The sequence below is a fragment of the Hoplias malabaricus genome, chromosome 12 (assembly GCF_029633855.1).
Source record: "Hoplias malabaricus isolate fHopMal1 chromosome 12, fHopMal1.hap1, whole genome shotgun sequence".
Taxonomy (NCBI): Eukaryota; Metazoa; Chordata; class Actinopteri; order Characiformes; family Erythrinidae; genus Hoplias; species Hoplias malabaricus.
The window spans coordinates 31078396-31222574 of record NC_089811.1 but is presented as its reverse complement, the minus strand read 5'-3'; the positions used below and the strand labels follow the sequence as shown (position 1 = coordinate 31222574).

Sequence of the window (144179 nt, the reverse complement as noted above, 5' to 3'; positions counted from 1 at the left end):
ATAGGTTGAACATAATACCAAAAACATGACACAGTAAAGAACAGAGATGTTGTAATGCACCATGAGCCTCTGATTTGATGTTTGTGTAGACTCTGAATGAACCTCATGGAAAGGAATAATGCAGCTAAAAGCACATGGCTTGAGTCTTCCAACTTGTTTGTTCTGTGCTGTTGTGCAAGTGTGTGTAATTACTCCTGATTAAAGCTACTTTCTGCTGCAGCTGTTCCAGAGTCAGAGGCTAATGCAGGTCCATCTTCTCCACTCATTCCCTCGTCTCATCTTCCGTTTGATTTTTCCTTTTTTTATTTGTTTTTTTTCTGTCCTACTCACTCTGTTCTCCTCCTCTCAACTTTCACCCCCATTCTTTCCCTTTATCGACTCCCCTGTGATCTCATTACAGGCCGTTAAAGGGTTTTTTTTCTCAAGCAGAGACAAACATGTCCCTCAGCTTCTTTGCTATATATTCCCAATCCACCAGTGCCCCACACCCCCCAACAACCTTGTATTTCCTCTGGCTCTGCTGAACTCCTGCTGAGGAATAATTTAGGAGCGCTCTAGGGTTTACACACACCAACATTAAGAAAGCCAGAAAGATGAATGAACCCAGTTCAGCCCCAAATGTGCTATTTGTCTCATTATGAAATCCATCTGGTGCAGAACACTTTCAGTTAGAGTGCATTTATGCATCACAGCCCAGACTTTAGGAGGGAATCATTCTCTTACTGGAGCTCACAGCCACAGTCTAGCGCACAGCACTTTCACAATAGGAGCAACAGCCGTCTACCAACAAGTCCAACAAACATGTCTGCTGTTTTTACCTCAGTGTGAAGTGGTGAGAATGATGCGTATGTGGATTGAGTCTGTATCTGGAGTGCAGACTGCAGAAGAGTTCCTGGCTGTGGCTGGAAGCCTGCTGTGGGTGTCTAGACTGAGCTGGAGGCTGAGCAAAATCTCACACTGACCTTGGGAAACAAATCCACACATAGTCCAGCATACAATCAACCAGACATTCTGCTGATGACTAAAACATGGAGACCTGGCATCAAGTGAAACTAGAACCGCCATGCAACTGTATGATATGATATATGATATGAGAGAGAGAGAGAGAGAGAGAGAGAGAGAGAGAGAGAGAGAGATTGATATATTAATGTCATAAAAATAGACATTTTTCTAACCTTGGTAGATTCCAAATTTGTCTTTGATTATCCTTGTGAAAAAAAGTATATTAAATTGCACTGAAATTCTTGTGTGTTCATGTTATTTTGGAACAAGTTTGTTGAACTAAATCAAAGCTAAAATATGTTTAAAATTATATGAAATAACATGTAAAGTATACTGGGAATACTATCCATTATCTGTAAGCTCTTATCCAGTTCAGGGTCACGGTGGGTCCAGAGCCTACCTGGAATCATTGGGCGTAAGGCGGGGATACACCCTGGAGGGGGCGCCAGGGCAACACACACATTCATACCTACGGTCACTTTTGAGTCGCCAATCCACCTACAAACGTGTGTTTTTTTGGACTGTAGGAGGAAACCGGAGCACCCGAAAGGAAACCCACGCAGACACAGGGAGAACACACCAACTCCTCACAGACAGTCATCCAGAGCAAGAATTGAACCCACAACCTCCAGGTCCCTGGAGCTGTGTGACTGCAACACTACCTGCTGCGCCACCATGCCGCCCACTGAGAATACTAGTCAGGTGTTATTTTTTTTATCCCACACTTCTAAATCTAAAAACACATTTAAAATCTGCTTTAATTATTAATAAATTATAAAATTAATAAGGAAATCACTAATACAAACAAATGGACAGACTATCAAGGTCAGTAATAAAAATGAAGTAACAACATAGGAGGATACATATTATTACAAATTATAATATTTGTAAATTTAATTTGAAGCATAAGACTCATATTGCAATAAAAATCTAGATATATTAAAATCATATTAGAAGAATGGCAAAAATAACCTATGACTTGTATAATAAGTATATATTTAGAGTAACCTAATTTAATATAAATACATATAAGTAGTGATTGTGTAAAAACTAGTGGTTCCAAAATAACAACATAAATACATCAGCACAGTATTAAGAAATCTTTCGAAGGGTGAACTACATATCTGTCCTTGATTTATTTTAGTGAAAGACTATTCTTGTTTATCTCAGCTACAGGGAATGCAGAGGCAAGATGGTAATTTGGGGAAAGAAGAATAAGGCGAAGATGCTCTCTAGCCCTAATTTTCACTCCTGATTAAATGATGAAGCAGGATCTCGGTCACTGAACATCTAAGGTCTATTTCATTTCGGCATTTCATGCGGATCATTGTGTTCCTGAACTTTATTCCCCAGGCCATGTTTTGGAGTGGGTTGATCTATTTTTGTTTTCTTTTAATTGAAAGTTTAAAGTTAATTTAGTAGACACCAAATTCAAATGTTAGACTCCCACTCTTTTCTAACTGCTGCTTTGCTATGAATACATTGCTACTAGATTGTTCAACACACAAAGAGAAAAGCACAATGGAGGATACAGCATCCAGAGTCTCAAAATAAATTTAAAAATTAATTTTGGTTTGTTGAACTAGAGGACACTTTTTTCCCATTTCACCTCAATCAGGGATCTAGGCATCAGAAACTGCTTAGCTCCCCCATCGATAGGGGTTGTTCTCTCTTCTATGCAGCAGTTGCACAGGGTAAGACATGCCAGGATGTGGGGATGGGTGTGGGGATACTCTCAAATCCCCGGCTGGCGGCTGTACAGTTTGAATTTGTCCCAGTAAACAAGACAGTCACCTTAATGCGGCTTTGGCTTGCAGAGAGAAATACTTTGTCTGTTGTGTGTGCTGTGTGTGCACCGAACAGCAGCTCAGAGTATTCTGCCTTATTGGAGGAAGTGAGTTTAGCTCGGGAGAGATTCCAAGCTCTGACTCAAGCTCTGTTTTGCTGGGGGACTTCAAATCTCAGGTTGGCACCATCGTGGTGAAGAGACAGCTGAGCCATAAAGCAAAGCTCTCAGTTTACCAGTCAATCTACGTACCCACTCTCACCTATGGTCATGAGCACTGGGTAAATGACAGAAAGAACAAGGGTGTGGATATGAGCGGCCGAAACGAGTTTTCTCCGATGGGTTGCTGGGCACATTTTCCATGATCGCATGAGGAGCTCAGTGATTAGGAAGGAGCTCAAAGTAAAGTAACTGCTCTTTCACATTCAAAGAAGGTGGTCCAGCCATGTGCTAAGAATGCCTCTGGAAATGGATTAAGTGGAATAGATGATGATGATAAAGATTGCCAAATAAATTATTTTTTTTATAAAAAAAATATAATTTTTTATTACTTAAAAAATTAAGTAATAAGGCTTATTACTGTTAACTAATAAATGGGAATTGTATAGGCCAAATTAAAGACACATAATAGGCCAAATGATAGACACAACTCCAATAGAAACTGTGATATTTAAATGGTTTAACTGTTTATGTCAACACTTGTAGTGCTCATTTCGACATTACAATGAATAAAATTTAGTTATAGATCCCTGACCAGTATATGCACATCATAACAGAGCTCTGTTCCTCTGTGTCAGTCAGTAGAAGAGCTACGTATATTGTGCACATCACAAATAGTAAAACAAATAATACAGACCATAGACATTTATTCGACAGGGAAACTTGAATCTTGTAGCTCACTAAAAATTACTGTTGGCACACTGTAAATGCACAGATCATTATTTTATAACAGACTGTGCCCTGTGTCTCTGCATCGCCGTGGCATGGAATCCAATCTCACTGATCACTCACACTATCAGACAAGGAGAACTACTTTATTATACTTAAAGCCAAACCAGTGAAATAATTTAGGCAGAAAGTCATGATAAAACATTATCTTCCAAGCATCTGTTCCACTCTCAGAGCGCAGTGACAGCAGGATCAGATTATTTACCTGTAAACAGGGAGCAAGGACTGAGACAATGGAATATGTGGCTTGTGTCTGTCGTCTCTGACACAATAAAACATAACTTGTATGTGATATGTGTATGAATAATTCACTCAGATTCAGACAGAAGAGCAGAGAACTGCATTAGAGACAGTTTTCCATTAGATGCTATGACAAAAATGCTAATGTGGCTAACTGACTTTATACTGTCTTTGTCATTTACACCCCTGACATTGAGAGGAGGTAGATTTCTGTGCTTCTGGATGTGGTAAATCTCTCTCCAGCACGGGGAGAGGAGCTGTGTATGAGAAATTCTATCAGATTTTCCCATTTGTTTAGCTACATTAGTGCTGCGTCCCCAATATATATACCCATGCCAAAAATATTACTGCAAATATAGACATGGTATTAGCCAACAATAAATAATAAAAGCTGTAATAACAGGATATTGGTTGAACACTGGAAGGACATGGTGACATTTTTGTGAACACAGTCAATAATAAGTTAATGCGTTCATCAGATAAATCATTAAAATTAAAGAAGTTCTCTGTTAGCCAGGTTCCTGGGAGCATCTCTACATTTCTCTGAGGGTTAGTCAGTCGACTTCTGCCATATCAAATATCTATATATTATTAAGCAATTTTATAAACCAGACGTCCATTTGTTGCACTGAATGATTTACTTTCCATCTTTCAGTTAGGATTTAGAGTGCACTGACAGAGGTAAACAGAAAAAAGTACATACTGTGGCTAGTGAGGGACACTTAAAAATGGAGAAATAATTAGCCTTTTCAGCAACTTTGGACCCTTTGAGCCCTCCCGTAAATGTCAGAAGTAATTGCTCACCCTAAAAGCATCAGTGATGTTCCGACTTCATCAGCAGAAGCATCTCTTCAAACCAAACTCAGTCTCATTTCACTCACTTCTTCCTCAGAGTCTGAGAATAATGAGAGAAATTATGGACCAATGAGTGTATTTCTGTATTTCTCAGCAGTTTGTTGTAAAATATGAAAATGTTTAATAATTGTATGAACTATGCCACTGTCGGGCTGATATGATCCACTCTTCAGTTCATCACTAAAAGGGTCTGAGACCTTTGGCTCATCGTTAACCCTGAGGTCAAGAATGCAACAGAAATAAGGAATACAGATCTGAGACCACTGCTAATAACATGTTTTAAGAACACACTTCTATATGGAGTTTAACATAGTTAACATACTGCTAATAAATAAATAAATAAATAATGCATTATAGCATAATGTGCTATAATTATTTCTTAGATAACATTATAAGTTTTATTTGTTTGTTATGTTTAGCACATCCTGTGCACTGTCAGAAGAACGTTATGTATAGGTTTATGGAGGTTATGGCATGGAACTTGACACAATTTTACTCCATAAATGTAAATGTATGGAGGCTGCGTCCATGATGGTTCATCCCAAATTACAGATTTTTTGCCAGCGTGTGTTTAATTATTTTAAATAGGTAATCAATAAAGCATATGAGCTTTGAGGCCTACTGGCTTGTGTATTGACATGGGGCTGTGTTTATGGCTCTTGGCCCCTGGTTCAGACATGTGTGAGAAAAGTGTTGAGGTGTAAGATGAGTGTGGTGACTTGTGTGATGCAAGAATACATTTCTCTCCTCTGCTCTCTGGTAAGGGCTCTCGGCAGCTGACTGCCTGTCGCATGATGTGTCATTTATAGCCAGATGCAAGGTGTGCAGTTATTCACACACACACACACACACACACTAATGTGACTCGACCCTCTTCCTGACATGTCAGATCCCCAGAGATGCTTGTGCAACAGATGAAAAATATTGTTCCCAGTAAATGCACAGGTGCAGTGTTCCATGCTAACAGACTCTTACCAAAGGGCAAAACCAGGAGGGGAATGGGGGAGACAGAAAAAATTGAGACAGACAGATATGCTATATGAAGGGACAAAGCGTACACATCACTTGTCTCTTTTTTGGGGATGGGATAAAATATTCTTTTCAAACTGCTGTAAAGGTTTCTTCTCTTGCCATTTTCAGAGTTTTATAAATTAAGTATAATCTCCATAATTCTCAAACCTTCTGTGGCTTTGAAAAAAATATAATCTCATTCATACGAATTGGATGATGTTTTGGGCAAATCTTGCATAAATTAACAACAATGAGTCTAACAGCAAATGTCTGATTTCACTGCCAAACTGTGCCTTTTTAGACTATGTGCTCAAAAATTCCTGTAGAAAGATTCTTTTAAACTGAAAGTACACTGTCAGAAAAGCTGTCACTGTGGTGGTACCATCAAGGTTACATATTTCATACCTTATTCTATTATAACTGTGGATTTTAAAGTTGTGTTGATTTCATACACCCCATTTAATCTCCAGGACTTACATTATGCTCTTTATTTTTAATTAAAACTTACAGATATTCACTTCTCCTACTGGAGAAAAGAATGTAATGCACCTTTAGTGAACACAACTGGACTCTAAAACCACTGCTGTACCTTTAAAGGTACATTTACACTGTTTGTACCTTTAGTGACCAATATTGTAGTGATATCTACCGTACCTATCTTTGACATCTACAACTTGAAGCCATTAAACCGCTAAATGAGCCGTCTTTAATCTTTTAGACATACAGTGTATTTTGAAGTATTTAACTTATTTTTCAACATTTGATATCCTTCCTGAATCCAGCATAGTACAACTGTAGAAATCAATATAGGCACTGTTTCAGTTAAAATTCACTTCTGTGTTCATTTGTGTGTGTGTGTCTGTGTGTCTGTGCATGTTTGTGTCCTACCACTGAATCAACAGCATCATTATCTTTCATATCAACAGGATTTGTGGTGTGTCCAGTGTGTTTGACCTGGCTGACCTATGTCAGAGCGTGTGCACATTGGAGTCAATGCAATAGAAAATCAGATGGATTCATGTGTACATATTGATTTGCATCACGGTCATTCAGTTTGCTAATGGAGAGACCCACTGACAACAAAACAAAAGCATAGTTTATAAGAGCTGCTCTGATGTTTAAATGAAAAATTTTCTCAAAGACTGCATTATCATCCAGAACAAATATCCCTGTAGTATTTTCAGTACTGTTCTGAAAATGTACAGTATTAGACTATTAAACATTTTACTCTAATTTATAAAATGTTGCAATCACTATTAATATGATTAACATAGAGTTTTGTGGAATACTTGAAGTCAAAGGTAAAAAAGACTATGAATCTGAGGTCAGGGCTCAGTCAGACATAGGCTCAGTCAGACATAGGCTTAGGCTTGAAAATCATGAAAAGAGATAAGGATATTGTGCTTTATTCCTGCTCCATATGTAGATAATATTGACTTTTTTTTTCATTTGTCATTCATTCATTTGTCATTCATTGTCATTCATTCATTCATTCATCAATGCAGGAACACACCCTGGAGGGGGTGCCAGTCCTTCACAGGCCGACACACACTCACTCACACCTACAGACACTTTCGAGTCACCGATCCACCTACCAAAGTGCGTTTTTGGCCCGTGGGAGGAAACCCACATAGACACTGGGAGAACACACCAAACTTCTCACAGACAGTCACCCCGAGTGGGACTTGAACCCACAACCTGTGAGTTGGGTGCTGTGACACTACCTGCTGCGCCACTGTGCCGCCCAACTTATTTTTTGCTGTTTCCAAATATTTAGGTTGGAACTGACTCCAAATCTGTGACAGACAGAAAGTGCTACAAAACTAACAACTCGAGTTACAAATCAATTTCTGTGGTAATTCAAGCAGTTAATAATAGCTTACAGCAAAGTTCAACAGCCATGTACAAGCAGCAGTCATTCTTCCTCCTGACAAGTATTGTTCCACCTTAAAAGATTTGGAGCTTCTGAATGTAAACAAACCAGAGAGAACTACAAGTCCCCACCCTCATAAACTTTGCCTTTAATGTTTTCATGGACAGCTCCACTCAGACCTTGCTGAACAGCCCAAAATAGAAGGAAGTTTTAGATACACTGAGACAGTAGAGACTCAACATAGAACACAACAGCATTTCCACTGACCCTTTGTACAAACAACAACAAACATACCTATTATCCTGATCAAATCACACAACACGTATAATAACAACATAAACTACAATAAACAGAATAAACACTCGTTAAACCAGGCAGTGTGGACATCATGGGGACCATTTAACACATCCTGCACCCCACACTAAGACCCCAGGACATGTTACTACAGGGAATACTACAGTGTTTTCCTTTATATTCACATTAATACTGTTTGTGTAAAAACTTCAGTAGACATGAAAAACAGATATTTAAATGTGTTTCTGGTGTTCTAAACAACATAAATTGTGTCAAGTGTGTAAGACCTTTTTTTTGGTAAATATTGGTACATCTCCAGATGTAAACTTCTATTTGACTATTTGTCTCCCCACCCTCCTATTCTCTGTTGTTCTAGGTTTTTTGTAGTTCTCTCCACAGGATTCGCAAGCATTCACAGGCCTTTATCTTTCTGTCTATAAGCACTGTGCCTTTGTAAAGTTTGTCTGCTGGCACATGTAATGTTGTTAGTGTTCTGATGTCCTAGTTCTGAGGTTTAGCATTTCTGTGTTTTAGTTCTGTTTTTCAGTGTTTTGAGTTCATGATTTATGCTTTTTTTTTACCTCTGTGTAGAACCATGTGCACATGTGCATCCTTGCCCTTCAGTAATAAAACATATATTCTTCATATATATTCTTGATCCATCCATCCATTATCTGTAACCGCTTATCCAATTTAGGGTCGCGGTGGGTCCAGAGCCTACCTGGAATCATTGGGCGCAAGGTGGGAATACACCCTGGAGGGGACGCCAGTCCTTCACAGGGCAACACAGACACACACACACACACATTCACTTTCGAGTCGCCAATCCACCTGCAACGTGTGTTTTTGGACTGTGGGAGGAAACCGGAGCACCCGGAGGAAACCCACGCGGACACTGGGAGAACACACCAACTCCTCACAGACAGTCACCCGGAGTTGGAATCGAACCCACAACCTCCAGGCCCCTGGAGCTGTGTGACTGCGACACTACCTGCTGCACCACCGTGCCGCCCTATATTCTTGATATTCTTGATGATTCTTGATTTTGTATTTTTATTGGAGTTGTGTCTCGTGGCTTTGATTGTAGCTGAGGTGTTTGTGGTAAAAAACTGAACATATAGGTTTTGTTTCCTATCAACTTTTTTCTTGTGAATTCAAACCCTAGCTTGCACATTATGAAATGGAAGTCTGCAGAGCTGTCCTGTGATAATATTGGTCATAAAAATATTTGCAATAGAAATTAAAAATGAATCGAACTGAATTAAGCCAATTTAGGGTGGCTATTACTGAGCTGGCTGGAGGCAAAACCTTCAGACCTCAGAGAAAGCATTTAATCTGGCAGTGAAATCTAGGACAGGATGGAAATGTCTGAAATATGTGCTAACTGGAAGTAAGCAGAATGACCTCAGGCTCCTGTGTGATATGTGAGATCTGAGCTAAGTCTTCAGTCAACAGCCAATTAAGCCCAAAGAAAAGAGTGACACCTCATGCATTTAGGCACTGGCCATTCCTTCACAGTCAATAAAATGATGCCAGAAATACACTGTGTCCTCCGGGGAGCAATTTGGAATCCTCAGCAGAAACCTTGGCACCCTTTGTTTCCCATGACAGACTCCAGGCTATTAAAATGAGGCATGTGGAACGTCCACTGCACTGGAGGATAGGTGGGAACACACACCACAGGGAGACTCTTCAGAACACTAAACGACAGCAATGAGAGCAAACAGGTGTCACCACAATCAAGAATAATACACCCATATACTGTAGTATTGGAACCTTCCTGTTTTTTTTACGGCATTGATCATAATATATTTGCTACTGTAATATACTGCAGTTTAATTTTCCAATATTGTGGCAACCCAGCCTTTCTCACTTCTTAATTGTTATGTCCTTCTTTCCTTTTTACTTAATAAAAAGGTACAAAAATGTGCTTTGGGTTTGTAAAATAAGACAAACCCATATATATTTTTCCTGATCGAATAACAAGCCGTATCAACTTTAAAAATAGATGATTGCTAAGCCTGTAGCCTAATGCTGAATTAAAATGAAAGGCAAACAGAAATAAAAGCATCCTGTGTGTCCACAGAAGTGAGTTTGATTACATTCATTGCTGCCTGTGTGTCAGTGTAGTCTATCGCATTAACAAAAGCAGCAGCAGGGTACGCCTCTGTTCTGTTAGTGACAGCAGGGTCAGGCATGGTGGAGCTCACTGAGACTGTGGAGAATACGTTTTGACTCTCTGTGTGTGTGTGTGTGTGTGTGTGTGTGTGTGTGTGAGAGAGAGTGTGAGAGAGAGAGAGAGAGAGAGAGAGAGAGAGAGAGAGAGAGAAATTATCTGAAATGAGTAAGGGAAACAAAATGTAGTGTGTATGAGAGAGAAATAAAAAAAAGAAATGAAAGCAATGCAGAAACTCCGAGATATATGAAAAAACAGTGATACAGAGAGAGCAAATAAATAAATGAGAGCAAAAGGCTACAGATATTTAAATATAGAGCGATATAGAGACAAATAAAAAGAGGCAGAGAAGGATAGAAAGAGAAATGTGAAACAAAAGAATTGACGAGAGAGACAAAGAGAGTTGACAGAAAAAGAAAGGGATTGGAATTGAGAAAGAAAGAGACAAAGAGAGAGCTTACAATGACAACTCTCCCCCCCCCCCCTCCCTATCTATAGCTCTCCACCTTTCCTGTCCTCTGTGACACAGCGCTATCTTACCTGCCAACACCTTTAACCACCTCCGCACTGACACATCCTCACAGCCTCTGTCTCTCTCACTTCAGCTTCCTCTCTCCTCCACAACTCACATATACCTTCACTTTCCACAGGATCATCAGTGCAATCTCGGGCCTCTTTCAGTGCTCACAGACACACAGAAACCATTATAAAGGTCCAAATGAGCAGATAAGATCAAAGCCTTCAGCCCTCTGCCAGGTGCAGCTGCGGACACACACACACACACACACACACACATACCCACACACCATGAACAGGCTCAGTGATGAGGAAATTCATGGCTGGCTATGATAAAAACGGAAGATTGGATCTGCAGCATTCTTGTTTTGTAGTTCCAGAACTATAGCTGTGGGTGTTTTTATATTGTCCTCCTTAATGTCATTGCTTATGCCCCATCAGAGTTCTCCAGATAAGAAATATCCACTGTGCTAACCACAGTGTCTTAAATATGATGACAAAAACATATTTGTTCTTTTGTCTGCACTACATTTTCTTGTTACTGGAAAACAGTGTTAATAATTCACACGTTGAACTGGATCACATGCAGAGGGCAACACTGAATGAATGAATTTTAAATAAAAATATATATATATTAATTTCAGACTGGAATCAGATATCATGTTCAATGCACTTATGTACCACACAGTAGGAACTTAATAAATAATATACAAAATATATTAAAAGATAATGTAATGCATTCATTACTTGATCCCGATTCTTCTGTAACTGATTCATCTTGATCAGGGTCACAGTGGGTGCAGGGCTAAGTTGGCCAGATGTCTGGCTTTATGCTGGACTGGCCAGTTTTTCATCTTCCAGTCCTCCATACAATGGAATGTCGGAATGGTCTTTTAATAGTCCTCCCCTGTGGAGCGAACTAGTTCAGGGCGTCATTTTGGATTTGTTTTATATTTATCATTAGCTCACACACAGTAAAAGATACACCTTGTATTTTATATTTATATTACATCATGGGTCATCATAGATTGCCTACTGGCTACTGCAGAAGCTCTGCCCTCACGAGCATAGAGAATCGAAAAGAATCTTCTCAAAGTCAGAGTCAGGGCACAGTTGCCAGTGTGTGTGAACCTTGCCCAAAAGGTATACAGATATGGACCCCAAACTCGTGGCCAATCGCAAACACTTGGAGGAAGCAAGGAAAGGACTTAAACGTAACAATTAGGCATCAATTAATAGTATAGCTTTTATTCAAACTTGTGAACTGTTATATTTGTTGTTTCTCATTTTGTATGTTGTATCATGCATCTTTTTTTCCCCCTGGTATAATGTCCTTCTTTTAGGGTTAATAAAAGTGGCTGACCTATCTGCAGCCTGCGCAGAAGCATCAATAGAGCTGCTGTTTGAACAAAGCCCCATTGTTTTTTCAGCTGTCTTTCAATTCAAGTGAAAATTTCACGATGAATTGACCAATAGAAAATGCAGAACAAGCAAACATACAAAACAAAACAAACAAAAACAGACAGCTACTGAAACTAGATGCGACACTCCAGCAGCCTTACCACGTTTATTCTTGTCTGCTGCTGTACATGCAGGATGTGGAAAGAACATACCCCACAGATGACAAGACTGGAGTTAGATTTAATTTAGCTTGTGTTATTTGGGTGGTGACCCTGCTTTAGTGATTCAGAGTTGTTCGCATGTGATCCATACATCACTGAGTGTGTGACAGCTGTGTGGTGAAAGGAAATCGCCATTTGGGACTGACTGCGTTATGTTCACTTTCTCTTTTCCTCAGTGACAGTTTTTGCCAGGGTGAAATGTTATCTACAGCTCTTTCACTGAGAATAACAATGACTGTGTGGCAAAGGCACCTGTAAAATCCAGGTGATGTGCCGATATTTTCAGAATCAAAATGTCATACTGAGCCCTGGGCCAATCATATCAACTCACAATTTACTTCACTGTCAAATGTATTTTCCACACAAAGCTCACAGAATTACTGTATTTTGTTCTGACTCTAAATGCGTGTCTTTCTCCCTCTCACTCTCATACACACACAGTTCAGAAAGATTCAATCAGTCACAACCTGTAGAAGACTGTGTGTGTGTGTGTGAGAGAGAGAGTTTATACACAAAGTGTTAGTTCATTGTGCTGTGACAGTGGAAGGCAGTGCACCATTAAGCAAAAGATTCCCAAAGGTACAGAAAGCAGAACCGCAGGAACTGTACACTCAGGCCTGTGTTTCAGTTCTTCCACATTGCAAATCTCATTCAAAATGCTTTAAAACAACTGCTCCTGCTCTTACCTGTAGAATCATGGAAATAATTATAAATAAAAGAAAGATGCATTCAAACAGTAAACGTGATTTCTGATCCAAGATCTGAGTCTGCCCCCCTGCATTCCCTCGAATCTATTCCAATCCACCGGTAGCACATCTAGTGTTAATGAAGTATTGATTAGTCAAACCATTAGCCATTAATAGGGGTCTGGGAATGTCTACACTACACTGATAAATATGAAACCTTTTGTATTTGTTATTTGTGTTTATCGTAACATTACTGTTTTACTGAACAAGTCATCACGTCCTGCCCAAACGATCGGGATTTTAAATGTAAGTTTATCAGGTCACTAACATTTGCACAATGATGTAAATCTTATTGATGATTAGACAATCAGAATATAGATATAGAGGATAGCTATAGTGAATGGCTTGAGTAGTCTTTACACCAAAGGAGTTTATAGATTCAGTTGTTTTATGTTTTTTGGAGCCTTTGACTTTTACTCATACATTGTTATTGAAAATCCACTTTTCCAGGACATTTTCTTCAATGGGCCATTGTTATATTTTACCTGAATGTTTACATTTCTGCCTGTGCGTGGTATAAAATGCACCATTTTCAGAGACTAGCATTAAAAAATATTTATTATATACCAACTTATAACAACTTAAATTTGGCTTTAATATTGAAATTCATTTCATATGAAATATGTCCACTTAAATTAGTTTCATGGACATATACTATAGCCTTTATGTAAGCAGTTCTCAATCAGTGAATCCCAACATAAAGTCAAGTGAATTTCAGCACTTACCTTCTTTAAAATGTATGTGCCCATTGGAGGTCACTTCTTCCTCAGCGATGATGGTTCTGACATGTCATCAAAAGAAAAGTAGTGACCTGGCTTTAAGGCACTGATGGGATAATAGCTTCGCAGGTAAAAGGATGCTGGCCTAAATTGACATCAGTGAAGAGGGCTAGGAATGAAATCGTATAGCAGCTGGCACTGACCCTTTTTGCCCTCTTATCTCTAGTGAAAAATACATTTAAGTCAAGCGTCTGAGCTCCAGCAACATGGTCGGAGAAGCTTTTACCTGTGGGTAAACATAGGTTTGGGTAGATATGCTGAATGTTTTTAAAGAAACATTACACAAGGTCTAAAGTCAGAACGAGTAGACTCTGGTATGAAGAGGGGCATGGTAACCTGAAAGACCCCTGTCAGGGGGAAAAAAATAAAAAGATAAAATAAAATTACAAAAAAATAAAAAATAGAAAAAGAGCGGCTGCCTCAGGCAAACCGACTGGCGAGAGATAACTTTTAGAATGGTTTTCATGAAAAATGCATGTCTGATGCACTTAAGTAAAGTTGCTCACTCTGAGTTTATCTGAGCTTTAGAGAAGAAAGATCTTAAGCCCTAAGGAATTGCCCCAAAACTAACAGTTAATAAATGTCCTCACCGAATGGGTGAAAATACTGCTTTAATTCTGAATGCTACAAAACACAAGAGAACTGGGCTGAGAAAATGTATTTATCTCTTATGACAACACACAAGCTGACTCTGGAGACAGTGTATGCAATTTGGCTTCTCCCCAAGTATGAGATAATAAAACGAGAGTAATCTGTTTCTTTGTACCTCAGCTTGACTTAGTAGGAAGGATTGGCCTATAAACGCCACAAGGTGATAAAGTGTCAGCAGCTAGCAGCATGAACCTTGTTGACCTAAACTTTGAGTGCTATTACCATCGTATTTTTGGCCCTACATTGGGACACAGCTCTGAAATGGGTTAATCAGATCCCTGGAGAACTGTTAAACTCTTGCCTCCAGAGTGTTATCAGCACCTGTGTAGTATTTTTATGAGCACCATTTTCCAGTGCAAGGGTGTTGCTTAGGAAATTAATAATATGCAAAATCCTTAGGAAACCGAATCATATAAATACAGTTTGCCATAATGGTTCCATTTGCAAAATCGAATGTTTCTTTTCTATTTGTTAAGGAAGTGGCCACTGGTATTAATATTTGCCAGCATTTGCTGTAAATAAACACATTAAGCCTGATATATGAAGCATGTATATAAGCTTATATCAAAAGTGGATTTTTTTTATTGCACCAGCCTGTGAGGAATCTATTGTAGAATGATGCTATTTAGTTTTTAGGCAAGAAATAACTAAAGATCCCACACCCAGTGCCAACAGACATAAAATACTGGTTATTGACCATCACCATTTTGCTCATTTTAGCACCACGGCCAATGCCAAGTTGCCATGACGATGCAGAGTCACGCACTGAGCACACATGAAGCATCCACCTTTCTGTGCATGTTACTTAGCACAGATACTCTTGAGAATATTCTTAATCTCCAAAAGCCATCAGCTGTGTCAGTCCCTACAGGCCCAGGTGTGACACATTCAGCAGGGCTATTATGTCTGAAGCAGGTCTGCTAGCCAGCAAAGGTGCTGTGCCACACAGACACAGTGAAATATAGATGAGCTTAAGCATAAACAGGGCACAGACAATGGCCTGGTACACTGAGACAAGCAATGACTAAATAATGCATACTTCTATTAAACACCTTAGTGTGTGATGCAGCCTCTTCTCAGATATAGCATCCATAATTCAGACACTGACTGCTGAGAAAGCATGTGCCATCATGAGAGATTTTTGTTGTTTTTATCCTTAACTTTGCAGTAAAGCTGTACAGGTTTAATAATAGCTTTTATTTGCAAAAACCAGATAGCACTCTTCCAGTCAAAACTGACATGAAAAAAAGTTTCCAATAAAAGTGTGTAAACAGTATATGAATATCTACAATCATGAAAGCCCCAATGGACCACTAAAACTTGTGCAAAACTAAAAAAAAGGCTTTAAAAAAAATCTACAGATATTTCTGATGATCCTTCCACTGTGAAACAATGGGCTCAGTGCTATGGGCTTGAAAGGATGCGTTCCTGTCAAAAATCCTATACTTAGTTTTCCATCCATCCATCCATTATCTGTAACCGCTTATCCAATTCAGGGTCACGTTGGGTCCAGAGCCTACCTGGAATCACTGGGAGGGGGCGCCAGTCCTTCTCAGGCTAACACACACTCACACATTCACACCTATGGTCACCTTTAAGCCGCCAATCAACGTGTGTTTTTGGACCGTGGGAAGAAACCAGAGCACCCGGGAGAAACCCACATGGACACAGGGAGAACACACCAACTCCTCACAGACAGTCACCCGGAGCGGGAATCAAACCCACAACCTCCAGGTCCATGAAGCTGTGTGACTCCGAAACTACCTGCTGCGCCATCGTGCCGCCCCCTATACTTAGTTTTATATTATTGCAGTATTACTATAATGGAGGAGTTTTAAAGGTGTTTTTGTTTTTAATGAAATTCTCTATGACTAAGAAAATAATATTCCTACAAAAGTGTTAGTAGGCAGTAGTTGCTGAGCTTTAAGAATGGCAATTGGATGACACGGTAAATGTGCAACTCTGCTCAGTCAGCCAGCCAAACTCTCTCCATATTCTGCCAACCAGACAAAAATAGATTTCCTGATCAATAGTGCTGTGCCACTTCCATTTCTGCTCAATTAATCAGGACAACATCAGCGCAGCCAGTGAACTGGAAACACTGATGAATTAAGATGAATGAACTTTAACTCTTGTACAGACAACAGTGAAACTGGAAACAAATGGAGAGGGAACTTTCAAGAATCGCTGTGCAATTAGGCAACCACTAAACATTAGCTTCAGTCAAATATAATTCGCAAATCACTGTTCCTATTGATCGACCATCATCAAACATGCATGAGAGTTTTCATGTTTTTTTCCCCCATCTCTGTGGATTCCTCTATACACATCTGATATAAGAGGTCCCACAGTTTGGCAGACAAACCAGAACAGACACACACACTGAGGATTATGGACCTGGTATTAATACTGACAAAAAAATGAACAGCAGCCAATATTTCTGGATGAAAACTATATACTTATTTACTATTCAGAGGACCCAAAAGACATGAAAGTGAGAAGTGTGACGATGATCTGCTCTATCATGATGCAATGTGGAGCTGTCGCTCAGGATCCTGCTCAGTGACCACCACCACCACTCATGCATGAGATGGGACCAAGCCTGAGGGCTCTTTTCAGCCATAATCAACACCCATGGGAAGAGCTACTGCTGTCCTGGATACACACGCCTCATCCTGCACAGCACAGGCCCCTCTGCTATACACCAACACAACCAAACTGCACTTTTTATAGCAGCTCTCATGTGGCAGTCATCACTCTGAAATGAAATTGCAGTGATAGAAGAAGATTCCTATTAGGCCTGATGTGTGTGCAGTTACAGCTACAAGAAGAGCTCAGTTGAGGGTGGAGGACACAAAGGGATGTCATACTTCGGTCAAAAACCTCCCCATTTTATCGCCACGTTCTTTCCTTTTTGTATTAAAAGTGCATTAGGCAATTTCATTCCATTCTCCCCTAGTTCAAATTAAGAGTATAATAGAACATGATTAAAAATAGTTATTTTAGCAATTACATCAGCACAAGTGCACTTTGTACCTGACAGATCCTGTTATGAAAACAGTTCCCTGGGCAGTAGAGACTAGAAACAACATAACAGGGTGTTGTTGTGGTTTGCTTGCTTAGCTGTTAGAGGTCCTTCCACATGGCGGACTATGCACTAGCCAGGGTTCGGGATGCGCAACCTCTGGCAGCTAAATAGTTGAACATTATTAATACAAACAGGCACTCCAGTGTGCACCCATATCCATTATATCCAGTACTGCTATGTTAAACTTTTTTACTGATATTTTAACCTTATCTAAAGACAAAGACATGCATGAACGGAAAGGAACTGAAAGATGAGAAGCTATCTCTACAGTAATGACTACAGATGAGCCCTAAGATGTCTAGAAAGTTTTTATCTTTTCTAAATAAAATATTGTAAATGTACAACTCACAATTCAAATTCAAACCTGCTTTTTCTTTTCCTTTTTGTTTTTTATTTTGAAACATATCCTCTGTTTATAAGTAGTGGTGTTTATTCATATAAAATGAAATAACTTATTTTCATATGTGCGACATGCATAATTTATGCACAAAAAGTTTTCATGTTACGAAAACACTGAAAACCCTTTTATGAAAACTGAGATCGTGTGCTGAGAAACTGTAGATTCAAACTTTTTCTGACATGCACCTTTTAACTCTCCCCACTTCTTTCCATCACCAATGTAGATGCACAAGCACAATCAGCTGATCATCATAAACAAAACCAGACAGTAATGTATCCGACTGTAGGGTACACAGACCTTTATGGACAATAATTTTTGATCACCGCTGACAGCTCTCTCCCTCTTTCTCTTTTTGCCAAGGTTCAACTTCATCCGGAGCCGTGGAGCATGCATTAGCTCTTCAAATAAGAATAGAGACTGCATTAAGCATGGATATGAACAGGTACTTTGAGGTACTGAGTGCATTTTTCTCTGTTAAACAAAGTGTCCACACACACTGTTTGAGCTGGATGAGCCATTTCTAAGTACTCTGTCAACAGTGTAGCCATGAATAGCCCACCAAAGGTGCTTAATGTGATGCGTTTCTCAATTTAAACTGTACTGGAAATAGCACTTAGCTATTTGTGTAAACAAATTGTAATTCAGGGTTTATGTGCTGGGAATTCAAATGTCAGACTGGCTGCAGTGCTAAGTCTCATGCAGCACTATTAAACTATTGATGTATAAACAGTCCCTCTTCATAGGAGCCGGAAACAAAACCTCTAAATCCAAACTTTTAATATTATGGGGGAAAGAAAACTTCAATTTTTTCATACTGATTCCAAGAAGTATTGCTCACATGCTGTATGGGTCAGCTTGTGTTTTTCATATGTTCAAGGCTTTTGATCTGACAATGACAGGAATATAGAACAAATCTAGAGAATGCAGTCCCAAACCTTCATTTCCTATGGGAAAACATTTCACACGTCAAGTATAATACTACTGCACTCTAAAAACCTGTATACAAGCACATTACTCCAGATGAGAATGAAAACTGTAGAAGGGCTCTAAAACCAGGTTAAATAATAAAGAGCTGTTGGGCGGCACGGTGGTGCAGCAGGTAGTGTCGGAGTCACACAGCTCCAGGGGCCTGGAGGTTGTGGGTTCAATTCCTGCTCCGGGTGACTGTCTGTGAGGAGTTGGTGTGTTCTCCCGGTGTCCTCGTGGGTTTCCTCCGGGTGCTCCGGTTTCCTCCCACAGTCCAAAAACACACGTTGGTAGGTGGATTGGCGACTCAAAAAAAAAAAAGTGTCCATAGGTGTGAGTGTGTGAGTGACTGTGTGTGTGTGTTGCCCTGTGAAGGACTGGCGCCCCCTCCAGGGTGTATCCCCGCATTGCACCCAATGATTCCAGGTAGGCTCTGGACCCACCGCAACCATGAACTGAAGTGCTTACAGATAATGAACGAATGAATGAATAAATACTAAAACACACTTACTAGATTTTTGAAATCTTGAGACTGAGAAACTAAAATGTATAGACAATATGGATATCTTAACAAAACCTGCAAAAGTTGGTGGATCACCAAAGCTGTCCCCATCAAATAAACTTAGGGATGATTTTCCATACAGTGGAAGCCTAATCCTGGACTACACAGCATTTTGAATTGTGGTCTTCCATTGAAAGCATGATAGAGTCCAGGACTTGGCTTAATCCCTCTCTGGGAAACCATCCCTTAATATCGAGCTTAAATCTTACAGATATTTTAGATCGAGCTCCTCTCTTGCTTAACATATGTAATTCTATTTTTCCTTCCATTGGGAATATACAGCATGACACTGGCAGAATGGGTAAGTGGTAAGAAGCTGTTACTGAGAATAAGAATGGCCACACCAAACCTGTTTTGATTATCGCGGCTGGGTTGTCAGAAGAAGAAAATGCAACTGATTTTTAAGACTGAACTTTTGAAAATGTAAAAGCAAGTCTCTTGAAACTAATAGAAGCTGTAATAACTGATATTGTTGGTGCTGAGTATCTGACAACTGACATTTCACAGTATATATAAAAAATCTTTGTTTTTTTTTAAATGACATGTTTTGGCAAACTCATCCATCAAGAGCATGTCTAGAAAAAACAAATAAGTTTTTTTTCAATCTGCTCACTCAAAGAATGTGTGAACTACTCCTACCATGTGTGCCCTACCCTTATGGAGTTACTCCTTTTCTACTTAAAACAGACATGATGTCATTGTGCTGCAGATAGAGCTCTATAAATGTGTCTGGACCATAATTATTCACTGTGAAGTTAACAAGATCTCAGCTCTCTCTCACACTCTTATAAATAGGTCTGCCTCACAACTGGCATGTCTCTTTAATCACTGCCATTCTGCCTAGTCTCGTAAACACGTTCAGGTTAGATTTACAGGCATTCACATTCAGCATCGGAAGTATTGTCAAATGATTCATATGCCCCAGTTTTGGAATTCACTGTGGCGACCAAATACAGCCAATTGGTAAACTTTTAAGAAATTGAGCTAGCTAAATGAGATCTCAAACTACTGATTTATTCATAATGATTCAATCATGTGGATCTGAGCAACAGAATGAGGAATCATATGTTGATGACAATGTGCAGTTTCATTAGTGAACTGGTTGTTTTTACTAACCAAGACATTGGGTTCATTTTAGAAATGTTTCTAAATGTATTAACCTTGTTCTGTTAAAAAAGGATTGAAACAGTGATTTTACTTTATGTCTCCTCTCTTTCTTTATGTTGATGTGAAATATTACAATTCCCAGACAGCTCCGTAGTGTGAGAGCTTCAGGTAAACAGATTCCCACAGGCACCACCGCATGCGATCATGCAAAGCCTTTTCTTGGCATGCCATGGATAAGCTGCATTATATTAAGGCAATTTCCACTATGGTACAGTGGTGAGTAAATGGTGCTGGCACAGGATCAGTTCTCTCGAATATAAAATTCTATATGGCATTAAAATGTCCCTGTCTCTCCCTCTATGGAGCTGACAGGTAGCCACACAGAAGAAAGGGAGAGAGATATAAGGAAACTACGCTAGATTCATTAATGATTGTGTAAATGGAAAACAGATGACATTTTGTAAATGGATGTAGTAGCTTGCCTTGCTTTTATTTCACATTTAACTATCTATTTCCAACCCTAATAAGCATTCATTCGAATCTTAATCATACCCCTACACCTGGTTTAAACCTAACCTTAATGAGAATCTACAGAGCTTAAACCGATAGTTTGTTAATAATTAAAATATATGGCCAAACAAATAATATGAGACCTGTGATTAACTGTAAACAGATATGAACCATCTGGATGAATTATTCATTTAAAATGTACTGATTAAAATGAGCAATATGATATATAATAGTATTGTCAAAACAGAACACCGGCCTGCCGTAATTCATTATTATGCTTAACTGAGCTAGATTTTACAGTGCATATATAATTACATTTTATACACACCTGAAAATATATTCATAGTAATTTATAATAGAATCAATTCAAAATAACTATATTAAAATAGTCTTACTGAGAATGAGAGGTCTCAGTGAAGCCAGTTTTCATTATTAGTTAGGTTTGGTGAATTCACTTTTAAACCGTTCACAAAGGAAAACATTTATGAGCAATATTCAGTTTATTACACCAAACATGATACAGTACAAATACGAAACAAAACAACGCGTCCGTGAGGTGTGTCCAAACGCAGCACCGTCATGTGATAGAGTTTAACACTGACTATAAAGACATCCCATCATATCCACCCTCCGTCCACCACACTGGACCTTCATTCTGTTCAGTCTCAATACATTTACAAAGAGAAACATGTTCAACACATTCTGCAGTTCTTTACACTACATTGGGGCATGAGACTCGCTTCATAAAACGCCTAAAGGAATTAGGTGTTTTTAAAGTTGAGCGGGTTGTGTATTTCTTCTTTCCACTCCCCTCATTGTTTCATGAACGAATACCTTCAGCTCGACAGCTTCTACAAACCCATATCTCATCTGACTGTCCAGGTAAAGTAAAACGTATGAGGAATTACATTCATTTTACATCTGAAAACCCAAGTATTAAAACTATAATATCACAAAGTTGTGCGTGTTTTCAGTTTTCTGTAACGGACTATATTAGCACTAAAATTATTAGCGGGTTGACGGTCTCCATAGCAACAGCTGAGCGTGTTTATCACGAAACAGCTGATGGGGAGAATCCAGTTGGAAAACAATTAAAAAAGTTTCCCTCGCATAAAATCTCAGATATTTTATGCTACATGTGAAAATGTGCTCGTTTTACATAATAAGGTAAATTACTCCTTAAGTCTGAGTTGGTTAACGAAGCCGTTCAACGAGACTTAAGTCCGCGCGCGCTCCCGAAGGAGACGTTTGACAACATGTTCAGTCTCAGTTTCCGACCACTTTGTCTCTACAGACAGTGAATCCCTTACTTCCTCCGTCTTCGACCGGGAGAACGGGGTCGTAGGGGGCGAGCCGCGAGGCAGAACGAACTGTTGCCCTGCCCCTGCGCATCTGCCCCATGGATGGAGGGCTTCTGGTGTTAATAGGCGCCAACTATCACCGCCTCAACTTCTTTGGAAGGTCTGCGGTCCGTCACCAGAAAGTTGATCATGCCCTCGGACTTGATGAGCAGGTTACAGCCGAGGAAGAAGATGCCGAAGACCACCGTGAGCGACAGAACGCACATGACGGCGATCTGCACCACGCGCATGATGAACAGAGTCCGCTCGTCCGGCGCCGTGGCCGAGAAGCCTTCGTCCGTCACCACCGAGGAGAAGTTACAGCAGGCGAACACGTCCGCGCTGCGGTTCGGAAACGCGCCGCCGTCCGTCTGATTCAGCGCCGAGGCGTTCATAGTCACAAACTAAACACAACCACCCAGAGCGGCTCCAAGTCCCTAACTCAGTCCTCGAGTCACAGGTGGATTAACAGAGTGTAGAAGTGAAGTAAAGAGTTCAGATTCAGCAGAAGAGAGCTTCAGAGCGCGTACCTGCCCATGGTGGAGCAGGAAAGCTGGCGATGATAAACGCAGTTTGCACTCGGGTATTATACGACTTGAGTTTTCCCCCCAACCCGTTTTCCCCAAGACTCCGCCCGCTGCGCTGGGATTGGAGATCCGCCCGTCAAAGTCGCTCGGATTGGTCAGTAGTTTGGCCACTTATTTATTTAGAGGTCATTTCAACACAAATACATTACATCAAGAAGCTTCCAGGAGTGAAGAAAAATCTCTTTGTGCAAATACATCACATTCATTCATCACGTGTCTTCAACTCTGCCTTCACTTACCCCTCCAACACTCGCCTGCCACTTGAAAGCTACACCCTGCAAATGGACGGGATTGGTTCCTTTAGTTTATGATGTAAGAACACTGCAGGTTTTGGAACACTGCTTGTTTGAAAGCAGAAACTCCCAACCACGGCTTTCACACGTAATATATCACATTGTCAATAAGCTAAACTGTCCTGGTTAAAAAATGTAAGAGCACTAATGCGGTTTTTATTCTTAAAGTCTCATTTTATATAAATATATTTCTTATTGACGATTAATTTAAACTGCATTTATTTGTTAGAAAAATAGATACATCTATCCATATATATTTTAAGTAATCCAGAAAATGTTCACATTATTTTTTGCTACGTTTTATTTTGGTTATATCCAGAGTATCCCTACAATCCTAAAAAAAATAATTTGACTATATCATCTACTAAGCTTTTGTTATAATGAATATTCACAAACAGAAGTCTGCGGGGGTTTGTGTGAACTTCCAGCCAATCAGACCCCAGAGCAGGTAACGGTTTTCTTTGAAAACGGGTGGAGAAATGCCTCGAGATGCCAGTGTGTAAACGCTCTCACAGCGGAAGAGGAACCCCGTGGAGTGCGATAAATATCACCCAACAGTGCCACCTACAGGGAAATCACAACCTCTCAGTAGGTGGCTCCCAGCTCCACATTTACAAGTCTTTCATGTTAATTCAATGCTTTATTTGATGTATTCTTTCTACTGTACATTTGAATATATATTTTTTTCTATTTTAAAGAAGACCAACAATCTGTGGCTTCATACAGTGAAAAAAACTGGAACAATCTACTGTATGACACAGCAACAATTGTAAGGCTCTAGTTGTGAGGCTCTGACATGTCTGCCATTACTGGTATTGAATGCTGTTTGCAGTGTAGACTAACAATACGTTGTTCACTGACCTGGCTCACAAATTTAAAGAGCTGCAGGACCTGATAATTGACTCACCATACTCCTAAAGTACTAGCTGACTAGCCAACTCCAAACAGGATGTCTATACAGCAACTCTACACAGTGTTGGACCACCTATGACTCTAGGAGAGCTTTCACCACAGCGAGCACCTGCAGGAATGAGCTGACTGGACCAAGAAGATTGCTACTGCATCCTTGTTCAACCACATGACGCTGCAGGAAATCCCTCAAAGAGGGCAGAGAACTAGGCTGAGGGCCTCACTGAATAAAAGAAGAGTGGAAGAGGCTGAAGTGATTGGAGGTAATATCATGGGCTAAGCACAGAGGCTGGTCATACAGACCTATCACTAGCAATGGCAGGGTAGGGCAGAGTGTGAGGGCCTGTTGTCCCACAGCTGGGTGGTGGCAACAGTCAATTTGGCAGTTGGTGGTTCTGTGCAGCCTACAGAACCAGGTACTGAGTTCTTTGTATGATTCCCCCAGCGTTGGAAGACCATTCATCAGCTCAAACTGTGGTATTCCTGACCTGGGTATTGCCTTGACATTGAGCTGTTTTTTCTTTGCTGTGATTTGTGCACTGCTGAAAATGGGGGATGATGAAGCTCTCACAGATCACCACAGAAAATGGGCTCAGTTGCTGCAATAGAGCAAGTGGCAGCAGAAAAATCCTCAGGCCATTCCCAGTAACTGGATGGTTGCTTAAAGAATTGAGGTGTATTTCTTCACACTTAAATTGAGCTGTTTATGTTTTCTTAAATATGTCCTAAATACATTTAAGCAAATCTTACCAAAACAATAGAGCACCTGAAATTAATAAATATATCACTCACATGCTCCCACAGAATGGGTCTGTGCAGTCTTCATCTTGTTTAATTCTCAATCTCTCTCTTGCTGTATTAATTTGTTAGGCGTAGTTTTACTGCCTAACTGGAGCTCTGACGGACTCCTTTTTGTGGGTGGCGCAATGCAGTAATTTATAATTTTCAATCCTTGAAATCACAAATGACCCGAAAGCCATTAATCATGGACCAGCAGGTGGCAGTTGTAAAAGCATTTTAATTTAGTCGCCAGCAGATGGCACTGTTTGGCCGTATTACTCTACCACGGTCACCGAACCATAGAGTGGTGCGGTGTGTTTTTTTAACCATAGAGAGAGAGACACACCCACACACACACACACACACGCTCAAATATGGAGCTGACTGGTATAGGGTGCTGTTCATGATGCCACATATCAAAATGACCTTTATTTGGAAGCCCTACATCCTGCCTAAGAAAGTAATCGTCCTGGCCCTTTCCACCACATCATTCTAAACAAAATAATTTACTCTCCTCCACCCATATTCTCAAAAAAAAAAAAAAATCCAAAGCTCACAATAGACATGCTAGTAACGATGAACTGGAATGTAAAAAAGGCAACTTATGAATACATTGCTGAATATGAAGCTAACATCAGAGTATTACCAGATTATATTCCTATTATTATATACAGTGAGTTTTTATTTTAATTTATATATATTGTGTTGTCACATTTGAGCTGTGTATTGAGACTCAGCCATTCTGCCTTTTGTGTTGTTTATTATTACGCTTTTACCTAGACATAGGAAACAAGAACAAGTGTCCAAGCAGTATTTTGGCTGAACCCTTATCCATCATCACCCTGGCAGTGGATAGGGAAAGAGGGGATATTTCCTACCCTCCTCCAAAATGTAAATAGTGCTGTTTCTGCTATACTGATCCCAAAGTAGCAACAAAATGGGTTCTCTCTATTACATCTCACAATGATTTTGAAGGTGTAATTTAAAAGTAAAAAGATTATAAATTTAAGAAAATAATATATTTTATCAATGAGTGGATGGGAACTTTAGCCATGACGATGTTTAAGTTTACTTGTCAGAATTGCTGCAATAGACATCTTTTAAAAGATCAAATAACTGGTTGGTATAAGTACATGAGACCATTTAAAAATGTGTTACTTTTTTTTGGCTTTTGAAGAGTAAGGAACTATTTCCTAGTTTATTTTTTTTATATTGTTTGAGATTAAATGTAGCTTTAACATAAAAAACCTTAAGATTTTTTTAATGGTCTCATGTATTCATAGGTTGCACGGTGTGGCGCCACTTCAGCACTTATGTAAACAAATGGGGAAAAGGATAGGTTTATCTCATACACAGTTCTCCCTTCGCTGAAGAGAGTTTTACAACACACAGGAACACATCAACCCACCTCCTATGTTAGGGATAGTGATCAAACTGTGTAGTGTATTGACGAGAAAATCACAGATAAAATATATTAGCCACATTAGCTTTTTGTCATAGGGTAGAGATACACATGCTGAACTATGGGTTCATGAACACCTCATGGCTGCCTCGTGTATCCTGTGTCCACTGTGCTGGTCTTCAGAAAATAAACGTTATGTGAACGCAAGGTGCAGTACACACGTAAGAGGTAGGAGGCAGTGCAGGCAATCAACAGCATCAAAATGGCGGAAAGTTATGAAGACGACTGCATCTTGACTCTTTCACACATGAACTCCAGCGTATCAATTCCAGAGATATTCCGGAACAGCTGTTCACACATGCAGCTCACAGTGGGGGCTTTTCTACGTCGGGCATGCTCTCGCAGCAGGAGATGAAACACATGTTTGAGGCATGGTGCAGCGCCTGTGGAGCGCATGCAGGAGAAACTGGAACATTTCCTGCACTGGTCTCACATGCACTCCCTCTGACTTCACCCGTAGTCTTTACTAGGATGCAAGGAGGATGAAGTCTGGGTAAAGTCCGGGACGAATGTTGCGGGTGGTCGCGTTCACACATGCAGCTCCTCTGGGTAAATTACGGAACATTTCTGGATTACGTTTATAATACTTTTTTAAAATTTGGGCATTTATTTTACTTGATATATTTATTTGCGTATTATTTGCTATTTTTATTCATTCCTATATATTTTTATGTGTATAATATTATCAGCTTTTTCAGGCTTCAATAAAGTCCAGAACAGATTGGATTGATTGTAATAGAAGTGTCCAACAGCACAAATGTGGGAGCGAAGGCTGGTGTCAGATCTGCTCAGAGGCAGCTGCTTGCCTTAATGAAAAGGAGCAATGTCTGTATCCATTTGTTAAGTGTGATGCCACAGCATTTCATGGGTCCAAACGTGCCTTCGATCCCATGTCACACAGTCATAGACATGTGTTTACTGTTTGAATAAGCTGAATGCCTTAATCAAAATGTGTCTTTGGCAGCCATTTTTGCTCCATCTCTGGGAGCAGAGGAGTGGTGCTGTCTCCTGCAGCTCTGCCTCTGGGAGCAGAGAATCCACATAGGGAGAGCAGTGTCTCCCGCAGCTCTACATCCCTGGAGCAGAGGAGCTACATAGATAGAGAGACGTGTCTCCAACAGCTCCATTTCTTGGAGCAGAATAACCGCAAGTAGAGAGCTGTTTCTCCCGCACACGGTCGGTCCTGGTGTTCCATGTGCTATAGGTATATTAAGGCCTCCATTAATATATCATTGAATACTGTTGATGGAACAAAACATGTACTGTTGAAGGCATCTGGCATTGATCAACTATTAAGAATGTTTAGACTCCCCCTTATTATCATACAAGAGCAAAGAAAAACTGAACAATATTAAATGGAAAATAAAGGAATTCAAAAAAGATGTAGTTAAAATAATAATAAATAAAGAAATAAATATGTTCAAGTTCAAGAAGTTTATTGTGATTTCAGCAGTATACAGTGTTTACAGTACACAGTGAAATGAAATAGCGTTCTTCCATAAAACAATACACAACATTAAAGTGCAACTAGTGCAAAGCTAGTGCAAACATAAAATAGTGCATACACATTAAAGTGCAAAAGACAATATGAATGAAAATAATAAATACAATCTGAAAATGTCTGTATACCTGCATGTGTATTTAATTTACTTTAAATATTTAACAATACAAAACAACAGGAATGGTGGTAGTTTTGCAGTCACACAGCTCCAGGGACCTGAAGGTTGTGGGTTCGAGTCCCGCTCCAAGTGACTGTCTGTGAGGAGTTGGTGTGTTCTCCCCGTGTCCGCGTGGGTTTCCTCTGGGTGCTCCGGTTTCCTCCCACAGTCCAAAAACACACGTTGGTAGGTGGATTGGCGAATCAAAAGTGTCAGTAGGTGTGAGTGTGTGTGTTGCCCTGTGAAGGACTGGCGCCCCCTCCAGGGTGTATTCCCACTTTGCGCCCAATGATTCCAGGTAGGCTCTGGACCCCCCTTGACCCTGAACTGAATAAGGGTTACAGATAATGAATGAGTTTATTACTTAATTTATTTATTTAGGCAGGTTTAGTCCTATATATACATTAGCTGGCTAGCTAACTGAGAAATCTTGCTTGCACGCCAATTTTCAGCCGTCTACACTCTGGTTCTGTTCTCTGGGGAAAAAAATAGCCTGATTGTTCACAATTGGCGCACACCGACCTTTACAGCTCACTGTTTTAAACCATTATTAACATGTACAATAAAATTATACACGATTGTAATAAAAAACCCAACATTTTTATAAAATTCATAAGATGTTTTCTCACCATTTGCAAGCTCTCCAGTCTGGTCCGTTCTTGAAACCAGTCTTATGTGTTTGCGAAGCCCCAGTGTCTGAAAACGTGTGAAAAGAAGACTGGCTCGGTCCGGTATGTTTAGGTTTTTCTCTCTGCTCGCATCTGGAGTATCTTTAGACAACGGAGAGCACACCAAATGTTGATAAACATGAACTAAAATGAGGATAATGCTCATGGCCTCTTCACAGGTGGGTAATTTTTCGAATCACTTAAGGTGAAAAGGTCAAATTTGTGAGATGGCTACCTAGCGCTAACTGAGTGCTACAAAACTAATAAATTAAAATGTTAAAATTAGTTTCTGTAATAATTTAAACAATGAATTAAAACTTGTAGATGAGTTAAACTTCATCCACGCAGAAACAACATTCGGATTTTCACCCTCAAATACGTATAAACAACCAGAGAGAAACTCGCTTAGTCAGTAGTAAACGTTCCCTTCAAGATTCTGCATTTAAACATCACTTACATCACAAGACTACACCCATAAAAAGCTCCTAAAACTACTGTTGAGCTTCGTGCTCACTCACAGCGCACAGTTAGCATCCCTTTATTTCCTACGGAAGAGTAACATAGCGCCCCATCAATTTCCAGTTTTACTTTGGACCAATGAGCGCTGGGGGATGGACACCGCCTCACTCACTCGCTTGGGTCGGAGGGGGAGGGTGAGGATGCGCATGGGAACAGGAGATGCTCACACTAAAATAGTAAAGAAAGTAAAGATGGTGGAGAATAAATATCTGGCCCCAACTGTCATCTTTATTTGGATGATTGGATGATCATTGTGCTGTATGTAGACCATAAGTTGTCCAGTGTAAAACTGAAGTGGCATAAACTCCTTGAAAATGAGCCAAAACCTCTCTGTGCTATGGTATCAGTTCCTATATGAGTCTCCAAACTGAATTCACTGTCTTTGTTTCAAAGCAGATATGCCCAGTCATGTCTTTGATTACTTATTTCACTCATAGCCCACTACACTGATATGGTGACAAGGGGAAATATAATTAAGTGGCGAGGGGGAAAAAAACCAAACATTTAACATGTATATAAGTGTAAAATGTCAATGTTTATATAAAGATGAAACCTGACAATGTGCTCAATTTTAGATGTAACTCACTCACAAATACTCACTCATGTTAGGAACTGCAGCAAATGGGGGTGCTATTCCGTGCTTTACATCAAAATCACTTGTCATGTTAAAGCTTGCTGGCCAGATTTCCAGAGGTGATTTAAGACTTTTTAACTATATCATACTGCCAGTGGCCCAAAATTGGGTTCTACATCATTTATTTTCTTAAGCTCAATAAACAACAGATCTTCATAAGGTTAGTTTACATGATCGTTGCAGGAGTTCACTAAAATTTAGATATACACTTGTTTTCATTTAGAAGACAATTCAATAAGTAGATGAGCAGATGTCCACTGACTTTTGTTTACTACAGTGAAACAAAATTCTATGGATGGTACCTTAGTGATGGTAAGTATATGAAAAATAGGAATATTTGCCACTTACTTTATTTTTCACCATTATTAAACATTTGCTTTGAAAGATGATGCATTATAGCTCTTTATTAATTGAGGCAGTCATTTTCTCATTTATTTATTTTATATATAGTTACATATATATCGTGCATTTCTAGACACCCAAGGACACTTTACCATCCGTGCTTCACTAAACAACATGCTGTTTGACACACACCCTAACACTGGTGAGAAGTGGCAACCAAACGCATACTTTCAACCATTCATCCTCCATCCACCTGGAGGACTGCATCAGGCACTAGGAGTTTCACCTAGGATCGAGCACCAATCCAGTTAGACAAAGACCTAACAGACATTCATTCACATACACACTCATTCACTCACACCAGGACAGTGTAGAGTAGCCAATTCACCTGGCCTGTACGGTTTCAGATTGTGGGAGTGGAAACCCATGCATACAAGGGCAGAACATGGAAACTTCTTCCTGATGGGACTTGAAACTAAGATCCCAACGCTTTCAGTGTGTGGATGACAGCCATATTGGAGGACACAGTATTAGATATTTAACTACGCAAAACAACAGGAATGGCGGCACGGTGGCGCAGCAGGTAGTTTCGCAGTCACACAGCTCCAGGGACCTGGACGTTTTGGGTTCGAGTCCCGCTCCGGGTGACTGTCTGTGAGGAGTTTGGTGTGTTCTCTCCGTGTCTGCGTGGATTTCCTCCCATGATCTAAAAACACATGTTGGTAGGTGGATTGGCGACTCAAAAAAAAAAATAGTGACTGTGTATGTGTGTGTGTTGCCCTGTGAAGGACTGGCGCCCCCTCAAGGGTGTATCCCTGTATTACACCCAATGATTCCAGGTATGATTCCACAACCCTGAACTGGATAAGCGGTTACAGATAATGAATGAATTAATGAAAACAACAGGATGCAGCATGTGTCCTCTTTCTCAGGTTCCACCTGCCAAATAGGCACCCAGCTGGCTACCAATACATGTTGGCCCCAGGTATGGATGCCCTAGGATCAGAGACAGGACCAGAAAAGATTAGAAATAAGGCTAATATGATCTGAACATCTGAACCCTCTATATCTCCCTAAACCTAGAATCCACTACCTGCCCATGTGTATAGATTTACCTGGCTGCCAACGTTTATTGGATATTCACCCACACATTCAGAGCCCATGCTCATGATGAACCCGGCTAGCCCAGCTCATGTGTGCCCCATTAAGTAACGCAGGCTGGAGAAATGTGTTGAGTGTAAAATTAGGGATAATGTGGCTTGATAGAAGCGTCCCTGAGTCTGGTGTAGACCTGCACGTTGACGTCATGACGGACGCGCGCGTTGTCCAATCAGAGAGCGGGGCCGGTGTGGCAGTGTTTCTCCTCCGTCTGCATCCATTAGGGTTAACCGCCTCTCTCCGTGGCTTTACAAATCGAGCGCATGGACACATCCTGCTTTTCAGCAGTGCGTATCCCTCCAGCGGTATACCCGAGTCCCCCGACGCAAGTCTGAGACCCGTCACAACACAAGGACAGGAGGAATAAGAAGAATGCTGAAAAAAACATGCAAGGACACAGAGGCAGCAGCAGCAGCCTCTATCCGAGTCCAGCAGTGATGAGGCTAGCCACGTAGAAGAAGCTGGGACTCTGCATTAGAGCCTTTTCTGATGCACACACACACCCAGCGCACATAAATACTTACTTCACAGACACACAGCGGCGGCAAATACACAGTGGCAGCTACGTGACCTGAGCTATGCGCTGCTGTCCTCTCCTCCTTTGGGATTATCGCCATGCTGTTTATCCGGACATCCACAAGACACTGAGAGCTGTATTGTAATTAGGGATAGGTGACCAGACCAGATGCAACACGTTGCTGGCTGCCTTGCAGGACCACCAGGACCCCAAGGTGTCATTCAGCCTCAGACTTGATTCAGTAAGTGTGTCATGTTCATTTTTCCTAATGTGACATATTGCTTGCTGCTTACATTTGAGTTGTCTGTGGTCTAACACCTCAAGCAGGCTGTCAGCTCAGTGACGTGTAAATCTAGGCTAGCAGTGGCGGTCAGTGCTGGTGTTAAAAATGAATGCTGGTTTTCATACATCTGTCTGGTTGAGATGATGTCATGCTTTAAAAACCTACATCCTGGACAACATATGAATGCTATTTCAGTACCATTTCACTGTGCAAGGACTGGGACTGACTGACTGATAACAGATGCTCTTCTCTGTACAGTATAGCCATCGTTTTTGCCCTTTTCTCGTTAACATAGATAAGAAATATGATTGTAGATGTATGGAGCAATGTGTCAGTGTATGGTCATAGACATGCACTGCGCAAAAGTTTTGAGCAGCTAAGATCAGAATTTCAAAATCTGAGCTTAAATATTTCATTCAGAATAAATAAAAAAATATGAATAATTCTTCTTGTAGCATCCAAGCATTATTCACAGTCCACCCAGCACCTGCTCCTCTAATTTATTTCATTAAATAAAATCAGATTCACTGGTGGTAGAATTAAATAAGTGTATGTCATGATTGTGGAGTAATCAGACACCAAACTTTGTTCTTCAAACTAGCTCTCATAATGATCAACTTCTTCTAAAGTATTTTATGAATCTATTCTAATGAAATAGATGGTGTTTTTACAAACAAAAATCTGTAGATTTAAACAGTTTGCTTAGGGACATGACATTTTTTCACAGTATTTCAGTTTATGACAACATTCTGCATGATATAGTCAGGCCATGCAGACCTTATTGAAATCAGAAGGTCAGTCATTAGCATGTCCACTTAAAAGTAGTTAAGTGTGCCCTTTAGTGTAAACACTTGAGCCTTTTTTCCCCTGGAGAAATCCCCAAGTGAATTAAATGTGACAAAAGTAGATACCCAGTAAACAAGGAACGTCCCTGGACGTTCAAAATAGGTCTAAAAGGACGTCCAAAATGCGTTTTATACAATTAATTTATTTCGGCACCAATTATTAACGTCAATGGATGTCCAAAATACGTCTAATAGTCGTCTTTTCAATATCTGTGTTTGGACGTCTTTCATTTTCAACCTTAAGAGAACGTTGATTAGACGGCAGTCATTACGTTATTTCAACGTTGAATCAACGGCTAAATGTTTACTGGGTAAGACAGTTCTAACATTTTAAACAGCTCATTCACTGTTAGTTTGAGAAAGCAAGCATGTTAGTAAATAGAAAAATTATGTAAAGTATCTGTAGGGCAAAACCGCAAAAAAAAAAAGATCAAGCAGGTGTTCACACTTATGATTGATTTTGTGGATCAAGTATAGTGTATATTTTTAATGCTCTTTACCCTTAAATGTACATGCTTTGCTTTGGAAACTGAATGCAGGATGCTGATCAACACCTCGAGTATCTTCTAGCTTCCTAGAATGACCTTTACCTCATTTCAGCTGACTAGAATGCATTGAATTCAATTAACATTTTTTTAAAACTGTGCAAGCCTTACAGTACCCTGCATAGGTAATGTGCTCTAGAAGTCCACAGCATTATACAGTTTTAATGCTTTTCCTGCTTTGCGAATACAGTCCTCAGCTAATTATGCATTTTTTCATGAGGTAGACAGGTGTGATATAGCAGAAAATATTAAACTCCTGCTCCCTGTTATTAAGTTGGGATGAAGGTTTAAATATTTTGAGGATTTTTCTATTCACATAGCCTTCTATCTCCCTAATATGAGAAGACAGGATGTGCAATTCTTAATTACTAAACGAAATGATATGTCATAGCGTGTTACTAAAAGGGCGTCTCATTGTGTTGTTGCATTGCTTGCAAATTAAAAAGGTCTTGTTGACTCGCTGCCAGTGAATCACGTATTTGCCGGGCCCCAGTGTGCGCCGAAGTGCCCTCTTAATTAAGACGCAGTCGATGCAGTTTTTAAGTTTTGAGTTACAGAAAACTAATGATAATGGCATAGGGGTCTCAGAAGCAAGGTAACAGGACACCAGCAGTGTGTAAATCAAACGATTTAAGATTAGAAGGGATTAGAAGGCCTGTAGGCTAGTTTGTACATTAATTAAACTTTGAGGTTCAGGATTATTACAGTGTAGTTGATTACTAACCCTAAAATTAAAGGGAATAACCCATCAAGTGATTAAATTAGTTAAATAAAAAAAAATACAGTCTTTGTTTTTCTGCATTCAGGTTTGTAAATGTAATTGCTTTTTTCGTGTGTTGGCTTAGCTGTGCCTTCCCTGGCTGCATTACAGTGTCAGGCAGAACAAAACAAAAGGAGAACTGTTGTGAATATAATGTCGGAGATTCAGAAAGTATGTTAATTGCCACTCTTGGGTGCTCATCTTGCTCTACCAAAGCCCACTGTGTACATGCATGGGTTCCAAACCTGTGTTTACAATTCCTGATATTATTAATTAGGCTCCCTTCTTTGTTAATATGGAGAGCTCATTAGTGAAATGTTTTCAGCTTTGAACTGAATTTGTCTAGACATTGTTCTCTTCAGTCCAGTGCTGATGCGGTGGATAACAGGTATTAAACTTCTAATCCTTCACGACTGTACGGTTTAGGGATTTGTCTGTTCTGAAACACCACTCTACCCATGAACAAAATAAATAGCTAATGACGTGAATAAAGCTTGTAGTTTGTTATTGAACAATGGAGCAGTGTTCTCTTAGAATTTAAAGCAGTTGTTTGACATACCTACTTCAGATAAATTGTGTGATGGGAAGATCAGTATAAACCTCCTTGAGCATTATGATGCAACTGCAGAGTAGTTAGGAACCCACAAAGCAAGCACACAAGTGACAGACATTTTAAAAAATGATATGCGTAAGTACAGTTACCACGGCTGGACAAAATGATTAAATTCATGTTTTTAATGTAGTATTTTTTTCTATGTATATGTTGTATGTAACTAGTATTTGTTAACATATTTATTGCACTCCAGAATGTTTGGATGGCATTGGGTTACTAAACAGACCTCCTGAATTCATTACATGATCACCTGATCAAAATTTTTTAATTTAAAATGACAGATTTAAGTATAGCTTTCAAAGTGATAGAACGTGGTCTGAGTTTTTTTCATCCATTGGCTCTAGACAAATATACTGACGTCATGAGATTTATACATGAAAAATACTGGATACCAGCATGGGCCCACTGTTATCTGTGCTCTAAAAATGGTCAGCCGAACATTTATAATCAGAAAACTAACAAACTAAAAGTCATCAGCAGACTTGCTAAGAACACATCATGTTACACACCTAGTCTTCCACGTTTCAGTGTCAGTCCTTGAAGCAAAAATGCTAAATCATTCCTGCACTCAAGTGCTCCAGTACTGTGAGGGTTAATGATTATTCGTAAGCTTGTAGAGAATGTGAGGTACTCATCATCTCATCTTTTGAGCAGGCATTCACGTTCTTAGAAAATGCCAAGGATGACGGTACTCGTTAGAGGCCGTTGAAAGGCTCGGTAGGATGAAATATTTAAGTGTGATTTGTGATTGTAATGCAGGTCAGTGCTGTTGTGTTGTTGTGTTCAACAGACAGTGAAAGCCCATCCGTGCAGATGGCTGCTCTAATAACACTGCTTTTCCGACACGGACTCAGGAGTACAGCCTCAGCCTATGGCATGACTGGTGGCACAACACCCTACACAGCACTGGGCAGCCAAGCAGATGGCCAGAGAAACAAGCAGGATCAGATTTGAAGCCTCAGTCAGAAAGAGAGAGACTGTGTGTGTGTGTGTGTGTGTGTGTGTGTGAGAGAGAGAGAGAGAGAGAGATTGTCTATTTGAGGGGCACTAAGTTCAGTGCCTTGCTTATTTTTATTATATGTGACATGAAAAGTTTTCAGACTGTCACAGGAGGCCTGCTACAATTAAAATGTAATTCTTCAAACAACCATGCCTATCTCTTTTAATTAGAGAGAGAGAGAGAGAGGGAGAATTAGAGGGAGTGTATGGAGAGAATGAGCGAGAAAGAAGGAAATGAGATTATTAGATTTCCCTCTTGAAGGATTTAGAGGGTGGGGCTTAAAAATGACCAGTGCTACAGCCTTGATCAGACGGACTGACCTCACTATTGTAGTTTATCAGTCTCTTTTCCCTCATTCAGATTGAAAATATTTGGTGGCGGTCACTTTACTTTATGGTTTCCTGTTACATGCTGTTGATCTATGGTTCAAGGTTTTCAAGCCTCAACCATGTATATATAGCTTCATCTTGGTGAAAATCACAATTGCTTCTAAGAATAGAGCCATGTCCTTGAATCTCATGTGAAAGTACCGCTATTTTTCAGAGAGCACTACAGAAACCTTGAGTCTTGGCTCATATCAGTAACAGCTTGATATTATTCCTTTAATCTGCTACACTGCCAAGATAGTAAAAAACTCTTTTAATAGACATGCTCAAACTTGATGTATACAAAACTATAGCTACTTCACACACAGGAACATGAAAACTGTAATAGCACAGTGCGAATGCATGCTGATAAACACAAATGGGTCGTTTCCCAGAGTGTTTAAGCCTAGTTCTGGACTACACAGCATTTTTTAAATAGTGATTTTTCTTTGAAAAGAGGATACAGTCCAGGACTAGGCTTAATTGGTACTCATAGTTCTAATGTTGCATTAGACCCTGTGAATGCTGTTGTACACATGAGTTTGTTGTGCATTGTGTGGCCTTTGGAGATGGAAAATGCCTCATTGGATAATGGAGGAATGCTGAGGAATGCTACTGCTTCTGTTGTTTGTAATAAAAGCTATAAACCTATGGATGTTGCTATGATATTATTGTCATTCTTAAGGAAATATTACATTAATAAATGTTGAGTGATGAAACATAATCCCTAGGTAACAGATTTTCATGTAGATTTTCTATGTACCTATAAATCTCTTGTAAAAATCGAAAAACAATAAAACTGTATTTCCTTCTATAGTCTAACTACAATCTTATTACTAATAAGTTATTGGATTTGTAATTTTCTGGTCCCTGCAAGTATCCATTCAAATACAAATGTGCAGTAAATACAATTCTGTTACCCTTTCTGTATACATTAATGTGTTGATTTTATTATTTTTATTCAGTGGGATGAGGGCCTCGTCTGTGAGCTGCTGTACTGCCCCCGTGCTACGTGGCCTCTCCTCTCTCCTGAAGTCCGCACTCACTCTGGGCTCCTGACCCTTCTCAGGGCTCATGCGGCGGTTCGTCTACTGTAAGGTGGTGCTGACCACCTCACTGGTCTGGGTGCTGGTGGATGTCTTTCTGCTGCTCTACTTCAGTGAATGTAACAAATGCGATGACAGGAAGGACCACTCCCTACTGCCTGCTCTCAGAGGTCAGTCAAACCTCACTGTCCTTTTCTCTCTGTAGGATTATTTCATGTAAAGCAATAGACAGTGTGAGAAACTATTTAAAGTTGGGCAAATTGAAAGAAAATCCGTATGAAATATTTAAGAAAATAGTAAAATAGCAGGGGAGAAATGTCCTGCTTTGGCTCAACTGGAAGGCAGCTTCAGAGAGGGGTGAGTGTATGAATTAGAACTGTGTTGATAGCAACATTTTGTCTCAAAAGAAATTGTGGTGTGGGTGTAGAAAACATAGCTGCTCTTTCTGCCTGTACTTTCATCTCCTTTACAACTAGCACGTGAACTCCTTAAGAGCAGATACAGCACTACAGTGGATATCTCAATATATATTTGATCTCACAGTTTCTATGTGTTTCCTCCAATGACATACATGCTAATAGCTCCCTCTAATTTTCTGGGAAGGCTTTGGGATATTGCTGTGGGGATTTGATTATATAAAATAGAATAGAATACAACTTGTTGTGCACAATATGGAAATTCATCTTCGATCACTCATGGACACACACACAAAAATCATTTATACCCATACACCTCTAGAATTCATAATCTCCACAGCATTTGGTACAAATTGTTTCCTAAAAATATTCCTAGTTGCTCTTGGCATCCTACCGTCTGCCTGATGGCAGCTGTTCAAATTGTATTTAACCACATTCAGCCACTAGAGCAATAATGAGGGCAGATAATAATGGAAAAATATTAGTTCTGGATCACCAGTGTCATGCCAACTCATCCTAAAAGAGACTCTATCACTTCAGCAAATCAAGTTCCACTGCTCCACTGCCCAAGGCTGACGGGATTTATACTGCTGTAGCCCTGGCTTTACATTGAGCATTGTAACATTAGGTAACTGGTGCAGCTACACTGTAAAGTCTCTGAATCAGAAAGGATTCATGACTACTTTTGGACATGTACTGTATGCATCAATTAGTCATACACAAAGTGTCTATTTGCAAGATTTACTCACTCAAAATTTGCTTGGGCAGAGCAGAGGCATGTAAACTACCCACAAATGATCTTAGTCAATGTTAAAAATACATTTACAACAGTGCTTATATCTCTTCCTCTGTTTACTTTCAAGTTTTTAACAAGTTGTTTTTCTCTCATGACTTCTGTGAAAATGTGTCTTGATGTCTTTTCTAACACACTTTGCTGTGATGAATGATTGCTCGCCTGCTGCCAGTTCCTTGTGGTATAATCTCCAACCCATCTTGACTTTACTTAGTTGCTCTCCCTAGGAAATCGGTTTACAATCCGCATGATAAGCTGCTTTTCAGTCTCAAATAGGCACAGTCACAGCTGCCAAATGGGCAGAGCCTCTTTGTTTGTCTAGTTACAGGAATATTAAATATCTGGTGTATTTTATTTGATTGTTACCTGATGATAGTTTGGTGTCTATGAAATGAAGTTGTCAGGAATACTTGTATTAGTCTGTTGCAGGATTTGAAAGTATCTGGAAAGCTATTAGGGAATTAAGTAGGCAAATTAGGTCTAAGCAGACATTGTGCCAAGAAAAGCAGGGCTTAGAGCTTTGACAGTCTGTTACCCATACACAGTTTTCCTTTGTTATAACAATGTGCCAGGTGGAAGATTCTATATTGTTTAGGTCATGATTTTGGTTACAGTCATTGGCTGATACAGATGGAGGAAAAAATAGTGGTGGCCAACATATTAAATGAGCTCAGATTTTCCATATCCTTGCCTGATTAGATGTTCAGAATACTACTGGGAGATTTCTGAGTGCAGGTTAGAAAGTGTTTTCACAGGTATAGAAGAAAATAGGTATTTTGATTTTTGATTTTAGGAGAATAATACATATTGCATCAAACATATACCAAAGAAATGGACTATCTATTTGTCTGTTTTTATTGACCAAATTTAAATGTAAATTATATGATATTAATATTTTCATATGATTTGGTGTATCATTGTCATGCATGTTTGATCATTGCAAAATGTTGACTATAAGAGTATAAAACTCAAATGTTGGAACTCCATTTAAAACTTTAGCATTGGATTGGCGCTGTGACCCAGAGCTAATCATCTAAATTTACTACCTGGCCTCGCTTATTCTCTGTGGCTGAATGCAGTCAAATCCAGGAAATTAATGCAGTCAAAATGCTGGAAAGTGGGGAGAAAACACTAGATTTCTGAAGAAACATCTGATGAGCAATTTTGGAGAACTAACTGGCTGCAGCCTTTTCTTATTCCTCACCACTTTAATTGCATGTCATAATAACTGTACTTAAAGGAATAATAATAAAAAAACATTCTTGCTACCAAAAATGTAGCAAACTATGTTTATTAAAGTTATTTTTTTTTGCTATTTTACTTTTTCAATTTGCTTTTGAGTCTGATTGAACTCAATTATGCTTCATGGAGTGGGTTCTATCTAATCAGTATTGTATTTCAAACACATCCAGGTTATTGTGTGTCTAAATAACGGTTTCAAAAATTGAAGAATCATTGAAGAAAATTACTTATGGCTTCTTAAACTTTAGGTCTTAAATAATTTGCTTTTAAAAATTTTAATGAATACATTTTAAAGTGATTTTAAAAAATTCTAATAGCAAATAGAGGTCTAGAACTGACTTTTCAGAATCATCTTCACAGTGCTGTTCAGTGAAGTTTTGGATTTCATGATGACTTTTGAGACACCATGTGAATCTTTGTGATACATATCATATCATATAATATACCCAAGACCATATCGACCTGCTTTGTGCCAGAACCAAGGATTATCTATGAGTAATTTTTGCAGATGTACCACCCTAAATTCAACACAAGCTTTCAGCTGAGAGAAAAAATATCCTTATTGTAGTACAGCTAATGATCTTGTTTTTATGTTTTCATTAGTGATCATCACAGTCATAGCTAGCATTGATATGTTATTATTAAATTAGATGTATATATACAGTGCCCTCCATAATTATTGGCACCCCGGTTAAGAAGTGTTCTTTGGCTTCTAATAAATTCTTTTTTTTTTTTTTTTATAATATAGGACCACAATGCAAAAAACAAGAGAAAAATCTAAGCTTTAATTCAAGTGCCTTTATTTAGTGGGAAACAAATCACACATTAAGAAATAAATCTTTTGAATGAAATCATATCTACCACAATTATTGGAACAATTATTGGCTCCTTTTGCCAAAAAGACAGCACTTAATCTTCTCCTATAACTCCTCACAAGATGGGAGAATACAGAAAGAGGGATCTTTGACCATTCCTCTTTGCACAATCTTTCTAAATCGTCCAGAGTCCTGGGTCCTCTCCTGTGCACTCTCCTCTTCAGCTCACCCCACAGGTTTACTATTGAGCTGAGGTCTGGGTACTGAGATGGCCATGAGAGGAGCTTGATTTTGTGCCTTGTGAACCATTTTTGAGTAGATTTGGCCACATGTTTAGGGTCATTATCTTGCTGAAAGACCCAATGACGACCCATATTCAGCTTTCGGGCAGAGGCCACCAGATTCTGATTCAAAATGTCCTGATATTTCAAAGAGTTCATGATCCCATGTATCTTTACAAGGTTCCCAGGTCCTTTGGAGGAGAAACAGGCCCACAACATCACTGACCGCCCCCCCCCATACTTAACAGTGGGCATGAGGTGTTTTTCTGCGTACTCATCCTTGGTATTACTTGTTTGTCACAGTTTCAGGTGTTTGTCACAGTTTCAGGTGTTTGTCACAGTTCCAGATGTTTGTCACAGTTCCAGATGTTTTGAACTTTTTTATGATTGCTCTGACTGTAGATACGGGCCTCTGCAGGTGAGTGGCTATTTTCTCATAGCCATTGTCTGATTTATGAAGGTGGACACACATCTGCCTTACTTGAATAGTGTGTTCTCTTGTCTTTTCCCATGTTTGAGAGTGAAATAGGCCTCTACGTAACGCCTTATTCATAGGCCAGGGAAACAGGAAGTGATGAATTACTAATTAAAGGTTCCTAGATACTTTGATACACTTTATATACTACAGTAGAAATGACACAAATGATTTAAATACATTTATTTCCAAAAAATAATGAAGGGTGCCAATAATTGTGGAACAGGTAATTTTATGGGAAATAATTATTTCTTAGTCAGGAGTTTTTCTGAAGGTTGCTTTTTTCTAAATTTTTTCAGAGTGAGATTATGCTTCTGCAATAAAAAATGAATTTATTTTGAGGCTTTTAACACATTTTAACTAGGCTTGCCAATAATTATGGAGGTACGTTATATGATAGTAAATATTTTGTCACCCTGTTTGTTTCATTTAAATATCATTTTAGATCAAAATTTAACACTGCAGCAAACTCTATTTATAAATATATCTCAGAATGTCAGTAAACTGCTACATTTAAAAATTATTAAAGTTGTATTTTTTTTCCAATTAATGTATATTTGGCATGATCCTTTATTCCATCTACCCACGTGTTTCCTCTGCCACTGTGTGCACATAATCACAAAATAGTTTCACCTCTGTAGTTAACAGTTGTTAGTGTTTTTCCTTAGCTGCTGTTCAAAGGTGATTGTGGCCATACAAATGAAAAAGTAGATAAAGAGAACACATATTTTTAAAAATGAGGCAAAAATATTATCCTTGGTCATTTATTTGTTGTGGAATATGATCCATTAGTACAGATCTGTGACTGGCAATAAGATAGGAATCTTTGCATTCAGAAAGCTGTTTGATCATCTTTATTTAGGAATATTAGCCCGTTTCTTCAGGCAGAACATCTTTATCTCTGGCATGGTGATGGTTGTCATAACATTAAATGTTTATTGTAGGTCTTCCCACAACATTTCTATTTTAACAAGAGCAAAGAGGAACTAGGCAAGCCTAGTTTTGCCAGACTGCAATTAGCCATATATTCATTGTTACAGAGGTGTTTATTGCATTTCAAAAACAGGAAAGCCCAAAATACATACCCTTGTCATTGGAAGGTCGGGAGAAGCTTTGGTGCTTCATATCAATGTCTTTGTTTACATGTGGTTTTTATTCTGTGACTGTGTTGTACAGAAGATATGGAGGGCAGGACTAATAAACGCAGAAACGAAAACGGAGCACAAAGTTTTGTTCATAATATATAACACCGGCAACAGTGTTTTACTTGTTAATTTTATTTAAAAAATAAATACCAGGTTATATACCACCAAAGAACAAATAAAAAACCAAGAAGGTTTTGTTGATTTTAAGAACACACAAACGCCACAAAATGTCTCCCCACCACTTACCTTATATATTACACCAATTTTTCAGACAAATACACACTCACTTGAAAGAAACAAATTCAGCAGTCCTCCTCTCTGTGAGATATAATAAATATGTAAATGTTGCTGAGTTCCAAGCCGTCCGGCTGAGCTTGTGAACTAACCATCGCTGAGCCGTGGCTCTGGCTAACGCGCATGGTTTAATATTATGAGACATCTATATGATCATGCTATGTCAAAGTTTGCAGTTTAAAACAAAGCTTATGACTTTGTCTTCTAGACACTGAAAAGACAGTTTAATGTACTGTTTAATGTTCATACATAGGTGTGTTAATGGGTACAGTAGCCAAGGAATTTTGTATCAGTGTTAACTATATTAGCATGCTAGAAAGGATCAGAATTATTTCCAATAACATGATATAAACTGGGTGTTCTTGTCATTCTCAAATGTGTGCTATTTTTGGATGTGGCTGCTACATGAGACAAGGAAGTTTTGTGTGTGTGTGTGTGTGTGTGTGTGTGTGTGTAGGCATATCAAATCCCTCTGAGTCCTGCGTAGAATAATTTGACACTGTAGCCTGAAATGAGAAATAAAGGGCACAGGGTAGCGAGGCTCATCATTCAGAAGTTTTTGCTGTTGATGTTTTATTTTATTTATTCATTTATTTTTAATTTATTTTATAGCTAGCTTTGTGTTTACACTTAAAATAGCACGATATTTTTCAATAGTCTATAGTATGTTTAGAGTATCTCCCCCCCCCCCATATTTCATATACTGGAGATCCTACTAAATAACTCAATATTATGTTACAGATATAGTGTATCCCACTTATTGATCACAAAAGCATGCAATATTTTCCCTTGATACTTGTGCCATATGCAATGAAGATCAGGGTGTGTGTGTAAGGCCACATGAGCCAATGTTTGTTCTGCGGTTTGTGGAGTAATTTGAACCAACTTTGCCCTGTTCACCAGTAGGTTCATCTCAGTCCCTTAACAGAGAAAGCCATCAAATCAGTCAAGGCCTTATAACACACTGCTCATCTGTGCAGGTTTCTCGTTGAATCCTCTTAACAGACCTGGTGCAGATGGGCTTGTGAGCCCCTGCAGACCTCCAGCCTTACTGCAGGAGGCTATTAGAGAGATGGAGTGTTAAGCCCTTAGGATGGTGCTCTCTCTCTCTAGCGTTAGGGGTGCTTCTAATTTCATACTTTCATTAATGGAAATCGAAAGAATCATGTGGCTTTGACACCAATCAAAATAACGTTACATTTTGAGGATCAGAACATAGCATTTTTGCATTAGCTCTTAACACTGCAATGGTCTGATATGTCTGTACTACTTGTGCCATCACTGAATTCAGTAGAGGGCTCAAAATACTATAGAAACATTGTATATATCATTATGGAGTTGTTTGTCATTTCATCAAGTCTGTATTTCCCCCTGGATTAGCATCTCTGTTCAAATCTGGCCTGTATGTTGTCTGCTACCATGTGCACAGCATAAGATAATATATAAGAGTATAGGATACTGTGTCTTCTGAGTTAAGACATACTCTGATTTCTGGTTTTTAGTGATCATATTAAGAAATTGTAATAACTATGTTTTAATTTTGTCGACCCAGTCTGCTTGTGATCACCCTAATTTAGCATCATACACTTGAAATCTGAAAGACAGAAAATCAATAAGAGGAAAACTGGACAGAGATATTGCTGCAGTGACAGCGTCTACTCTTCTAGGAAGACCTTACACTGGAATATTGATGGTGAATGATTAGTCCTAGACCACAAAAACACACATATTCAATATTGATTCGTTATTCAATGGAACAATTACACTGCTCAACAGCCAGATGGAGGCTATGTACCCGTCTTGTAATCACTTTGGGCACTGACCTTAAGTTCATGTGTGGTTGTGTCACGGCTGGGCAGGGAAGACGAGGAGGCGGACGCACACGCAAGGAATGATTTATTTACAAACCAAAAGCAAAACCAACAGAGAAAACAAATACGGACATGGAGGCAAAAACACTAACCACATTAAACTGAATGGGACTAGACAGGAACACACTAAGACTTGGACAGACAGGAAATAGACATGAACCAGTGTAGACATGTGTAAACATAGACATGGAAACACACATCCACGCACAAACCAGACAAGGGAGCACTGCAAACAAAGGGGTATAAATACACAGGACAAATGAGGAACACCTGGAAACACTAATGAGAGGGCAGAGACTGAGGTGGTACTAAGGCGGGGCTAGGGTGGAGGCAAGAACTAAACAGCCATGTACTAACTAACAACATGGTGGGGAAACAGACATACAACAGTACAAGACAGGGCAAGGGCATGACAGGTTGCTTCAGTTCACGTATGACAGGTTTTTTGTTTGGTTTTTGTGGAGATTATTCAAGCTGTACGTGTGCACATTAATGTGACAAATTGTTGTACCTTAAATTAGCTGAATCTTCCAATTAAGTGGTTGTCTGGATACTCTTAAACATAGTGTATCACTGCTAGAATACTGCAAACATTTTTGTACCACTTTGAGATTTTTAATTCTATATTAGCACCAATGAAAACATGTACGGTTATTTTCTTTTGTTTAACACTTTACATGTTTTTGTGGTAAATATCTTGCAAATCTGTGCCTCACTGTTGTCCACTGTGTTTTGAATAAATTCAGATTTTTTGACATACTTTGACGTTGGTCAGAAAGCTGGTTGATGAGCATAATCTGTATTATTTTGGACAGGTCTGGACATGTTATTAAATGTGGGCACTCTCACATTTATGGCATCAGTAATTGTTTCTTATTGTCCCTAATAGTGGTCCAGGCCTAACTCACCCTGACAGCTACTGTGATAACAGGTGTTAAACACACTGTTGCCCACAAGCAAACCCTAACTGCACTTAAATATTTGGTTAGGATTGTAGGGCAGTGTTCCTGAACAAGCAGTGCATAGCCAAATGTTATATTCCAAGGACAGCTTGACACATTCTATATCATGGATCAGTGAGTCAGAAAAACAGCTCCCATTCCATGGCAAAGCCATCTTAGATGCAGCCTGCTTCTTATACTTCACATTTAAAAGTTCAGTGGTTGTTGCACAATACCCACTTCTATTTCTCCAGATGGTGATTGTGATGTGATTGTGAGAATGTGCTATTTCCTAGTACTAATGAAGAGAAATTGAATTTTAAGCAATGCTGATTAATCCTGTATTTTGACCCTCTGTAAATTGTTTGAAGGCTCAGCTAAATTTTGGAATCTCCTGTTCTCCAGCGGTGATGTCCCGTGCTCATGAAGGTCCAGGAGAGATGGGGAAGGCTGTGATCATCCCTAAAGAGGAGCAGGAAAAGATGAAGGAACTCTTTAAAATCAACCAGTTCAATCTGATGGCCAGCGACATGATTGCACTCAACCGGAGTCTGCCTGATGTCAGATTGGATGGGTAAGGATTTGAGGGGGATGGCTCAGTATGGTCAGCTGGGTTGTAAGTGTGTATACCTGTTTATGATGTTATTTGTCATGCAAGAACAATATTTAAAAAAAATACTTTTTAGAAGAAGGGAACAGTACTCTTCAAAGTAAGTTTGGTCCATTTCTAATGGTAATAATAATAACAACATTAATAATACTACATTGCATGTATAGTGTTTTTCCATCAACATAAAGCATTTAAAAATAGAATGAAAAACATAAAATTTAAGATACAAACACAACAATACAAAAAGTAGGCAGCCAGCCAATGAGCATCACAAAGCAACAGGGTGAAATGGGCTCCACTGTAAATATAGGAGTGAAAAAATGGTTTCCCTCTGTCAACATTTGCAGCTGTTGGTAGCAGTAATAGCAAGCCGCTAGCTGCCAAGCAGAAGCTAGCAGAAGTGTTAGCAGGTTACCAGAGGTGGAAAGTAATGAATTACATTTACTCACGTTATTGTAATTGAGTAGTTTTTTATGTACTTGTACTTTTTTAAGTCATTTTTAAAATCTGTAATTTTACTTTTACCTAAGTACATTTTGCTTGAAGCACTATACTTTACTACATTTAAAATAACATCCGTTACTGTTTAAAAGTGTAAATGAAAATGCAAGAAAAAAAATTGCACACCGGAAACTTCCAGAGTGAATGATGGGCTGGAGAGCAATCTACCACTAAAATCACAAGAAATATGGAGACGGACAAGTCTGTTGCCGATACAGACCCAACTGAATGTGAAACCCAGTCAAGTTATGAGTTGCTCTGAAATAAAATTAACCCCTGGCCCATATTTAAGGGACCAATTCAGCTTTAAGTACAAGAATCTTTATAATGCTACACTGTGTTTGCCAAGAGGGAACTAGCAGCTTATAAAAAGCCAACATCAAACCTGTGCATAAAGAGCATGTACAGGCACGTTAAATAAAAGTTGTACCATTGTATCTGTAGTTAAAAATAAATTTTCCTATTTTAGTAAAGGCTCAAATTAGCAAATATACATTAATGTGTGTTGGTTGGTATTACTGAGCTGTTACCATAATTGGCCTTTGTGTTACGACACAATCTGCAGCAATTAATTACTTTTATCTCCCATACTTTCATATTTTAAGTGTGTATTAACAAACTTCACTGAACTTTTTTTGTTGCACATTTTTCTATTTGAGGTACTATTGCTCTGTATATTAAAAGCACCTGGGTGCTATGACAACTTAATTTCCCAATTTAATGAGATAATGACATAATGACATGGGCCACAACTGTCACACTCCTTGTGTCAAGCCACTCATGACCCAGAGACAACACCAGAAGAGTCTTACCTGGGCCAAGGAGAAAAAGCACTGGACTGTTGCTCAGTGTCCAAAGTCTTGTTTTCAGATTAAAGCAAATTTTGCATTTCATTTGGAAATCGAGGTTCCAGATTCTGGAGGAAGAGTGGAGAGAGACACAATGCAAGCTGCTTGAGTCTAATGTGAAGTTTCCACAGTCAGTGATGGTGGGGCCATGTCATCTGCTGGTGTTGGTCCACTGTGTTATATCAAGTCCAAAGTCAGGGCAGCCATCTACCAGGAAATTTTAGAGCACTTCATGCTCAGCTGACAAGCTTTTACAATATAAATATATATTTCTGTTGTTTTGAAGTGGGTATGTATGAAGTACATTTGATAATTAGATGTACTATCCATAGTAGACAATGATCAGCAGTCTTACATTTCACTGGTACAGACTGGAAGAAGACTTTAAACTTCATACACACCCACTTCAAAACAACAGAAATATCAATTTATGATGTTGAATAGACATAAGTTGAACTATTTTAATAATCATGTTTATATCTTCAGGCCTCTCCATGAGCAGTTTATTTAATTTGTACAATTATTCCATTAATTACAACCCAACTGGTTTGAAATATATATCCTCTTGCCCTTTTTGTGCTACACAGGAGAGAACCACCCCCACCCCATTTGAGTACATTTTTATACCAGTAGTTTTACTTGTACTTGAGTAAAAGTAACAGTACTTTTACTAAAGTAGAATATTTTATTATCCTTTCCACCTCTGCAGGTTACTAGCTGCCAAGATGTGGCACTAAGAATGGGCTCCCTCATTTGAAATGAGCAAAACCCAGAAGCTCCCCAGCTAACAGAGCCGTGGGGGTTATAACAAGCTGCCATGATCAACATTAGCTGCAGTGACAGCAGATTAAGTAAACATACAGCACTTGGATACTTCCAATAAAAAGTGAGATATGAACAGCTGAACAAAAAGCAAACATAAGAAAAACTTAGGGAGAAGCAGCAGCCAAACAGAAGGACACCAGTTTGTTCTCACCAAAAACAAATGTCAGACAGACCAGTGGGCCATTCATTAATACATTTTCACACAATGCTAGCAGCACTGATAATTTGAACTTATGTAAAAATCAAACATTGATTGCTTGATTGTTCACTAGCAATCAACACTGTGAAAACATATTAAATTAAATGCTAAGATTTAGTTTATTCAATATGTTATGTATTTTGGGAACCATAAAGTTATCGGTGCATTCTCAGTCATTTTGGGATCACACAGGCTCTATCCATGTTCATTTTCTCCACACTGCGCTTTGACAGCAAACAAGTTCCTGCTACTGGCTGACATCAGAAGGCAGTGGAGGATATGGGCAGGGGTGACATGGGCCCAGGATGAGGGTGGCAAAGAGGTCTATGTATATTTTTGCCATTTGACTTCTTTTCTGAAATGAGAAAATGGGAAATGACCCATTATCTGATTTTTGGTTTAAAATAAGATAAAGGGGTTGGTTACTCAATGTTTATTTTGAAATGGAAAATGGAGTGACCCATTACCTGATTTCTGATTTGACAACAGAAAAGAAAATCTCAAAGAAATAAAAAACAGGAATATTTTCATTGTTTGTTTTCTGGGGCTGTTGTCAGGGTGACTCTAGTTATGTTTTCTGCTGCTCACCATTCATAAGCTCAGCAGGAGAGCTCTGGAACCATATATCACAGCAGTATCTGGCACTGTGTCAAATGGTTACGGGGAAATAAAATGTATTTCCTATATGTGTGAGAAGGTTTAATTCTGAAATAACCTCTTTCTTCCAGTTTGTCATGTGCTGTGAAATATCCAAATTTATATTCAGAGTATCGTTTCAAAGCCATCCTGCTGACCAGTATCTCGCAGTGAGAAGTGATGAGGTAAAATAAATGTATATAGAGATGAATTGACACACACAAAAATATGACTCTCCAGCTCCAAACCACTTGGGAATCAGGATCAACCCTTGACCAGTGATTTTGAGAGTCAGAACATTTGGAGTCAACTCAGTCTTGGTTTGTGAACACATTCTGCAGCTTATTTTGAACATAAACAGACAGAACTTGGTATGATTATTACATCTACAGTATCTTATATCACTGTGATCTGACCTCACTCTAAACAGTGGAGAAATATTTTTAAAGGTTTAACTCTCACTCTGCCTTTGTATGTGTGGCTCTGTCCTACTTAAAACAGACAGCGGCTCTGTGAGCAATGAGAGCACCCGAAAACACTCAGAGTGGATGCGTCTCAAGTCACCCTGACCACAGCATCTTTCTAAAAAGCTTAATAAAATTACAGTATGCAGAATGTGGCCTCTTCCCCTTTAGTTTGCAGACGGGTTGAGTGGTTGGTGGGGATGATTTTAGAAATATGGAGTCCCTGTATATTTAGAATAAAAAAATGTACATATATAAAAATATCTTGGTGCTCTTTTTCTACGGTATATTTATATATGTAGATATAAAGAAGCTGCTGTTCTCATCTTAAAGCTGGCACACTGTGAGAGTTTTCTCTTCTGCCACTGACAGCTAGATGGGAAAAGTCTTTGTTTGCTGAATCCCAAGACCCATTTTTGGAGCATAATGAAATCCTGCAGAGCTGTTACATTACTGCATTCATCTTGGGCTGCTGATTTACTCTGCTACTCGCCTCACTAAGAGAGCCATCGCTCTTATTCATGCCGATGCTCTCTCTTGCAGGCATTTGTTAACATCTGTTTCTCTCCAAATGTACTTTTATCCTCCAGTTTACCAATGATAGGGGTACTTCTCTTCAGTTTATTTATTTATTTTGTGCATAATATTTTATGCTCAGATCCTGGTGAAAAGCATGCAACTTACAAAAGAACACGAAAATTTACACAGTTAAGCATTGGGCCTGTTACTGTGCTGAATTGTCTGGGATAATACAATTGTCCTTGCTCTCTCTAAGTGTACAGGATGATCCTTTAACTCCCTACATCAGTCAGAATTATGCTAAATACTTTTTTACAATATTATTATTATTATTATTATTGCAATATTGTTTTCATTGTCCTCCAAGCATGTTGAAATGTCCAATGACCCTATTAGAAGCCGTTTAAAAAGATGGCTTGGCTGGCTACATATGTACTTGAACAAGACTGTGCTGGCATTCTCACACTTGGTAGAATGTTGTGATAGAAGAAAAAACTGAAATAATCAACAAATAAATCACAGAGAAAACTTTGAGTCCCAAAATGAACAAAAAGCACATGTGACTAAAGGAAAAAAAGGTTTGACTTTAGTGTGAGAATTATTGCTGTGATAATAAATTAGGATGACCGCACTATATACCACCCAGATCAATAATACACCAAACAGAGATTCATTTGAAATACATGAAGCCGCTACATGCTGGCTTTTAACAAACCACAGACTCACACAGTGGGCAGTCGTCTGCAGTTTAACGCTGTCTTATGCCCTCTTACCCTCATTCTGTCATGCTCTTGGTGTCACAGAAAATGAGAGGAGGATCCCTGCTGTACTTTTTACTCATGTCCCCCCTCTTTTGCCCTGTACTCATCCATCCTTCGTCTCTCTTCCCTCCATTATCGAGCCGCCTCCATCTCTAATGCAGGCTCATGCCTTATTTAAGATCTGAAGAGGACATAACACCACTCCTCACCCTCCCAGTCCCTGTGTCTGTTTGTGCTGCAGACCGATACGTCCCATTGAGCCAAGGATACTTTGTCCTTGCTGTCAGCGCTTTGGGGACCTTTTTTTGGGGGTGGGGGTGGGGGAGCAAGTTTGCCCTTATTAGTCTCAAGTTAGTACTGTGTTTTTAATAAGTGCCCTATGTAGAAGGGCAATGTATGCATTTTGTACCAGCTTTTGCCGCATGCCCTTATTAATACACATGATTCAGCTAATCACAGCCCTAAAGGGGATCATGTCAGCAGAAGCAGCTTTATTCTGTATTGCCCAGAAAAAGAAACCACAGTATGGATCTTTGAAGGGACTGCTTCACTAGGATCCAAGGCTAATAAAGAGTTTAACATCTTCAAAACTAAACTAGTCTAACTTCACTACTTTAAAGAACAAACATCACTATTAACATTGCACCAATGTAAGTACAGTTAGAAGTTGCAAGTCGAAAAAAAAAAGTAGAAATGGAGACATACTGAGACATGTTAACCTATTGCTACATAATGCATATTAAATGTACATTTAATTATTAAAAATGTATTAAGTATTAACGTGACTGCATGGTTATATATGAATAGTGTGGCAGTAAGACAAGAAATACACAAAGGTTCTTATGAAGTACCAATGTATATTATGAATGTGACATATACACTGAGTTCAGTTCACAGCAGCACACAGCCTCAGATCTCACTACACTGTGATATGACCCTATTTTGATATGATATGATTCTTCTGTCACTTTTTTTTTTAGTTTTGAACATAGTTTGATAACAGATGAATTAGCTGTATGAAATGCCTGTGATGTACTGGTGCTCTGTACAGGGTGTGTTTCTGCTTGTGCCTAGTGACACTGTGGCTTTGGACCAACCACGGCCCTGATTAGGAGGAAAAAATAGCAGAAAATGAATAAATTAATGAATACGACAGTATCAGCTTTACATGTACAATGCCGAGGAATATAACATCTTCACATTTGCTTACTTTGTAATTAAATACATTTTTCTCGTTGCGGTTTTGGAGATGTGAGGATATTGTTGACTGTGTTGAACATTTTGAAAACCATCAGAGACTTGTTTCAGTAATATATATTTTGCCCTTGTGTTTATTTTTGGGCGTAATAATGCAGCTAGTGAATACCTCACCTATACCTGTGTAAAACAGTAACTTTAGCTCTAATCTTGCTTCTAGCTGTAAGACGAAGGTGCACCCCGATGATCTTCCCAACACCAGCATTGTGATTGTTTTCCACAATGAGGCGTGGAGCACATTACTGCGCACTGTCCACAGCGTCATCAGCCGCTCGCCCAGACACCTGCTGGTGGAGATTGTACTAGTGGACGATGCCAGCGAGAGAGGTAGGGCTGTCTGAAAGCTGGCCAGCTTAATTGTTTATTACTGCAAGGGGAATTTTATGAAGCATAAATTCCGAGAGGTCATGCCAGCACTCTCACACTGCTGTGGTTTTGAGGTCAAAACAAAGAGTGAATGTGAAAGCTTGATTTACCACACATTGTGTGTTCTTTGGCAGATTTCCTGAAAAAGAAACTGGAGGATTACGTGAAGACCCTGGAGGTTCCGGTGCGTATCATGCGTATGGAGCAGCGCTCCGGGCTAATCCGGGCCAGGCTCAGAGGTGCCGCAGCTACAAGAGGACAGATCATCACTTTCCTGGACGCTCACTGTGAGTGCACGGTGGGTTGGCTGGAACCTCTGCTCTCTAGGATCAAAGAAGACAGGTGAGCTTACATGTTTCAGCAAAAAATGAGCTTAGGGATTATGCAGTACACTGCACAGCAGTAGGCAGCTTAAAAAAATAATATAGGGCTTGTCCATTTTTCTTGACTAAAGGAACAAACCATGTAAATATAAACAGGTACCTTCTTATAGTCTTTCAGCAGAATATAGTTCTGTTATATTTCCAAACTAAAAGTACCAAAGATGTAACCTAGATGGCACCTTGTAGGCTGCACATACAATTTTATACTCTCAAAGGCACAATTATTGTCTTAAGGTCCAGCTGTGTATCTTAAATTAGAAAGGCACTTCACAGTCAGGGTCAACAAGGGGATGTATGTCTATGTATGCACATGTTTTTATCATTTAAAAAAACTGCAATCACAATAAGGTGTTTGGAATGCAGCTTGCTAAATGTTCCTAAAATGCACTTTAAACTCTAAAAACAACACGAGAACCACTCTATTTTAGTTTTTTTCTGAAAGTAGAATGTCTTATTTAAATATGTGCAGCTTAATGACTTGGGGAAACATATTCAGAATATAAGAGACTGCCCTGCTGAATTGGAGCCATTGGGCTGTGTAAAACAATGAATATAAATAGAAAATCAAATATAACTAGCTTTTATCTTTCTGCTCTGTTTAATCAAACACAGAATAAATGCATTATTAATAGAATTGCAGATGACAAGAGCCACTGCTCTTGACAGGGGTGGGTGTGTGATTTTTGTTTGTCAGTGTATGTGTAGTAAATCAAAGTGTATAATTTACAGCTTCATTCCTCATAGTGAATGAGTATGCTGTTCTACTTTGGCACTCTTTATCAGCTAATTCTAGATTTTCAGTTGTCAGGATGACCTCTTCTCCTGATGTTTCCTTTTCAGACAGTTTCCTTTTCTGAATGCTTTACCTTTTCAGTACCCCTGAGTTTTCTCAAGTCTAATCTGCTTCCTCATTAGAACATGCGGTACACTCTTTCCGTTTTAAGTGCTTTGCAGCTGTCTGACCTCCATCTTTATTACATTTACATCACACTGAGGAGAGGCTTATGGTGCTTTAAAATTGCATTTAGTCTCAATATCCTGTTACACATCCCTGGCCTTTACAGGGAGCTGCTGTGGTTCACTCACATCTGCGCTCGCATTTAGTAGAAAACTCTGTAGACACTCATTTTACATAGGAAACCACAAATGAGAAAACAGCTGGTGGATACTTATTTGTCTACTGGGTGCTTCTGCTTTGCATAAAGTGAGAGTTTTACTGCTGACTTAGTTGAATCAGTGAATATAAGACTGAGTCAGTTGTTCAGGCTTTGTTCATATGATACAGTATTGTGGCTACAACTGGATTTACAAAATTGTTTCTAATTGTGTTAGTCACAGCCAGGGTTCATTCATTCATTCATTCATTATCTGTAAACGCTTATCCAATTCAGGGTCGCGGTGGGTCCAGAGTCTACCTGGAATCATTGGGCGCAAGGCAGGAATACACCCTGGAGAGGGCACAGCCAGGGTTGTTAACCAAATTTACAATTGTCTAGGATACAGATGTTGTACAACAGCAATGTTTTGAATGTATCCTAGGCTCTAGTGAGTTATTTAACCTTGTAATAAATAAAAAAGGGTAAACCTATGAAAATACATCAAGAACCTTTTTTTTTTATTCAAATAAATGAATTATTCTCTGTACGATATGAATACACCCAGTCTGTATGCAGTGCACTATTGAGTCAAATGTAATTTGGACAGTTTTTGTTTTATCAGATGCTTTAAGCAGCTGGACAGAGGATAGAATAAGGTCAGCTGTAGCATTTGTACAAAATATTTTAAACTGAGTTTGCTTAATATCGTCCCAGGAGATTCGTTTCTCTGGCCCCAATGACCCCACACTTGTTTTTAAAGGAACACTCTCTCTGATGCTTTTATAGGAAAGCCGTGGTTTGCCCCATCATTGATGTGATCAGCGATGAGACGTTCGAGTACATGGCAGGTTCGGACATGACTTATGGAGGCTTCAACTGGAAACTGAATTTTAGGTGGTACCCTGTTCCTCAGAGAGAAATGGACAGACGCAAAGGAGACCGCACCTTACCTGTCAGGTGAGGTCTAATGACTACATGTTATAGTGTATATAAGTGGGATTGAGTCTTTCTTTATGCTATGATTCTATACAGTACCACATTTCTGCTGCACTTTTAAAACTAATTGGAAATAATTGTATTCATTAACAAGGACTGTTATTCTAATCTGGTCTCTGTTTGTCTAATACACATAGACAGGAGGGCACTTTCTTTCATCTGATGGTCCTTTTTGCCAATACAGGAGTTCTAACTGCACATTAAAAAGTTTTCTTAAACTATATAAAACATGACAGATGAGGTCCACCAGACATGTCACACAAATCTAAAGAAAATGTATGTGTGAAATTTGCACCATTCTTTATTGTAGGCTTTACACAGATGACAGAAGGATGGTTTAAATGGCAGTTGATTTATTTGTAGAAAATGTTTCAATTGAAACGACTTAATATTGTACCAGAAGACAGAGAAGAGTTTTTATGATATGTTCAGATGAGAGACTCTTACTGATGCTATTTTGGTACGCTGTGATTCCATTTAGGGATGGGTGGTATCCACATTTTTCATACTGTCATACGGTCTTAAAGTTTTATCACAGTATACGGTATTACTGTGTGGAGGGTGTGGGTGGGAGAGTGTGTGTGAAAAAAGAAACATTTCTTAGAGAGCAAATTTCAGTGACAGTTTTGGAGGAAGAGAGAAGTTAAAAAATAAAATAAGCAAACTAAGATTCTACACTGTTTAGAAGCAGAACTGGCCAGCTAATAGGCATTTGTTTTAGCACACCACAGCACATAATTTTCCAGCGAACTGAGGCTCAAACCACACGTATTTAGAGGATAAATCCTCATACATATAAGCACAAAGTCAAGTGGAAAGTCTTCTGAGTATTTTGTCTGTTTTCACAACTGTGATGGGCTACTAGGCTTGTTTTTCTCCACCCTTTTTCAGCTCCCGCAGCTCAAGCCCTGTTCAGAATAACTGATTTCAGGGCTTGTTCCTTTAAACGATAATGATCAACAAACTGCTGACCTGAGCCCTGAGCATGCAGCACTATGAAGCATGGCACAGAAACGCTCTTATTGCCATTTTAGATTGGTTCTTTTATTTCTCAATTGTCATTTAGACTGTCTGATTTACACGGTTTAATCCTGTTTTGCACTCACACATGTAAGCAGATCACCCACTGCGACTGGAAATACTCTTATGAGAAGGTGGTACAATTCTGATAGTATGGGGAGTATAATGGGACAGAAAAGCCACAACATTTGTGGTTCAGAAGGGTCTGTCCAGATTTGCTGAACTTTGCAGTTGGCCGGATATTTCGTTTTAGGTTGTGCTAGCTGTAGTGCTTAGACCAAATCAGTAATTGCAGCCTGTAAGCAATTCTGCATTGTATTACTTCTCTGTGCATTTAGGGTTTGGGGAGTATACAAGAAATGTTCTATTTAAAAACATTGCTCATCAATGCTCATGCATTGAAATGGAAATCAAGTGTGAAATTACTTGTGTAAAATAACTAAGCCTTATTAATGATTGTTTAATATATATATGTTATGCCTGATTTTGAGATCTGAGATGCACTCAGTGAAGGATAAAAGTATAAAGAATAAATACAAGTAAGCAAGAAAAGTGAGAGGGAAGTCTCGGTTACAGCATTTCCTCTGCTAAGCAAACTTTTCAAAGCTTCACAAGCTTCACAGTTAATTACAGTAATGGCAGTATTATAAAAGTCCATCTCTGTTTAAGATGTTCTCATCCTCCTAAACTGATTAGATGTATTTTTGGGGAATACACCACCATCAGCAAGATTTAGTGTTGCCATTAGTGACAGCAGCTTCTAATTTTGCCTTTAGATGTTTTGCACTTTAGCTCTTATACAGAATGGCATATGAGGGCGCCTCTCTCTCTCTCTCTCTCTCTCTCTCTCTCTCTCTCTCTCTCTCTCTCTCTCTCTCTCTCTCTCTCTCTCTCTTTCTCTCTCTCTCTCTCTCTCTCTCTCACTCTCAGCAGACATCTGTAATCACAGCAAAGCATCACTGTCTCTGAAGAAGCATGGCTGAGCTTGAAGTGGAGGTAGTGGCAGTGCTGAACCTGAGAAACTGAGGGAGAAATTCTCTTCTGAGAAATTATTTTTACCAGACTGATGGGTTTTAAAAGGCATGATCAGTCAGCTGTCTACAGTGGAATTAGCATTTACTATCAGTCAGAGGGGCAGCAGCTAGATCCATATTCAAATGCAGAACACTGTGCTGGCTTATTAAATACACTCATACCTCCTGGTATACATGACTGCACATCAACTTTTCAGACAGCAAATTCATAAATACTGCATATTTTAACATATTAATCCATTTTAAATGATTTACAAAGTTGTTTATGTCATGTCCAGTAAGTTTCTAGGCACACCTGTTGCTACTTTGCTTTAAGGTGGATAAATTGTGCCAACAGGTTAAATTGTTCAGGTTTAATCTCCACAGAAAAGAATGAAATGTCATTGGATACATTTGGCCTCTCCTTACACTCATACTAAGATGATCAATTCTTTGATGATTGCCAGTCATGGTCTAGTGGCGTATACATCCCCCAGGGATTTGGCTGTGGACCTGTGAAACTGAATTTATGAGTGATGAAGCACTATCTGTACTTTTGACTGTGTATCCATCATGTGTTTTAATTGTGTATTATATACAGAAAAAATATTCAAACATCACTGCCTGAAGTAATGTTCATGTGGCTGAATGCCAGCAAATCCTTACAGAATTTCATTCATTCATTGTCTGAAACCGCTTATCCAGTTCAGGGTGGCGGTGGGTCCGGAGCCTACCCAGAATTATTGGGCACAAGGCAGGAACACACACTGGAAGGAGCGCCATTCCTTCACAGAGCAACACACACACACTCACACCTATGGACACTTTTGCATCGCCAATCTAACTATCAACGTGTGTATTTGGACTGTGGGAGGAAACCCACACGGACACAGGGAGAACACATCAAACTACTCACAGACAGTCACCTGGAGCTGTGTGACTGCGCCACCATGCTGCTCCTTACACAAATGTGTAATCTAAAGCATTCCTAGAAGAGGGTCAGACAGCCCCAACATTTCTGTTATGTGCTTTATAATGGGTTCAGTTGTTTTATTTTATATGATTTTTCTACTTTGCTAAGCTGATATCCATTCAATCATTCGTTATCTGTAACTGCTTATCCAGTTCAGAGTCGTAGTTATCCTGGGGGTTTGACATGTATATTTAATAATAATGTGTGTGTGTGTGTGTGTGTGTGTGCACTTCCCATAGAACTCCCACCATGGCTGGTGGCTTGTTTTCTATTGATCGAACCTATTTTGAAGAGATTGGCACCTACGATCCTGGAATGGACATATGGGGAGGAGAGAACTTGGAAATATCTTTCAGGGTAAGTTCATAATGTGATGTGATGGCAGCCTACAATGTAATTACTTCTACTAGTGACCATGATTGGCAGCTCATGATGGTGAAATTGACTGAAGCAGACAAACCCAATTAAACTGCAGTGGCTCTGATGAAGCCCTGCGTTTTACTTGTCAGCTACAATTCACAACTGTTTGATTGATTGTGAATTTGAATCATTTTGAAAGTGAGGCTTATAATTACAAGGAACAGTGATTATAATCTGTAATGCACTGAGAGCATGTTGTGTGTAGATCTGGCAGTGTGGAGGGTCTCTGGAGATCGTCACATGTTCCCACGTAGGCCATGTGTTCCGGAAGGCCACGCCATACAGCTTCCCTGGAGGAACTGGTCAGGTGATTAACAAGAACAACAGACGATTGGCTGAGGTCTGGATGGACGAATTCAAAGACTTCTTTTACATCATATCACCAGGTATCACTTTGGTTTGTGTATATTTCGTTTGAAACAGGACATCGTTAATCTTCATTGTTTGCAGATTGGATTGTTGTTTTGACGCAAATTTAAATGGTAGTTACATAACACCACCAGCAGTTATTTTATAACAGGATTATCATCAGTTTTTCAGAGCTAAACCAAAAGAGTCACTTTGTAGGAAGGAAAAAACGGTGAAGCTTGTTATGGAAGTTGATGTAAAACATGTTCTATTGTTCTTTTATCATGAAACATTTACACAACGTCCAATTAACAATTCCCAAATATGTATAATAAAAAAAAATGTCTTGTCCAGTTCAGGGTCACAGTGGGTCCAGAACCTACCCAGAATCACTGTGCACAAGGCAGGGACACACCCTGGAGTGGGTGCCAGTCCTTCACAGGGTGGCACACACACACACACCTACAGACACTTTTTTTTGAGTCACCAATCCACCTACCAACATGTGTTTTTGGACCGTGGGAGGAAACCGGAGCACCTGGAGGAAACCCACGCAGACACAGGGAGAACACACCAACTCCTCACAGTCACCCGGAGTGGGACTGGAACCCACAACCTCCAGGTCCCTGGTGCTATGCGATTGCGACACTACCTGCTGCGTCAACATGCCACCTTGCACAAAAACCAGAAAATAACCAAACAAAACAAAAAAGGAAATATCAGTTCCCAAAACTGCAGAATAAATCATAAAAACATGAATCATTTCAAAATTTTAATTTTTTTACTAATACTTAATTTAATTTTAATTCCTGGAACATTATTTGAACATCATCTTGTCTCTACAGCATGAACCTATAAGTGTCTCTTGCTGTCTGCTTGCTTGTATTAGAGCACTGCTTTGTGTTGTCTAAAAATAGCACGGTTGGATGATTTGCATCCATGGCTGTGCTGTTGTGGATGAGAGTAATTATGTTAGTGCTTAACCTCCTGGACCAGTGCTGAGCTCACTACATGTGACCCCACTCAGAAAACACTCTCTAAACAGTGATAGTACACTAATGCTTTGATTACTGCAGTCCTTCTCTGATTAAGATTGTTATTGCTGATTGTTACTTGAATTTAAAAGAGGAAATTATCATTAATTTGACTTGTATATCCTTAAAATTATTATGATCATTTTATACGTTATTTATTATTTCATTGTCTGTAAGCACTTATCCAGTCCAGGGTCGCTGAGGGTCCAGAGCCTGTCCGCAATCAGTGAGCGCAAGGCAAGAATACACCCTGGGGTGGCGGTGCCCATTCATCACAGGGAATCGCAAGCTCACAAACACTGACAACACTCACACTTATGGACACCTTCAAGTAGCCAATCCACCTCCCAACATGTGTCTATGGCTTATCTGAGGAAAACAGAGCACTCACAGACATGGGGAGAATACACCAAACCCTTTGCTTTGGCCATGCAAATGTGTTCATAGGTGTGAATATGTGGTTATGTGGTGCCCTGTGATCCTGATTTGCGCACTGTGACCCTGGGTGAGCTCCATACCTACTGCGATGCTGAACTGGACAAGCTGTTACAGAAACTGAATGAAGTCAGTCTAAATATTTATTTTATTTTAAGGTTCTGGTCAATTTGAATTTTGTTTACAAAAACAACAGGTCCTAAATCTCAAACACCAAATTTAAGAGACTTGAGTAGAGAAAGTCTTCAGTCATTGAAGTGTGGGTGTGTAGCATAAGCCCGCCTGCACCATCACAAGAAATTCTGCTGAGATGGACCAAAGTGCCTAGTTTCTAATCTCTATTCTCTAAAGAGACACTGTTTACCATTTGAGTGTAACATTTGATGAAAGACTAACGTTAGATATTTTACCTGTCAGATATGTTCTTTGCTTTTTTGGGAGGGGGGTTATAAGGGATGTTATGTTCAAGGAGTAGGTATTTAACAGTTTTTTTTCTTAGAAAAAAGCATTCCACCAATTTCGTTGCTTTTTTTCTATTTACTCTTGCATCTAGGTCCTTGAATTACATTTCACTTTAATTAATTCAGTGTGAAGCACTTTTTCACTAGGCAGATTTTACACACATTCAATTTGACCGGGGGTTTACTCTGCACAGTGCCAAATGCCAAGTGGAAAGAGTAATTGCATATCTCTTGTCAGCTCTTTGGTATATTCTCAAGCTATGCCTTGTGTTTTCACAGCAGATAAAAATGTCAAAGTGTCATAAAGACACTACAGTTAGTATTTCTTCACTGGTATGTTTGTGTGCTGTTGTCAGTGGTGTTTATCATTGCCTTTGATGGTAATTTCGAGTGCTCAGCCAGCTAGGAACTCCTGCAGTGTCACTCACTGCAGTTTCTCTGTTGCTCAGCATGTTTCGCCAGCACATCAGGCCAAACATTTTCACTTAAATATCGCACCCATCAATCTTGCTCATTTCTGCTGATGGTGGGCCTTTCACACTCTTCTGCACAAAGTCTAGATTTATCTGTGTTCAGCAGGGATCTCCGGGACCTTGTGTCTCACTCTGCTGCTGAATCTGCCATCTTTTATTCATGCCTGGCTTTGTACTAAGTGTCATTCAACATGCAGTGAATCACTCAGTGCTGCTCTGCTGCTCTCCAATTCGTGAGCAGCTTACTTCCTGGTCCCATGGGAGACGTGGGTAACGTAGTCCTCCTGTTGCCAGGTCCTGCTGCTATGTTAGAGCTCTTCTGAATATGTTTATCCCTGATTAGTACTGATTATTGCTCCTGCTGCTGATAAAAAGTGGAGATTTTGGGGTACGTAATGATCTGTGGAGCTGTTGGTGGTGAGCTAAGCAGGAAAGAACACTGGGGCACCAGAGATGGAGGGATTCCTGGTAAGCCATCCCAGTGGGGGTGTGCTCTGTGCAAATGATAAATGAGCTTGTAATGGAGGGTATAGGGAGCAGCAGGGTAACCTCCCTGTGTGGTCTGGGCTTCTCTGTAGCTGCATTTGTCTCAGAGGGAAGAAGAAGAGAGGATTGGTGTGGGCCATGAATATATTTGAAATTTTAAAATAAATTATCCTTCAGATAAGAAACCTCCTGTTTTCAGTTTAATCCTAAAAATAATGTATAGAAAAATGCTATGGATGTATGGATGGATAAAACAGATTTCCCTTTACACATTATAAGCCTATTCATTCTATTGAATTAATTCTGTTGAATGTCTTTGAAGTGAAGTAAAGTGAGGCACTTACATGAGCCTGACCATTATGTAGTCTGGCTTACAATATTGGCTGATTTTAAAGTCCAGCAAATCTATAAAAATCACAGATATAATCATAGTGTTAGGAGTGTGCCACTGATAATGCATGATTTTTAAAGGAATGTTATGTAGTATTTCTACCTTAAAATTACAGCTTCTAAATGATTGTAATATTCCACAGAGCTGTAATAGGAAGAATACAGCCTCTGTAGCGGCTACGCCAAGTCCTCTTCTGGTTTACTGCACTAAGCAACTTGTGAATCACTGGGCGGAGGACTCTTGTGAGAAATGGGTAACGCTTAACTGCACATAGCTAACAGGTGGATGGCTGCCTAACTACAAGTACGGACATAGAGAGAGAGAGAGAGAGAGAGAGAGAGAGAGAGAGAGAGAGAGAGAGAGAGAGAGAGAGAGAGAGAGAGAGCTAGTTAGTGATAGTTTTGTTGATGAAAGTGTTATAGTCAGTTTTTGAGAGTTACTGAGCAGTGAGCAAGAATTTGCAGCTGCTAATTTTACCCAGATTAGCTCACCTTTCTGTGTTAGACAAAACCTTTCTGCGCCCGTTGCTATGTGGATTAAATGACTGAAGTTACGTTTTGTGTTGGTGAAACCCAAACTTTCTTGAGAAGAGTGTTATAATCCGGTTTTGAGTGTTACTGATGAATGAGGGCGGGTGCTTCACTAGCGCCTGCTTACTGTCATGCTCCTGCCCTGTCTCAGGCTGTCCTACTCTATTTTTTGTCTGTTTCTCTGCCATGTGCTCTTTTAGCACATGGCTCTGTTTGTTTTGGTCCCTTGTCTCTGCCTTAGCTCTGCCCTCTCATTAGTGTTTCCATCTGTGCCACCTTTGCCACCCTGCCCTCTCGTTATCACTTCCAGGTGTGCTCCTTGTGTATTTATAGTCCCTTGTTTTCAGTGTGCCCTTGTCTAGCCTTGTGTGTAGATGTTGGTTTCCGTTCATGTCTTACTCATGTCTAAACGTTCGCGGCTGTTTTCTGTCTGTGCTTGTCCTAGTTTGTTCCTGTTTAGTTTAATCTAGTTTGTTTTGTGTCCTAGTTTGCTCCTGTTTGTTTTGTTATGGTTTTGTATGGTTTATGGTTTTGTTCACTTCCTCGTCTTCCCCGCCCAGCTGTGACACTTACTTTAGCCGGATTAGCTCAATTTTTAGCATTGGACATTGATACTGTAACAAGTGCTTTACTGTGGGTTGCTGTGGTTATAACAGTTAGTGTACCACCAAATTACACTTTATGGTTGTAATAACACGATCCAGTGTGTATTATGAGTGATATATGGGTTTTATCATGTAATCAACATTATTTTATTTGATTACACACTTTCCCCCGGCATAAAATCAGCCAGAGTCCCAGAGCCGTTTGCTAATTGTAAACATCATTCGATGAGTGAGTGAGTAAAAGACTATTCTTACATTGTATTCCTTTAAAGGCCTCTGGCATTCCCAGGATTCTGGCATAAAGGCTCCCAGTCAGAAAAATATAAACTAATTGTTGATAGAGCCCAAATATTAACAGTAACCTTGAAATTAAACACACAGAGCAGCCCCAGAAAAAATCAGGCTTGCTATTTAAGGTTCCTTACGCTGAAAGCTATGTACTAAGAATCACTTCTTAATAAAGGATATTGAAACAGTACAGACAATATCATATGTTCTTTCTCTTTTTTAAAGCCTTCATAGAGATGTGTGAATATATATTTCTCTTTTTTTGTACATAAGTTCAGGTCTTTAATTACTTTAGCAATTAAAATAGTGTCAACTGTTATTTCATAAGATATCCATTTTAAACAGTCCATAAATCTGTACTCCATATCTCTCACAAAAAGGATACACATCTATCGCTTGTTCCACACCTGATGCAAGTGTGGCACTACCTTGTAAATATGAAAGCTTCACTTTTTCCTCATCTTAATGAGGTTTTTATTGTTTTGGAAACTTTGTCGTTCTCTTACATTTGTTAAACTTACATTTCCTTATACAAACGAATTGTCTTGTATCAAAGCTCTTCTAAAATATTGCTTTTAACAATTTTGGATGAACATGAGACATTTGGAAGACATTTGTGTGGCAGCTGATTGTGTTTGGCTTGTTGCTTGTGGGTATGTTAATGTCTCTGAGAGGAGCATTATGCCTCTGGCAGTTGTAGGACTGGCCTCGTTGTTAGAACACAGGTATAACTAGTTGATTTAAGTACTAGAAATGTGTGATTGTTAAAATGACAGTAGACAGAGAAGTTAAAGTGGAACAAAGTGGGCTTTCTGCAATAGTTTTTGTTCAATATGTTTTTCTCTTTTTTTCTTTGATTTTGAAAATAGAATATTTTGTACTTAATGGCTGTTTTTCAGGGGTAATTACTGTGACCGAAAAGCCTTTTGGCTAGAGAAGTTTGAAAGGAAGTTGCTATAATGTGTAGGGTATTATTTTCATGCAATACTGAGATCATCTAGACCCACAGAATATGTCAGTGAGAACCGTCGGGGAAAAGGCAGCCAGGACCGAGAAAAGACAGCTGAAGAGAGCTGAAACTTGACAGAGATTGATAAGTGCAAAGAGGACTGAATAAAAAAGAGGGAGGACTAAATGGAGGAATACAGAGAGAAAATTGAGTCAGGGAGGAAGCCTCAGCTGAGTTTCATTTCCAGAATGTGGAACATGCTGAAGTCTGCGTTTCAAAAGAAGGTAGTTTGTTTTTTGTTTTTTTGATTGTTATTTATTCAGTCAGGCATGATTATTACATTTGTCTGCATAAGGTTTTTATGCAGTGCTTTCAGTGGGAATGAATGATTATATATTTTTTACATTGTAATTGCTATTTGAAATTGTACATTTTACAATTTACATTTCAAATGGCAAAAGCCGCAATAATAATTCTAGCCTACCTTATCTAGAACAACATCTTAACAACTTTTAAATGGTGGCATTAGGACCAGTCAGAGGCAACCATGTGCTGTTTACATCACAACAACCAAAACTTACTGAATCAGTTCATTCAATAAAAATGGCAGCTGTTCTTGGTTGTAAAAGTAGAGTGGACTTTAATTAATAGAACTTAATTGCAATTAGGAGCAGCACGGTGGCGCAGCAGGTAGTGAGTGTCGCAGACACACAGCTCCATGGACCTGGAGGTTGTGGGTTCAACTCCCGCTCCGGGTGACTCTCTGTGAGGAGTGTGGTGTGTTCTCCCCGTGTCTGTGTGGTGTGTTCTCCCTGTGTCTGCGTGTGTTTCCTCCGGGTGACTGTCTGTGTGGTGTGTTCTCCCTGTGTCTGTCTGTGAGGAGTGTGGTGTGTTCTCCCCGTGTCTGCGTGTGTTTCCTCCGGGTGACTGTCTGTGTGGTGTGTTCTCCCTGTGTCTGTCTGTGAGGAGTGTGGTGTGTTCTCCCCGTGTCTGCGTGGGTTTCTTCCAGGTGACTCTCTGTGTGGTGTGTTCTCCCTGTGTCTGCGTGTGTTTCCTCCGGGTGACTGTCTGTGTGGTGTGTTCTCCCTGTGTCTGCGTGGGTTTCCTCAGAGTGCTCCGATTTTCTCCCACAGTCCAAAAACACACATTGGTAGGTGGATTGGCGACTCAAAAGTGTCCTGTCCGTAGATGTGTGTGTGTGTGTGTGTGTGTCACCCTGTGAAGGACTGGTGCCCCCTCCAGTGTGTATTCCTGTTTTGTTGGCCAGTGATTCCGGGTAGGCTCTGGACCCACTAGTGATTCCGGGTAGGCTCTGGACCCACTATGACCCTGAATTGAATAAGCAGTTGCATACAATGAATGAATGAATAATTGCAATTAAAATTGTATATTGGTCAGAGAAATCACAATGAGATATTTTTCGCCCATCATTGAATGTATTATTGTGTAGGTCTAGTCTGGTCATCATCTTCCTGCAACACATTCCATTAACACCTGATCATCCATCCTTTTATGCTGCATTTAGAAGTTAACAATGGCTGGAAGGAGAGCATTATAAAACATTTGTAAACCACTATTTCTCTTATTCTAGAAAAACTAACAAGGTATTGTCACTGTTGGAGCAAAACTGTGTCTCTATTGTTGTCCATTTGAAAAAACCACCTGACTTTTACACTTTGTTAAAAAGTTCATTATTCTTTATTTCATAATAATACTACTATACTAGCTGTTTAAGTATGTTGTACATATTGTGAAGATTTGTTCAGGCAATGACAATATACGAATACATTTATTTAACCCTAATAATAGACATGGCATGGCAGGAACACAGCGACAGTAGCATATTGCAACAATTATCATCTCCTGAGGCGTTTATCACATTGTGCTGTAATGACTGTTGTGTGTGAGACTGAGCTACTGAGGCATTCCCCTCGTACTTCCCTTATATTCCATTTAAAATATATCTTGTTGACAAGCTGGTGTTCCTGACTTGGGGAGCATGGAGTTACTGCTTTTTCTTTGAAAGTACAAATCTTTTCTGTTTGGTGGTAGGATGTGTGTGTGTCTTTACTGGAAGCCTATGCCTTAATTGTTCACAATTAAACTTTACACTCAGTTAATATGAATATGGACTAGTTTTATTATTAAGACATTTTGAGGATGTTAATACGTCTCAGTCCCATGTGAAGATTCAGACTATTTCAAGGAACTGTTCCAAGAGTAAGTCCGCTTTAAATTTCTGAATAAGCAAAGGCAGACATTTGACTGGGAGAGTAAGGGAAATCTGATGTGAAAGCCCCCCCTAGTGTTCAAGACAGAATGATACCTAGTGTTTATCTTTCAATATGATTAATTCCCTAGATTCACATCAACCAAGCATTCCTAATATAGATGAATTATTTCAGATCAGATGTCCCAGTCCATTTATAAATATATTTGTTTGAATATAAAGTTCTAAAGTGATTCCAGGTCAGCTGTCTTTACTGAGATAAAAATAGGCCCTGGTCTTTATATTCTCCGCAGAATCACAGACAACAGAGTGTGCAGTTCATCCAAGGGCCACATGCTCCACATTGTGGCACTCTGCTGTAATTGCTGCCAGGCTGTGTATCGGCTTTCTGTAACGAGATTAATTATTGAAGGGTGAGGGAACATTGTTATCCCTAAATCCCCAAACTAATGTTTCCTCCAAAGTTTCAGCAATTGTCCGGTCCTTGTGTCGCAACCTGTGTGAATCACTGCTCTTTCAGCCTCATTCAGACAACTGTTTCTTTCCAGTGGGAGAACTTTATTGCTTTTTAGGTGAACAGTAAATTTTGTACTCAAAGACATACAGTTTGTGCTTATTCAGACAAGAACCTAGTTTCTCCACAATCATGGCTTTATAGGAGTAGGAAAAACATGGCTAACATTCACTTATATACCAACAAACCCCTGAATTTGCAAATATTTTAATAATTTTGGTCTACCAGGGGCAGCACCATGGTGCAGCAAGTAGCGTCGCAGTCACACAGCTCCAGGGGCCTGGAGGTTGTGGGTTCGAGTCCCGAACTGGGTGACTGTCTGTGAGGAGTGAGTGTGTTGTGTTCTCCCTGTGTCCGTGTGGGTTTCCACTGGGTGCTCCGGTTTCCTCCCACAGTCCAAAAAAATACATGTTGGTAGGTGAATTGGCGACTCAAAAATGTCCGTAGGTGTGAGTGTGTGTGTTGTCCTGTGAAGGACTGGCGCCCCCTCCAGGGTGTATTCCCGCCTTGTGCCCAATGATTCTGTGTAAGCTCTGGACCCACTGTGACCCTGAACTGGATAAGGGTTACATATAATGAATGAATAAATGAATAGTGTACCAGTTTTTTTACCCAATAATTATTTGTCTCCAGTTCTTTTAGCTGTTAGCTGAACTCCCCCTATCATACACAAGGCCACAAACACTGGGAGGGTGAGGACAAGCACATACATTACTCTGAGACATGCAATGTCAACCCTGCCTTCTTCACACAATGCTGCTAAAGCAGCATAACCAGACAACACATAAAGCACCCACTGCCCAGGTCTATTACATCAGCTGACAGATGCCCATGCTGACTGGCACCATGCCATGTGATGAGAGTAGAACTGGGAGCAGTCCCACCCACCCTGTTATTTAAATGTCCCATTTAGAAAAAGTTAGTGTTCTGGAATGTTCCATTAAAAGTTCATGCATGGAAAATGAAAGTTACCATTTTCAAATGCTCAAATACATAGTGAAACGAGGTTTTTGTTCTCAAAGCTCTGATTTGTATGTACATACTGCATATTAATAAGCATTTTCCACTAAGCTTTTCCTGAATTTAGACACTAAACTGAACCTCCATAACCAAAACTGATCCAAACCACAACCACTGTTACCACATACAAAATTAGACACGCTCTTGCCAAAAAAGAGAGAAAAAGGCCACTAGGGTGGTACCCCTTATATCACTGAGGGAGTAGAAATGTGATTTTTTTCCCTTTACAGGTACTGTATAATGCATAGTTTTACACCTGTTTTCCTGTTGTCCTATAAAATGAGGGTGCCTCTGTCCAGAACATGTTTAAAACACATGTTCATGCATACACATAAACCACTGTGTGCTATGTCTTGATTTGAATTATTTCTACATTAAGGAATGCTGTATATCTGTGCAGGTGTGGTGCGAGTGGATTATGGCGATGTATCTGCTCGGAAGGCTCTTAGAGAAGCTCTGCAGTGTAAACCCTTCTCCTGGTATCTAGAGAACATCTACCCTGACTCGCAGATACCTCGCAGATACTATTCACTTGGAGAGGTATGTTCAGGCTGTTATTTCTGCTCTTTTTATAAAACAGATTCTGGTTCACTGAGGCATAGTCGATCAGTTGTTAATTATTCAGGCCTATTCATGTGTCCCTTGTTAAATTTAATTGCATTCGAGGGTGAAGTTTTCTATTTTTCTTTTCTTTTTTTTTAGTCTTCAATAGCCAGGCTCTTTTAATACATCGTCTCATTTGGCATTTGGAGAGGAGGTTATTTCTGTGGACCGTTTAGTTGGCCGTGATCTCTGTGATTGATTCCAGCTAAATAAATTCATTTTGGAAACGTATGATCTCTGTTGTCCTGAGTGATCCATAGTTATCACAATATTTACACTGTATGTTTAAAGGTTTTCAGAGGCACTAAATATAGTAATTAGTAGTCAGCTATTTTAAGGTGTAACCACAGCAGATCAGGACTTCCAGTTGTTCACAAATGGCTTGCGTCATTTCTATAGAAAAGCACTGCAACTGCAATGTGATATATCAATTTTTGACTTATATCTCTAAAACAACATATCCAAACAGTCCACAACCTAACCTAAATTGCAGCATCTTTTGTAGTACAAAATATATTTCTCTAACACAGATGCCATTTTAGAGATGGGCAAAGTCTCTGCTTTGATCAGAGGTTTCCGTACATAAACATAACCAAGAAAAAGGTTTTAATTTTAGCTAGCTCAGCTTTGTTAAACTAATGAATTTTAAAGGAGAGCTCAGTGTATATTTTACAAGCAGACAGCTGCCAACAGGAGCTGATGGCCTTGAAGAAGTCTCTGTGTGACAAAAAGAGAGAGAGAGAGAGACAGAGGTTTATATTTTATACTGCTGCAGTACAAACTGTATTTCTTGCACTTCTGTTGCAGCTTTTGCATTTTTTCTAAGCTGAGAACACCATCTTCCTTCTGATGGATTTCCCCTGCACCACACCTTAAGCCCCTTTCACTACAGACTCCATTAGGTTTTATTTGACTTAATTAGAAACCCCACTGATGACTGTAGGCATTGAATATAGATTCTACCCAGGTTTTTTTTAAATCATATTTACTCATACAGTGACTGATTTCATGTAGCATTCATAGCAGAGAGAGCTTGAGAAGAGCATAGGCCAATCTATGATGTTCAATTTGTGCTTCCCAGCCAGGGTCCTAATTAATGAGCTGGAATGACTTGTTTCAGTGTTGCTCTAATTATGTTGCAACACACGAGCAGGCTAATCAAGGCCCTGGATTATTAATTACATGGAGAAGAAATGATTGCTCCAGACTTAAGCCACCTGGAGAGTGAGTGACTTCATGACATGCAGTGATAATGTAGTCATGGATGTTCATAGCTCCTGCAGAGACCCTGTGAACTCTACATTATCTTGCTTTGTTTGGTCCTGTAAACTGCCAAAGCATTTACATTCACATTAGTTTATATATTCTCGGCCGAATTGATGGCTAACCCATAATACTGCTGTTTCAAGGATTCATTCAAGAATTCACAGGGTTGCTATGGGTTTGCCTACCTGGAATCATTGGGTGCAATGCAGGAACACAACCTGGAATGGGCACTGGTCCTGTTTTTAAGCATTGTACTTCCGAGTTGGCATTGATAGTTTGTCAACAGCAGTTTATACATGCATATCATTTATTGATCCAGAAAGCTTATGATTTTAATCATGTTACAAGTGTAGGCTAATGTAGGGTGACCAGATCTGAGATGGTGAAAAAGAGGAGGGGGGGTTATGAGCTCTCGCCCCTCGCTGCCGGTGTATGCTTAGCTGAACCTATGTGTGCTTTTAGGTCCTTTATACCTTTATTTGCTAAACAAAACATGGGAATTTCTTTCACCCGATAACTTACATTTACATTTCGGCATAGCTGCTCGAGAGCTTTGAGCTTTGCCTGACGTAAACAAGGACTACTGACGTGCAGACTGACCAATTAAATGTTTACAGAGAAGGTTATCGACCAATAACGGTAGCTCTACAGTCAGACCGTCCAATCCGAAGATTTTAGGCTACTTCACCACGCCCCCTTCTCACTCAAGCGAACCAATCGGAGTAGGGGAGGGCGGGACTAGTTTGTGAATGAAACTAGTTTGTGAATGAAAGGCTTCTCGAAGTTCTGTGTAAGCTCTAGAAAAACAAAATCCCGGACGTTTGTGAAATTCTGCCCGGACATTTTTTTAAGTCTAAAAAAGAGGACATTTCCGGGTAAAAGAGGATGCAGTGTTAGCGGTCTTGTCGGTTGAGCATGAGCCTGCTGTGTGGGGGGCAGCAGTATTACCCTCTATGCTTTGCCTGTTGTTACAAAAGAAAATTTATTGTGTATAAAACTTTACTATGATATACTTTACTATAATATACTTTTTAAAAATATGTTTAAAGCTAATTGACAAGGAAGAACAATTTACCAGTTAACCTATATTACAGACAATATTTTAGTTACATTAAAATGATGTACAAGCTGTAAAAAGGGAGGTATTGTGCAGTATTCCAAGTTAATAATATAGCCATCTAGAATAAAGTCGCTCTAGATAAGAACATTGGTTAAATGTCATGAATGTAAATGTAATGTAGTTTTCGTACCTTCAAGGCCTTTTGAAATGTGTGACCACACACTGGGGATGTTGTAGCATGTCTAATAAAAAGATGAGTTGCTATTTTATGAGACAGCAGGCCAGCTGCAGTGAGAGTGGTAAAAAGGCTACGTGAGCAAAGTGCAGTAGGCTGTTATTGCTGAGGTGGACAAACAGCAGGGGCCAGGCCCAAAGAGTATTAGCTCTGTGAATTTTGCCCAAGGCCAGATTCACACTATGTTAAAATGTTTGTGAACATTAACTTATTCGTTGTTTATTCTGAAGTCAAGGGTCTCATCCTTTTCTTCCCCTTTTATTGCAATAACAGTGATATTTTATTTCCAGTAAGGCCTTACACTGGATACTAGAAAATGTGATTACATTTAGCTAAAGGGAGCGATAGTGGAATAAAAAATGCTAATCCACTTCGTCCTTTAGGTACTGGATGATCCTTCTTCAGTCCAAAGAACATGGTTACATACACTGCTCTTATTCTTTTTATTACTCTCACTGTTACGTTTTTCTATATTGCTTAATATTACTCTAGCTGACACTTGACTTTTGAGCAACAAATTCTACATTCATCGCTTTTCTGTGTAGACTCTACTATGTGTGCACAGTTGAACACTTTATTCATCAGTGGGCCACTTTACTACATATATTTAGTAACTCTCACCTTCAGATTTCTAGTTCCAGTTAAGGATCTATTCCACTTGAGCCAGAAGTTCTGTTGTTTTCTTACTAACCAAGACACACTCTGGTTGTTTTTAGTAGGATCAGTAACTGCTCTTGCGTTTTCTCATTCACAGATAAGAAATGTGGAGACCAATCAGTGTGTAGACAACATGGGGAGGAAAGAAAACGAGAAAGTTGGCTTCTTCAACTGTCATGGAATGGGTGGAAACCAGGTGAAAACACATTTTCCTCATCTGAGGTGCCTCTTTTCTGGGGCTCCCAGGTGGCCCTGTCAAATTGCAAGCTTGAACCCCCCAATATGTTATTGCACTAAAATGTTTGTAACTGCTGTTGATCTTTTGCATTTGAGAGAAAAAATATATGTATTGGAAATTGTAAAACAAATAAAATTTTTGTAATTTTGTGTGTCTTCTGAGCAGGTGTTTTCATACACAGCAGATAAAGAGATCCGTACAGATGACCTGTGTCTAGATGTGTCCCGTCTGAATGGACCTGTGGTCATGCTCAAGTGCCACCACATGAAAGGCAACCAGATGTTTGAATACGATGCAGAGGTACGCATACCAATTTTTCCCCTCAGAATATTTCATCTCATTTTCCATATCGATCGTAAGACTCATGCATAATAAGAAAATGGATGTGCTTAGTTTACAGTAGTTTTTAAAACATCAGTTTAGCGGTTAGTAACCATCAGGTTTTAACCACCAGATGGAGCTATGAACCATTCATTGGACTGCATTCAGTTTGCATTCTGCTGTGGTGTGACTGTCTTCACCCTTAATAGATTAATAGTTGGTTTCAAACATGCTTCCTTCTCTCGCTTAGTATGTTGGCAAGTGGGAATATGATTTTAAGGTAAGAGTAGCCTAGAGTAGCCAAATGTGTTTGCTGAATGTTGTGGTACGTATCGGATGTTGTTAAACTATACTCATCAACATGTCTCTTTAGAAACCTTTATTTTGTGCCTAGATTCATCGGTCACTTTAATCAATTCCACGTTATAGAAACAAATACAGACGTAGACAATCTGTTGTTATGCTCAGTTTGTCACTTATGGTGAGCTAGTTTTAATACAGCAGTTATAATAACAATGTAAACAACCATAAACTGTGCTGGTACAAGGGCAATGGCCTGAGCAAAGATTTATGCCTACAGTTTGTCTAATACAAAGTTTGCATGACAACAAATTGACTACTGTCTCTACTTAAACACTATCAACATGTATATATGTGTTCATTGTTTTTTTAATAAAGCGTTGGGTAAGTATGTAGAGTTTTTGTGTATTATGTGTATTGTGGTCTTTGGTTATGGGCAAAATAGTGTATTTTTTATTCTCCAGGACTCCTGGTGTGTTGGTTTTTATGAACAGCAGATGTATGATTATATTTTACACATAACTCATAGCTCAAAATGTGTGCCCTAAGCTACACTGTATCTGTTTACAGTCTTCTGGCATTTACCAATCTTGTTACACATTGATTTTCTGTTACTGTACCATGACTTATACTTATGTTCCATGAAGACAGCTTGATGTCTTGGTTGTCCTTTTTTAAATTGTTCCTCGCCAGAGGTGACATGGAAACTCCAGGGAAAATAGATCAAAATGCCTGCAGCAGAGTACCTCCCATATCTATAATGTTTCAATATTTGTGAGATAACCCCATTCACTGGGGTGGCCTACTTGGGAAATATATTATTGGATAAATTGGCCATGGAAATGAGAAGAGACATCGCCATGAGAGACTTGAGAGAGAGAGAGAGAGAGAGAGAGAGAGAGAGAGAGAGAGAGAGAGAGAGAGAGAGAGAGAGAGAGAGAGAGAGAGAGAGAGAGAGAGAGAGAGAGAGAGAGAGAGAGAGAGAGAGAGAGAGAGAGAGAGAGAGAGAGAGAGAGAGAGAGAGAGAGAGAGAGAGAGAGAGAGAGATGAGAATAGAAGACTTATAGACACAGCCCTCCCTGTCTACTGAGGTTTGGGCCCTGCTATTGGGACAGGTCCTTGTGTGAAAACAGTTTTTTCTTTTCACCTCCAAATGATTTAGACCTCTTGTGCCAGGGTACTGAAAGACCCTGGAGGCTAGTTTATTTATATACTGGCCTAAAACACCAAAATACAGACCTTTTGATTAGTAATTTATGCAACATAAAATATTAACTGGTTTGGGCTCTCAGAAATGTCACTGGCTGTCAATGCTCTCAATCTGTAAGCTATTTTTAAAAGCTTATAACTCTGTCGCTGACTCTAGAATTTCGTGTCATTAAAGTTTGATTGCTTTTCTTGTGAAACATCCCACATTCAATAAACCAGTTCATTGCTTATGCCAGCAGACAACCAAAGGACTGAAAAAGAAAGTGCAAAAATAACTGCAGATATTTGCATCTTTGACATAAATGTTTAGATACTGGCACCGCTGCCAATACCACTTCTAATTTTAGGAGAGATGGTAGAAGATACTACAGTAATGCTTTAGTTGGACTATCCTCGGCCTTCGGTCTTTTACTCATGTATCATTCCCATCACTCATTATATGTAATGCATCCATCTCATCCCTCTCACTTTAATGGTGTTGTTCAGGTCGTTTATATATGTCCCACTTAAACCTCATATATATATATATATAGTTTTATTTATAGAATATTTAGTTTTTTATTAATTAAATTTATTTTTGAATATTCTTTGATTTGATTGTTCTTGTTGTTATTTTTATGTGCGCATTCACACTGCCCATTTGGCCTGGGAATTCCTGGAACTGAGGTTTTCCTGAGTCAACGGAGCAATCCATCATTCTGGTCATTGTCCTTCATTTTATGAAACAGCTTCTGCACTGACACCTAGTGGCCTGGATGTATGGAGATTCTGTAAAAAGCATTTGTGGGGGTCACAAACTGGTTCGTTCAGTGAATCCATAGCAGTTTGATTCTCCATATTATGTGTTGCACTTCTTAGAAATTCTAAACATTCTGCTGGTAAAAAGTCTGTGTTCCTTAATATATTTGTTATTGAAAAATAACTTGGCCACATCTCCTTTCATCAAGAGGATCCCAGTGCTACATCCAGGCCACATTAATCTGTGTTGGTGTTAAACTTTATCAGTGTGAGTGGTTGTTGTATCTGCTCTGCTGTCATCCGGCAGTGATTTATGTGTTGTAGAGTAGATGGTGTGTATGTTCCACTGTGATGTTTTCATCCATCCTGCTTTGTGTTGCTGTCTCATGGTGGCCATCAGAAACGCACGTTCCTGCACATTATCACACAGTCATGCCTCACCATCAGCCGGCTGGAGGACGGGACTTATGGCCCTACAGTGGAGTACTGTGATGATAGCCCACTTCAAATGTGGGTCCTCAAGAACTACACCAGACTGGAGGTCTTTAGGAAGCTCTTCTACAGTCCCACTGATTATTTCCTGTAGCTTCTGAGCTCAGGTCATAGCAGGTTAGTGCTGGACAGGTCAATGGCCCAGTACTAAATCAGCCCCATGTCCAATTCTCCCCAAAGAGAACTCTATTTAGGTGCCAGCCACAGACCAATTGATAATGTCTTTTAATCTAAGGTCTGGTTGCTTTACAGTTTCATGCAGAGCTGTAAAAGGAATCTACAAATGACTATAAATGAACCTACAAAGTCCTGTGCTCATTTTGAATAATTGTAATTGTAATAATAATAATAATAATTGTAAGTGTAGTAATTGTAATAATACTTTTTGCTGTCAGTGCAACAATGTTTTTTATTGTGTATTATATTTTTTTTTGAGGGGGGGGTAGGGTGGAGGGATTGTCATGTGGAGCTCTGCATTGTAAATGGGCAGAGCCTCACAGAGGATAGCTGATTAGGTAAATAAATAATGAATAGAGAAAATAACAGTCATTTGGCTAATCAAGGTGCTCTAGAGTTCTGTGGAAATGAGTGTATTACCCTAGACTCAATCAGGCTCCTAGTCGAAATGCAGTTCTTCGTGAGAAGAGTTTTATGCTCTTATACCAAAATATAAATAATACCCTATGTGGCCAAAAGTTTCTGGACACCAACCTATCAAAAAATTTCTTCCTAATTTCTGACCTTCATTGCTGCAGTAACAGACCCTTCTCTTCTGGGAAGGCTTTACTCTGGATATTGTACCGTTTATGGGAGGAGCTAATTGCATTAAGCAACAAGAACATTTGTGAGGTCAGGTACTCAGATAAAAAATGTCAGATGATAAGCTTTGAATTACATAAGCCACTCCAGCTCATCTCACATGTATTGAATGATGCTCCCTCACCACAGAGAACACATTGCCACTGCTTCAAAGCCCAGTGCTAGAGGGCTCTTTAGTCTTCAGCCAATTCTTCGTCAGTGCTTTTAGATTAAAAAAAAAAAAACAATAAAAATTATGCAAACTGTGTGCACTGTTGTGTGCTTTGGTTGGGTCATAAATGTGTGCACTTTGCAGTAGCTAAATTCACTCCTTTATAGACATTTCCATAAACACTTGGCCATGTAGTGTAAACTTTTAATGTAACAAAATCCATATGTAGAGTGGAAGTATGCATAAGAAGGGCTTGGGGCTGGTTGTTTACTGAGGCTATATTCTTAGTTAGTTGTGTTATAGTAGATCACCCTGATAGTGGTCTAGGACCAAAGAGGCCAAACTGTGGATGTGTTTGGTAGTTTTAGAGAGTGTTTCTGTGTGCTTTGACTTTATGTCTAAAGTGGTGGGACTTTAAGTTCCGCCAGAGTTTTTCATGTGTGCTTTGGACTGGTTCAAGTTGAACATAATGGATGACCTTTATAGTAGTGAACCAAAACAGAGGCAGCAAAAGACTTTATATTATAACAGACCTTGCAAGGACTGCTCTACAGGTACCAATATCCCCGGACCCTTTCCATCATATCTGTGCCGAATTAAATCTCGTTTGACATTTATTTTCCTTACATAAATATTTCATTTTGATATGAAAATTTGGTAGCTGTTGGTGTACCCCACACATGCCAGCTCTCATTGAGCATGAGCCGAGGAGGCGGCTTTATTCCCAGCTGATTATCTATGCGCAGAGCACTGAAATGGGTTTGTCTTTGTTTACGAGCCCTTTTGAAGTGATCTCTCATTGTGAAAGGCCTCTTTCATGGCTATGGCCTCTCTGAGAGCAAGGCTACATCTGAACATTCACTCTCACCGCCACACATCATCTGTGCTCCCCACAAACACAGATTTATTTTTTATTTTTTATATTTATTGTCAGAACCCTGAATTTTAATGGCCTCTCTGCCTTTTCTATGTTTTAATGCTTTTTGCTGGAAATGCTGTGTTGCATTTCAAACCATTAGTCATCTGCTCTCTTTATTATTCCATTCTTAAGAGTTTGGTCTTGCATTCATTCTCCGCTCTCAGACTCGTAATGTTGGTTTGTCTTTGAACATGTTCTGGGGACAGACTCTGTGTGATATTCCACCTGAAGAGTTGTGACATTCATACCCCCTTAAGGATAAAAAATACAGAGAATATAGAAGGGAGATGTTGAAAATATTACATCAAGTTTCCCTGAGATTTGCAAAGAAATCTGGAATAGAAAATTCTCCCAAAAAAAGAAAAGGAGTCTGAGCATCATTATAAATAACCATTCATTCATTGTCTGTAGCCGTTTATCCAGTTCAGGGTCGCGGAGGGCGTGAGTCCTTCAGAGGGCATCACACACTCACACCTATAGACAATTTTGAGTGGCCAAACCACCAACTGATAAAACTTTTATTAGCATTTAAGTAAATAAGATAAATATTTAAAATGATAATAAGAATCTGCAAGTATACCTGCAAGTGTTTAGTGTCTAGAAGCTAAGAAGCTTTATAAAAACATACCATGACATGATTTATCACAACAAGCTCACACACCACTACATGAGAGAAATATATTCACTGACATGGAGCATTGTCACCCCCTCTGAGTGTGGCTACATATATGTTCCTTTGGCAAACTAGAGATGGTGTGTATTGCGTATCTGGTCATTCCCTGGAGAGCTGTAAACACAGCTATGATTGTGTGCCGATAGTGTGGTGTACAGGAGCACTGTGGCCTAAAGCACACAGTCATTAAAGGAGTTGTGTGTGTGTGTGTGTTTCTAATTCCCTGAGCTCTTCTGCCACCACACAGTGACAAAACCAATATGTGTTCCTCACCCAGGACCTGCCATTACAGACCACTCTCATTTAATTATCCCATCTCCAAACTGTGTGAGGAAATACACACTACACACAATACGCTGACCTTCGCATCCCCTTACTGTGAACAGGCCACTTATTTGCCCCTTTATTTCACAAATATGTAGCATTTTCATTCAATGAGAACTGATTTCACTCTGAATTATTTTGACATTGACTTTAATCCAAATAGTTGTTTTGACTGTGTCTTGTTTGGATGCACCAATGCTTCAGATCATTATCTCCTTGAAATATGGTGCTATACCAATATACTACAGGTTTCTAACAATTTGTAGGGAAGAAACCCACATTAAAATTAATATTTGCCATGCATATATTCAAGAGTGGTGTAGACGAAGTTTCAAAACAAAATTCAGTTATTTTATAGGGTTGGCACTGAACTACAGGTAGTGTTCAAGGTTTCTATGTCTTATGTCTGTGAGGAGTTGTGATCTCTGAGTGTCTGTATAGGTTTCCTCCAGGTGCTCCAGCTTCCACCATGTTTGTAGGTGGATGCTTGATGCAAAATTGCCCACAGTTGTGAGTGTGTGAGTGAATGTCTGAATTTGTGATGCCCTATGATGTACTGCGGCCCCATCCAGAGTGTGTTCCTGCCTTCCTCCCAGTGATTCTGTAGGTTCCAGACCCACCTTAACCCTAAACAGGATGAAATCATCAAAGAAGATGAAGGAATATGTGTGTTATTACAGTTTGAATAATTAAGTGATTACTGTTTCATAAGATTTGCTACTTTTGCCTTGTTTGCAAAGTGCTTTACATTTTGAATTTTGAATCATTCGTTTATGTTTTGGAGTCTATAACATTTAAATCTAAAAACAAAATATTTTAGAAAATAACTTAATTTCTTAGAAAAGTTATTGCTGAGAGATATTTTAAACCATTAGTGCTGGTTTGTGATGCCATTGTGAGGCACTCCGCTGGAAACATATTAGGGTGATGATTTGTTTCAGGTATTTTTTATTTGTTTTGTTTTGTGTTCTCTTGTCTTTGTCTGTGGAATCACTCCCCCTGACCCCAACATCCCATAATATGCCTGAACATCAGATCTGACCTTGCTCCCTACATATAAACATCCAGATTCCTGTAAGTAAGGGCTTCCATTCAGCTCTAAAACTGCACCATTCAGTCCGAACCACTGGCCATTTATGTTCCATTCATTTTCCTCTCAATGTCGGGGCACTTTTGTGAGATTTGTGTTAGGCGACAGCTTCTGCAGCCTATCGTTGCTCTCCACTTGAACAAAGCTGTAAAATGGATTTTCACATGCTCCTTTTGTTCCTTCATTAGCCAGCAGCTGTTTGATAGGACAGTGTTTAATTATGAAGCCCACTGAGCTGTTTGTGATTAGCGCTGAACCTGAAAGCAGAGGCCAGTCACACTCATTAGTTTAGCGTGCTGCTGCTTGAACAGTGCGAATGGAGCCACACCCCGAGTCCAGCACGTCCTCGTCTCCTGGCTGAGCTCAGACACTGACGGATGGCACTCGTTCAAACTCGCTGTTCGAAGGCAACAATTTTGGAAGGGTGCCTTTCTCAGCATGGCTCCTTTTTGTTTTTTTTCCTGTGCTTTGTGTCTCCCATAGTTGATGAATAGTTTGGAACTGCGTGGCAAATAGTCTGTATGGAAATATCTTCTTTAAGCTTAGAATTAGACTGAAAGCCACACTCAGAAAAAAAAAACCATGACATACCCAGTACTGCCTGGCGAATAATCTGTCAGAGACCACCCTGCATTCATTTAATTTCCTGTCCAAACAGGCAGTAAGTACAAGGTATTCATTTTTCATCATCGGCTAGATAAACAGAAAACATATTTAACAGAAAATTACACCAAAGGCACAGCAACAAAACATAGTGTCACATTTGTCAGTATTTTGTGTCTACGCTTAGGTTTTATTACAGCTTCTATTTTCAGGAGGGTTTGGCTATTTCCAAAGAAGCCAGCAGGATATTTTTACACCTCCAATAACTAGTTTTAGAAGTTGGTTGCATTTTTTTGTCTTCTCACAAACCAAGTAATCCAAAATACACCCAGTGATATTGAAGTCTGGGATCAGGGGTGGGCAGTACATTACTCTGAGGACATCTTCTTGGTCAAATTTAAAAATGTATTCTCTTTGTCCATTTCCTTTTCTCAGTACCAATGTTTCACAGCTACACATCCTTTCAGACTCATAGTGTTTAACTAAATTTAGACAGGAAATGCTTTACATTTTCTCAGATCTGCAGCAATCATTGGAGACCTGTAGCAGTTTTGGAAACTTGCCTTTTCAGTTGTTTTCTATCTTCCTAATGCCAGTGGATTATCTAACACCTAATATCCCCCTTAAAAAATGTCAATTTTTGAAAGAAAATTTAATATGTGAAAGGTGGTCCCTTGCTATTGCAAAACGTCCCCCTCTCAAATATCTGTTTTGTTGCACTTAGGTCTACTGATTGTTTAGCACTGGATCGTTTGGTATTGATTAAACTGGTCTGAACAGGCAAATGTTTGTAAGACAAGCTGCTGTATAGTGCAGGCTCTGGAGAAAACCCTTAACAATAGAATTGAACTGAAGCTTCTCAGAAAGTTTCCGTCTTTGCAGTTGGCTTTTGGTCATTGCACATTAATCAAATGATTCTCAAACAAAAACAGCTTTCCAGGAGGAAAAGAATGTATCGGACTCTGAACCAGAGACTACTTTCCCTCTTGATGTTTTTCACAGCAGCCTGTTCTCAAGATGTATTTGATATGTGCTGAAGGCTGAGTGAAAACTGAAGTGCATTGACTCTCATATAGGGGGCCATGAATCTTGAGGAACCTGTAAGACATGTGCTCTCTCTCTCTCTCTCTCTCTCTCTCTCTCTCTGTCAGTCTTACACAGTCAATAACGTTTTATGAGGTTCTGACTTCACTATATATCTACATTTTTACATTTGTAGACTTCTGGAGCATAAAATAACAGCTGGCAATATGGACTCTGATTGTGTTCCCCACGTTTTGCAAACTAAAATCTCATTGCTAGGCTTGTGATAAGAGTGCATTCTCTCTTTAACCCTACTATGAACCTGTTGTTGCTGTTGGTTATTTTTGTTTATGTTGATATTGTTTTGTCCACTCTAGCGCCTGACCCTGCTGCATGTGAACAGTAACCAGTGTTTGGACATGCCCTCTGAGGAAGACAAGATGGTACCCACCCTGAGAGACTGCAACGGCAGCCGATCACAGCAGTGGATCCTGAGGAACATGACTTTAAGTATTTGAACTGGACACACTCTGACCCAAGCTAAGGGCACAGGAATTCACTTGGCCATTGCTGGAGTCCAACATCTTGGATCTTCAGTGTGTGGGTTGCTACAGAATTTCATCTGCTTTGACCTGACCCATTAACAACACATATCCCAGATCTCAGAGTCCAGTACAGAATTAGATGCAGAGTGTTTGGAACTGAGCCTGATTGACTGGTCCTCTCTGGGTCCCTCATCATTCTATTGCCCTCAGCTCTCAGCTCAAATGCTGCTGGAACTCCTGCTTGAGCAACAGGCCACTACCACTGACTGGCCATTGGTACCCTAGCCATACTCCAGTAGCGTCTGTTCTGGCCACTGTGGCTGCACTCAGAGTGGCCTCCATCTGGAAATATTCCGAAGAATGATCATTATTCCAGGGCTCAGATACTGTCTGGGCTCTGGTGATTGTTATCAATTCTCCTTGCTATCAATTCTCTACTACCCACAATCCTCTAATTTCCACAGTGAGTGGTGAACGTATGCATCAATGCTGACAGTTTGCTTGCTATCATTCTGTTCTGTATTATACTGTGCATAACTGCAGGTCAGAAACCTAAACACTGATATTCCTACTGCATATCTTGGATTATTAAATATCTCAAGCAGTATTTGCACCTCCAAGCACCTGAGATCCTAGGTGTTGGCCATAAAACAGAATCTGTACAGCAAAGAGTTTTTATCAAGTCTGGCTGATATTTTATCATACACCTCTGCCACAGGAGAAGGATTTCTGGCTCTGTTGTTTTGCAGAGGGCAACGCGCTGTACATACAAAATGATGAAACACTGCAGTTTTCCAGCAACCCATTTCAACTTGATCCCTTGCTGAGAGACTGCAATATATTGATATGCCTTAAGAAAGCATTGAGAACTACAATAGAATCACAGTTAAATGTGGCCCTTATAACAAATAGTATGTAATATTAAGTGAGGATAACAGAATATCACTTGACTTTATTTATTTCCAGTTTTAGGTGGGAATATTTAATGCCATATTTGGGCCATTCTGGAGATGCAGCATTCGAATTCAAGCAGGATGCTGACATTGAGCCTTTTGCCGAACCAGTCTTGTAATATTTAAGTGGCTTAAAAAAAAACCTGAAACTTGGAGTAATGTGTAATTAGTGTTGATTAAAATTCAACAAAATTTATTTGAATTTAAACTGCTGGATAGAAACAAAAACTGGTGCATATCATAGATTTTAGACTGTGGCTTGAAAGATTGAAAGTTATCTGTAGCCTGTATTTTAAAAGTTTGCATTTTATCAACTGGTTTTGGCTGCTTCCTGTGCATTTTGTTGACTATGTATGTATATATGCTACATGTCACAAAGTGTAGAATATAATACTCCAATAAATCATGCAATTTTGAAACCTGGTCCGATCCGAATCCTATGATGTGACTATTAGTATTCTTAGCTCATTTGAATTTTGGGCCCATTTTTGTAGCTTAGCCACTGTCTTCTTCCTTCATGTTATGAAATAGCTGTCTGTTTGTAAATATTAATTCAGTCTTTTGGAGCATTGTTGTATATATGAAATTAATTATTTTTTTAAGATAACACTTGAAAGCCCTATTGAAATCTATGAATTAGAATTCATTATCAAAGTGCATTGGTGTGTCTTATCGTTTCTAGTCATACTAGATATAGTGTCTCTAAGCAGAAATACCATGGCTGTTCTCAGTCCAAGACCTCTTTACTACTTTGGCACTTCAGATTGAGCATTTCCTGTAGATTTCCAGTTTACCACATTCACATCTGCACTAACTGAAATGTGTTTGGCATACTAAGTATTAATGAAACTCAGTTTGTTTCAATGTGTTGAATATAATCCATTTCAGATAAATTCCATAATAGCTTGTGCTTTGACATCTCTGGGTGACATTCATAATTGCACATAATCCCAAGAGGAAACTGAACATGTTACTCCCACTCATGAACAGTTTTCTTACAAGGTTAAACATTGCAGTGGGCTTTTTATCAAGTGCATGGGACAAATTCAAAGTAGATGGCCTTTTAGCTCAACACCTATGTAAATTTGTATTGCTTTTAAGTGATGATGATGTTTGTCCTTTTTTCTTCTTCTTTTGTAAGTAACATATTGGCAGAATCTGAGGTACCATGCATATTTAATAGATGAAAATCAAACAGAAACTGTGAACTATAATAAAACACTGTTGTTGAAAATTGTTGCTCAGTTTCTTTCTTTCATAATGGAAATGTACTTTCCTTACAGTGTAGTGTATATATTTAACAGGCACAACCATTTATTCTTCCTAACTAGCACATTCATTTCAGGAGGATGGCAGTGCTACTTTGTTATGGCATCATGTAATTAGTGATTAAATACACTGAGATTTCTTGTCTTAAGTTGAGGCAACTCCCATATTGCTGCTGCCCAGTAGAAAACATGTCACTCCAAACAGCAGAAAAACGGCATTCTTAAATTATAAGCCAAATTAATGTAGGAAGTGTACACAGCAAATTCACCAGTGTTCAGTCAACATTATCGGTGTTGAGTAAACGCTGAAAATGTTGGTGTGTTTGAACTAACAGTGTTAATGTAACACTAATTGTTAATTTTAAACTTGTTAATTTGCTGTGTTAAGTGAAACAATGGCGTAACTCTGAAATTGCTGATTTTTGTTTGAAATTCAGTGTGTTTAAGTCCAATGCCCAGCCACTGGGGGGTGCACTGCTCAGTGCACTCCTAGTGCTGGTCTCAAGCCTGGGTGGAATGGGAAGGTTACATCAAGATGGGCATCCAGCATAAAACTTGTGCCAAGGTCACTTTGTGGTTCATTGGTCTGCTGTGGCCACCCTCATGGGAGCAGCCATTTTGAATTATATCTGTTGGTTTGTCTATTGTGAAATGTTCACTCTGAATGGACACTAAATGGTGTAATGAGCAGTTAATGTGTTCAGAATGGAGCTACACGGTTTTCTTTACACAGTGATGATGTCTTGGTCATGGTCCAACACTAAAGTGCTTGTCATTCAGAGCAGCAAATGAGGTGAATTCTACAAAAGTGATCATACCACTTAGTTTTAGAACATCCACTCCAGAGTCTATGGGTCATGCTGGTGGTTGGGATGCTCATTTTCTTTTGACTTTTTTAGGGGGCATACTAGTAATAAGACTATTGTGTTTCAATACCCTCTAGCTCTGTATAAAAGACTCAATCACAGTTTGAGTTAGTCACTCTCAGTAATTACTGAATCCTATGTTCATAATATCAGGAGAAATCCATGGGGTTCCCTTGTCACCCCTCAATCTAAACCCAGTGCTCTTTCTGTTTGATTGGTATTGCAGTATATGAAATGTTTTCATTTGACCAGACTGGACAGCCTTTAATAAAAAATATCAGTAAAATATCACAGGTTTTCCAACTGCTTCAGCACAAAGAAACAAATGAAAATCATTGTTTTTGAAATGTGAAATCAATAACTTATTTGCTCGTAGCTATCCATGCATTCTGTATGAACTTTATCATATTGGTTTCAGACAGAATACTGATCCTGAAGCACATATCTGGGAACTACAGCTGCTGCCCTGAGATGTAGTTAAGCGAGCCTTATGGACCTAGACCTTGCTTTCTGTTCAATCATATTACTCTCATTGGTATTAATCAATACATTCAGTGTAAACACCCTAGATCAGCCCACAGTCCTAAACTGCCCTAAATGCAGTGTATCATTGCTGTTGGTACCATAGTTCCTATATCCAAAATGGTAAGTTTGAATGGCATTTATGTCCTCCATGGAATCTGGAACATTGCAGATCAAAGAATTTTGACACAAGCTAAAGGACAGCTGGACTTCTCACATAATGTCAAATAAAATTCAGAGACCATTTCATAACAGCACAGGTGATGGATTACATAACCTTCTGACTGACTGATTCATTTTCTCTTATTATCCAGCAGCCAATCGCACAGTTCAGGTCAAAGTGTTCTGCCTGAGAATGACCAGGGCCTGGACAGAAATGACTTACCTAGTTATTTAGTGAATGCCTATGTTATTTTTCACTTTAAAGATCAGACCCATCAATGGCTTGTCACCCACCCACGCTGTGAGTTCCTGATTTCCTTTAAGATGGAGTATCTTTTAATAAATAATAATTTTTTTTTAAATAAATTAATACAAATACAAAAACTTATATGTATAAACCAAAAGTGGAAAAATGTAATGCCACAGAAGAGATAAGAGCTCTGTGTTTACTTTCTTGTACACATGAATTACGTTCTCTGCTTTACACAGAGGGCAATTTAATGTGTCTTTAATTTTACTACTAAACCTACTGTATTTACTTCTAAATGTCCTTTTAATTAAACAGAAATGTCATGGACATTGAGTAATGCTTTAGTCACTTTGTCCCTGTTGTATACCCTGCTTGTTCTGGTTAACATTAAGTGTAATTTGTGAGGGTTATCAGGGTGTCTAATAATTTAAATTGTTGGTGGCTATGGTAACCTGTCTAAGTGCAATCCATCTAAGTGTCTATCCAGTCCAGTGTGTATCACTTAATTGCTTGATAAAAGAAGGGTCCCTAATCAATCACTGAACATACATACAGACATCCCCACACCCCAAACACACACACGCGCACACACTCGTAACACACAAATGATCCCATTCACCTTGTCACTGAAAACACACACCTTTCTAAAAGTCTGTTAAGGTCACTGGAGAGGTGACGGTTTAGAGTAAGACCCTAATAGCATGCTTTATCTGATGTGGCACACACTCACTCATGCTCTCGCTCTCTCTCTCTTTCTCACACACACACACACACACACGCATACACACACACACTTGCTCCTGGAGCAGCTTGACATGTTTCTTCCTCGCCATGGAGACCAGCTTAACCCTGTGAGCTCCATCAAACCCTTGCTGCCTCTGTGAAGCTAGACCATCAAAATTCTACCACACTGAAAATTCTAGTGCATAGAACGTGTATACACAATGTTAGAATCCTAGCAAACGTGTGTGCAATAAGGTTTACTAATGATATAGAGCAGACTACGCAATGTTTTCTAAAATGTTGGATAATAGTTTAGTAATAGTAATAGATAATAGTAACTGAAGCAACCTACATCTCTGTGAAAATGAAATTTATTTCAGTACACCAGCCATTTCTGAACTGTTCAGCTGAGAGGTGCAGATTGTAAATGTTTATCCCATCCGCTGGCTTAATGGTAACCTATAGAGATGCTAGTTATAACATTTACAAGAAATGTCTATTCAGTTTATGTAAACAGTTATGCTACACTGAATTATCACTGGATGAGGAACACCTACTTTGTATCTACACTCACTGTCCATTTTATCAGCTCCACTGACCACACAGGAGCACTTTGTAGTTCTACAATTACAAAGTGCAGCACTGCTGAGTCTGATCTGCTTGTACCAGTGCAACACATCACCATTAGTCAGTGTCACTGCAGCGCTGGGAATGATCCACCACCCAAACCATACTCGCTCAGTGGTGGTCCTTTGGGGCGTCCGGATTATCTAAGAGCAGGGTTAAATGGAGAAACTTTGCAGAGAAACAGGTGGATTACAGTCTGTAATTGAAGAAAGGAAAAGTGCTCCTGTGTGGTCAGCGGCACTGATAAAATGGACAATGAGTGTAGATACAAGGTAGGTGTGTTCCTAATGCAGTGATTGTTCAGTGTTGCTGAATACTTCTAGATACCTGCTCATTCTTCTGCCCTTCTTTAATCAAAAGTATTAATAGGGATCTTGCCTTCCTTTGTTGCACTACTCTCTTGTTAAACAGTGGTGGTAAAGTCAGGTGCAGAAGGTAAAAATCTTTCCCAATTTTTTTGTATTGCCCTGACATGCCTGAGATGTTTAGATTAGAGAATCCAGACAGTTAAAAAGAATTTTACATTTTCTTACAGGAGGATTTGATTGCTTTTACCCACAAGGTTATTAGTGAGGTCAGGTAATGATGTTGGATAATTGGCTCTGGATCACAAAAGCAACTTGCTCATCTCAAATTGATTCCATCACTCCAGGGAACACAGCTCAATGCCTGTACAGTCCATTCCTCGGGGTCTCATAAACCATCTGGCCATCACTTTGCATTCCGCATGGTGACCTTAGGCTCTCGAACAGCCGCTCCACATCATCCCATTCCAATGTACATTAGAAAAGCTGTGTCTACAATCTGGTGCAGCTAGAAGTGAATGCATTTACACAATATTAAGTGTGTCCACTATCGGCTGGACAGTGGTTCAGACCATATCAATAGCAACACAGGAATTCACACAATTAATGCTAGAAAAGCTGCATTTATGGTGTATTATCCACAAATTGGATCTCTGGAAATAAATGTCTGATAACTGTCAAAGCGCTCAGATGTAGTTGCCATATAAATAAAATACACACAACTTAAGCATTCCATTTGAACCTGTTTGAGTTTAAAAAAAAAAAACAGTGTACAATTTTAGTATCTAGGTTCTGGCAGGTCAATTTCATGATACAATGCAGTGATCGATTTTGCTACTGCACAGCTGGAACTGGACTACAATGCTGTAATGTCCAAGAGTAATAGAGGTAAATTCTGAAAACCATTGACTCAGAACCTAGGCCAAAAGGGAGAAATTTTAGGTAAATAAATGAATCACCACTAACTTGTAAATGGGCACAATGCAGTATTCTAAAGCAGAGGGACTGGACACTATTGGATGCGGTTTATTCATTCAGAGCTATGACTGAAACATAAACAAAAGCAGTAAGGAATGAAGGCCTGCCAATACTGTTCTGCTTGGTGGCAGTAATGAATAAGATTCATGTTTAGACTTGATCAGTGTTTCTTTAAATATCAGCTTGAAATAACCACTGAATAATTTTAGCCCTCCAGAGAACGTGCAAGAGACGGCAGACAACAAAGTGAGAGTGCCACAATCTCTCCTGTTACTTTCTCACTTTTCCTGTTTGCGTGTGTGTGTGTGTGTGTGTGTGTGTGTGTGTGTGTGAGAGAGAGAGAGAGAGAGAGAGAGAGAGAAAAGGGTTGTGTGATGTCTGTCAGGACAGAAAGTTGTGCACACTGAAATGTTTAACAGCTTTAAAAATAATTTAGCTTTTCTTACATTGGCAGTACATCACTGATCCCTGCACTGTTGTTAATGTAACACTAATAATATTTACCTATATTCACTGAAAAGGCTGCTTAAATTAGTTTTTTTTCTCCTGGAATCTTGTTCTTAATCAGAACTCACATGGAATGTAGCAATACAATATAAACTCTAGAGACAAAAGTTTACAGCCACCTGCTCGGGCAGAATGTCTTCTGGAATTAAGGGTATTGTTAAAGGTTTATTCCTCCTTCTGTTCTGTAGCCTCTACTCTTCTGATAAGGCTTTTTACTAGCTGTTGGAATATTGTAGCAAGAATCTGATGGCATTCAATATTCAAAATTGCAGCCACTCTTTACCTTTCCTGGATCAAAATGTATGTATAAACAGAGTAATACATTTTGTGAAGCTGTAGAATGTGTGTTACTTCACTGTTCCTCAAATAGCAGTCTTTGGCTGTATATTTGTTGCATTAGGAGCTGGATTGTAAGTTAAACAGCTTTAACTGGACCTGCACTGACAGACTCAGGGTTTGCATCCTATAGAGGATGTGTCTCCATCGCCTCTGTTCTCATGTCTGCATTGAGTTTGAGTGGAATGGAAATTGAGGTATGGATAATTAAGGCCTTGCATATCTAACTCCTTCTCCTTTTCTCCCTCTCCCTCTTTCTCTCGGTGCCCATCCCCCCCTCCTTTCCTCATCCACTCCTTCTCTCCCTCTCTTTCTCTCCACTCTCGGAGGAAGTCCTGTTGGTAATTGTAGAGGGGGCTGGAGGTTCGATTGTCCCAGAAATGAAAAGCAGCTTTAATTAGTGGCCATTAACAGCATGACTCTTCCTTCTGCCACCTGACTGACACACTCCTAGAAGTGGCTTCCGACTGCAAATTGCATTCTGCACAAGTGAGAAGAAGAATCTTCGGATAAAAATAAGATCATATTAGTGACTAAAAATGCTAGTGTAACTGTTGTTATAAGACAAATGCTGGATGACAGATTAGAGCCTGTTAAATTCTCTGTCTGGGCAGACACACAACACTACACCAATAAGAGTCCTTGGGCAAGACTCCTAACATTACCTTCATTGATTTCTGTAACATGTTTAAATAGTTACAATGAAATATTAAATGGTGGTGCAGCAGGTAGTGTCGCAGTCACACAGCTCCAGGGACCTGGAGGTTGTGGGTTAGAGTCCTGCTATGGGTGACTGTCTGTGAGGCGTTTGGTGTGTTCTCCCCGTGTACGTGTGGGTTTCCTCCAGGTGCAGAAGTGTGAGAGTATGGCTACACTGTACCACAATGAGGCTGATTAAATTTGTATTTTCAAATGCAATTCATGTACCAAAGTGAGGCATATCACGATGAGCTGTGGAATGTGAATACGGCACTAAAAGAACTGAACTGAAACAACTGTGGGTATGGACATATTCAGTCTCTCCAGCTGGCTATGGGGTGATATCTGATGGATTCACTTGTCAAAGGCTGATCATTATCCTGCTCTCACTCTGTTACTTTAGTGAACAGATGGGCTTTCTGCTCTGCCTTACTCAGGAGGGAGAAAACGTTTGCTCTGCCGAAAAAACCAAGAACATTTAGGCATGCGTGACAAGCCAGTGAATGGAGGTTTCTGTAGCATTCCTCCTCTGAAGATGAGAGATTGTCAGTATCCTCCGCAAGCTGTTATTGGTAATCAATACTCTGGTAACTAAACAATGCATCACAGCATTTCTCCAAGAGCCAGTCTCAAACAAGCTAATCAGCTTTAGAGAGACAGCCAAAAAGAGCGTAATAGACCCTTTTTTTAAAGCCTACTATGAAGACGCTCGAGAACATGCAATAACTCTGATGAGAGTGATTATAGTGCAGGATGGGAAATAAGAGATGCTGCTCTCGAGTGATTGGCTAAGTGACCCTCTGTGACATTTCTGTTGGAGAATAGAATGATGATTGTATTTCCTTTATGTCTTCCTGATTAGATTAATACATCAATTCAAGTCTCCCTATCAAGATGCCCTGGACCATTTTTGTGAAATAGGATACCCACCAATATCAAAATCTCTTTCTTCAGCTCCTGGATGCCGGTGATGTGTCAGGAGCAGAGTGGAGGTATTTGGGAAATTTGCTGTAAAATTTCACTCAGCAGATTTGCAGATGAGTAGAAGTGAAATGATGAAATAATGGGAAAAGAAGGAAGACTGTTCTGAATGCTGAGTATTTACAATTTAGACATTTTTGCTATAAATGGAATAATCAATTGCTTTTAGTTGAATTCCAGCAGCACTTTCAGCTTTGTGTGAAAAACTGACATCAGCTAGATCATGGTCTGACAATTAAAATGTTTGGAAGATCGTTTTTGCCTTGACCTAAAATATATTCTTCATCATCAATCTTTGGTAAATATCTTTGTACAAGCCTCTAGTCTTCCCACAAGCATTTTGTCTGAAACAGTAAAATGTTACACAGTTATATTCATACACTGAGTGAGCAGAGATCCACACAATTAAAATAATGGTTCTGTTGAAGCTGTGCGGAAACAGTCCCTTGTCATGGCTCTTGCCAGAGGCTGGCCATAAATAGCGAGGTGTTCTGCACCATATGCCACTGCTCACAATGAGACTCGCTTCGATTCTGTGTCCACAAATTCTTCCTAGAAGCGATGCTGGGAGCAAAGAGCGCATTCCCCTCTCTCAGGGGTTAACACAAGTACTCTGCAAGGTCTGAAGCCTTTATTGGTCTTTAAATCCCCCCAGATTTACAAAAAAATAAAGAGCCATAATGATGTCCTTTGTGGGTACAAAAGGCTAGAGTGGAAATATAACCTGTGTCAAATCAGAAAAAAAAACATATTATTAAAATGCACCTGTGCCAATTATTTGTACTTCAAATGCAAAGCCATTCAGTCATCACATGACTGTGCTTTGTCCATATGGGGAATACAACATGAACCGTAGGTGTCTGCATTAAAGCAGTGAGATGTGATGTATTTCAGCATCTCGGACAATGAACCGGTATTCATCTGAAACCATTCAGCTGAGACTGCAGCAGCCAGGAGTGTGTTGTTTAGGGCTGGTCATTAGCAGAGGCTCTGAAGCAAACATCAGAGCCTCTTCTCTTCACTAATGAGCGCAGGAGCACCAGTAAAACTGACCCTGTCTCACCCTACTCTCATTAAATAACTCCTGACTGGTCCCATTGCCCGATCTGTTGCTGTTCTTTATTTGGCAATGAGGGTTCCTCAAGACCTGAGCAACTTTATGCCTTCCAACAGCACTGACAAAGATTGTTGAATTCCAATAGCTCTTAATTGGATGCCTCGGTGAAGACTCTGGCTTACAGTAATGACCCAGTGTCATGTTGTTGGAATAAGAAGAGTGCCACCATGACAGACAGGCTGAATGCACAGCATGTATTAATTACGGAAGCATGTAAAGTAAATGGAAATCACATAAGAAAGAGAATGAGAAGGGCTGAGATATGTGTGACAGCGTTAGAAAGCAAGGTACAAAAGAGTTGATTTAAATGAATACACATGAAAATCAGTGAAGATTTATTCATTCATTGTCTGAAACCACTTATCCTGTTCAGGGTGGCGGTGGGTCCAGAGCCTACCCGGAATCACTGGGCACAAGGCGGGAACACACGCTGGAGGGGGGCGCCTTTGCAGGGCATCACACACTCACGGACACTTTTTTGAGTCATCAATCCGGACACGGGGAGAACACACCAAACTCCTCACAGTCACCCGGAGCAGGAATTGAACCCACAACCTCCAGGTCCCTGGAGCTGTGTGACTGCAACACTACCTGCTGCGCCATTGTGCCGCCCTAAAATCTGTCAACATTCATTCATTTATTCATTCATTCATTAATTATCTGTAAGCGCTTATCCAGTTCAGGGTCACGGTGGGTCCAGAGCCTACCTGGAATCATTGGGCGCAAGTCAGAAACACACCCTGGAGGGGGCAGTCCTTAAGAGGGCAAATCTGTCAAGATTTAGTTAATTATTCAGACCTATGCATACAGCACTGCATTTAAAATTAAGGCTGAGGGTTCACGAGTGGTGCTTCATCTAAGTCTAAGCTTCATCATCAGGAGATTATGAGTTCGATCCCTGGTGATGTCTATCCATGACCAGGAGTCCATGAATGCAAAATTTATCTGACTGTGTCTGGCTGGGTATGGCTCAGCATGATGCTAGACAAATCAGGTTGGAATTTGTTAGCTAACATAGCAGAGTCGGGCAGTTCGTTTTCTACATGCATGTTAAACAGTCCTGTGACATTCAGTTGTAAATATTGTATTTCATCTTCAGGTTATTTGGTATATTTAGTAGGTATGTGTGTGTTCAGTAATAATACTCAACTGCAGAAACTGTAGAAAGAGTAGGAATTTCAATGTATGATGGTCCTGACATTTGCAAATCACAAATAAACACTAAAATTTAAATAGTTGCTATTTAAAAGGAGTTAGCGTCTTGCTTCACATGTCTCTGTTTCATGTTTCAGGGCCCTGCGCCAATACTAGTGGACGAACAGAGATGTAAGGTAAATGTTATCTTCTAAGACGCATCCACCCATGCAAATGTGCCAATCTTCAGAAGCAAATGAGAGACTTTGGAAGCAAAAGAATGTATGTGCGCAATCCATGTAAAGGAGAAAAACTGGAAAATGTAAATGAAAAAAATATTGCAAGACTGCAAAAAAAAGATAAAATAACCAAATACATTTGAACAATTTGTATATTTTATATAATTCTGTCCATTAGCGTTCACAATGATTATTTATTATTTTAATGATCATATATTACATGACTTAAAAAATGCATACCACACTAGCTAATGTTTGACACTGGGCCTGCAGATCTTAGTGTTCCATTTTACTGGCAATGTGTTTCAAAGGAGATTATTCAAACTGGGCTTGCCCTACTGAAATCCTGTGTAAGCAAACTCTACACCTTATAGTTCATTAATTAGTTTTTTGAATACTCTTTTGACATTCAAAATACATAGATATTTCCTGTGCTCAGATCCATATTGATCCACAGTGAGCTTCATGTGTTCAGTAATGTCCCTGAATACCAACAGCTGATTCATCTGCGTTTTTATAACACACATGAAAGCACCCAAACACAATTTACAGTAACCCAGTTTTCAACTGGTGCTCTCTACAATTGTGGCTTCATGCTTTATGTTTCTGCACTGCTTTCAGTTTGTGTTGAGAGCATCTCTGTGGCGAGCAGGCAGCGCAGTAATAACGAAACAGGACCTTGGGTGGGGAGTGCTCACAGCAGCAGCTGAAATGGAGAGCGCTTTAAAGCTGCCTGCTGCCTGCCGGACGCATTGATCTGCCCAAGGCCAGGCTGAGAAAACATTTGCCAAATTGGGTGGAAAATATCTATGTCAAACCATATTTTTAGCAAATTGTGATTGGTTTGCAGGTTATCTCGTCCAGCAGTATAGTTGAATAATGAAAGTGCCATTTGCAGTTTGCGCTTTGTATTGCACTGTAAACTCTTCATAGCTTAATAAATTGTACTAATACACAAAGAGTTGTTTAAAAGTTAATTAAATACTAAGCTGTTGATATTGTGCCAGTAATAACAACAAATAAACCACTGATCATCTTTTGTGCTGTTATGATCATAAATCTTTACTGTTATTGGCTTTATAAGCCTCACAGACTGGAAAATAAAACATTTCTCCCTTAGACACAATGGCTCACAAATCAATAAATACCATTTGCAATTAATTATAGTCTTTAACTGAGTGTGTTAAATATGCAGTAAAACCATTAATATCATAAATCACCACCTGTGGTAAATTCCACAACACAGTTTCAATGGGGGTTCTAGTGGAGTATTTGAAATCTATAAGCAGCTCTGTACTGTATTGTGCAATATAAGACTTACATAAGGAATGGAAAGTTCAAAAGATAAATACCTTTAAAAAAAAAAAGGGGGGGGGGGGTTAAAAACTATAAAACACTGGTCAAGCAAAGAAACTGATGTTGTATTCAGAATATTGGATTCCCAGAGAATTCCAGAACTCAATATCACTGAATATGAAGCAGAAAATGCAACCAACTTCTAAGACTGTACGGAGGTGTTTTTACTTAGTTGACCACATCTATTTTTTCTGCATGTTTTCCTGATTCCAACAAATGACTAGCACTTAGAAATGTGCACTAAATAGTTTAACTAAATACAAATCACAGTAAGGGTCGTCTCTGATTTTGCACGTTACTCTATATGTGTCTATATCTGCACATACAAACGTTTGTGTGCACCTGAATCCCACAGCCATGATAATAACATCAATGTTTTAAACTTAGAAATCATTAATAGCATTTTATTTGATTTCATCTACTACATAAACACAATGAACATGAGGGTACAGGCAAAACCTGTCATGGTGTAAATTATCAGAGCTTTCTATTAGAAATGGGGGGCAAGGCAATTTCTTTTTGAAAAGAGAACAGAGACTAGAGGCAATGTCAGAGACACAGTGAGGCCAATGGAGAGAAGAAGAAAAAACAGAAAGTGAAGAAATCAGTCTTTGTCTTTCCCAATACTTATAATCCAGTCAACAGGAGTAGGTCCCAGCACTAATCGCTAAGGAATGTTAAATATACTTTCTTTACCCATGACGTAACTGTACTGAAATGGATATAACTTATTTGCACTAATATTAATGCACTAGAAGTGCATACCCAGATAATCCCCTTATAGAACCCATCAATATGTTTTATTGCCTATCTGTTTGCTTTAGATAAGAGCCAGAAGGCTTATCCGTTTACAGAAAGAGTCGAGATTTTTCAAAGTGCATCTATCCTCCCAAGGCCTAGGTAAATCAGACTGTCAACACAAATCAAATTAGGCAGGTACGGCAATATAGGTGGCTGGCCATTCTTCTCCTTTGATGAGAAAATTACATTTGACATCCACTCTGGCTATAAATAGACCATAAGTGATGAAGGAAAAACACGGGTGTTTCCTCACACGTATAACAGGTTCCACATGTGTGGGAAGTCAAGGGCTGTGAAAGAGTAAAGAAGACAGACCATAAAAATCAAACAAGTGTGTTATTACATTGAACTCATGAACAGAACTGAATATACAGAGATATTTCAGATAAATTAGCCATCCAATGTAAGGTCAGAGTAATCCTAGTTCTAGACTGCTTGGGTTGGGAGATGTGGACATGTCGTTAGTCAAATTGTGAAATCCAGAACGTTATTCTGGGCTAGATTTGAGAAGGGATGCAAGGGGATTCTAATACGTTAGTTAAAAAAGAACCATGGAGAAAACCATACCCTTTGAAAAAGGATCACCATTTCAAGGACCCAGGATTCATTGAAAGTAGTCAGCAGAAGAGAAAACTGCAAGAATTAGGGTTAAACCTGAATAGCTACTGATACAATGGTTTAAAAGACAAAACGTACACTAACATTTCACTTTGTTTAGCGAGCAAGGAGCAAATGGCAGGGGGAAATGTAGTGTTTTCCAGTCATCTGTCATTTATCAGACACTAATCTATTGAGGTCCTGTTCATATCAGAACGCTACTGAGGTTCCCTTTTTTGCAGTCACTGCCAGATGATTCATTCATTCATTCATAGTCTGTAACTGCTTATCCAGTTCGCGGTGGGTCCAGAGCCTACCCGGAATCACTGGGCACAAGGCAGGAACACGCCCTGGAGGGGGCACCAGTCGTTCACAGGGCGACACACACTCCACCTACCAACGTGCGTTTTTAGACTGTGGGAGCAAACAGGAGCAACTGAAGGACACACCAAACTCTTCACAGACAGTCACCCGGAGCGGGAATTGAACCCACAACCTCCAGGTCCCTTGAGATGTGTGATTACCTGCTGCGCCACCATGCTGCTACTGCCAGATGATTTTATTGTTTATTTTGTTTATTTATTGAAGTTATTGTAATATTAGAGTTCACTGTATTAAGAAAACTGTAGTATGTGCTTTGTGTTAAACTGAAATTATAGAAAGAAAAGAGAAACATGAGAGACAAAGAGCAGAGAGAGAGAAGGCATATCCATTTTTTTAAGGAAAAAAGAGATTAGCTGCCATTAGAAGCCACAAAGATATTACAATAAATATCAAGCAAAAATTACCAAAATTAAGCCAATTAGGCTAACGTTCAGAAAGGACACCTCAGAGTTTGAAACATAAATACAAATGTCTAAATGCACAGACCACAATTTACTATCAATCCAGCCACCTCATTTCAAACAGGACTTATTTTCTTACAGCCCTTTGCAAGTCATAGAGCACACTGAAGCTGTCATCTCCTGTATTATAAACCATATTTTAAGGCACCAAAATGTAAACAGCGGTGGTTAAGCACATTTGAAAAGTAGTTCCCTTTTAACTTTCATTCTGTATCTAACTATGGGAAATTTCTTAAGCCTGACTTTCCCTGGAAGCACCAAAGCCCACACATCTGACATGCCACTTACAGACCAATCATAATTGTGATTGATGAAGGAGTACCTGTCCACTATATAAACAGAGACAGCTCCCATGGCAGTCATTTCTCATGGTCTTCCACATGAAGATAATTAGCTTTCCCCAGGGCTGGAGAACTTGGCTAACACCACTCAATTATTCGCAAACAAGCCCCACTGGTGTCTTGTCACCAAACATGGGAATTTGCTATTCTGCCCATATCTGAGAGCATCTATAAAATATGTCTTGTATAACAAAACAACTTAGCTAATGCATTATGGAAAGCTAATTCCCTTAGCCACCTACTCTAGCTAAAGCAAGAGACTCTCTGCTAGCTAACACATTATGCTGTGCTTCTCCCCATTAGGTAACGTTACTGATATAATATAGTATAATATACTTATATATCGTGTAAGGCAGACCTACCCCTGCTTCATAGACAACACCCAGGATGAACTGGCATTGGAGGTATTCCATGATGCCTTATTCCTTGACACCCAACAGCGTCACCTGTGACTGATATCTCCAAGAACCCTCAAGCAAGTCAGAATGAATCAGCGTGCCTCACTGATTATTGCCCTATAGCCCTAATATCTCTCACAATTAAGTGCTTTTAAAAGCTGGTCAGAAACTTGATCACCTTTTCACTGATCTACAGTAGAAACATTTTCACACTTTCTCTACACAACACACCTATGCACTAGGGATAATTATGTTAATATGCCTTTTGTTCACTAAAGCTTGACTTTTTACATGATTATTCCCTCCAAACTCACCACAAATTTGGAAGAACTCCTATCTCCTATGCCTGTTACTGAATCTCCAAACAGAAAACAAGCAGTTCCGGTAGGTAAGCACGTCTCTCCCACACTCACCCTCAGTATTTGAGCCCTCAGGCTTTTTCCTGAGTCCCCTGCTGTGGTCACTTTACATATATGACTGTGTGGCCACTTCCAGCTCTACCACCATTGTCAAGTTTGCAGATGACACTGTTGTGATGGGCCCTAGTCTCAAACATTGTTGAGAGACCTTACCTGAAAGGATAATAAATCTGCAGACAGGTGCCAAAATACAAATCACCTCTTCAACATCAGCAAATCAAAAGAGTTAACTGTTGACTGCAGCCAGAACCAGGAGAAGAGCTATCGCCATGTGAGTATCAGCAGAACTGCGAAGGAAAGAGTTGATTTAAATGACATACTCTACCATATTCAGCTCCACACTACACAGAAAGGTCAGTAGTCACCTTAAATGTAGAACAGAAACCAGCCAGCACTAAGACCAGCCAGTCCAAGAAAACTCACCAGACTGACTCCATTTCGAGATGAGAAGGAGTGCAGCAGAAACTTATCTGCACTGACAGAGAGACCAGAGCACAGGACCCTTCTCACACACAACACTGATCACAGAGAGAAGAACAGAGCCCAGCTCTCTCTCCTTACACTGCCTCTCAACACGTGTCTCAGAGCTGACACAGTTTATGTGTGACAGAGAGAGAGAATGAGTGTTGGTGTGAGAGAGGGGGAGACAGCTATAGGCAGAGAGAGCGAAAGGCAGAGGAAAGAGAAAGAGTGAGAGAGCGCTCCAGAAAAAGAAATTCAGAGAAAAAGAGACTCAGGCAAAGAAAGAGAATTAGAGAGAGGGAGAGTGTATGTCATTAAAAAAAAAGATAAAGAGAAGAAGAAATCCATAGTCAACTTGGAGCTGCAGGCTCGGCTGTGGTAGGTGCAGGAGGAGCAAAGAACAGAGACAGAAAAAGGAGAGCGGCTGGGCAGAGACAGAAAGAAAGATAGAGAAACACAAATGAGAGACATAAAAGAGGGGGACAAAAGGAGGAAAGACAAGGAAGGGTGAGAGAAATGCATAGAAACAGATAGTTCAATGAGGAAAAAGGCACACAGGCACAAAAAGAGACAAGAAAAGGCAGTAAAGGAAACGGAGGGGGTAGGAGAGAGAGAGAGAGAGAGAGAGAGAGAGAGAGAGAGAGAGAGACGCAGATGAGCGAGCAGCAGCCTGGGGGAGAGATGCTCTCTATTTTCCATCAGGAACGTTTCTAACGGGCAGACATGCATCGCAATCCATTTTTAATCACCTAGTATATATTTACTTCCCTTTAAGCCGCCAGTGAGTGAAGGGAGAGCTTCCGTATGGTAAAACACAGGTAAGACTCTCGGGTCTAAATTTTTCTTTCATTCATGTAGCTGTCCGTCGCTGAACAGTTTAAACAGAAACAGCAGAGCTCTGGCGCTTTTGTTTGCTTTAGAGCCCTCGCTTTTAAATTGTGTGTTGTACGTTACTTCTTTCTGTCAGCGCGGTGACTAGCTCCCGGTCGCTGAGCCAACGGTCTAAATAATTGACCTATCTTGTCTAAATGTCCTAGTGTATGTTTCCCAGTGAAGTATTTAAGCTAGTCAGCCTGAATATTCTTATCTGGGCTTAAATACAATATTAAGCTGAGTTTGTATGGCCCACTCGAAGTAAGACTGAACTAAAATGAGGGACAGGACAGAACGTGACAAAACCTAAAAAAATATCACTAGTTCAGCATTTAAAAAGTTGTAACAAGCGTGTTAACTAGGTTTATTCTGCTCAAATAAATACTCTGATTGAACCAGTTCCTCATAAATTGATGTTAGATGTACAAAATCTACATTTTAAATCAGCTAAAGTCTCAGAAACACTTTAAAATCAGTTCATGCAAATTAACGGCGTACAGTTCAGACTGTTAAAATAGTCACCTGTTTGTTTACCAACAATGCTCTCTCTCTCTCTCTCTCTCTCTCTCTCTCTCTCTCTCTCATATGTGCCCTGCTCGTTTCTGCAGCCTATTATGTCCGCACTTCGGAAGAAATTCGGGGACGACTACCAGATAGTGACCACGTCGTCCTCTGCCGGCTCCGGGTTCCAGCAGCCCACGGCCGAGAAAAAGAGGAAGCGCCAGCGCTTCGTGGATAAGAACGGCCGCTGCAACGTGCAGCACGGGAACCTGGGCGGAGAGACGAGCCGCTACCTGTCCGACCTCTTCACCACGCTGGTGGACCTGAAGTGGCGCTGGAACCTCTTCATCTTCATTCTCACATACACCGTGGCCTGGCTCTTCATGGCCTCCATGTGGTGGGTTATCGCCTACATCCGCGGAGACCTCAACCGCGCGCATGGCGACAAGTACACGCCATGCGTGGCCAACGTCTACAACTTCCCTTCTGCCTTCCTCTTCTTCATCGAGACCGAGGCCACCATCGGCTACGGCTACCGCTACATCACTGACAAGTGCCCCGAGGGCATCATCCTCTTCCTCTTCCAGTCCATCCTGGGCTCCATTGTGGACGCCTTCCTCATCGGCTGCATGTTCATCAAGATGTCACAGCCCAAGAAGCGCGCGGAGACGCTGATGTTCAGCGAGCATGCGGCCATCTCGCAGAGAGACGGAAAACTCACCCTCATGTTCAGGGTGGGCAACCTCAGGAACAGCCACATGGTCTCCGCACAGATCCGCTGCAAACTGCTCAAAGTAAGCAGAGGTTCTTCTAAACTAAGTCCTGCTTCTGCAGGACTCGCCGTTTCATCTTCCTTAAGAAAGGACCTTCATTTGAGGGAGTTGAGCTTAGCTCTCCTTCAGTCTTTTTTTTAAAGCAACACTAGGTACGGTTTATTGTTTTTTGCTCCTGGGCTCCCCCTATATTGGCAGAATGTAATTCACTTTTACAGCAGTGTCCTGAAATCAAAGCATAGAGGGAGTGTGGGGGTCGGTTTCCAGCGTGCCTCCAGAAGTTACATAGTGCAGTCTCTGCAGTGCTGAGGCCAGAGTTTCCAGGGCAGATGCTATTTATTTCCCTGTTATACAGGTCAGTGAAGAATCACAATGATTTGTAACTGTAATGTTGAGGTAAAAATCCATACTGTTACTTTAAATTATTTAATTTAAAAGTGAATTTCATTTTCCTGCACAGAATGTAAACAAACACAGCCAACACTCCTTTATTGCCAGTAAGGTATGTCCACAGGTTAAATGTTGACGATATACAACATTGGAGCTAGTAAGGGTTAGACACAGTTCACACTGTAGACTGAAAACATAAAATCTTTCAAATATCTCATTATGGGCTGATCTAGGCCCCCTATTAAGAGAATTATGGGGATGCCCACATTTACACTCTATAGGCAGCTGACCAGTTTCCCACTAATAGCCCGTGTGCTAAACTACCTAGAGCCCAGAGCACTTGAACCCAGTCATCCCATGTTCAATCCATGGGCCCCACTAAGGTATGCTGTGCATTTATGAGTTAGAGGCTTTTGAAGAGAAATGCTTCATTGCAGAATCTGAGTAGATCGCAGTGGTGGTCCTAGGAACCAGACATGTGAAGTGTTTAATTCCTTTGAAAGCTCCCTTACAGAAACAAAGTATATAAAATGTTTATGAATTCACATGGCAGAGAGGTGTGTGCCCTAAACCAAAACAACATCTAAAGGAAACTTACTTTTTCAGTTTGTTTATTATACAGGTCATTTACGACTCTAAATAAAAGGGCTCTATTTACACTGTAGACATTGAAAATCCTGGTACATGTCACCAGCTCTAAAACAAGGTTCCGTATAAAACTACAGTGAAATACTGCTTATATGTAAGTGATTAAAATTATGCAGAGATTTTGAACAATTTATGGAGTTCCTTTTTAAGATCAGCTGCTCCTGTAAAGGGATCATTCTACTTGAAGGCAAATATCACATTTACCAGTACATCAATGCAGACACCGTAGTCTTGATATCCACTTACAAATATATAATTTAAAATACTGGGCTTAATGAAATCAATTTGCAAAACAGAAGCATATCTCTGTGACCAAGCCATTGGCTTTTTTCATCAAAGGGAAAAAAACACTGAACACAGGAATGAACCATGTTAATAATCAGACGGTTTTTAGTGGGTCATGGTTCTGTGTTAGCTATCAGTGCACAGTAACACAAGATTTTACTTGTGTAAAATGTATTTTAGAATACATTGTAGACATAATCAATGAAGCAGCCCTTACTGATCTTAAGCCTTGATTTGGAATGTAGTTTACCATTCATTCCAGAATTAATGTGCACATCTAATAAAATATTTATTCATTCATTCATTGTCTGTAAGCACTTGTCCAGTTCAGGGTCCCGGTGGGTCCGGAGCCTACCCGGAATCACTGGGCGCAGGCTGGGAACACACACTAGAGGGGGCACCAGTCCTTTGCAGGGCAACACTCTCACACCCATGGACACTTTTTTGAATAGCCTTTCCATCTACCAACATGTGTTTTTGGACCATGGGAGGAAACCCACATGGACACAATGAGAACACATAAAACTCCTCACAGACAGTCACCCGGAGTGAGGCTTGAACCCACAACTTCAGGACCCTGGTGCTGTGTAACAGCAACACTACCTGCTGTGCCACTTTGCCACCTTAATAAAAGATTTAAATGCAGTAAAAACATTCAAATTAATTTTGAGTTGGAAATGAATTAAACGGGGCGGCACGGTGGTGCAGCAGGTAGTGTCGCAGTCACACAGCTCCAGGGGCCTGGAGGTTGTGGGTTCGATTCCCGCTCCAGGTGACTGTCTCTGAGGAGTTGGTGTGTTCTCCCCGTGTCCGCGTGGGTTTCCTCTGGGTGCTCTGGTTTCCTCCCACAGTCCAAAAGTTGACAATATTGCATCCTTTGGTTTATGATGTATGAAACCCCTTCTGTGTGAATTCTCCCAACTCAGATTGTCTTTGGATCACAGCAGGTTTAAAGCCGAAATGCTTTAATTTTTTTTTGAGAGATGATTTTTCACACATACCATGTGCGACGTGTCTAAAAAAAATCCTTGCTTTTCACTGGAGGGTGCATTCATAATTGTTAGTTAAATGACCATCTCCATAGCAACAGCAGGCCATTTTTATGAAGTATTTCTACGAAGCAGTTTTCCTCACCTAAAAGTTAAGGCACATGTTTTAAAACTCTCCTAGGTGAGCAGAATTTAAATGTTAGCGATTACCTAGAGTAGGAGGATTAAGTTGTTTATCCGACTGAGAACTGAGTTCTAGTGCAGCATAGCTATTCAGCTACTCGACTTAATTGGAGCTACTTTTTAAGGTCTACCTGTCAGAAACAGCCATTAACTGCTCTTTCTCTAACAGCTTTAGATTTGATAGTTGTCCTTGTGCATCAGGTTATGAACTGTATATATTTACTTGATATTTAACTCAGATAAAAACTACATCAGCCAGTACAGTAAAAAACTGTGATCAGTTCCTGACTCAAAGTTATAAGGGCACAGCTTTAGCGGAGATGTTCCTGAACCTGCGTCTCATCCCTCTATGTGCTGTTCTCGGACGACTGATATCAGTTCTATCACTGACACACTTAAGTTCTTTAGACCTTTTTCTCTTTCTCTCTCTCAAATTCTAATTGTCCATATTTATTTACATTGAAACAGGAGATCTAAATAGTCTTGTTCAGTGGTAAAATCCATTTGTCTTTGTCATTCTCAATCTCCATATTTTGGTCTTTTCTTTCCATGTGCCCAACTTTTCTACCTCATTTCCCCTTCTCTCTCACTCTTTTCTCTTCTCTTACCCCATTCTCTTTTCTTCTTTTCCCCTCTGTTACTCTGTCACTCATTTTTAAATTTTTACTGTCTCTGTTTTTCACCTTTTCTGTTCTTGTCTTCCTTTCTTTTTCTGTATTTTTACCTCTTTCTTTAATCCTTTCTTGTGGTCACTAATGTTTTCTCCATTCACCTTTTCTGCCCCATCTTTTTGCCCTGTCCTGCCTCACACTGTCTCATTATCTGTCTTTAATATCTTCTCTTTATTTCTTTCTTTCTCCACTCTCCATCTCTCTCTTCTGTTCCATCTCTCTCACTCTGTCTCTCTGTCTCAGTCTCGGCAGACGCCTGAGGGTGAGTTCCTGCCTTTGGATCAGCTGGAGCTGGATGTTGGTTTCAGCACTGGAGCTGATCAGCTTTTCCTTGTGTCTCCACTCACCATCTGCCACGTGATCGACAGTAAGAGCCCGTTCTACGAGCTCTCTCAGCGATCCATGCACATGGAGCAGTTTGAAATAGTGGTAATTCTGGAGGGAATCGTGGAAACCACAGGTAAGTGATTCACTCCTGCACTCCGGCTGGGTTTTCCATTTTCTGGAAACTTTCTTGTAGTTGAGGAGTGATTAATTCTGGATTGACCAGTGTGAATAATTGTAAATGGGCTGAACAGGACATTTTTTTTCACCCTTAACTGGATCTGATTGATTGTGCTTTATTGATTACTGTGATAAAGTGTGTGTGTAAACATGTTATTCAGAGCCAGTGCTGAAGACTATCTGCTGTGTAACTGTGTTTAATGGAGGGAAAAACTGTGCCGCCTTCCAATAAAACACTATGGCCGTATCTTATCAGAATTTAAACAGGCTACGTTCTGCCCAACCTTAGAATACAACTGCCCTGAAACATCGCTAGGACATTTAAATATCATAATTGCATGTGCAATATTTTTTAGATTTAATGTAATAAGGGCATTGGTTCATAAGAAGGCTGTGATCTTATAATTTCTATTGGACTGAGCTTCTATAGCTCTCTTTACAGAGGTAGCAAGCAGCGTTTATTTTTTTTCCAGAGTCCTGTAAAGTAGTGTGTTATATTAAAGGGCATTTGGCAGACACTGAAAAAACTGAGACACTGAGTTTTTCCTATCAGTGAAGTTCGATGTATGAATTTGTGTTTTTATAGACGCTTATTATTTTCTCTTCTAGTATAATTTGGAATTTGCATATCAGCTGTAATAGAACTGTGAAAGACAAACAGGTGGGAAGAGTTGTTGCTGTAAAAGACAGCTTTTTGTCTATGACTGGACAAAATGACATTAAAATTTGCCTAAACACCTGCCCACTGCTAGGGCCTACACTTCTTCAGTTTCTGGAGTCTGTCAATTTTCCTGATAACAATCTAAAAACCTTGAGACTGAATATTTTTCATTGTGTGAGTGTGTGTGTTTTTTTTTTTTTTTTTTTTTTTTTTCCAAGTGTCATTCATCACATTTTGATAAATTTGGCATAATACCTGGTCTAGCTAGGACTTTTGAAAATGTATTTTAGAATCTACAGCTGAATCCTCTTTAGCTAGTGAGACAAGTTTATTCTGTGTAATATTTACCTCTGACCGAAGATCATAGAGCCACCTGTTAATGAAATTTCAATTGTAAAATAAGTGCAAACAAATCTTCTTCATTAAGTTCCCGAAGGTCAATTGGAGGTCAGTTTAGGTGTCAAGGAATAATCAGCTGAATACTAAGGAAGGTTTTAACTGGACCAGAGGAAAAGTCTGTGTGGTCGTATTGGGTAGAGTGTTTGACACGGCCTCTTATGGTTTAAACTGCTTCTGAAGCTCCCGTGGTCCCTGGCTTGTGGATTAAGCATTTGTAAGATAAAGCCAACAAAATCCCGAGGCATAGCTTTTAAAAGTGCTGGCTCTGACTGCTTTATTCTGTGATTTGGCACATGATCCTTGTGGAGGTAACACATAGAGGCTTGGAGCAGGCACTGGTTGTTTATGAGAACTTGTATGAGGTGTGACATTGCTGTCATTTAAAAAGGTTTTAGTTTGTCACTGAAGAGATCTAAACATGCCTTTCATAACTGTAAGGTGATTCCGAGATAATAGATGCAATGTGTTTATGGTAAAAACATCTGATGGAAGTGAAATTCAGCATGAACTCAGGTTTCATCTCCCGCGATCTGAGAGAGTCAGGAATGAAAAAGTTGTGCCTTAAAAACAATGTTTCATTAAAAATGGATGTACAGTGAAACTCCCAGATCCCAAGATGCTCTAGTTTTCTGGTCACTGTAACTCTGTTTCCATGGCAACCTGCTCTTACCACTCCCAGCCCCCACCTCCCCCTGTGTGCTCTCAAGGTTTTGCACAGCCACTGAACTTCTGATTATTTTGAAACCCTGAAAAGTGTGTGTGCAAGGCACTTTGTCTTGCTGTGCCTGTGGACACACACTGCAGTACAGCAGCATATAGAGGGGAACTGAGTGACTTGTCTTGGATTTTAAAAATATATTGAGAGTGCATGAGTAACAGCTTCTTCACTGTGCTCTCATGAATTCTGTGCTGTTTCAGTAAAGGATATATGGAATAAAATGGTCACTTTCATATGAACCACAAGATTAGCCTAATGCTGTTTCTATTTCACACATTAATGTTTCATCATAAATTACTTCATTAACAAAATAGTGGCTTTTGTGCCCTGATTGAAATCAGCGATATCTCTTTTCATTTGTCCTGGTGGAGGATTTCCAAGAGGGTTTTATTCTGTGGAGCTTTGTGGGGGGTTTTTTTGCCTCAAAGGCAGTAATTGACAGTGTGCTTTGCAGCATGTGGTTTTGAGATTTTGAAGTCTGCAGACCTCAGGGTCACGTTTGAAATGGCAGCTGTACCTGATAGCTACCACTGCTGTGCTGCCTCAGGCCAAGGTGCTTTAGCCATGTCACAGCGCGCCTGGTACACTGTGGAATAGTGGTCTTTCCTACCCCTTCCCATGCATTATGTATGAGAACATTGCATTTTTAGATGAAAGACTCATCTGTGTTAGTTAATATTTCTTTATGTAGTTGAGTATAATTCTGCTCACTGTCAGCTTATATGCTGCGCTGGGTGGAATATATTTATGAGCCGTGGCAGTGGTGCAGGACTTGAAAGTGAATCAGTAAACTGTGATCATTCGGCAAATGAAATGCTGTCAGCTGTGAAAACAGGCAAAGCAACATTACTGAATCGTTTTGCTGAAGTGGTTAACATTTCTCATTTTGTTGATGTCACATTAACCAAACTGCAACTTGTAAAGCACCAGTTCAATGTTCTAGATCAGTATCTGCATCTTTACTGACCTTATTAAATGGTCAGACATTGGCCAGACGTGACCAATCCAGTTTTATGCTGTTAGACATAGTCATGGTCACTTTGTCATACTATTGGTTTACTTCGTATCATTTATTTGCCTTATGTATTTTACGTTAAGAAGTGGTATGTACTTAAAGCTGCTTGATACCTTAGAAGAATTATCCTAAGGGTATTTAACAGTGACCTACATTACTGTGCACATGTCAGAGACCAACTTTCAATTTACAGGGTAATCCACTTTCACATGGAAAATAAGTGATTAAAAATGGAGCTCCAAATTATTATAACTTACCCTAATTTTGAGATTCTACTTTGGAACAAAGAAGAATATCAGTGTAAAGCATTTACACACTAATGCTGCAGAATGTTATATTGTACTTAGAGCTGGAGGCCTTTGTATATTTTTTGTTAGGTTTCTTCTTTGTTAGGTTTTTTCATGACACTGATAAATGAAACTTATACATAATGAACAATTGCTTAATGAATTAAAATAAAATAAATGAAGTGTAGTTTCTGACTTTTGCAGAGTACTGTATTTAAAATTTAAGAACATTAGTATGGGAAATGGACCTGCGCTCAGTTCCTGCATCAAAAAGCGTATGAGGAGAGAAAAATGGGCCCAGCACATCTCTTACTGCAACTGTAGAAGACTTCAGTAATAATGATATTCATGCATCATGCAGCTTTCTCAATTTGTATCTTTCCATCAGTGATCAAAGGGGGGCTGCATATATTATGAACAAACAGCTAGGCTGCTACCTTAGATTTGAAATATTTTGTGAATTCTTGCTTTGACAAATTTAGTCAGCAGCTCCTCATGTCTAAAGCGATTGATAACACCTCAGTTGTTCCACGTTCACTGTGTATGTGCATTGCTTTCACAGCTTTAAAAGGAAGAATTTATTTTGGGGACCTGCGTTTAGTCAGCAAATACAGTATGTTTGAAAAGCTCTGACAGCATCAGCAGAAAAGCAGGGTGCTTATGTGACTGTCATGCTGATTTGAAATTTTCTGATGATGAATGCAGCGCTCTTTAAGTGTAGGGCTGAGACATTACCATAAGACCACACTGGCACTTTTCCCAAAGTCACTGTGCAAAAGCTCTGATAATTCACAGGCTTGCGGTTTGTGTAGTGTTGGTGGAAAAGCGCTTTCTGAGATGCTCTGATGTTATCAACCTGCACTGACTGCGTTTCTAGCTTTAGAAGAGTAGTTCATTAGTTCATGAAACTTGTTGACTTAAAGACTGACAAATATCCATTTCAACAGCATGTATTATCACAATATCACAAAATGACAAACTATTCAATATTATGTATATATATATATATCTGTAACCGCTTATCCAGTTCAGGGTCATGGTGGGAATCATTGGGCACAAGGCTGGAATACACCCTGGAAGTGTAACATACACACACACAGCTACGGACACTTTTGAGTCTCCAATCCACCTACCAACATGTGTTTTTGGACTGTGGGAGGAAACCGGAGCAGCTGGAGGAAACCCACGCAGGCAAAGGGAGAACGCACCAAACTCCTCACAGACAGTAACCCGGAGGAAACCCACGCAGACACAGGAAGAACACACCAAACTCCTCACATTCAGTCACCTGGAGCGGGACTTGAACCCACAACCTTCAGGTCCCTGGAGCTGTATGACTATATATACATAAGTTTATATATATATATATGTATTTTCTTCATTTAACCGAACTGAATTTGTTCAATAAATACTATCCTCAGTTTTTTTATATTTAATATGAAAATATATTTAATATGAAAAACTAATATTAGGATATAAATCATGTAGTGATATTTGATCATATTGCCCACACACATGATTGCAATATCATTTCAGCTGCAGAGTGAGTAATGTTAAAAATATATATTTTTTTTAAATTACATGTTTTGTGACTAAGCTGGAAACATCTTTAAACAACCACTTTTTGACACTAAATCGTTATCTGAAATAAATGACTTCGATATGTAAATCAAAGCTTGCCCACAGAGCTGGCCACTAATATTGAATCAAAACATATTTAAGCAGCTTTTGCCCAGAGGGCAGCACTCCAGACTGAGGGAGACTGATCATTTGCCTGCAAATATACAGCTTAACAAGCGCTTGCAAAAGGGCCGAATGGTCTATGTGGCTTGCTAGTGGTGTGTATTGGTGTGTAAAATGCCACAAAAGGCTGAAGGCAGGATTTTCACACTGCCTTCATGCCTACTTAATACCAAGCTTAGAGCTGCCTTGCTCTCTCTTAAACAGACACACACACACACACACACTTTATCCATTGTTCTTTTATTTGTCCCTTTTCCCCTCTATTTCTCACCATTTATTTGCTGTGTTGAGGAAAAATAGCACTCCCCTCTCTCTTTTGTGTGTGCAGTGTCTATGTGTTTGCCTGCTGAGAGGTGTGTGGGTGGTAGGAGACTATCTATGGCACACTGATGTGATGGAACCCACGTTGTAAGGGCTGTGTGTGTGTTTGTGTGTGATTGTGGTCATGCACCAGTACGGCCGTATGTGTTGCTTAAGTCATGCCATCTTAATTGGGTGCAATTCGAGACTGATTTACATATTAAGCCATGTTTATTTAACATTGTTTACCCTTTGTTCTCTAAAATATTTATTGCTATTGCATTAACTGCTTTTTTTCAGTTAATGTTTCTATTTCTTTTAATACGACATGTTCTGCCATGGTTAAACATAGAATATATCTGCAGACTCTCTTTTTGGTTTGGCTGTCTGTGAGTATTTGTGCTCTGTGTACATAATTCAGCATATATTAATTCATATTCATTTTTCAATATTCACGTTGGATTTTTGCCTGTATTCACTGTCAGACAGAATATTGAGCAAGCACACAAAGCCAGTGAATATTAACCTGCACACTCATAAAATGTGTGTCAGAGAGAGAAAGAAATAGAGAGAGGGAGAGATGAGACATTGAAAAAGGAGTATGAATTTCAAATTGCTGTGCATAAGTAGGCTGGGGCATGTGTCTGAGCAACACACACATTGGGAATGAGTCTAATTAGGATTTCAGGTAGGCACATGCTGTATATACACAAAACAACAGCTGCCAGAGCAGCTTTGGGGACAAGTGTTTAGGATGAAAAGCATAACAACTCATTTTCAGCTTGAACTTCACTTTCATTCTCAGCACTCCCCTTTATTGGGGTTAGTATTGGTCATTATGCAAAGTGGAAGAAATGCTGACACTTTCCTTTCAGGAGAACGATCATGGATTGGACAGGTGTCATAACCCTCAGCCTCAGCCTCAGCCAAGTTACGTGTTTAGGGCTGTCACATGCAGTAACAATGCATGTTAATGCAGTGTGCGTATTGAGAGCTCTTTCCAAAGAAGTTTGTGACATTCAGATATAGGAAGTGATTTATATATACAGTATGGCTTGTATATAAATGACATTATGTGTCATGTTATATATCATATAAAAATATGTGCCGTATATTTAATAGTTAATAAAATATAATTCATATTAATTTATTTATTAAAATATCATTTTACATATTTATCATTTAACATTTATACACTGATTATGAAACTGCAGCACATTCCAAAAATTTTAGAAGAGTGACAGTGGAGAACTGAGGACATTGAGAAAGATTCAGAAACATGCTAAACAAGTGATGCATTCATTCTTTAGTGTAAAAGGAGTCTTTAGGGAAAAAATGTATTTTCATGAGCAAGGACAAATCAATATTTGCCAAAAAGAGGACCGTTTCGATTTTTATCAGCATTGTAACCAATTGCTTTTAGCCATCCCTCGCTCTTGGTTGAGGTTCAAATGAGATCTGGAACAGTCTCCTACAATAGAGATCTTTAAGTCCAACTTGAAAACCTAGTTTTTTTCTCTGGCATTTGAGCCTTTTTAGATTAATCAGTCATTTGTTCTGCCTTGGTTCATGTGATCTTGCTATCAGTAGCTCTTCCATTTTATTGTTAGATGTTTTTTCGTTGTTTGTTTTATATATTTTTATGTTTTGTAATTTTATTTGTTCTTGTTTTGTTAGTAGATTTTATTGTGCAGCACTTTGGCCAGCACACATTGTCTTTTAAACGTGCTATAGAAATAAACATGGCTTGACTTCAGTTGACTAGCTTTCCAAAAGCTGAAGGAAGAAGAAGAAGAAGAAGAAGAAGAAGTTTAAAACAAAGCTGATGTAATACAATGTCACAGGAGACTATTTTAAATTTAGAGTGTTTTTACAAAAAAAGTTCATTATGCATCATATTGTGCTTCGGTAAAGCTTTCTGTTTAATACAAGTCAAATAGAATTTAATAATCCTCCCACGGTCAAAAAAGACACGTTGGTAGGTGGATTGGCGACTCAAAAGTGTTCCTAGGTGTGAGTGTTTGTGTGTGTGTGTGTCGTCATGTGAAGGACTGTGTTCCTGCCTTGCAACCAATGATTCCGGGTAGGCTCCGCACCCACCCCTACCGTGAACTGGATAAGCGGTTACAGACAATGAATGAATGAATCAACTATTCAGGGTTTATTTTTTTCCAGTTTCTATACTAAGCGTGGAATATTGATGGAGCAGATTACGTGAATGATTAGCTGAGTGCTGGTGTCAGTGTTTGATGAGCTCTGGCCAATTCAGAGATGGAAATATTGAGGAGTGAAGAAAAAACCCACAAGTTTGTAGTTGCTAGGTCCTTCTTGTTGCCTTCACCGTAGGGTGTTTGGAATGCAGCAAAACAGTGGCAAGTAGCTTTTTAAACTACCCAACAGCAGAAGGGTTATAACAAATGGTTTGGGGTTGGAGGAGTTGAGCCTCGAGACAGTGACTGAGAGGAGGTGGGTGAGGGGGCAAGAGAAAGAAAGAGATTTTGACAGTCATTGTGAGCGATTAGACTGCTCTCCCTCCATTGTGCAGTATGCCACAGTGTACTGTAATTTACAGGGTTAAAATGAGCTCCCTGCTGAGGCGGGCTTCCGCAGAACAGGTGACAGCAGGAACACCAATTAAGTCTGACGCGCTCCAGGTCAGTGCTGCACAAAACCTTCTTTAACCCTGAGGGAAGATCCCTGTGCCACACAACTCTCAGCTTCTCTGTCAACATATGCCCCAGATTATCTTTACTCACTCATATCATCCATAACACTCAGAATAGCTGTTCACTCCTGATGAGTTTCTATAGGCAGTGCATGCCTGAATGCCCCTGAGTGTGTGAAATAATGCCAATGTATTGGTTTACGACATGCACAATTATTGAATTTATGTAGAAGTATAGGGCTGTTTTGGGCCAACTAGCAAGTGGTATGCTCCCGAGCATTATGTGTTATGTTGCAGTATAATGAGGAGGACAGCCCTAGGCATACATGTTTCGGGTATATGATTGGCAAAACGTTGTCTAGGTAACAAATCAGGACAGTTGTGTTGGAAACAACTGAGTAGGATATAAAAAAATTGGTCTGGTAGCAGCCAATGGTCTGTGTTATTCAGTGCTGGTACAAGACCAGTAATAGCATAGAGGTAGATGAAGTTGAGCATTGATAAATAAGTGCATTCTAGATTCACAAGTGTTTCTAGATGGCAACCTGCTAGAAACTTGATATCTATGCTATGGTTAAAAGAAAATCATCTGGGTGGGACATTTACTGTCCCATAAATTCATTAATTAATTAAATTTAATATGCAATAATAACAATAACCTATGATTGTTCTATGAAATATCACCATCTTCTTTGCCGCTAAATCCATTTCAGGGTCGCGGTGATTAAATATCTTAAACATATTTATATTACATACATACATAAATATGATTTCTGCAACACTGAATACTAACAGGTGAGGGGTGAGGGTAACATGATTGGCTATAACAGGAGCATCCATATTACACAGGATATCTTTGGGCCCTCAGATGATACTGCATGAAATAAGGTCAGGCTACTAAGGTAAATACAGCTATATTGCCTTGGGAGTACGTTAGAAAACCACTGTAGATTAATACAGTCTACTGCTGCATCAAAATATACAACTTGAAATTTCATAAAAGGAAGAAGCAATATATGAATTCGATGCAGAATTTCTCAGGCCACCAGCTTCTCATACGGTCCAAAAGACAACAGAAATATTAGCTGTCGTCAGATTAATCCACGTTTCAGCATGTTTTTAGAAAAAAGAAAAATACATGTCTAGTTCTCCTTGCCAAAGACAATCTGTTATCCATCCAGAATTTTACTTTTATCATCTAAAGGTGCCAGCATCTGTTATTGTGTGGAGGGCCATCAGTGCACACTGTTTGGGTGACTTCCATATGTGTGGATGTACCATTGATGCAGAGACATACACCAGGACTTTAGAGATGTTGTTACTGCCATCATGGCGAAGTCTTTTCTAGAAAAACAGTCTGTATGTGCAAGAACAGCATTGAACAGACAACAGTGCATGTGTGTCTCCTATTGAAACTGTATGACACATCTAGAGGAGAGTCAGACCCTGATGAAAATAAGCTGCTGAGCAGCTGAAATTTTACAACCTCAAGAATGGGCTAAAATTCCACATGCAAAACTGCAACAATTACCACTAGTATCCTCAGTTCCCAAACAATTAAAAAGATTAATTGAAGGAACGGTGATTAACCACACTGGTGAACATGCATTTGTCCAGTTTTTGGAATGAGTGCCAGGCATTCAAGAGAATTTGTTTAAATCACAGATTCAAATTCATATTGCATTTTACAAAATGTCTCAGCCTTTCCAGTAGTACACAGTTAAGTGTCTTTGTGGGATTGTACCGTATTATTTTCATTTGATTAGAGAAAATGGAAATGCTCAGTGGTCTGGATGCATGTGTTAGTGTATGCATAACACAAATGTTACCTGCTAAGCTAGCATTAGCAGATTTAATTCCAATATCAGACCAGTAATCAAATTGGTGAACCATTTGTTAGCCACCAATATACCCTACATCTCTGTTTTTGCTTGTTAGGATTTGAACTCTTCCAGCGCTCCAATAAATCATAGCAGGTGTTTTTAAATGCATAAAATTGCACTGTGTTTCCATGTAGGATTCCTTTTTAACAGTTCGATTTCTTGAATTGCTCATGAAGAAAAAATCCTATATTCATGAAGGAGAATTCCCCCACAGATTTCTGCTGCATTTCTGCTCTGCTGTGTGTTCTGCGAGGATGCAGTTCAGTGCAGAATCCCATTACAGTGACTGATAAAGATCCTCACAATGGCAAAGTTCAAATTTAGTGCTGCTCTGAGATCAGTCCGATAAGGGTCCATATAAATGCCAAGTTTAAACGTGGCTCTGCTCCACTGCTCTGCGATCAGCCTGATAAAGGCTTTCATAAGCCTGAAAGCACAAGCCTTAATATAACCTTCTCCTTCTGCCAGAAAAATTGCAGCTCTTATTCTAGATGTTGAGGAGATGAAGCAGGCCCCATTTTTAGCACACTCTTGTGGATATTATTGGTGGTGATGGTGTAGAAATGTCGACCCCATGGGTGGTGGATGTGTTTCAGCACTTGCTACTCTAGTATCACAACATTGCTCATTTGCCAAGTGGAAGAATTAAACAAATCTTTTGAAAGCGTTTTTGTACATGGGTTATTCAGTTTACTGTATGCATTCAGACGCCCCCTGAGATCGAGTCAGTGTTCAATGCCCCAGCTCCTACTGTGATTCTGCACAAACCAAACCTTCCGACGTCATTACACTGTAATTAAGCCTGTGGAAAAAAAAGAGCTCCTCCTAATCTGACAAAAGGATGAACGGAGCTGGGAATGGTGGCATGTTGTAGGCAGTGTGTGAGCTGTGTGCAGGGTCCTGAGGAGAGGGCCAGCTAATTGTGTCTTTAGGGATTTGTCAGGGATATGTTGAATGGTGATAAATCAGCGGCGGTGGAGGTGAGGGACAGGACCCTACATGAACCCTGTGTGCTGTGGATGGTATATCAGCCATGGAAACCATTGTAACGCAGCAGACAGACAGAGGAGAGCCGAGATGGGAGGGAGAGAAGACTGAGACTGGAAATAATTGCACAGCAGTGTAGCCGATGTTCTCAAAATGTATAAATGATAGGTGCCTCACAAGTGATGATACAGCTTTCAGAAGCATATCTTTTGACTAAACTGCTCTGATGCCTCCTCAAAACTTCACAAAATTCTGCAGTCACTTATAATTTATGTAATTCATACATGACGAAGACCTATGATATAATCAATAGGTCTTATTATGCCATTATTACTACTTTTGTGGCTGAATGCAATCAATTCTTCACCACAATGTCCTAACAACTAATGTGAAACCTTCCTAAAGGATCAGAAGCTGTTACTAAAGCAGGGGGTGCAAACTGCCTATTAACACACTTGAACAGAACACTAAAATCCTGTTTTATTAATATTCCATGTTATGTTTCCCAGGGTTTCTGTTTGTTGCATTGATTGGCTTTTGTTTGTCCTCACATTTGCTTATAAAACCACATCCATATTTACATCTGCCTTTTCATTATTCATCTCTTCGTCACTGCACACCAGCATTACAGCATGAAAAAGCACATTCATGTTTTTGGGCTTTAAAAATAAGAGAAATATCAATGCTAGTCTATAATCAATGCTACTAACAAAAGTTTTGAATAATATGTTAGTTCCATGAAGAATGACATTTGATCAGGAGATGTGAGAGATCCTTTTAAAGGATCTTAAGGTCCTTTACCCATTTAAACATATTAACAAATGGTTCATTATGGAGCCAAAAGTGGTTCTTGGAAATCACTCAAAGAACCTTTTGTAGCACCTTTATTTTTAAGAGTGTACCCTAAATTGTTACAAATTGATGTACAGCATTTTGGAACAGTGTATATTTGGGTGCTTTTTACATGTGAACAGGGATCACAAAAGAAAACCAGCCTGTTGGGTTAACACTAGCTCATTTCTTGTTCTGTTGGTACTGATTATGAATTAAATCTGAGCCTGACAACTTAATTAGTAAAATAAAAAAATACATATTGTTGATGCATATCTGCCCCTCATTAGTGAGCTGTGGATCTCTGGTTTGTGCTGGCTCTGGGAATGAGGGGCAGACTGGGGGGCTGGCAGTGTCTTATCTTAAATGTCTTATCTGCCCTGATAAAGGCTGCAATCTGCTTTTAATGTTTGGGTTACTGGCACTATTGATTGATCGAGTCTGTGAGTCTCTAAAGATGGCATTAATCGATCTTGGGTAAACACATAGGCACATAGATGTTTTGTTCACAGAAGTGGCCACTTCTGTGAGGCAGTCCTTCTGGAGGTGAACTGCTATTTTTGTCTTGTGTAATGCTACGCCTGTCAAAGCTTTGGAAAAGCTAGTGTCAGGAAAAAAAAAATAGATCCTGACTATTTTCTCTCCTACACATTTATTCTGCATACATATATCATTTCATTTTATCAACAGATGTTTTTTTACCTGAAGAAACTATACAGATTAAAAGGTGATCTAGCAGCATTACTGTGGGTTTCACCAAATAATAAACCCAGCTGTGCCTATATAGGTCTACAGGAGAGTCATTATCTTTGTAATTATTATGTGTTCAAGAGATTGTCCTGATTTCCCACTATGGTGAATTTGCTCATTGCTAATTTATGGCTTAACAAATTTGCCATTCATGGAAACTGGGTTACAGTCCTTTGTCATTTATAACTGTGTACAATAATAAACATGTAACAGTGTGAAGTCACAATGGTAGATTAACTTAATGCTAAAAAATTATTTAAAAAATTGCCAAAGGTAATAGGTATTTGTTTTGTGTATGTGTTTTTGTTTATTAGTAAAATAGTACAGTTGTGCTCCTACATTGATGCATGTCAGGTAGTGAAGGTTTCTAACATGCTGCTCATTTGTATGAGTTTAAAAGAATGAAAATGCCCTGTACCCACAGGTAGACATGCGTTTTCTAAATTATGTGTATGATTCAGTGACACTTCAAAAGCATGGCAGGATAAAAAACCTTTAGCTATTAATATTGTCCAGTGAAAAATCCACACAGGAGTACTTGAAATCAAATATAAAATATAGCTGCAGGTATGCTGTGTTGTCTAACTTGTTCTGACTTGAAAGAATATCTATATGTGCATATGTTATGCTGTGCCTGCATGGCACTGATAACCTTATTGTCATCTTTCCAGTAATCCACTACTGATGCCCCTACATTTATATTTCTCTCTCTCTCTCTCTCTCTCTCTCTCTCTCTCTCTCTTTCTCATACCCCTTCCCCATCACATGTCGTTCTTCTTCCATGATTGTATTCTCTCAGTTCCCCACTTTCTATTTCTCTGTACACCCCACAAAACCACACTACCCCTTATGAAGTGTTGCAGATGTACTCTCACAGAGTAAAACCCCCAATGCTGAATTCACTCTTGCAGTGTTTATTTGTGTCCTGCTGGATTTAAAAGAACACTGTAGGTGTTAAGTTAGCACTAGGGATTTTGTTGTGTAGGAGAAAAATTTACTCACTCTGCTTCATCGTATTCTGCAGTCATTTATTGATTGTTTATGTGTTTAATGGGTTGAACTATAGTCCACTGAGAGTGACCAGAATATGGAAGACATTTGGTTTTCTGCTACCATCAAATATATATTGTGCCAATAATACAGTATCTGCTTTATATTATTCAGCACGGCCAGTGGGAAGCAAATTCCCAAATCACAGATATTACTTTAAAGTCATCTTATGGCTTAATGAATTGAATGTTTTCAGGTTTATACGTATTTCTGTATTCATTTCTTATGTGCTTTGCCTTAGACAAAAAAAACTATTATGGCACTATGTGTGCATTATGTGTGCCATTTGAAGACCATTAAATATTCATAGGGAAAATATTGATTTTTAGCCTAAGTATAGATGTAACATCATGCTCCTCTTGTTTTATTGCTTAAATATATCATTCCTGGGCGGCACGGTGGTGTTGCAGTGTCACAGCTCCAGGGACCTGGAGGTTGTGGGTTCGATTCCCGTTCCGGGTGACTGTCTGTGAGGAGTTTGGAGTGTTCTCCCCGTGTCTGTGTGGGTTTCCTCCGGGTGCTCCAGTTTCCTCCCGCAGTCCAAAAACACACATTGGTAGGTGGATTGGTGACTCAAAATTGTCTGTGTGTGTGTGTCACCCTGTGAAGGACTGGCACCCCCTCCAGGGTGTGTTCCTGCCTTGTGATTCTGGGTAGGCTCTGGACCCACCACAAACCTGAATTGGATAAGCGGTTACAGATAATGAATGAACCCAGCTGAAAAATTTGGGACACGGGGACAAGTACAATAAAACAAGTATCTATGATCTATTAATTATCTTGACAAAGTATACAAAAAAGTAGTTTCAGGTAGTCTATGAAGGTAGGGCGGTTGAAAAAAGGTAACCAAACCTTATAGACCATGATACAAATGTAAAAAGGAGGATGCAGCTTTGTATTCACCTTTGTAATTAAATGTCAGTTGGCAACAATTCTTTCCTTTAATTTCAACATTTTGTTGTCTTTTTCACCATAGAAAAATGCTTCAGTGCTAAATGGCACATCAATTGCTATATGAACAGACGTTGCTTAGAGAGTTCTGTCATACCTCTTTTCAGTGGTTGTGGACATGAAGTCAGGTGCTTTGTAATTGCAATAATAAGTGAGCAAGGTGAATCAAGGGCTCAGTGGAGAATCTTGCTTGATTAATTTTTCTCTCTGTTGTCATCTACTGCTCATTCTCACCACTTTAGCCCCAGGAGTTTGGGACAGTGATCTGAGACTCTAGCACAAAGAAAGACTGAGGAGCTGAGAGAGAGAGAAAAAAGAGAAAAGATGGGCTTTTGGATTCATTAAGCTCTACATCTTACCCTTTCAGTGATTTATTGGGTTTGTTCAACAAAGAACACTGTCCAAACACAATCACATTATGCTGGCTTGCTTTATTGGTAGCTGTAATGAGTGAATAGTTATAATGGCCATATTCTTTTGACGAAATAAACATGCTTAATGTACGTGTGTGTGTGTCTGTCTGTGCATGTGTATGTGTGTTGGCTGAAAAAAACATCTTCAGACATGAGCCCCACACATCGCTGATCAGAGCAGCTTTACATGTGCACACTGGTAGGATTAGGTTTCCATAGAAACACACTGTTGTAGTCATGATTACATAAGTCCCTTTCCTCCTGAGTGAAATAAACTGATGCTATTTTTCTCTTTTACCACCTATAGTCTCACAGAGCCACCAAACACACTGTATGTAAACACAAGAATGAATGAGCACTGATGAATTAAGTTGTGTATTTGACTTACACTGTCTCTGTGAATTATTAACATTACAGAGAGAGACAGAGAGAGATATGCTCATTTGTTTTGATTCATTCTAATTTGTTGCTGGAAGACTGGTTTCCTTTTTGTCAGGTTCATGTTACATTGTGAATAATAAATGCTGTGCAAATGCTCTCATTTTTGTTTTAGTTAAACCCTCAGTTACAGGAGGATATTCATATGCTGTGGTATCCCTGTGGATTTGTTGTTCTCCATGAAAGTTTTGCCTCCTTTTAAAGTTCCAGTCTTTTTTCTTTTTATCTCAGTCCCTCTAGTCAAGCTGAGCTATGTCTGTTTTTCCTAGGTGACAGGTGTTCCTTTAGATGTAGCAAAAGACAAATAGCCTCTGATGTGTCATATTCTTGGGCTGTGCACTGGTAAATTATCCCTGCCTTTTCTTTGGCAGGTAGCGTGCACACAGACAGCACAAAGCTAATGGCCTTCTGAGTTTTAGCACTTAGCCTCGTTTGCTTTCTTTGCCTCCAGTCATAATCAACACAATGTCTTAGTCACTCCAGAATGTTTCTGTGTGCCTTGAGCTTCTCACTCTGGACTCCAAAGCAATGAGGCAGAAACAATGTGAAAAACCCTAACTGAGTTCTGTGCTCATGCTTATGTGGCTTTGTGTTAAAATACTCTTAGCCTAGCTTGCTGTTCATGACCTTGGGAAAGCATCCTTAACTTCATAGTTCCACTATCGCAGTAATTATCCTCTGAAAGAGGTCTTTACTCTACAGACAGTTATTATAAACACTAACATAACAAACCTCAGGTCCAGGAAAGGTGGGGCACTGTGCAAAATGTAAATAAAAACAGAATCCAATTATGTGCAACACATAAGATGGGGAGGTGTTTCCCACACTGTGAAAGACTGTGTGGGCAAATGGTGCCACAAATTAAGAAGAATGTCTCTCAATTTAGGATAGTAAAGGACTGGGGGATCTCATCACCTACAGCAAATAATATCTTTTAATGTTTCAGAGAATCTGTAAATGCAAGGGCCTAAGCCTAAAAACAGTATTGGCTGGCTGTGGTCTTTGGGCCCCCAGATGGCACTGCATTAAAAACAGACATGATTCTGTATTAGAAATCACTGCATTGGCTCAGAAACACTCCCCCAAATCATTGTATGTGAACAACGTTCAGCACTGTATTCACAAACACAAGTTTAAACTCACAAATGGAAACATACAAAATATAAACAGGATCAAGAAACACCACCACCTTCCCTGGGCCCTTGCTTGTTTAAGATGGAATGAGGTAAAGTGGAAAAATGTCCTGTGTTCTGACAAATAAAATATAATAATATTTATTCATTCATTCATTATCTGTAACCGCTTATCCAGTTCAGGGTCGCGGTGAGTCCAGAGCCTACCTGGAATCATTGGGCGCAAGGCAGGAATACACCCTGGAGGGGGTGCCAGTCCTTCACAGGGCAACACAGACACACACACACACACATTCACATTTTTGAGTCACCAATCCACCTATCAACGTGTGTTTTTGGACTGTGGGAGGAAACTGGAGCACCCGGAGGAAACCCACGCGGACATGGGGAGAACACACCAACTCCTCACAGACAGTCACCCGGAGCGGGAATTGAACCCACAACCTCCAGGTCCCTGGAGCTGTGTGACTGCGACACTACCTGCTGCGCCATCGTGCCGCCCCCATAATAATAACAATAATAATTATTATTGTTATTATTATTATTTTTTTTAACCCTTGTATTGTCTTCACGTTTGGGATCCTCTGGTAGCCCTCGGGTCAAACTGTCCCAGGACATATTTGAGGAATTAAAAACAATTTTGATATAAAATTTTACTTAAACCTGTCACGGATCACGGGGCGGACTGACGGAGGCGGACGCACTTGCTAAAACATGGACAGTTTATTTTAACAAAAGATATACCAAAACAAAGACAGACAACAGTTGAAACAACAATGCTAGAAATTTAAACTAAACGACAGGACTTGGAATGGAGAGAAACAACAGGACATGAACAGGAACAAACAAAGGTGAAACAACACGACTGGGAAACTAAACGAAACGACATGACTTGACTAGACTAGACTTAACTTGGACAGAGGAAAACAACAAGACTCGGAACATAGCAAAAGACACGACATGACTAGGGAACTAACAATACAATACAAAATGAACGACAACAGGAAGTCAGGGAAGGGGACTTAAATACACAACACAGATGAGACGCACCTGGACAGATAACGAGGAGGACGGGTTAACACATGACACAGATGAGGAGGCGGAACAAAGGCGGGACAAGGACAATAACAGACAAAGCCATGTGCAGATAAAGCACATGGCAGGGACAACAAACCTGACAGGACGAGGGCGTGACAAAACCATTTACATAAACCATTAACATATATTTTCTTTATCTCAATTTTAAACAACAGAGATAACATATATGTTCAATGATTGAAATTAGTATCTACTAGAGCACAATTAACAGTGAACGTGTGAGTCGTTTTTTGTCATAAGGTTATTATTGATGTTAAAGATCCACTATACTCAAGACTTGCGTGTCATAAACACTCAGTGTTTAAATGTCACGATTTAGTACCTTCTCATCTCGGTTGGAAGCGAGCAGGGACCAGAAAAATACCTGGTTCCAGCTACCAGGACAAGATTGGGCCAGTGGAAAAGCAAAAAGCAGAGCCAAGTTGTGTAGGTTCCATGCAGTGGAAAAGCATCATATGATCATTGTACAACCATACAATGAAATTTGACCTCTTTTAACCGCATCTAACCCATCTGTGGCAGTGAACACACACACTCACAGTAGTGATTAGGGCAGTACACACACACACAAACACACACACACACACATACACACACACAGCAGTGGGCAGCCATTCTTTGCACCTGCAGAGCTTTTGAGTGTTAGGCCTTTCTCAATGGCACTTCAGCCATGGATGTTCTCGCTGTTCTTGGGGATCAAACCAGCAACCTCAGACCATGAGGCCACAGCTGCCCGTGCCACTTTTATCTAATGAAATGCTGAGGAACAACTGAGGATTCTTTACTGTGATTTATCTCTTTTGTCCCACCCCATTGATGTGCAGGTGTGAGGCATATAGTGTGAGAAAATATGGAATAACTTAGAAGAAGCAGTTTGCAGGTGGCCACATGACAGAGGATAAAGAGTGTGGAAAATTTTGAGCTAACAGCTTTTCTGTACTTAGATTATAATAATGTAACCTTATTTATATATGTGTGTGTGTGTGTGTGTGTGTGTGTGTGTGTGTGTGTGTGTGTGTGTGTGTGTGTGTGTGTGTGTGTGTGTGTGTGTGTGTGTGTGTGTGTGTGTGTGTGTGTGTGTGTGTGTGTGTGTGTGTGTGTGTGTGTGTGTGTGTGTGTGTGTGTGTGTGTGTGTGTGTGTGTGTGGGGGCGGCATGGTGGCGCAGCAGGTAGTGTCGCAGTCACATAGCTCCAGGGGCCTGGAGGTTGTGGGTTCGATTCCAGCTCCCGGTGACTGTCTGTGAGGAGTTGGTGTGTTCTCCCCGTGTCCGCGTGGGTTTCCTCCGGGTGCTCCGGTTTCCTCCCACAGTCCAAAAACACACGTTGCAGGTGGATTGGCGACTCGAAAGTGTCCGTAGGTGTGAATGTGTGTGTGTCTGTGTTGCCCTGTGAAGGACTGGCGTCCCCTCCAGGGTGCCCGATGATTCCAGGTAGGCTCTGGACCCCCCGCGACCCTAAAATTGGATAAGTGGTTACAGATAATGGATGGATGGATGTGTGTATATGTTTCTGTGCATCTTTTCATGGGAAGCCCTTGTGTATTTTAAGTGAGGAAGGGCAATTCACATTTACCATGGATTACAAAAGCATGGCTCTTTTAGTAAGAGTCCAGTGGCTAAACTAGTCCAGACCTGTCTCTCTTTGAAAACCACCTGGTGCATTATGAAACAAAAAAACATTATAATGGAGACCCTGTGGTGTTGAACATATGAAAACCTATAACGAGCAAGTTTGAGAAAACATTTCACTTTCAAAACTACAGCAATTGGTCTCCTCATTTGCCAAACATTTACAAATTGTGGTTAAAGGAACAAAAGAAGTGATGCAAAACAAAACATGCCTCTGTACCAACTTTTTTGGGAACATGCGGTTGGCATCAAATTCAAAATAAAAATATGCAAAAAATAAGCTTTCTGAGTTTAAATTATATGCACATAATTGCATTTTGTTTTTTTCTTACATTTTGCCATCTGTGTCCCAATTTGGAATTTAGAAATGGGGTTTTATGTTCCCAGGTGTCAGAGTGCTCTAAAGAAAACTATTACGGTAAATATGTAAAAATAGATTTTTTGTTTAAACCTTTACCCTAGCTGCTTTAAATAGAATATGCCTCCATCTGTATGAATTACTTTGGCTTGTGAGAGCTTTCACACTAAATGAAAGGTAATAAAGCTTATGGCTGTGACAGTTGTAGCGCTAAGAAAAGATGCTTGTGTTTTTACAACCAGTGTGTAAATCTGGTGGCATCATAAAATGACTCTGTTCAATTTGTGAAAATGAATGGTCTGCTTGAAGAGTCTGCCTGTCACTCCTTTCAAACTACAGAGAGGAGATGGAACAGTTGCTAAAGCAAAATGGATTTTTGATGAGTACAGGTCTGCTGTATTTGAATGTAATGTACTTTATTAAAGTGGTAATGCTATAACACTGAACCAGCAAAAGTCCATAGGGATAACAAAGTCTGTATTGCGCTGATAGCACAGGGTCTTGCTACTGCTCATGAGAAGAATCGATTTATTTGATCCCTTTCGTATTTTTTTCTCTATTTATAGCTTTTTTTCCCTTTTTAATAGCCTCCTGTATTTGTATGTTGAGGTTGAGGGCAAACAAGTCAAGACTGGATTTAGATAATGTCTGAGAATGTAATATTTCATTATATACCTCGCAAAGCTCAGGTTTTATTTTCCACATTTTATGGATTTTTTCAAGTCCTAGTGAGTCAAATAGAATTGAGTTTATTTTTTAATACAGTTTTTAAAATGTATTTATTTTATTATTTATTTTTACTTTTTAACATGTCTTTAACATTGTATTATTTGGGTAGGCAAGAACGAATATGTTGCTTTTTCTATGTAGATTATGTGAATGGGGGAGTAGTTTATTACTGTGAAGTAGATTAGTTTTTAGAAATGTGGGATTTGGGGTGTGACTTTACATTTTCTAGACGGTAGAGGGACTTCTGTGTTCCAAAGACACTCTTAAAAGGACAGATTCAGAAACTAGGGTTTCTTACATCATAGACTTAAGGATCCAATATCATCAATAGGGCAAAACTTTAGAGTCAGAGGTGAGCGGGCAGAGGGGGGAGTGGAGATAAAAGCAAATATTAATTGCATATTTATAGATCTGCACATAGTGAATGAAAGAGAAGGTGTAGAATGACCATGTCAGGGAGCTTTAGGGCATTAAATGATTTCAGTCCATGACTGGAGGAGGGCTTTAAATATGAATGAGGAAGTGATGTTTTTATTGACCTAATCTCTTAAAGCCAGTCCCCCTCACTCAAGGCCTTTCATCAGGTCTGTTTGGGATTTCCACTCAAGTAAATTGATTATCTTAATCTTCTGCCTTTCTTTCGGACTTGACAAGGTCAGAGTGCAGCTTAAATGGCTGTAGGAGTGAAAGATTAAGAGAGCAGTCAGCGGCTGTATTTGCATTCATCTGCTGTTGTGAACCGAGCAATTATGAGTGAGGGGTTCAGTAATTGAATTTGTTCGTTGGAGAGAGAATATTTGAGGAGACACAGAGCACAGGCCAAACTGTTACATCTAAAAATGGAAAAGAGGGGAATTTATCACTTCACAGACTGTGAATATGAGCAGGGCATTATGGCCACGCTCTGTTAAAAATCTTTAGCCTTTTTATACAGCATAGACCACTTTTCATTCTACAGCGCATAATGAGTAATGTAATAATTGACAGAATAAATGTATTAAAGAATTAGTGAAAGTTCTGTAGTAGTTGGACCTACTGCAGCCTAAATGGTTTAGATGGTGTGCTACTAGAACAAACAAGAAAAAAATACTGCTGAATGATGCTGCAGCTTCCATTCAAGTTCATGTCCCAGCTGTTCCATTTGCCTGCTCCAGGGTCCAGGGGGATGCATTACACTACATTGTCACTGGGAAGAAGACATTCTGCATAGTGTAGAGACTCAGCATCTGTGTTTAGTGATTTGAAAAGGTCTCGTGTTGGGTTTAACTGAATTTATTTCAGTTTCACTGAAAACCCTCATTGTTTTAATTCTCATTGTGATGTTTTTATTGATTAATTATCCTCTTTTTGTTAAAGACATGTTGTAATAATGTTGTATCCCAGTAGTGCACAAATTGACCTTTTATTCAGGGTACAATTATAAAAACAAAATTATAAAACAATTCTTTAAGCATGTTAAATTTTCTTTAGCTGAGAACTGCAGGGTTTTTCAAGAAATATTACCAAAGCACTTCTGCTATTCATATGTACAAGCAAACTGGCACATGTGCATGTCTGCACACGCTTGTATGAATGTACTGTGTGAGAATCCTGAGAATGCACTTTCTTTAACACTGTTCCAGTTGTAGGGTGCTAGCATCTCTCTAGGACACCATGTTGTGTTTCTTTGCTAACTCCAATTACATGTTGCCAGATTAATAATTGGATATGGAATGGAGACGTTTTACAGGTTTGGCTAATGCTTCAGTAATGACATGAATTCACATTCCAATATACCTGTGTGTAGTGTGGAATTTCATGTGTCCTCGTAGGTACACTGTCAGAAAATTTGTCTCTGTGGTGGTACCTTAAAGGGTACATATTTTATCTTTAATTAGGGAACATAACTGTACCTTCTTTAATTATAATTGTAGATTTCAAAATTGTGTTGATTTCATATGCTCCATTTCATCTCCAGGACTTATATTATGGTTTTTTTATACAAAACTGGACTTTTAAACACTTGTACACAGTTTGTACCTTTAGTGACCAATATTGTACCTACTTTACTGTACCATTTTTTCTGAGAGTGCATTTGGTACCTATAAAACTATATGAACATATACAGAGTGCAAAATTAAAAGAGTGCGTAGCAGTAATTGAGTGCATTTCTCTGTGTACATTACCCATTAATACTCAGCAGTTTAGCAATGGGACCATTGTTGGAAACCCTTTTGCTATGAAAAAATGAAAAGGTTTTCACTTGCTCTTTGATGAGCTGTTTTAGTAATGATTTGTTGTGGGGTGGTGGTTACCACTGCAGCTTTGAATACTCATACTCCACAAGGCTTAGGACAGACACGGCTACAATATCTTCCTGAATAATTCCTGTCATCTGTATATTCCATGATCCCATTTTTTTGTCTCATTCCCGACAGGCATGACTTGCCAAGCACGGACGTCGTACACAGAGGACGAAGTGCTGTGGGGACATCGTTTCTACCCAGTCATCTCCCTAGAGGAGGGCTTTTTCAAGGTGGACTACTCTCAGTTCCATGCCACCTTCGAGGTGCCTACGCCTCCTTACAGCGTGAAGGAGCAGGAGGAGGCTTTACTCATGTCCTCGCCACTCATGGCTCCATCACTGTGCAACAGCGGTGAGAAGACCAGCTCTCTGGACTGCCTGGAGCTACTGGAGGACACTGAGAGTACCACCAAGCTCCCAGCCAAACTGCAGAAGATGACAGGGAGGGATGGGCTGCCCCGGAAGTTGCTCAGAATGAGCTCCACTACGTCAGAGATGACCTACAGCCTGGGAGACCTGCCCATGAAGCTTCAGCGCATCAGCTCGGTGCCTGGAGTTTCTGAAGAAAAACATGTCTCCAAGGCCACCAAGATCATCACAGAGCCCATTAGTCAGTCAGTGGCAGATTTACCGCCCAAACTACAGCGGTTAGCAGGGGGAGGGGGCCGCATGGACGGACATCTGCCCCCCAAACTACGAAAGATGAACTCTGACCGCTTTACATAGAAAAGACCACTCATCCCCCTGCCCCTGGACACACGTACTGATCTTCTCCTTTAGGTCACTAACACAAGAACAAAAATCTTATACTGGGAGAAAATGTAGTGTAGACACATATGCCTACTATACCTATACAACAGGATGGCACATTTGTTCATGTGTGTGGGGTCCACATGCAGTGAGCATATTCTTTCAGGTTGTTGGGACTATAAGCACAATCTGGCATGTATGAAACACTAAGTGCATGTTAATGCAAATCTTCTCTGTCTGTCAGGCATGATGATTCGTGTATAGTATGTTTGAAAAGTGAATTAAAATTGCCAAGAAAATGAAAAACAGACTGGACATCTGAACATGAAGCCATAAGGTTATGCAGTGGACTGCTCCCCTCACATGCCTGAGTTCCTTTTCCTTTTTTTATTTTTTTTTTTATTTTTAGATCTCTCTCAGTTTTGGCTGTTAAGTGGAAGACAAATGTTTCCTAAAATTATGTTAAAATGCATGTTTTGCTAGAGGGAGGTAATAGACACAAATGTTAGCCTTAAATATATTACCTTCTTTCTTTTTTCTCAGTTTGTCCATAGGTTCTTTTTCAGATGTTAAAGGAAAGCTGATACATTTTTAACAGAATACTCAAGATAAATGCATTATGGGTTTAAACTACCTACAAATGATTCTGGGCCTTAGACATCGATATCAAACACTCATTTTTAAAAACTACTCTGACTTATGCTAGAACATACAAGGATTAGTGGATATGTCCTGAGGTGTTTCATGTTATTAATCCATACCATATTTAAATTCACATATTTGTTACACAAACCTCAGAGTAAATAAAATCACTCCTCTGTTACCAGTGTATTTCCCCTCTATAGATATAACTGTAGTTAAAAAGAGCAATAACACAATGGTAAATGAACATAAACTCTTTGGAGCTCAGCAGTATAACTTTAGTCATCATTACAGCTAATTTCAGGTCTTGGCCTCTGAAAAACCTTAAGACATTCATTCATTCATTTTCTTTAACCACTTTATTCTGTTCAGGGTTGAGGTGGGTTGGTACCCAGACTTTTATAATTATATTACCTAATCATAAAATAGCACTTCAGGGTATTTAGAACCAAAATCACAGGGAGTGGTACATTAACTACAGAAATAGGTATCAACACACATAATTTACAGCAAAGTTCTGTCCTTTTTTTTCTTATTCTCATTCTCTCTTCATCTTTGTCTCTTTCCCTGTGACTGAACTGGCAGGTAGATCTGTGCATCAGAGTGCTTGATTGCTTGATCCTCTGAAGTCTTGAAGTGGTGTCTAAATCCTGTTAATGCACCCTGACTGAGCGGTCCGATCTCCCATGAGACCGTGTCTTTATCACCATGGAGATCTCTGCACCTACTGCCATTTACTGTTCCACAGTGAGGAGTTGATAGGGGAGAGAGAGCTTGGCCTAAAGTACGGAAGCTTTCACACTGCATCCCCCCCTGATCACCACCGCCATATGGCTGTGTAGCAAGATCAGCATCAGTAAAGCTGCTGTAGATTTTATATAGCCCTCTACTCCACTGTGCTGCACACTTTATTTACTGAAGAGATCTGTCTTGCTTTGTAGATCTGTGTGCTTTCATTTCCTAGCCTTTCTTTTTAACTGCAATTGTATACAAAACTAGAAAGCAAGACCTTGATCCTAGACTTGATAAAAGACCTTATCACGTGTGCGCGTGTGTGTGTGTGTACAAACTTTTTACTTGATAAGTTGGATTTTTCTGAGAAAATGCAATAAAACAAGAGCATGACATTTGTTCAATATTTTGAACATTTCTTTAACTGACAACAGTACAGAGAAAATATTTCCAAACTTTATTGTAAAATATAATTATGAATAGATTTAGAATTTTATGTTTATAACAAAAACAGAGGAGGAAACGATGAGTGAAAATTTAATAAATGTTAAATTCTCTAAGCAATTATAAGTAATGAAGGGAGCATCCACCAGTGATTCAGTCTTTGTAAGCAGCGATGGGTCATGGCTCATATATGGTCATTTACCATATACCATACATAATATTGAGAGCAGATTCAGGACATCCAGAGAAATCTCAGGTTGTGTACGATAAGAAAAACTTTAAAATGTTCTGTTTGGTACAAAGCTGTGAGTCATGACCCATCTCTGCCTACAAACACTGAGCCCTAGGTGCTGATCCTTTTATACACTGTAATCTGCTTATTGTGGCATGTTTTGAAACTGGTATTTACTATTAACTCTGACCAACATTTTTGGTGTGTAGCACTCATACAGAATCCTGTATTTGTTTTGATCCTGCTCAACATTCATTTCTTTGTATTTTTGTCAGTGAAATAAACCTTCAAGAGAATCAACACATCACAGGTTGTTCTTTTTTATTGCATTTTAAAATAAATCCCAGCTTTTTCAGAAAAAAAGTGATTGTACATAAATAAATGAAGGTTGGTCTGACTTTTACATTTATTGGACATTTAAAAAAAACATTCTTAGTTTATTTAAGTCAGGTATTGGCAATACAGTTTAGGACACAATACCTGTAATAAGATTACATATGTGAGCGGGGGCCTAGATTTTTCTGATGACCAGATGACAGACTTAAACCATATCTGGAAAACCCTACACAACATTTATCATAGTGTGCATTAGGAGATATCTATAGCCATATCCAGTTCTGCCCGTGGTGAACCGTAAACTGGCTAAGCAGAGTCACACACAAAATCCAACATATTATGAGGTGTAATGGATGGTATTTTTTTTTTTTTGCTCTGGGTATAAGTCTGATAAAACTGTAATGCTAATACCACAAATAAAATAGTATATTCTCTTTGGTTGTGACAACTTGAATTCTCTACTTGCCTGTCAATACCTGAAATTTCATATAATTAAACTGTAAGCCGCCTTACTGCAGATTACTGATCCCAAAAGATAACAAATAATTAGTTTCTGAGGTATTACTGCCTTGATTATCAAAATGCTTGGTGACAAGTAACAATGATTCCACCCAAAAACATTTTCTACCTAATTCAAATGTTAATATACAAATAGTCTTTTAGTGTTTTGCAGAACTCTTTGTACAGCCCTTACCATCTGTGATAGCTGCATAGTGTTGGGGAGATAGTAAAAAAATAATTTGAAAAAATATGCGCTTGTTTTCTATTCAGTTTTAAAATAGTGTTAAATTTGACTAATTATTTGGGTACTGCTTTGATTTGCTTTGCTCTGAATGTAACTTTCCACAATGAAGGTGCTTAAAGTTTCACACCTGAATGACACTTAGATATAAGATATTGATGTGGCAAATGTAGATGCTGGAAAGATTTTATGAACCTGAAATGCAGTCAGGAGGATATTCTTTGAGTATAATCATTGTTTATATGGAGCAGCTGTTTCATGTTTTTTAGAGCAGTGTAGCTTTAAGAGTCAATGCGGCCAGTTGCTTTAGGATATATCTGATTCTCTCGTACAGAAAATGGTTATCACTATCCCTTCCTCAGGCCAATAAATTCATTTACTGTATAAAAGCATTAAATCACCTGAGTAGCCATTTTGATGACTACTGTGTTGTTATTGATCAGGTTCCGTTTATAACGTTTAAATAATGTAAAATAGTCTGGACTACTTCTGTCCGTTTGTGTGTGAAGCATTCTCCAGGGCAGCAGTTTGTGGTTATGATAGCTTTGTTTTTCATATCACAAATGATAGGCCAGACACGGATGCTATAATTAGAGTATGTTGACTCTGCGACGCTGCTGTGTTTGCCCACTTGCTCTCCTGTTGACTGCTGGCTGTGCAGGCCTTGAGTAAATTGTGATGTTATGCTGCTGCAGTGGACATGCCACAAATAACCACCTTTACATGTTCAGTTCATTTCTGAAAACTCTTAGATTTGTGGCCTATGTCACTCTAAGAGTGATGTAAATGATGTCTCCAATTTAGTGTTGTTTGAAGGTCAGTGGTATTTCATCTTTTAACTGTGTGTAATGGGCTGAGTACTTTCATGTAAAGGAGGATTTCTCTATTAGCTGGATATTGTAAGCCAAATATCAGGCTTGTTCTACAAAGGCCTTCCTATTGCCCCAGTCCTCATCTGGAATTAGTTTATTATGCTCTACTGAACAATCCTGCTTTTGAAATATTCTCTGCTCACCTTGTACTCTAGTTTAAGATCTTGTATTTTTCACTGGAACAAAAAAGGTTAATCCTCTAGATTCACCTCTTGTTAAATATTAATATGTTTGGTTTAGGAGGAGAGTATGGAGTGTACATGGCTGGCTGTGCTCTAATATGAGGAGGATACAGATGTCATTTTTCATGCTCTGCTGGTATTTCTTTAACTTACTTTATTATGTGATCTCTGTACAGAGCTCTTAATTTTAATTGATACAATTGAGATATACAAGGTGTCTCAAATGTAAGGAGACACCAGTGTAAATGATGGCCCAACAGGTTGTGCATGAAATTGGATCTGATACACACCTGTAAATACACACCTGATCCAACCAGTCAACAGCACTCCCTGAGTTAGAGTACAAAAACACTAACTGCTAGGCACTGCTCTGCTCATTTAAAGTTTCCCTGCTCTAACACAGCAAAGATGTAGGATGAAGTTCTTAAAATATATAGAGCCAAGAAAAGTCAGAATACATGTAAGATTTATTGAATTGAAATACTGTATCCCTTTTCACACATGCACAGTTATCCAGAAATATTCTGGAGTTTGCTCAGAGGAGCTGTACGTGTGAACGCAAACACCCACAGCATTTTTCCTGGACTTTACTAAACTTTATCCTGCTAATGCCGTAATAAAAGCTCCAGGTAAACTCTGAGTCCGTGCATGTGTGAACAGAGCTGTTAATGTCCAGAGAATTCATCGTATCTCCTGTACATGTTGCACATGCACTGCCCCATGTCTATGGCATATGGAGCATTTCATGCTGCGAGAATGTATCTGACACAGAAGACCTCCCACTGTGAGATGCATGTGTGAAAGGACCGCTCCAGGACAGCTCCAGACCTGATACTCTTGAGTTTCTCTACTGTTTCTTTGGAGTTCATGTGTGAAAGAGCTTGTAATTGGGTGAACAACAGGAACAGGTTAGCTAAATTAGATTTTGCATAATTTGCATTGTAGTACATAAAAAAGTAATTATCTATGTGAGCAGATCTAAATCTTCCAAACCTCAGATTGGTTTTCTTTTATAAAGTGAATCATTTGAATAAAGAATGCTGGCTGTAGACGATACAGTTTGGGAGACCAAGTGCATGGCCCTACCCTACCAAATGTATGGACAAGCTTGACGATGACTGGGCTCCTGTTGACTGCTGGAATAGCTGGAGTAGGTTTCATGTCTCTAAGACTTCTGTACAGGCTGAGTAGCCAAGCAAAAAACATATTCGCCTGTAATTAGGAATAGACAATACTTTTATTTAAGTATGGATTTAACCTACTTGACATGTAAGTAACATCTCTTTTTTCCTTTCAACTTGCTGCATTTATCCATCTGTTCCTCCTCTTCTCTGCACCCCACTCCCTCTCTCCTCTCAGACTGAGAAAGCACCTAATCATCAGTGCAGTGACGTGGATGGTATTAGTGGTTTGGTCTCAGAGCCAGACACATGGGGGAATATCTCACCCACAACAGCTGCCTCTTCTACTGACAGGAGTGCAGAAGGGATGCACCTGTGGCTCACGCACACACACACACACACACACACACACACACACACACACACACACACACACATATACACAAAAAGAGTAAAATTCCTGATGCTACATCACCTGTACATTTGGCCAAAGGATTCATCCACAGAATAATAAACTCATTACTGACAGAATATGAACTTTAACATTTTTTTTAAAATTATGCACTTTATACTCAACTCTGCATTTGTGAATATGTGTTCATCCAGTATTTCTTATGAAATAGTGAAAGAGTGTTAATACAGACTCTTCTAGCTTTAAATCAGACACTGGAACCACAAAAGCAGTGAGGCCAGATATTGATGTTAGCTCTGATTAGTTCTGGATCAAAATAACACTGTATTGGATTGTGCTCCATCCAGCCACAGTTTTACTTTATGAGTTGCCCCAGAGTGCGCCAATTCAATATTAGTGTCACTAGCAGGAAACACTAATTAGAAGGGTGTCTGGATACGTCTGGCTAGGTACATGTATAACACATGTAGTTTGTACTCTATATGTCCAGATTAGGAATTTCACCCCTTATCTTTTGTGAACTGAGCTATATAGAGGGCATTTGTACTTTAAATATTCTTCATAGAAAAGCTAGAATTACAATGGGTATTCTTGAGCACCTGTACATGAGATTACAGTTACTTTGCCCAATATCAATTAAAATATTGTTTAGGTGGCTGAATGCAATGTAGATCTTACAGAAATGCTCCATAATCTAAGGTACAACCTCACCAGATGAACTGCAGGAAACATTTCAGGGTAAATGGTCAGTGAGCAGGGGTCCCTAAAATTTGTGTATGTTTGCCCGAAAGGCCTAGAAGAGGCATGCGCTTACTGACTGACTAACTGACACCTAATGTTGAAATGCGTATACGCGAGTAGAAACTGTTAATTCAAACGTATTTCATAGAGATAAATTAATAAACGTCTGTTGTTAGTTCAGCCATATTTCACATTCCAAGTGCAGACAAATACTCTTTTCGGGAACTAAATAATGCGTGTTCAAGTGTTCAAGGGGTCAGAGTGTTGAGAGCTGAATTGGAACACGGTCGCGCCCCTTCAGTGCTGTAGGTTCAGCTGTGGTGCAGCTCAGTGTTTTACTGGAGCCTCCAACAGAAATATGTTGAACGTTGTTGAGGTAACATTTATCATAGTCAGTAGGGAATGACTACTGACGTGCAGACTGACCAATTAAATTTAGGCTCTTCACCACGCCCCCTTCTCACTCAAGCGAACCAAACGGAGTAGGGGAGGGCGGGACTAGTTTGTAAACGAAACGCTTCTCCAAATTCTATGTAAGCTCTAGAAAAACAACATCCCGGACGTTTGTGAAATTCTGCCTGGACATTTTTTTGGCCCAATATGGCCCAAATCTGATTTTGTGATCAAATTAGATTTTTTTTTGTTCTGCTGTTCCCACTGTCTATATAATGTGAACTATATCTGACATCAGTCTGAACAGATCATGCTCCTAAACTGCCCCGCCTGCGCAAAAAAAGACAATGATGCGAAGGAAATGTCCTTCTGTTTCATAAAAACACTTTCGTTTTTGAAATTAACAAATGAGACTGGAGTGTGTAGCGTTGTATCACAAAGTCTCCCTTTCTTCCTTTATTCTAGATGAGCACTATGTTAAAAACAGAGCATTAAAGGCTAAGCACCAGCTATATGAAAGTGTTAAACAAATAAATACAGTGGAATTTGGGTTCCTAACTTGTGTTTATTGATAGTCTGTTATTATTATTCAGTTATTTCTGACTAATTCAAGGAATAAGGTTTAAAAGACCGTTGGTCCCCCCCACGTTGGTCCCCAGATTTTGGCTGCAATAATTCAATGTACAATGGGACATCTGTGCACTAATGGCCCAAAGATCCCAAAATATCCAGAAAATTGACTAAATTTGTCAACTTTAAACGGGCACTTTGGAAAGGACCATCCGCTCACTCCGTTATCTGTAGTGCTCATTTCACTGGTGTTCAACAGCCTCTGTAACATGGAGGTTAACAGGGTAATTACACTTACTTCGCCTGTTTAAGTTGGTGTTAGTTAACGTTAGCTTGACTTGCTAAACTCGGTGGCTCAGATTATACTCAGCTACGTAGTTGCATTACGGAGGTTTATAGTGTCGGATGAATTCAAGTTCGACTTCGATCACATTTACAAGAATAACGGTACCTCTAAATTTGAGTTTAGCTTATTGCTAGGCTATTGTCATGAATAATGTTGGTTATTTAGCTAGCTAGATACTGTCATAACAGTCAGTCATAACAGTGTTTTACTGCAGCGTTGTTCAGCTGTTGTCCACCAGTGACGTCACGGTTGCTTTCAAGAATTTCCGTAGCGAGCTCGGGTTTTTCCATCAGTTTAATAAAATTGTCAGTTTTAAAGCAAATTTAGCTGCTATTTTCATTTTAATTCATACTTATATATGTCTGTAACTAAAATAATGTGAAATATTCATGGAGGTCCATGAAGTGGTGCTTAGCCTTTAAAGAGTGTAAAGAATACAGATGTTTCTTTCACTTTAAGCGTAAATTTCCAGATTCTTACACAAACACAAAGTAGCCTTTGTGCCCATTTCTTTCCTTTAAAATTACAGTTTCAGTTTTGAAAATATTTAAGGGAAAAATACTCCCAAGTGATACTTTAATGGGCAGCTAAAGCAGTTTCTGCCTCAAAAACAATTCATCAAAGCAATATAATATTTATGATTTATTTTTGTTTTACTGTATACACAGGAGCTTGGTTTTATTGTCTGTATATATTTTGTTCTTTTTTCCCCTCTCTATTTATTTAGAGTGACAGAAAATGAGCAAATATATAAAACTGAACAGAAGGCAAAGAAAAAGCAATGAATTGATGTTTCCTGTTTTTTCACATGTCTGCACTGTATGATGAGGAAGACAAATGACCTGCTGAGCTTGCGCTTGGAGGCACTGGAATTTCTCACCAGGGACACCAAACACACACTCCACTGTGGAATGTCATGTGATGTCACCTTTTTGCTCTCCTGCAGAGCTAAAACAGCAATAAATCTTACCTTGAAATGTGCCTAGTTTAAACGCTGCCTTTATAAACATCACCTCGTCTCTGAAGAAGCATCTGGGAGGAAGAAGATAACACATGATAAACATAATCCTTCTACAGCACACATGCAGTGAGAAAGACATAATTAGAAACAAGGTCAAAGACAGACACATCCATCTATATAGCAAACAACAACAACAACAACAACGCTCCTTCTCCATCATTTAAATTCCTCTTCAATCATATACCCACAAAAGACCTCACAGAGAGCACGTATTCTTTCATTCGTTTTTTCATTCATCTATGCATTCACTCAAACCCTGTAAGTGCTTCATCCTGATCAGTGTCAAGGTGGGTCCAGGGCCTACCTGGAATTGCTGGGAACAATTAGAATAAGAATCACTTTATTGACCACTGTGCTTGCACACAGAGGAATTTGTCCTCTGCATTTAACCCCATCCGTGCAGTGAAACATGGCATTTTACACACACACTAGTAAACACTAAGGGGCAGTGAGCACACATGCCCAGAGCGGTGGGTGGCCCTAGTCATGACCAATCTGGGGATTGAACCGGCAACCTTCTGGTTACACCCCCAGTTCCCTAACCACCAGGCCACAGCTGCCCTTAAAACAAGGTCAAAGAAAGTGCTAGTCCATTACATGGCATCATTCATTCAATCAAATGCTCACATCTGTGTTAGATTCACACACTCCCCTCACTTTCACAATTTCTCCCAGCCTATCAGTTGCGGATCAAAATCAGAACCCAGACACTCTGATGTGGTGTTGTGGAGACACTATAGCGCCACCAAGCCACGTTTGCCAGAGTTCACTCCCACACTTTTCTCCCAAAAAACAAGACACTTATGACAATTGCCATCAAAAATTGGACATTATCATATTAAACTGAACACATTAATCAGCACATGGGCTGTAGTGGATGTACTGATTAATGTGCATTTCATCTGAAATTCATTAGAATCCTAGAATGTATATTTACCACATGTAGACTCAGCTAATCAGTTCCTAATTAACAACATTTTCATCTTCAATCATTGTCAATAAATCCACTATATATTTACTATATTTGGTACGTTTTTCAAATGACACAAGCACGGCATAATCAGATATATTTTTCATCTTATTCCCTCCAGTATACAGATTGAGGATGAGTTCATCATAAGCACAGCCTGGAGGAATATTTCTGCGCTCCAGCCCAAAAACATGACATCACATTTGCTCCCCCATCTGTTGGTTGTGTTTAGGGGCAGATGAGAATGAGAGGGAGAGAGAGAAACAGTTGGGAAGAGAGAGAAAGAGAAAAGGGAAAATGGGAGAGAAAACGAGTGAGTCCGAAAGAGTGATAGAGAGAAAGGGGAAGAGAAAAAGACAGATAAGACAGAAGACGGAAATGGAGAAAAAGATGGAGAGCAACTAAAGGGCGGGAGTGGGGAGAGAGGGAAAGATCTGTAACAGTATGCTTTCAAAAGCACAGCTACTGAAACAGTAAACAGAGCATGCTTTTATTCACACTCCAGACTTTCACACATTCCCTCCATACACACTTCATTCTAATTCACCTCTACATTCCTCAGTATCCTCAGTACCAGTGTATTCAAAGTGATTCCACACGATATAAACAATCACACAAGAAATAAACAGCCTTCGTGAATGGTACAATGGTTACAATCCCAATGGTACTGATTATATTACAGCGTTAGGAGAGGCTAGGCCTGTACTGAATGGCGGAGGGTAATGAAATAAAGTTGAACTGCATTCCCTTTAACTTCTGTGCTGTTGCTCATTACGACTCTTCTGCTTCTTTCTGAGTGGAAATTCGTGCTTAATGATCTGCTCTAAATACTTCATGATCAGGCATTTCCCCCCACAGTAGTTACCTAGCAACCACAAGCTGTCACTCTACTATAAGACTCCAGAGTTTTAGACCCCAATTTGGATTTGATAAAAAAACATGGGATCAAACCTCCCCCTCCACCACCTTCCTCTGTCTCAGTTCAGTCAAGACAGCTTTATTGGGATGACTGTATCAAGTCCGATATTGCTGAAGTATCATGCCGCACAGTAGCACTGAGAAGCAAGTAGTGAACTATGTTATCTATATTTCCCAGTAGCGGAGTCACAAATTTCTAACACAATTAGCTTTTCCACAGCGCTGACATATTCAACACTGTTTCTTTTTTCTTACACTATACACACATATCTTCATGAAAAGAGAATAGAGCCTGGTCTTGTAGGAGTGGAAACAACCCCCGGTTGGTCATACCAAGATGGCTGCTGAGTGAACAGATTTTCCTATAAGGACTTTGGCTCTGCTCAACCCCCCATGGCCACTGCTCTGAGGTTACAGCATAGAACATGAGAACTAGTTACACTTTCAGTGTCTATGAGTGCTTGCACTAGTTTGTGTTTAATGTTTCTTAAAACATTGTAATCAATAATGTAGAAGTTTCAGTGTAGCAGAGTAACTGATGGAAAAAACCTTTAAACACTTCAGGAGTCTTCAGTTTGTTTGTTTGTTTGTTTATTAAATTATTTATTTTCTGGTGGCTGTTCACTTTTTTCTTGTTCCCAACTTATTTCTCTCTCTCTCTCTGGTTCTAGCTTTAGAAGATTTCAATGTGCAATTTACTGTACATTTTGTTCTGTTTCATAATTTGTTAGAAGTGGTGCAGAAATTTCAGTAATTTGTTTTGCTGGAAGGGATAATGTAACTGTACCTCTGAGGAAGCTGTTCTGCTGCCTCTGAGGCAGATTCTGAATAAATATTTCCTGCACATTTGAGTTATGACAGCTGCCTAAGAGGCAAAATCTAAAGAAGAAGATTTTGCACACTTTAATTAATAATACCACTCTTAGAAAAGCCCGTCGATCCCGGAAGCAAAGCAGAGTTGAGCCTAGTTAGTACTTGTATGGGAGACTGCCTGGGAATACTAGGTGCTGTAAGCTTCTTAGCTTAGGGGGTGGCTCGGGGTGCAGCAGGTAGTGTCACAGTCACACAGCTCCGGGGACCTGGAGGTTGTGGGTCTGAGTCCTGCTCCGGGTGACTGTCTGTGAGGAGTGTGGTGTGTTCTCCCTGTGTCTGCGTGGGTTTCCTCCAGCTGCTCCGCTTTCCTCCCACAGTCCAAAAACACATGGTAGGTGGATTGACGACTCAAAAGTGTCCATAGGTATGAGTGTGAGTGTGTGTTGCCCTGTGAAGGACTGGCGCCCCCTCCAGGATGTGTTCCTGCCTTGTGCCCAATGATTCCAGGTGGCCTCTGACCCTGAACTGGATAAGTACTTACAGATAATGAATGAATGAATGATTAATAATTGCTGCCTCTGAAGGAGCTCTGCTTCCTCAGGGGCAGCAACATATACAGAACATTATTGTAGAATGTTTTGTAACTCCTTTAGAGGCAGTCATAACTCAAATGTAAAGGAATGTATTTCTTTAGAATCTGCCTCGGAGAACAAATTATGAAACAGAACTAAGTCTACAGTAACAAAATTTTTTTCAAGCAGACAACCACAAGGGTCTAGGCGGAGTTTTACGGGTTCACTCTGCGCTTTTCTCACTTCTTTTGTTGCTCACGTTTTTTTTTTCTTAATCTCTCACTCCTTTCCTATCATTCTTTTCTCTTGTTCTCATTCTATCAGCTTTCCATGTCTCTCTCCTATGCCTTAACTTGCTTTTTTAATCCCTTTTTCTATACTCTCTCTCTCTCACTCTCTCTTGCTCACTTTCTAAAGCTGTATGTAATTTAAAATGGTTTATTAAGGTGAATATATAATACGGTATGTATAATACTGGTATATATGGTAGCTATAATACTACTTTAGCCTCAGTGCAGGTTGTGGGGCTGAAGCACTATCAGCAAAGGGCTAATTACATGAAGCAGTCGGTTTGTTGAAGATGGAGCTGCGGTGTGCTGTCTCTGCAGCTCAGTGTAGGATTTACTGGGAGAAAAACACATTGCTGGTCTGTTGCCTCAGCACAGAGACTGTATGTGAAACATGGCAACATTGTGTAGAAAGGTGCACGAGTAGAATGTGCACACACCAAGCTGGAAATGCACCATCTGCTCTGTGCACGGAGCCGACACAAAGGCCTAAACACACATCACTTTAAGAATGCCTCACTAAAATTTAATTTTACATGCTATACAGGTTTTTCTTGTATGCTAAAGCCGATAAACGCCGAGGTCCAAAGAGGCCAGTTACTAATTTTATTGTACTGTTACCTTGAGATAAATTGTTTTTCTTTTGATCTCAAGATAGCAGTACAGAAAAATATAATGAATGTCCTCTCTGGACCACAGAAATAAACATGCGCAAGGTTTAAACCTACATTACACTTGCTGAAATAAAAGCTTAAAACATGATTAGAATTTCAAAATGATTTCCAGGGCCACAAATAAAGGATGTGCTTATTCCATAATTCTACATTTTGGGAGTAGTTTCCAAATTACTCCTTGGAAAATGGAGTGTGTGTGCAGAGTACATGAATAAATATTCTTTTAAGCCTAAGTCTTTCAAGACTGGCCTTGAGTACTTCTAGCTGATGAACATTTTTGTTTAATTCAAGCTCCCAACACACCTGAGACAGGTAAACAAGGGCAGCAGCTTTCTGATAAACCAGCTAGGGCATCAGAAATGTAACAGAAATTTGGACTCTAAAGCCTCTGATTTACACATTTGGACAAATATAACACATATGTAATAGCTGTTGTCGCACAGAATATCGGCATCTAGTTTAAGCACATAATGTTCTCTACATAAAACATAATGTTCTCTAAATTAGAAGAACATTTCCTTGCCTAAAATCTGAGAAATGAGAAATGAGACTCTTTCTTCCACAGTGGCTGTTACTAGCACACTAGCTATGAACATGATCTAGAGCCCCCCTGGGCCAGAAACATGTAGATTACTCTTTGTAATGAGGTTAAAGGAACCGACCTTTCATTCAGGCCTCCAGGTGGACAGCTGAGGGGAATGGGAATGATACTGCAATTCTTACTATTACAGTGTTGCTGTACTTTTACTAAAACACAGCTCCTTTTACATATTAAGTTTGTGGAATGTATTTGTCTGAAAGAGCACTGCAACTGTGATGGTCACGAACCAGCCCACATTTCAATCTGTCCTGCTTCTATATTTAGAGGGATCTCTCTCAAATTCAGTGTGTAAAACTCAAAAGCAGGGCAACAAACTGTAAGCGTAATAGGGCAGGCTAATAGTGCAGAGAAATGTGAAATTTAAGACTGAAGGGGTACATTATGAATTCCCCATTTTTGCATGCTGGACATTAAGATCATAGTTTATCTAACCTGCATGAATCAATACTTTGGAATCATCCCTTTTACATATTAAACACTGCACAATAATTCAAACGTACAAAATCCAATGTGTATAACCATAATACGTCATTGCTTATTGAAGACTATGGGGTTGTACGTTTGGAGACATTTCCACATTATAGTATACCAAACAGGTGTTCATTCATTCATTCATTATCTGTAAGCGCTTATCCAGTTCAGGGTCACGGTCGGTCCAGAGCCTACCTGGAATCATTGGGCGCAAGGCAGGAATACACCCTGGAGGGGGTGCCAGTCCTTCACAGGGCAACACACACACATTCACTCACACATACGGATACTTTTGAGTCGCCAATCCACCTACCAACGTGTGTTTTTGGGCTGTGGGAGGAAACCGGAGCACCCGGAGGAAACCCATGCGGACCCTGGAGCTGTGTGACTGCGACACTACCTGCTGCGCCACCCTGCCACCCTGCCAAACAGGTGTTGTACTGGGGACGAAGCATCTTCTGAATTTTAAGTCAAGGTCATGTTTAGTTCTTAGAAGCATTTCAGTTAGCCTCAAAAACAGGACATCAACTAACACTGCTTTATATCATTGGTGCCCTTCTGAGCAGTTTGGGGATATTCTTGTGACTTTAACACTTCCAGAAAATTATGTAATACTTATTAATACTTAATATGTGTGGTTTGCCACCAACTCTTGTTCCCTTCTGAAGGTGTGGTTCACTTTAGGTCACAAGGAAGTGAGGTACTTCTGGTGAGTTTCATTAGAGGCATGACCTGAGATGAAAACACTACTCTGGCAGTGCCGCATGGAAACGAATTAAAGCTCCAGCAGGCTGCCTCCCACAGGTAATCACTCATATCAGCTTGAGTAAATGAGCTAATTGATCTCTGGGTTCTTGTCAATGCCCTGTCTTGCACCTGCCGCCCTCTCTGCTGGAGATAGTTAAATTAGAGTGTGCAGGTGCAATTATGGCTGTGTGTGAGGAAGGGAGATGTAAGAAGTGCAGGTGTGTGTTGTGAGAGTACAGTGTGTATGTTTGTGTGTGGTGTGTTTATTTGTGAAAAGCAATTTCAAGGTGTGTGAAGTGAAAGTGCATGTTGCTGGCTAAAGCATCTTGGTGAAAGTGCATGTTGTATGGAAAGTTTAAATGTGTGCCAAAGATCAACTCACAGGTGTGTTCTGATTGATAAACAGAGCAATAACTAAATGTGTTTCATAAATCTTATAGTGTATCAAATTATATCTCACATCACTTCAGAAAACATCCACTGAAACGCTTCAACAACAGAATAATTATTAGATTTTTCAGTATCTTCTGTGAGTTAGTTACTGACTGCTAGAGTAATATTAGCTGCCTTTTATATGAATATTATAAGTTTCAGACTCTAAAGTTTTGCAAACTAAATATGTGGATAAATGTGATATTTGGGTCAGGATGCTTTATACCCTTCTGGCTCATGTTTGGCATTGGGCATGGTGACCTGAGGCATCATCATAAATGGGATCGGCATTGCGGTTAGCCGACTGTCAAGCTGGGATATATTGGCTGTGTTTAATATAGCATTCTATTTTAGTGCTTTTGTAAATGTCTAATTCCATAGCACTTTGCTGAAAAGTAAATAACAACGCTTATGCTCAGGCAGTTACAGAAGCAGGGTGGAAACATTGGCTGTATCCTCCAGCCATAAACTCCTAACTCTGCTCAGCAATTTTGCCCATCTGTTCCATATAGCATTGTCTTCCAAAACCACACTCATCTTCTGTCTATCTGTGATTATCGCCCATCACAGAACAATGGCCAATGACAAAAAAATTATATCGGGTAAGGTCTGGAGATACTAATGCACATTAGATGCTGCCAGGTACAGAAGATATTAGATAACCACATTCAGTCTGTACAAAGCCCTATTTTGTAAGAAAGAGAGAAGTTTATAAAAAATAAATAAAGAAGTCACAATCACTGAAAATTTGGAGTCATTTCCAGTAGAATGAGAAATTTTGAATGCATTCCAAATCACATTCACATTCAAGTAAGTGATAGAAATAGAATCCCTTGATTACATTTGATGTCTCTATTCAGAAATAGTCGTGGTGTTAGTTTAGACTCCAGTCTGGGCTGCGTCTGACTGAAAGCTGGTGATGTATGAAGTGTGTCTTCATCAGTTTGGGTGGAGGGAGTGAGACCTGCCGTATTGAAACAAGCCAGAGAGCTGCTCTCATTCATCTTACATGCCATAATGACCACAGTAAGACGTGTCGGCTCCAGCCTCAATGATGGATGGAGAGGACTCTGAGGTGAGATGGTATTCTCTGACTAACGTTTCTTTCTCACTTTTTTCATCAAACTATATTTAATGTTTTTTCCCCATAAGAATATACTCTGAATGTTCTTTTCTCAAACTGTTTTATATATAATACCTGCACATGTTTTATTTGAGAGTACACTGTACAAACTATGAGGTGGAATGTTAATTATAATTTCACAAGCAGCAATATAGTTATATCATATTTTCTTCACTGATACTACCAATATATCTCTGAAATTGCAACACAGTTTAATTTCAACTATTTTGGAGAGATGTTCACGCAAAGTAAAGGGCAGCTGGCATATTCATATGACTTTAAAACTGTTGTAATTTGACACTGCTGCACCACATTTTATAATTATGTTTTACTGACAGTCATTATTGTGCTCTCAGTTCTAATT

At 39.5% G+C, this 144179-nt stretch overlaps 3 protein-coding genes across 4 annotated transcripts; 2 read left to right on the top strand and 1 right to left on the bottom strand.

Moving 5' to 3' along the window:
• Nucleotides 1-21656: 21656 nt before the first annotated feature.
• rprma (reprimo, TP53 dependent G2 arrest mediator candidate a) lies at nt 21657-23287 on the bottom strand. The gene has a single exon (XM_066641259.1). The coding sequence runs from the start codon at nt 22865-22867 to the stop codon at nt 22553-22555; it is 315 nt and encodes a 104-aa protein (XP_066497356.1). The 5' UTR covers nt 22868-23287; the 3' UTR covers nt 21657-22552.
• Nucleotides 23288-31735: 8448 nt separating this feature from the next.
• On the top strand, nt 31736-93252 carry galnt13 (UDP-N-acetyl-alpha-D-galactosamine:polypeptide N-acetylgalactosaminyltransferase 13). Of its 2 annotated transcripts, XM_066641110.1 has the most exons (14): nt 31736-32240; nt 37376-37626; nt 46135-46303; nt 52510-52676; nt 52850-53057; nt 54982-55152; nt 58437-58554; nt 58823-59003; nt 68782-68921; nt 72300-72398; nt 72606-72740; nt 73012-73041; nt 75409-75617; nt 93234-93252. In XM_066641110.1, the coding sequence occupies exons 2-13, from the start codon at nt 37485-37487 to the stop codon at nt 75592-75594; spliced, it is 1746 nt and encodes a 581-aa protein (XP_066497207.1). In that variant the 5' UTR covers nt 31736-32240; nt 37376-37484; the 3' UTR covers nt 75595-75617; nt 93234-93252. The 2 variants fall into 2 exon arrangements, with proteins under 2 accessions (XP_066497207.1, XP_066497206.1); XM_066641109.1 differs by lacking the exons at nt 73012-73041; nt 75409-75617; nt 93234-93252 and adding an exon at nt 81480-83801.
• A 5860-nt stretch (nt 93253-99112) lies between these two features.
• Nucleotides 99113-127845, top strand: kcnj3a (potassium inwardly rectifying channel subfamily J member 3a). The gene is made up of 4 exons (XM_066686389.1): nt 99113-99351; nt 100015-100701; nt 104090-104306; nt 126805-127845. Exons 2-4 carry the CDS (start codon nt 100021-100023, stop codon nt 127395-127397), a joined length of 1491 nt encoding a protein of 496 aa, XP_066542486.1. The 5' UTR covers nt 99113-99351; nt 100015-100020; the 3' UTR covers nt 127398-127845.
• The last annotated feature ends 16334 nt before the right edge of the window (nt 127846-144179 follow it).

What these genes read in the sequence shown, in the direction of transcription:
- kcnj3a (XM_066686389.1), top strand. Translation starts at nt 100,021, where the DNA reads ATGTCCGCACTTCGGAAGAAATTCGGGGACGACTACCAGATAGTGACC. An exon ending in TCCGCTGCAAACTGCTCAAA is followed by an intron (nt 100,702 to 104,089) that starts GTAAGCAGAGGT and finishes TCTCTGTCTCAG; the next exon opens with TCTCGGCAGACGCCTGAGGG. An exon ending in GGGAATCGTGGAAACCACAG is followed by an intron (nt 104,307 to 126,804) that starts GTAAGTGATTCA and finishes CATTCCCGACAG; the next exon opens with GCATGACTTGCCAAGCACGG.
- rprma (XM_066641259.1), bottom strand. Translation starts at nt 22,867, where the DNA reads ATGAACGCCTCGGCGCTGAATCAGACGGACGGCGGCGCGTTTCCGAAC.
- galnt13 (XM_066641110.1), top strand. Translation starts at nt 37,485, where the DNA reads ATGCGGCGGTTCGTCTACTGTAAGGTGGTGCTGACCACCTCACTGGTC. An exon ending in CCTGATGTCAGATTGGATGG is followed by an intron (nt 46,304 to 52,509) that starts GTAAGGATTTGA and finishes TCTTGCTTCTAG; the next exon opens with CTGTAAGACGAAGGTGCACC. An exon ending in CTTTTACATCATATCACCAG is followed by an intron (nt 59,004 to 68,781) that starts GTATCACTTTGG and finishes ATATCTGTGCAG; the next exon opens with GTGTGGTGCGAGTGGATTAT.